Source organism: Lepidochelys kempii, chromosome 16 (genome assembly GCF_965140265.1).
Source record: "Lepidochelys kempii isolate rLepKem1 chromosome 16, rLepKem1.hap2, whole genome shotgun sequence".
NCBI lineage: Eukaryota > Metazoa > Chordata > Testudines > Cheloniidae > Lepidochelys > Lepidochelys kempii.
In genome coordinates, this window is record NC_133271.1 from 17,395,324 (window position 1) to 17,517,219 (window position 121,896).

At 47.5% G+C, this 121,896-nt stretch overlaps 2 protein-coding genes and 1 pseudogene across 3 annotated transcripts; 1 reads left to right on the plus strand and 2 right to left on the minus strand.

Annotated features, from left to right (window-relative positions):
- The first annotated feature begins 8,644 nt into the window (after positions 1–8,644).
- Positions 8,645–78,952, plus strand: PRRX2 (paired related homeobox 2). 2 transcript variants are annotated; one of them, XR_012155264.1, is made up of 5 exons: positions 8,804–9,100; positions 70,852–71,036; positions 71,409–71,587; positions 74,653–75,031; positions 78,881–78,952. XR_012155264.1 is itself a non-coding variant. In XM_073314544.1 (4 exons), exons 1-4 carry the CDS (start codon positions 8,857–8,859, stop codon positions 74,786–74,788), a joined length of 744 nt encoding a protein of 247 aa, XP_073170645.1. In that variant the 5' UTR covers positions 8,645–8,856; the 3' UTR covers positions 74,789–75,092. The 2 variants fall into 2 exon arrangements, 1 of the variants encoding a protein (XP_073170645.1); XM_073314544.1 differs by lacking the exon at positions 78,881–78,952 and having other exon boundaries at positions 8,645–9,100; positions 74,653–75,092.
- Positions 78,953–88,295: 9,343 nt separating this feature from the next.
- Positions 88,296–102,505, minus strand: PTGES (prostaglandin E synthase). The gene is made up of 4 exons (XM_073314691.1): positions 102,228–102,505; positions 101,638–101,823; positions 98,954–99,036; positions 88,296–89,797 (listed from the first exon to the last, which is right to left on the minus strand). Exons 2-4 carry the CDS (start codon positions 101,743–101,745, stop codon positions 89,548–89,550), a joined length of 441 nt encoding a protein of 146 aa, XP_073170792.1. The 5' UTR covers positions 101,746–101,823; positions 102,228–102,505; the 3' UTR covers positions 88,296–89,547.
- Positions 90,812–92,273, minus strand: LOC140899337 (large ribosomal subunit protein eL42-like; annotated as a pseudogene).
- Positions 102,506–121,896: the final 19,391 nt, after the last annotated feature.

Sequence of the window (121,896 nt, forward strand, 5' to 3'; positions counted from 1 at the left end):
ATTGGTTCATCTGGGACCAGAATTCCTGGCACAGAAAGAAAGCGAGCGAGAGAGAGAGAGGAGACAGAAATAGAGGGAATAAGAAATCTGGGAGAAGGGCTTTAACAAGAGCATGGAACAGGGCACTTTGGAACAATGTGGACAAGTAGCTAAATCAAGCTGTGTGTGTGGGTGTGTTGGGTAACCCAAAAGAGACAGGGAGAGGATCTAAATTCCAGTGAATTGCACCTTCTGGAAATTAAGGAGATGGAGGGAAAAATAGGACTGGATCAGTGAATAAAGAAATACCATTAATAATTAGGCAGATAGAAAGAGATAGAACCACCTCCTTTGCCAATCCTCTATGTCCTGCCTCCCCCCACAATAGAATTCCTTTCCGAATAGATTTGCACCGCACTCCACTCAGCCCCACAGCTAAGCCTCTCTCTCATATAGTATAATCCCTCCTCCACACACACACACACTCGGAGTTTAGATTTCTTCTCAGCTCTCTGCAACCCTCCAGCAGTCTCTCTCCTATCGACCTGTAGTCCTTGCGAAACTGCTAATGTGGAAAACAACCCAACCAGCCCACAGAAGGCCCCATACCACCATTGTTTGGTTGACTTCAGTGGAGTTACTCCTGATTTACACCAATCTAAGCAAGAGGAAGATAAGTTCAGACACTTCAGCAACAGGGTTGAGGAAAAGCCGCCCGCTCAGAAACCTAGCATCCCCCTTTGACATCCAGCTATTGAGAGTTCACTATGCCTAAACATGCTTAGTCAGCAGAATCTGGCTGGAAAAGGGGTCAGACATATGAAAATGGGTATTTTTAGTGACGGGAGGGAATTATTATCTCTGCAGTGTAAAGCGTTGCCACTGGCAGGCGAGAATATACCCCTGTTGGTCACCTGTTGACCGGGCAGGAGATTAGATTGTTACTGTTGAACCTCAGACTCCAGCCCAGATGTCCATAAGGGCCCACCACCCAAAAAAGAACTAGAAAAGTTCATGGAGGATAGATCCATCAATGGCTATTAGCCAGGATGAGCAGGGATGGTGTTCCTAGCCTCTGTTTACCAGAAGCTGGGAATGGTGACAGGGGATGGATCACTTGATGATAACCTGTCTGTTCATTCCCTTTGGGGCACCTGGCATTGGCCACTGTCGGAGACAGGATACTGGGCTAGATGGTCCTTTGGACTGAGCCAGTATGGCCGTTTTTATGTTATTATGTTCCATAGAGTTGAGGACTCCTGGCTTATTGACATTTTCTTAGGCTCCTGCTCCGGGCCCTCCACCCAAGCCCAAAGCTTGAGGCAACCATCTGGGCTCCCCAGCTTTGCAACCAGGCCCCTGTTGCAGGTACGTGATAGCCATAAGGGCTCGGACCAATGGCCTTCCTAGCCTGCGATGGCGCCACCCGGAGCACAGCAGGGACTGGGAGTCAAGCTGGAAGGAGGAACTGTCTTGGAGGTAGAGGGAGAGCACCAAGGGAAGTAATCCGCAGGGGCAGTGGGTGCAGGGGCAGGGACTCCAAAGTAGGTGGCTTTGAAGCTGGCACGCAGGTGAGTGAGACAAGACATCCTGGCCAGCAGTCAAGCACTTGGTTGAAACCTGGCCCGGCAAACTCCCACTGATGTCAGTGGGGCAGGATTTCACCTTTGGTGTTTACTGTATCTAACATCACAGGGGAGCTGGGGTTTCCTAACACTCTTGGTTTCCTCATCATGCCCTGTGCCATATGCCGTCACATGCACTTGACTATGACGCGTCAGAGCCCTAGGGCAGCACACTGGGAAAGGGGCTCATTGCTGACAGGCGTTAGGAACACACACACAGAGACACATGTGGGCAGAGACATGGCTACATCAGTCCACACTGGAGTCCCAGAGGCAATGTCTAAGCCACCGGGGGGCAAAGCTCAGCAGGTCTGTGTAGTTGCTAGGACCTCTGATTAGCGGCCTTTGAGCAAACCCCACAACAACTCCTGCTTAATTCTGTCTCCTCCCACTCCAGCCCCTGCCGCCCTCCTAAGCCCCTGCAGCCTGGTGCTCACTCCCTCTAAAAAATAAATAAAGAAAAGCTCTTAAGCAGCCAGCGGCGCATCTTTGCCCTTGAGCTTCTGTGCCGACTTGAATCTGGCCATTCGTTTATGTCACTCCTGGGAGCTCCACGGATTTGGTGCTCAGTTTGTGTGTTTAAACCTGCAAACCACATATCATAGAATCACAGAAGATCAGGGTTGGAAGAGACCTCAGGAGGTCATCTAGTCCAACCCCCTGCTCAAAGCAGGACCAACGCCAACATATATGGCCTTGTGATCGCATTCGTAACCGTCTAGTTGCCCAGTGAAAAAACTCCTTCCCTGCTGGATCCGTCGGGATGCGGAGGATGTCAGGCGAAAGCTTGGGATCTGTAGACGGCCAATCTGGCAAGTTTCCTGGATTTCCTACCAGGCCGGCTGCTTGTTTACTTCACACAGTTCACCTGAACACCACTCTCCTCCGCACAGCCGAGAGGGGGCAGAGAGGGTGGTTAGCAATTGCAGGTTTCTGTCAGCTTCCCTCCATTCCATTTCCTTCTGATTTCCTCACAGCTCCCATGAGCTGAGAACTGCGCTGCAGAGGAGGTGGAAACACCACCAAAACCCAGACAATACCACCGACACCTGAAGGCTCTGTAATGTTCTGGGCCCTGCGCTGCAGCGAACCTGCAACGCACAGGGATGTACCCCACCAGCAGCTCCTCTGCTGTGACATCAGGTGCCTTCTACACTCAGCTAGACCATCTGTAGCTCTTCCATATGGTGGAGATGACAATTCTGGCAGGTGCTCAGGTATCGCGGGTAGGAGTCCAAAAGCTTAGACAGATATTCTAGAGCCTGAAGACTTTAATCCTTACTCAGGCAAATAATCCTTGTCTGAAGCCAATGGGAGCTGTGCCGGAACAAAAACCAAGGCCAAGGTAAGACTTTGGCTCTAATCCAGCAAAGCATTTAAACGCATGAGGTCCCTTGGCTGCAACTGGACCACTCCTGTGCTTAAAGTTAAGCACGTGTCTAAGTGTTTTGCTGGATCAGGTCCTTAACGACACACACATGGAGAATAGCACTATTCTGCTTTTGTTACAAGAGGTGAAACTAGATAAAATTCTCGCTGAGATTCCCTCTCCGGGGTTACTGTTTTGGTGCCTGATGATTTGAAAGCAGTTGCGAATCGGGAGACACACGTGTTGTAAATGGCTTCCTAACTTGTAGGGTAAATAAGGAAAATTTATTGGTTTGACCTTTTGGATCATCTCCTCTATGAGCGTAAAGGGGGAGAGAGCCCAGCAAATGAAACAGAAAGGTCAAAAGTGTACATGGCTAGGAATTATCACAGCGTAAAGATTGACTGCAAAGACAGGTTTTGCTGCTCAGGGAGAAGAGGAGCCAGGGTTTGCATGAGAGCTGTTAGAGAGTGCAGGAAGGTTTCAAGGAAGATGCAGCTGCAAAAGGTGGAGAAACTCTAATGGGGTAGTCCAGTACTGGTGCAACAGTAAACACTACACGAGTAAAAAACTGCCACTTCCACTGAAAACCCCTGTGAACCCAGGTAATTGCATTCGGCCTATACACTATAGACTTCCTCTGCAGTTTCAGACAGAAAATATGGGCCACATCTCAGCTGGTGTTAGTTCTAGCGAGATGCTCATGCCATTCTCATCACTGTATGCGAGTGTGTTAGAGAAGCACCAGCCCCATAAGTACAAGCTACTTTCCAGACCTAAAGTGTTGTGTAGTGTTGCTGTTGAAGAGCTGCAGCGTTCCACCCCAGAGGCAGCTGTATTTCAGGGATGAGGAAGAGGATTGTGTTTGTAAAACATATGAGGATCCTTTGTGTTGGAAGGTGCTACATAAATGTAAGAGATAATCTGAAAGAAAACCCAAGGACACTCAATGAGATTACGGGGGGGGGGGGGGAAAGTGTTTAGGAAAAAAAACTGAAGGAAATAGGACATGGCAATGAAAAGTCCATCCATCAAACTGCAGACTTCACAAACATTGACCACACAATGGGCTAGATCCATAGCAGGGGTAAACTGGCATTGCTCCATTGACTTCAATGGAACTGTGCCACATTTACACCACAACTCATTGAATCACATGCTTTAAGCTATTCAGCAAAACACACATGCTTAACTTTAAGCATGCGCTAAAGTGCCATTGAGCACGTGCTTAAATGTGTTGCTGAACAAGGATGAGGGATGGATTGCTGAATTGGGGCCCCGCTGAGATCTGGGTTCGGTAATTTAAAACAAATGAAAATTTAAAAAAAACATTAGGATCCCATCCGGAGGAGCCAGCACAGCGAGGAGATAGGTGTTTTTAAATAAATGTCTCTAACTCTAGATGCATCGTATGGCTGGGGGGGGGGGGGGGGGAATGATGCTTTTAAAAAAAAATCACTCCAGCTGAAAAGGAAATTGCATTAATACAGATTGTTTTATTTAAAAAAAGCAAACCCTGACCTCTACTTCAAAAAAGTCATTAGACATTCCCCTTCTGAAAGGCCGACAGGGGATATTATTGAAAGGCCAGTTAATTTCTCAATGACTTACTGTTCTTGCTCTGCTCCTGGAAATGTGTAAAGAGTTGGAGGGTAATTTAAGGCACCCCGCAGAAAGGTGTGTAAATCTTTGCATGTCTAAAGAAACTTTACCAGACCGCTAGGATTGGGAAGAAGAAAACTCTCTGCCTTTTTTTCTTTCCTTTGGAACTCTGATCCCCTTTGATCGTAAAAAAGGCCATATTTCACCCAAAAAAATATCAGCAATCACAGGGGCTGAGGAAGTGCGAGCCCAAGGGGGTTTCCCTGCCGATTAGTCCCTCCATTGAATTATTTAACACCCTGAACTGAGCAAAACTCTCCTCTGAAAGAAACAGGCTGGCCTGGGTTCAAGAATAGGGTCTAAATAATAACAATGATGCTGATGATAATTATAATCCCGATTAAATAGGATAGGAGCAAGATAAGGCTAAACCATTCAGCTTCCCCCTCCCCCATGGCCTGAAAATGAATAGCCCTTGCAGATCTCCAGCGCTCCGCAACATAATCACAGCAAGATGTTACCCAGCTAAAAGAAGGCCTCTGGGTCTGAGCAATTAGAAGGCTTGTGGGAAGGTCAGGGGCCAGTCCCTAGCCTTCAGGACCTATCCTCTAACCGCAAACCCTCAATCCCTAACCAGCAGATACCAGCCCTTGGCTGCCAGCACTTGAACCCTAGTTGCCAGTATTAAGCTAATAGCTTTCCGCCAGTTCCACTGTGTTGCCTCTGATGCCCTAAAATAGTTTGTTGTGAGTGGTGCCCAGCAGCGCTGGCCACTGTCCAGCTGTGGGAGGTAGATCTCCATCCACCAAGCAGAAAGGGGCAGCCTGGTTAATCCTTCAGTGTTCACAACTTGGTCTGATACTTTTAGAACTTCATTGTAAATTACAGTAACTGCAAGGCATAACTGAGTCATATCGGTCTCACGGCGTTTATGACCTCCCTGGTGTATAATAATGGATGCAGAGAGCAGATTCTTGGGCAAACCCAATCTTCTTTTAAAGATACATTTCTAGCCACAGCTGCCAAAATATCTGCCAGGCAGTTGCTTGATCTACTGTCATGAGAAAAATCGAGTCTGGTGTGCTTCAGGATTAATCCCAGTAATCTCTGTCTTGATCATCCCCTGGGAAGAGTTCACCCAAGTTAGGAATTGACAAGAGGGAACAAACACAGCTGGGCAAACCTCTGGTAGCAAAACCTGAAACCAAGCAAAACTTGGTTCACGTTTGCCAGATGGCAGCATGGCTTAGTGAACTGCGTTTGGAGCCGGGAGCCAGGTGTTCGAGGGCTCCTACCCTGACTATGCCAATGACTCTCAGGGTAACTTTTGGCAATCCTTGGTACTCTACACTTCATGCACTAAGGACAATGACTAGAGCAGCAGGCCTTTTACTCTGAGCCTCAGTTCCCCCATCTTTAAAATGGGGGTGCTAATCCTCACCTACCTCCCAAGAGGGTTGGTTTTGTGTGCAGAGCTGCTTGAAATTTGAACAACATTTTGAAAATTCAATCAATAAAATCTAGGCAGGGGAACATTTTGATGAAACTCCCCCCACCCCCCTCCATTTTTAGCCAGCTATAGAGCTGGTCAAAATAGAATTAATTTCAAACTTCCGTAACTAAAAATAAAAGCAGAAACATTTGAAAAAAAGGCACCATGTTTGTTTTCTTATCTGACCTGCTCTGTTGGGAAGTATTAATTCTTACTAAAGTACTTCAGAAATGGAAACTGCTGCATAAATGGTAAGTATTACTGGAAAGTTTGCTGATGAGCCACTATGCGCCCAGTTTCAGGCCTTCTTTATGGTTCCTGGTGGAAACCAGGCCAAATGTGATGGTTTCACACTGAGATTTTGGATTACGGTAATTCAGACCTGAAATGGAAGGGATGCAATCCATTCCATCTGGAAGCCACCCACCACTGTTTCTCTGGTGCTACCAGGAACACAATCCTTCCCCACACAACACACACCAGCACGAAGCGAAAGACAGAAATGGGTCCAAACCAAAAGCTCAGCTCCAGTTTCTGCAAACCTTGAGGAAGTTTGAATCCAAATCTGACCCAGGTGACTTTTCATAAGGACAGCATTCCTGGCTCCAGTTGCTGACTCCTCTAGGAAAACTGAAAAATGTTGAAATCCGGACAATCATTCTGTTTATACCAAGGATGGGCCAGCATTGTCCAAATTTAGATTTGATTTAGGCTCTGATTCATGGATGAGGTCAAGTCAGCAAAAGGCTTTCAAGTTCGGATTTGGTGGTGATGCTATCTCACCAGCTGTTCTCATGAGATTTCACCAGCATCAGAACGACAAAACAGGCCTCTCCTGGGTTTGGATAAAAAATGTAACCAAAGGGCTCAGACCAAGAGATTAGATTCCAGACCATCTAAGAATCAAAGGAGGTCTGATTCTAGGGCTTAGCCTAGGCCTGTTTCTCGTTTCTGCATTCTGTCTTGCTCTCTATTTGTTCTTTAGTGCTCTACAGACATTTATATGACAACAAAATCTTTACTCCTTCAGACTCCATCCACTCCTGCTCATTACCCATCCGAGGACATAATTTACTCTTTGTAACATAAGCACCCTGGAGATGAGGATTAGGTCACAGAAGATATTAAATGAGCTAAATTGTTTGAGCGAATCAGATTAAACAAGACCAGGAGAACACACTCAACTCTCATCCATAGACATGGACCCTGTAGCTCAGTTGAGGAGCTGATTGGTGACAGAGCATGATGGGAAACCTGTCATGCTTCTTCCCATGATTTAACTTTCCTTTGGTCAGAGACTCTTGGGTTGACAGCCCATCTCCAAATTCATGCAATGTCATATTTTGAAAAAGGAAAATAGTTTGGATTGGCTTCTTTATCAGCCCAAATCGCCTCACTCCAATTCAGTGGGATCCGTGCTCTGATTTCAGGTACACCTATCTAAATCTGGAGTCTCTCTGCTGACTTCAGTGAAGTTACTCCCAGTTCACACCAGGGCTAAGAAGATCAGAATTGGCAACATTTAATTCTAATGAACAAAGCTGGAGTCCTGTTTTGGAAGTTTAAAAAACAGCCTCTGAACCCAGCCACCCTTGCTCTTGTTTTAAAATAGGCAGGTCTGTTGCCGAAAAACAGAATGCACAAGTAAAACTTGCTACAAATTTTAACTTGGTTCAGTCAGTGAGCTCCCTAGCTGAGATGTTTTAGGACACGTTAGAGTTCAGGAGTAGATTTTTATGAGCTAGCAGTTTGAATCGCCAATACAGATCCCATAGCTGTACACACACAAAATCACACACATGTGCCTTCAAAAACAAGTGCACACACTGTACTGAGGAAGAATTGTGATAAGCACAGATACATCAAAAGGAAGAAAATCTCTTCTCTTATTGTCCTGACTGCAGCCCCTCACCAGGCACTAATAACAAGCCCTTGCCTCACTTTTCAAAGCTTGCTCTTTTTAAAAATATTTCTAAAGAGGAAAAACTCATTTTTCCTCTCTCAGTGGCTGCTTTTCATTAGGGAGGCTCCACAGCAATCCCTAGGGAAGCAGCCTATGAGTTTTTAACTGTGGTGCAGGGCATAATTATCTCGTTAAGGCAGGAGAGCTGGGTTTTTCCCAAGAGAAGTGACCTTGATCTGAGGCTGAGGGAGGCAGTGGGGGGCTATCCAGAGATTTTGACGCGGGGGTGTTTGTGTGTTGTATATATGAAGGGGGGGTTACATTTATGTGTGTGTGAGCTTGATTTTATGAGGTCCCTTCTGCGAAACCATGGGTCAGATCTTTCTCCAGTGGAATCTGTACATGTGAAAAAGCCCTTCCCTATAGAAGCTCTGCTGAGCACATTCACTTTACACTTGTTGATAGAAGCACTTAACTTTCTCAGGCACAGGCGGGGGAACAAACATGCGCGAGGGGTAGGAGAGAAAGCGAAGTGGTTTCTCTCTCTTGCTCTTTTTAGAAAATCTCTGCCGCAGAAAAGAGGGGGCAGAAAAGTCGGGGGAGGGCCGTGGGGGCTGTTCGCGTCAGTTCCAAAGAAGGGGCGTTGTGTGTGGACACGTTTGTCTGAACCACTCCAGAGCGAAGGGGAGAGGAAAGTTTGGGGTTTTTTGTTGGGGTTTCGTTTTTTTCCCTTCCCCTCCCCAGACGTCAGCACACGGCGGAACAGCGCTCGGGACGGGAGAGGGAGACCGAGGGGCTGGCTGGCTGGGGCACCGGGGCTGCCTGGCCGCTCGGGGCACGGGGGCGTGGGGCGGGCTGGGGGGCACGGGGGGCGCCGGAGCGAGCCATGGACAGCGCGGCAGCCTTCGGCATGGACAAGCAGTTCGGCCCCAGCCCCGGCCGGATCCTGGAGCCGCCTGACAACCCGCAGGGCAGGAAAAACTTCAGTGTCAGCCACCTCCTGGACCTGGAGGAAGTGGCGGCCGGCATGAACGGGGGCAAGGAGCCCGGCCCGGAGGCGAGGGACGGCGCCAAGGGGCTGCAGGAGCCGTCCGGCGGCAGCAGCGGGAGCGAGGCGGCCCCCCAGGACAGTGAGTACCTCCGGCCGGGGGGGGCGGGGGGGCCACTGCTGGGGCAGGGGGAGAGGCGCCCCCAGAACTAGCCCGGGAGGGGGAAGGGGGTGGGGGGCAGAATCTGAGCATCCCTGAGAGGCACAAGGCGAGCAGCGGCTGGGGGGGGACACCGCTGAGCATGGGGGAGAAGGGAGGGGGGCAGTGCTTAAGCAGGGCCAGGGGCACCCCCGGGGGCCTGGCCGTCCCTAGCCCCGGCGCCCCCGGGGGCCTGGCCGTCCCTAGCCCCGGCACCGCTGCGCTTGCCACATCAGTTCTGAATGTCAAAATATTGCTTGAGCCTGGGCACCTCTTTCACTACAAATTAAGCACTGGGTGGGGGGCACAAATCCAGGGTATCAACAGTGCTGGAACCAAGCTTCCGAGCACCTGATTTCATAGGGGCAGACCCTGAGCGTCAGCTGGGATGGGACAAAGGCCCCCAGCCCCGGTTTTAACTTATTTCTCCTGCTAATTTTGAAACTCACCTGAATGGAGTCAGCCAAGACATTTGTGCTGCGGGTGGGGATAAGAATGGGACCCCCCCACACACACACACACATCCCCAAATGGGCGGCTAGCATCTCTATACTGATTGCGGATGGGACAGGGCCACTGGTTGCCCATTACAAACTGTGACAGAAAGAGAGTTGTCAGTGGGCCACCGGCACCAAATAAAGGCCAGATCAAGTGGGCATAGACATGCGAGATTGGGCTGGTGGCTGATTGGAGACCCAGGTCTGAGGGCTGGGAGAAGAGGATGGGAGACAGAAAATTGCCTGGGAGTGAGTGAGGGGGAGAGGGAGAGAGAGGGAGAGCATCATCAGTGTTCAAGGAGAGCTGTATTGATGCCCTGGGTTCGGGCAGCGTGATTTGCTGGTTCTATTTGGGAGTTCCATTAACAGGCCCGTGGACAGACCTTGTGTTCTGAATACTGTTACTTTAAATGCACGAACGCAGCAAAGGGATTATCCGATTGAAATAAAATCATTCCACTCCGCCAGGAAATGCTACAGGCCAAATACTCCCCTGACCAAGATGTTCAAAAGTAACTAGGAGTTCTGGATGTCTTAATTTTGGGGTCCCTAACTCAAGGCATCTGAACGTTGCCCAATTTTCAGAGAGCGAAGGCTCAGTGTTTCTGTCAATCAGGCTGCTTTTAGGTGTCTTGAGCTGGATATCCAAAAATCACTAGTCACTCTTGAAAATCTGGACCATTATTTTATTTTCCAGAACAGATAATACTGAACAATTCTGTCTCAAGCGAATGCCCATCTTTATTTTAAAAAATAAAATAAAACAAGCAAATATTTGATTTTTAAAGGGTTAGATTTTGCCCCTCTTCACTCAGATTAAGCAGTCCCTTGCTCCACAAGTCATAGCAATGAGACCTGTTGGACCACTCACACAGCAAGGTACTGCTCAGTGTAAATCAGAGGGGCAGAATCTGGCCTCTGGTTTAAAATTAACTAAGCGCTGTGTGAGGTTTGCAAGGAAGCTTCTAAAATCACCAAGGTAAAATATTATATTGATATTTTGCTTGGTCTGCTGCAATAATATCACAGGTCTGAACCAAACAAAGCAAACTTCAAAGTGCCAGAAGTATTTTTTAATGCCATAAACACTCAAGTTTGGTTCCTAGCTGTCCAATAACCTGGGTAACCAAAAAAGATCAATTATTTGATCGCTCTTTGGAAAATTCACAACAGGTCTCTACCCAGCCTAAATTTATGGATCAAAAATCACTCCCTGTCCTCCCCTTTTTTTTAAGTAAGGAAAATAATTTGGTTTAGGTTTTTAATCTGAGCTTCAATGGCCACTTTTTCCTCTCAGCCGAAGGCAAACTGGGACGTAGGCATCCCAGCTCCTTCTAAACTCATAAAGAAAATGAAAAGAAACCCCTTGAAGAAGTGGAGCAGAGCACTTGTAAACACCCGTAAGGAGCACACTCCAAAGAGCCGATGCACTAAAACTGAGGCAGAACGAGCATTTTTCTTGTTTTCAGTCTGGTAGCGACGTCTTGTCGAGTGACTAGCATCTATCTGAATGCAACATTGAAGCTGCTTAATCCCATTCCTTATCATTAGAGTCTCCATGTACGGTCTCTTTTTCACATCATCATTCTTGCCAGGAAGTTGGGCTAGCTATTGCATCTATAAAATGACTAATACGTTCGCCAGTCAATGCAAAAACACGGCTGCCTCCTCACTTCACCAGTCTGGAAAGGTTCTTGGGGGGTTTGCAGGATATTGTTTTTTTGCCCCCAAGAAAAAAATATTAGTAATTTTTTTTTAAAGTTCTTCGTACTGATTTCTAGCAAATATTGAGAGAGAAGCTGGAAAGCAAATCGGCTACAGTTCTGCACTGATCTCTCTGAAACAGGAAAGACCAAAACCACTCAGGTTTCTTTCTGTCTCTCTTTTATTTTTGTGGCTGGTCTTATCTGTTATTGTTACTGAATCAGAGAGGAGGAAAGACACTCTCCTTCAAAGGAGCATATACACACAAACACACCATCTGCAACAGAAAACCTCCAGCACTTAAATTCACAAATCACGGAGAGTGGACACATAACTTTTGAATATAGACTCTGATACGTCTTAATTTTGTATTGTGTTTAAGATACCAGCATAATAGGTGCCTTCAAAGTATGATAGATACATAGATAGATAGATAGATAGATAGATAGATAGATAGATAGATAGATAGATAGATAGATAGATAGATGCCAAAGGAAAGCAAATACAATGGAGAGAAAGAAAAGAAAATGATTACAGGAAAGCAAACCAAGGAACTTTACTTTGGAACACACATTACAAAACTTTTTCAAAGCACATTTTCTCTGATGAGTAGAGATTAAAATACTATGGGAAGCTCCTTACACAAAGAAACATCATCTGCTTTCCAGCAAAACAAAGTAGCAATTGCAAAGTTTCTAAGCGATGAAGTATACACAATGCAATTCTGGTTATAGGTTTCAGAGTAGCAGCCGTGTTAGTCTGTATTCGCAAAAAGAAAAGGAGGACTTGTGGCACCTTAGAGACTAACCAATTCATTTGAGCATTAGAGACTAACCAATTTATTTGAGCAATGCTCAGATAAATTGTTTAGTCTCTAAGGTGCCACAAGTACTCCGTTTCATTCTGGTTATAGTGAACCTCTGCAGAATGAGGGGGGCAAATACTATCAAATCACTTCCTACAAGATTACTTTACAGGAAAAAAATATCGATCAAATAATAATCCCGTTTTTCCCACCAAATGACACTGGGTTTCGTCGATAAAACATTTGATACACGAGAAAAAAAATGGATACAGGGAAAATAAACACAATTTTAAAAGAGGAAAATTGCTAAATCTCAACAAGTGGAACCCATCCATGTGGTGTTTGTATCCAAAATGGGTAGAACATTACAGTCCTCTACACTAGTATTCCCCCACTCTAAACAATGCCCAATAGACATGGGTTGAGAATTAGGGTTAAATCCTGAAAAACCCTTTTGGAAACAGTCCTTATGGGAGTGGACAACACTGGAACTACTCATGTGAGTAAGGGCTTGCTGCAGTGATCCCTTCATTATCATACTCCTAAATGCTACCCATGTGATGATAACATATAGTGCCCTCAATGGATTGCAGAGCAACAGGAAAAGGGATGCTGGGGAAAATATGTACACAGACAAACTTTGCCACCGATTCACAGGTGAATCATGTGAGTTGAGCAGTTTTAGCTCCCTATAAAAGTGAGTTTCTGAGGATCCGGCTGGCCTGCATATGTTCGATACGTTGCTGTATTTGCCTGGAAGCCTGGAAAATGCCAGTTTTGTAAGGCTTAATAGCTGTCTAGGCCCACCAATCAGGCAGGCTAGTTTAAATGACACTAGCCATTTCTACCGATGAGACAGATGACAACATTTTCAAAAGCACCTAAATGACTTAGGAGCCTTCAGTCCCCCTGATTTTTCACTGATACTCAGGCATCACAGTGACTTTTAAAGGCTCCTAAATCACTTAGGCAAATGGGGGGGTGTACTCAGAAAAACTAAGATTCCTCATTCCACCGCTCAAGACTGGGAGAACTCGGGCAGTGTTATCAGTTTATCAGCTAACGATGTTATCTGATGCATCCGATGAAGTGAGCTGTAGCTCAGGAAAGCTCATGCTCAAATAAATTGGTTAGTCTCTAAGGTGCCACTAGTCCTCCTTTTCTTTTTGCGAATACAGACTAACATGATTGCTACTCTGAAACCTGATGTTATCTGAAGCTCATTCATTAAACCTTTCCACCATGGCACACTGAGCTCAGCTGCAGGGAGCCTGATTCGAGCAGAGAGCACAGGGTTTCATTTTTAAAACTATTATTCCTTCCTCTTACTCTTTTTGGGGGGAGCGGGGGGGGGAATCAGCTTTTTTGATTTATAAACATGTTCACAGCAACTCTGTTGCTGTCAGCACATTGCTCTGGAGGGTCCTCTAGGAAGAACGGCATCGGCAAGCATCAGGTCTCAAGGCTGATGTAACTGATTGCTAGAGAAAACCAAGGGCTCTTCAAACCCTTTTCGAAGTCGCTGCACGTAGGGAAGGGAATTACTGGAAAGTGTTGGTCCCAGACCAGCACCAGGGGAGCTGCAAGTTAAAACTGTCACTGTAGTGAGCCATCCCATGCAGCAGATGGAGAGACCCCAGAGCACCTCCACCTAACTCTAGCCTGCACGTCTGTCCATCAGAGGCCTGCTGGTTTAACCAGTGTCCCCGCTGTGGTGTAACATCCCTGACAGGTCAGCAGCAGGCTGCAATACAAAGTCACTCCCAGGCATGGCTCTTAACTGGGACTGATTGCAAAGTTGCTGATTTTCTTTCTGACCGCGTCCGTTTCCTCGTGGTCCTGCCCTGAAAGCAGGAATGGCTGCTTTGCGAAAACAAGGGCCCAATCCTGCAGCCCTTACTTGGGCGAGAGAGGACCTGACACATGCAAGTTGTCCCGCTGAAGACTCAGGGACAGCTCTACTCGCTCGTGTGCGAAAGGGCTGCAGGATTACCCCTTTTGATAGGAGGACAAGTTATGTGTATGTTAAAGAAATGAATACCTCCTCACTTCCAGAGGCCTCCTTTGCTGGTTTTCGTCCTGCCATGGAGTTCATTCTGGGTCTGTGTTGCACATGGGAAGCCTGGGAAAGCCGAGAGCAATAGCCTTGTCGATGGCCGCCGCAGTCAGGCCCCCGTGGTCCGATGCCTAGCCGACTTCTTTCTTAAGTCCACAGCCTTTTAAGTCCACAGCCTTTTAAGCAGGGAGCCCGCTCCTAAAGCCCCCAGACACCTTTGTGAAGCTAATAGATCCACAGCTTCCCAGGCCAGAAGGAACCCTGGTGGATATCTAGCCTGACCTGCCGTAACACGCAGGCCGGCCAACTTCCCCAAAATAATTCCTAGAGCAGATCCTTTAGAAACACGCCCGGCCCTTTGTGATGCTCTGGGATTGTACAGGAGAAAGAGAGAAAAATGTGCCTCCATAGCGCCAAATAAATATAAAATAATAGCAACAAATAAAAAATTAGCAGAGGAGTGGTTAGAAGGGACTGAGCTGAAGTCCTGCACTTAACAATATTTCTGTCACTTTCATGAAACTGCAGATTCATATGTCCTCAGCTAGCATAACTCGAAGCAGCTCCATTGAGCTATGCTGAGTTACACCAGTTTGTTGTTTGGCCCAGATTGCTCCTTTATTGCCAAGGAACCGTTTCCTAAGTGCTTACTCCAGTTTTGCTCACTCCTTACTTAGGTAAACTGAAGTTTTATGGGAGCAGGAGCTTGCCGGAGTGAGAACAGAGGCAAGACCTTAGGAGATGACCCTTAAAAAAAAAAAAAGATTTACAAAGAGAAGACAACATTGCAAAGAGGCTGCCACAAAAAAAGCCGTGCCTTGGTCCCCCTAAATCAGACTTTGAGGTATGAATTAGGAGTATTAAAATAAATCAAGCACATGCAGAAATTAGACGTTTGGGCCACATCCTTAGACGGGGTAATTTGGCCTCAGTGGGGCTATGCAGCTGGACACCAGTGAAGGGTTTGGATGCTTCATTTTTAATCCACGGTAAATTACAGCAAAGAAATAAAATCAGTGCTGAAATTTTCTCCCCACTGGATAGAGAAGGAGCTACTAACAGACAGCCACTGCAACTGAAATAAACCTACATAGCAAAGGGACTGGTTAAACTTCCCTGCCATGTGGAATTATTTTATCCTTTCCAATTTTTTCACTCTGCACGTTCAAAAAAAATAATCTAAATCCCAAGTTTTTGTTTCTTAACGAGCATAAGACAAATTTTTTAAAAAAGCAAATAAATTTCCCCCTTGAATGTAAAACATGTAATTCTTCTCCTGATATGATTACAAGAAATGGACAGGGAGGGTTTGATTTCAGCAGCTATAAATCAGTCGCAGGCTCTCGCAGATAGAGAGCACCACAGAAGGTTTTATTCGGATCCTGTGAGAAGCCAGTGATTAGTTCCCAACCCAACTTCCACCGCACCTCCCTGTTTGCCTGGTGTATAGTGTGTGTGTGTGGTGGGGGAGATCATGGGAAATTGCAGAGATATACAGAAATAAATCAGAGTATCTCAGGGGGCTTCACTTGGGGAGACAGCTCGGGGGGATACGGGTAAGAAGGAATAGTTCCCCCCTGAGCTGAGGGGCGTCTGTAATCAATTAGTGCCATGGGGGAGTGAGCTGGATTTCCAAGTTTAATGTTGACCATTTTTTGTAACTTGCTTGGAAACTTTGCTGCTAGTGAACTCATGTAATGTTACATTTCCTATGTGCTCATATCAGAAAACTAAAGAGGACCAGAGAGACAGAAAAGCCTTTTTAATCAACCAGCCAGTGCAGGACAGAAACAAAAGTAACTTTTCCAGCTGTCAGACAACTGCCTTTGTTTCTTCTGACCAGGACCTCACCATTCAACCTAAGGGATCCCTAAGCCCTAACGTCTAAGTAAAGCTTATGACGGGAAAAACTCTCTCCACTGATATGTTCAGAAGTTCCCCATTACTGTGCGTGATAGGATGTTCATTCGGTGCAATTCTACGTGCCCAAGACACTTACCAGAGCAGGAATGTAAAGGTTAATCATGGATTTTACCCCAGCAGTCTGTCCCATCTTATCTACAGGGGAGCCAAGAGCAGCATAACGAACTTGTGGGTAGTAGAAGTGCTTTGCAAAGAGAAAGCTGGAAAAACCAGTACGAGATAGAGCGTACTCCCAACAATCCACTGCACACGCAATGTCCATACAGGAGGAAAGCAGGAGGATTTATCGACCACACAGGGAGGGGAATGAAACTGTTCAACAGGGGAAAAGGGAAGATGAAGAGCGGCCTGCTCCTTTGAAGATCTCAGGCACGCTCTCTTAATCTTGGAAAGTCCTGGCTGGGTAACGCAGGCCTGGTTTAGCCGCATCTGGCTTTCTGATGGGCTGGGGCTAAGAGCACTGCAATAGCCGCTATGTAGCACTTATTAATTGGAGGGCTGGTTGCTGTTTTTCATAGCTCACAGTTCCTGGAGGTGGGGGAAAATCTGGTGTTCACCAAAGTCCTGCTCTTCTACCCGATTTTACAGGTGGGCTGATAGACCAAGGCGGGCAGTGGCCCAGCTCGGATTCGAACCCAGGATAACCCTGGCTTCCAAGCCTGCTGTTAGCACTAGATCATACATCCCTGGTTCCTTACTTGGGGCCAGAGGCTGCTGTGAAAGCGATGCCACACGCCTTTGGTAGCGGCCTGATGGTGGTTATGGGGCTCAGGTTCTGCAAGCCGTGGCAGCGGTCTGCTTGCCAGAATCTTGTTCTGCAGCCTCGACATGTTGTTACCATTCGTAGGTCACCCAAAGTGGGGTGTTGCGGAGCAGGGGATGAATAAAGGGGAAAGTGAAGAGACCAAAAACTGTTGCCCCCATAAAGTACTGGGGAAAATGAAGCTACAATAGACCCCTCCCATGAGTAACTGGCACTCCATAGGTCCTTTCAATGGAGACGTGGAAATACAAGGAGTGTAGGATAAATAGAGGGAGCTGTACAAACACAGGGAGCATAGGAATTGCCGGATCAGATCAGACCAGTGGCCCATCTACTTGGTATTCTGTTCCCCACAGTGGCCAGTACAAGATACTTCAGAGGAAGGGGCAATAAACCCTGATGAGGGCAGTTCTGGGATAAACTGCCCGTAAGGAAAGTTTCTTCCTAACTCTTATCCCCGTCAGTTACTGATTGGTTCATGCCCTGCCTAGTGTATCTGGGGCTGTTCTCATTATCTATGTAAAAGTCTAATCCTTTTTATAATCCTTCTGCGTTCTCAGTCCCAATGATATCTTGTGGCAATAAGTTCCACAGGCTAACCGGGTAAAAAAACATTACTTGGTATCGGTTTTGAATGTGCTGCCTTTCAGTTTCATCATCTGTCCCTTGCTCATGTAAATCACAAGCAGGTGAATAGGAGCATCTAATTATCTTCTCTGTACCTGTCATTACGCTGTACACTTCCCTCGGGTCTCCTCTTCTTCATCCCCCCTAAACTGCCTCACTCTTTTCGATCTCTTGTCATATGGAAACCTCTCCGGGGTGCTGATCCTTTTCATCACCCTTCTCTTTACGCTATGTCCTTTTTGAGATAGGGTGGCCAGAACTGAACACAGTGTTCCAGATGAGACTGCGCCATTGATTTATGTAATGGCGTTGGAATATTTTCCGCATTATTTTGTACCCCATTCCCTGTTCCAGCGAACATTTTGTTTGCTTTGTTGATTGCTGTTGTGCCCGGAACAGAGATTTGTACACAATGGCATGCAGGTCTTTTGGCAGAATGGCTCCAGGCTGAATGGGTCCTGACTTCTATGCACTGTCTAACCAAAGTCACTATGTGAAATCCTGGCCTTATGGAAGTCAGTGGTAAAACTTCTATTGACTTCAGCAGGGCCAGGATTTCACCCAGTATTGACATAAGGGATACAGGATCACAGGGTTCAATTCTGCATTCCTTGTTTGTGCATTGGATTCAATGGGCCCACAATTTTATCACGTATACGACTGCTATTTTAGGGTCCTGACCTTTCACCTGTAGTTAAGGGGTCTGCTGCTATTGATTTCAGCAAGATTAGGATCAGGGCCTTAAAGTTTCCATGTTAACACACAAGTTACCTGTAATGTCGACCTTCCTATTTACGTACATGGCATTTCCACGTTAGCAGTGGGAATGACAGGAAACATCGAAGCACAAGTAGAATTTCAGCATCTCTTCCAAATCAAAGCAGAACTTCAAAAGGAATATTGCCTTTAAAAAAGAAGGCAGATGGGATGGGAGGGGTTGTACATGTTTGCTTTTTAATATTTGGTAGATTGTATTTGTAGCATTTGCTAGACTAAAATTCTTTCCCAAATGCCAGACATTAACCCTTCCCAGTTAAGCACAAGTGGCTGGGGGAAGAGACCAGCATTTTGTTCTGTTTGTACGACCAGCATCTAGCACAGTGGGGTCCTGGGCCACGCAGGGACTCCTAGGTGCTACCACTGCCCAAATAAATACTAATAGTGCCCTGACAGTGCTATGCAAATAGTAATTACAAAATGTAAGGGTCACACCCCACCCTGCCAAATTAACCAAAACCTATTAACATAGGCCCTGATTCAGCAAGGGTCTTAAGCAGCTGCCTAACTTTAAGCATGTGAATAGACTGACTAACTTCAATTAAACTACTCACATGCTTAAACTTAAGCACATACTTAAGTGCCTTGTTGATTCAGGGCTATGAAGAGTAGCAGCTAGCTCCACATCTGGGGCTAATGATGTGTGGGCCACAGACCATATGTAGGGGGAATGCCAATTTCCTCTATCCGATCATAAACCTCATCCACGAATGTGGGTCTCTGCGTTGGGAGAGAAGTACATGCTGGTTGAGAGCAGCAAAGCAAGGATTCCTCTCTCCCCAGCCCTCCCCTGTGCTGTATTGAATGGCAGCCATGTAGATCTGAGAGATGGCAACATTTGATCCATAGAGACTAAATCTGATCTCTGTAACGCTGGTGTCAATCTGGAGCAACGTCATTGACTTCAGCAGAGTTACTTCAGGTTTACACCTGTTTTACAAAGAGCAGAATTTGGCCCTTAGTTTCCTGAACTGATATTATTTTCATAAAGAGTGTTTCCTAACTAATTCTCATTGTACGTACTTTAGCACCACATGTCCAAACTGCTAACTGAGGTCTGATCCTGCAAAGAGGCATAGTCCTTACTAGCACAAGTAGTCCTCTTGAAGTCAACGAGTCTCCATGCAGGAGTAAGCATCATGCCCCATAAGTGTCTGCAGGATTGGGCCCTACTGTTTTCTAATGGTTGGACCACAGGTCTGGGATCAGGCCTCCTGGCTTCTATTGCTGGTTCTCCCACTGATTCAGTGTGTGACCTTTGGCAAATAACGTCACCTCTCCCTTCCTCAGTGTCCCTATCTGTAAAATGGGGATAAATTATATTTACACACCTCAGGAAGGTGTTTGAGCTTCTCTGAGGAAAGGCACCATGGAAGTGAAGTGTTTCTGATTCCCACCCGCCACCTGAATATCTAGGTAATTCAGTGATGGGAAAAATGGGAGCTAAAACTTACTAATCAGAAGCTGAATAAAAATGGGGCGGGCTGGGGGTGTGTGAATTGTCCAACCATGTAAGTGTCAAGTGTTGAGCCAATACTCCGCAGAGCTCCCTTTAAACTGAGGACTGGCTTCCTAAGACATGTCTGAACTCAGAATCCAAATACAGACCAGGTGAACCTACTAGCATGTCCTCCCTTTGCAGCCAGTCTCACCCTCATTGCACATCTGGGATGCTTTCCCTTATGGAGGGGAGACAATGTGATGACAGGAGAGGGTTTGTATGATAACCTTATCTTTTATTGTCATCCTAAACTGAAACAGGCACTCAACATTATGCCTCATTTCTTTTTATGGCCATCGCTCCTTCTCCTAGATGCAGTTTTGATGGCTCACAGCACAGACTGTGGCAACAAGTTTATTAACATTAAAAGTAAAATGAAGCATTTCCATGAAGGACCTGAGGCCCAGAGTCCAACATCCTTGTGGCCCCTCCAGGACGCGAGGTCTCTGGAATGGTATCATTCAGTGGGTCCCAATGGTGGGAATGCCATTCTCACCATGTGTCCTGAACACAAACACATTGAACGAAGAACTGCATCATGTCTCCACGCCAACTCTTTTCCCCCACCCCCTTATACATACCGAAAGGCCACTGCTGTGAGGAATCAGGGAGGCCCAACACACAGAATAGCTATGGTGACTTCCAGTACCCTGGGTTCTATTCCTGACTCTACTGCCCATCCTCTTTGTGACTTAGGGCAAGTCGCTTCCTCTCTCTGGGTCCCTGTTTTCCTTCCATCCATAAAGACATATTCTCTACCTTATCGGCTCCTGTGAGGATTAACAGCACTTTGAGATCCTTGCAGAGAGACCCAAAGGATTATTCCCTTGGCCAGCAGAAAGCCCTATGCAGGCATTGCCCCTCTTCCTTGTTCTTGGAATATCAGGACTGCACCTCCCACAGCTAGCAGAGCAAATTCATCTTCATTCTTGGCCCCACACACCCTTCATTCTCCAGCAATGGCATTGCAAAGCCACCACCACAGATGTCCATGTAGTGACAAGAAAAGGAGGACTTGTGGCACCTTAGAGACTAACCAATTTATTTGAGCATAAGCTTTCGTGAGCTACAGCTCACTTCATCGGATGCATACTGTGGAAACTGCAGAAGACATTATATATACACAGAGACCATGAAGCAATACCTCCTTCCACCCCACTCTCCTGCTGGTAATAGCTTATCTAAAGTGATCACTCTATTACCAGCAGGAGAGTGGGGTGGAAGGAGGTATTGCTTCATGGTCTCTGTGTATATATAATGTCTTCTGCAGTTTCCACAGTATGCATCCGATGAAGTGAGCTGTAGCTCACGAAAGCTCATGCTCAAATAAATTGGTTAGTCTCTAAGGTGCCACACGTCCTCCTGTTCTTTTTGCGAATACAGACTAACACGTCTGCTACTCTGAAACATGTAGTGACACTGTCTTCTCCTCCAAGTGGCTCTTGGCAAACAGCCATCACCATCTCTTGCTTCTCATCTGCATGGTCATCACCACCCCCTCTTCATGTGTAGCATTTGCTTTATGGATAATTTGCTTTCTTCCTTGCTAGAACACAGGTACGGCTAGCCAGTTCAGTCTCCAACTACTACCAAAAGTATCCATCTATTTGTTGATGTTCAGCGGTGCACATGAATACACATTGTGCAGTACTTATTAAATGGGACATTTAACTAGATCAAAAATTACAACACAGAATGATTGAAAACAACAAAATCAAAGGAAGAAATGCCAAGTGAATTGGCAAGGATCTCTTTTCTCTACCAGAGCAATGCAATAATCTCTCATATAAAACTGTACGCAGAACTTTTGAGGTCTTGAAAGCTTGTTCACCTCCTTTCATTAGACTAACAAATAACGTCTAACGCAAAACATCTGTTAACAACAGCCCTTAATGTTCTCAAGATGATAAAGCAGAAGGATAATTTTAGCCAGCAGGCCTTGACTGATGCCTTTTCAAACAGTACAGTTACTTTTGGTGTTTCTTGGAGATGGGGGGAAATTGTGAAACGCAGAGTTGGTTTGGTTGGTTTGTTTCTCGCTGGCTAAAGCTACAAACCTTTAGGAACTATCCATTTTGTCAGGGTTCCTAGAGATATTTCTGTAAGTTCAGATGTCCATTGCAAGGGCTCGCCGCACCAAAGTTAAATACGGTCACCCAGGAGAAACACTTGCCTGTTGCAGAATTTTCAAAGGCACCTGGAGGTCCCAGCTCCCAGAAAAAAAGAGACAATTCATACAGCATGGCTAGAGAAAGCCTTCTCAGATAGGACCAGTCCATGTGCAACACCCAGTTCATGGGAGAGCCCAGTGATTTACTGAGAATATTTCATCCCCCTCATAGTCTTGGACACCAGAATGGACTGATTTCAAGCCAGTTTGTCATTATTATTATTATTTATATTACCGTAGTGCTTTGGAGCAGTAGTCCTGGAGCAGGACCCCAGTGTGCTAGGTACTGACTCCTTTTGATAAGGAGTCAGCCCCAAATGATAAGAGTTAGCCATCAGAATGGGGAAGTTTGCTCTTGTTGTACGTAAAGCAGCTGTAAATGAAGAAAGGAACAGAGACACATACAAGATGGCAGCTGGGACCAGTGATCCTAGAGTGATTTTTTAATTTAAATTAGTGTGAATATAAACAACAACCAGGACAATAGGAGCAATAATATTTCACGTACCTATATGTAGACACAGTATATGGGGTCTCTAACCAGTTGAAAGAATCATAGGTCCCTATGATTCTTCCCTCTTCTAGAGCTAAGTGACTGATTAGATCCCCTCATTGACACAACCCTGCTTCTGGGCGGGACTTAGCCTTTAAGGGAAAACATCCTCTGTTGCATTCAAGACACACACACACACACAAAGTTAAATAAAAACAGAAATACTCTTGCTGGGAGGTTGTAACATAACAATATTATTTCTTCGAATTCACCATGTTAACACACAAAGCCCAAACCAGAGAGAGAGACAAAGCAGGCTGCTCCCTAAAAGAGAGTGACACAATTCACCCCACCTTACTGTAGGCTAGCTATCTCTAGACTAATTGGGATCTCTTGCTCTCCTACAGAGCCCCCTAGCCTACAAGTAGGAACAGCAACCCCCTTACAAATTAAAGTGACAACCTACACAATTCCAACACAGGTTTCAAATGCACCACATCTTCCATTTTTAATGCTTTTCTCCAAACAAGCCCATCTCCTGGTGCAGGAAAGTAAATAATTTTAAACCAAAGAGAGAAGGTGGGGGGCAGGGAAAGAAAGCATAGACAAAGGGAAGGTTAAGGAGATAAGTGGTGGAGCAGAATGTCCTCTGCCTGAAATTAAAAAGGAAAGTAGGAGAAGAAACAACTCACTTTATTCCTTGGTTTCAGAGTAGCAGCCGTGTTAGTCTGTATTCGCAAAAAGAAAAGGAGGACTTGTGGCACCTTAGAGACTAACCAATTTATTAGAGCATAAGCTTTCGTGAGCTACAGCTCACTTCCTCAGATGCATATCGTGGAAACTGCAGCAGGCTTTATATATACACAGAGAATATGAAACAATACCTATTCCCACCCCACTGTCCTGCTGGTAATAGCTTATCTAAAGTGATTTCCAGCAAAACCTGGATTTGTGCTGGAAATCACTTTAGATAAGCTATTACCAGCAGGACAGTGGGGTGGGAATAGGTATTGTTTCATATTCTCTGTGTATATATAAAGCCTGCTGCAGTTTCCACGATATGCATCTGAGGAAGTGAGCTGTAGCTCACGAAAGCTTATGCTCTAATAAATTGGTTAGTCTCTAAGGTGCCACAAGTCCTCCTTTTCTTTTTATTCCTTGGAGCTTTCTGGGTCAAGGGCATTTCAGGCCTTTCCCCTGTCCCAACAGGAGAACCAAGAAGTGAAACTTATGACAAACAGGAAGTGAAACCATCCAGTCTCAAGCAAAATGCAAATAGTAAACAGCAAAAAGGAGGCAAAATACAGTGATAAAGCTGGTCAGAAAATTGGTGGGGGAGGAGGATCTCATGGAAAAATTATATTTTTTATCAAAAACCTGAAAATCCTTCAGGTTTTCGGTTTATTGACAAAAAGTAGCATTTTTTTCCCCACAGAAAGTAGATGCTTTTCATGAAAAAAATTCTTTTAGTCAAAAATTCAATTCTTCATCCTAAAAAGTTAAGAGTGGAAAGTTTTTGACTAGCTGTGTACATTGGGTTTTAAAAACTCTTTCAGATGTAGCGAGCTGAAGGTGCTGCAAACAGCACAGATAAGAGGAAATACGTTAGAACTGGTCAAAAAATGGTAAAGAGAACATTTCAAAATAAGGTTCACTTTGTGGTTTTTGAAAAGAAACAATTTTTTATTTATTTGAAATTTGTCACAAAAATTTTGTTTTAGATAATTTCCTAGATTTTTGGGTCTCAGGCTCCCCCCTTCTTTTCCTTACCCCCCTTTTCTCTTCTTTTCCCATTTTGCCACTGAAAAACACGGTGGGGGGAAATTAAAAACAACATTTTGGGGGGATTCACTGAAAATATTTTTGCACTAAACTTTCTGGTTTTGAAAAAAAAGGCCATTTTCAATAGGGAAAAATGCAGAACATTTCAAGCAGTTCTAAAATATATAAATAGGGTTGGTTTTTATCTTGACAGTGCCCCTTTAATAAGGGGGTTACAGTGCTGGATGGTGAGTTGCATTCTGAGTTTGGGGATTCAATGATTTTTTGTCAGATCTTTCTAGGCCTGCAGTTTCCCACGGCTCTCCATGGGCTGCTACATGAGTTTTTAAATTAATTATTAGTCTTACTATTGACTAACCACAGAGGGCTACATTTTAAGTTTCTATAGAGGCAGAGAGGACACCTGTATAACCTGACTGTCTGTGGCTGTGGCTAGTTTTATAATCTTTGTCAGGTGATGGAATGGTATTTTGGAGGACACATGGATGATGGATTAACTCCCTCCCTCCCTCAAGATCTGTCCCTTCAGAACCTGCCTTGGAAGTTCTGATGAAAAGGACATTGGGATCGGGCAAAATTGAATTTTTGTATTTATCATTCCCAGGGGCATTTCTAGGTCTGTCTCCATTTAGCTAATTCAATTTCTCTCTCTCCTGTCGACCCCTTGTCCTCTCAGTTCACCTCTTGCACAGGAAAAGGCAAATTGGAAAGGTGTCATGATTCTTTCTCCCCCACCTGATCTCCAGCGTCCAGTTCTCTATCCCAATCATGTACAGACATGCTGGTGTCAACCAAAGGCAAAGAACCAGAAGCCCAGCAGTTCCACCAGCCACTGAATTCTCCCGCTGTGGGATCAGACAATCCAGGTTTTCTCTGAATGGGCCGATCCAAAACCTATCGGGTGATAAATCCTTAATCTCATCCCAGGATGACCCAGCAACCCGCCAAAGGAATCACAGTCACTCCCAAAACAATATATGGTGTGAGCTCCCGTTAAGAGCCAAATCCTTGCACAGAGCACACAGCCCAAGTAAAAGAGAAGTGCACCTGGGGATGAATGTAACCAGGGCTAAGGGGTGGAATCCCTGGCTCCACCTCAACAGCTGGTGTGGAGTCACTCTGCTGGCACTCCTGCAGGCCACAGAGTGGAGGAGAGGATGGAGCCTGCTGCTATCCCCTCTCCCGCCAACCAAAGTCTGGGTCTATGTGCCAGTCACAGGCCCCTTTGCACTCCTCTCTAGGGCAGTCTGCTGCTCAGCAACGCGCAGATGGGGATTGTGAGTGGGCCTGGTGAGCAGTGGAGTTGGGTCTGTACATAGCATGTACGTACTGGCCTGAAATCCTGAGTAGTGGCTAGGGGAACAGTGGGCACAGCCAGACAATGGACCTCTGGGGCAAGATTCACCAAGCTACTAAGGGAATAAGGGATTGGGAACTGGAAATGAAATCCTGGCTCCATTGAAATGAATGGCAAAACCACCATTGACTTCAGTGGGGCCAGAATTACACCCTGGATGTCTAAATCCCATCGGCAGCATTGAAAAAATTTCACCGTCAATGTCCAGTCTCAATGGGTTCTTGATGACTCTCCAGCCAGGCAATGGGTCCTTAGCTCACTGTTGAGCCGAGGTCCTAATAAAATGAATTTCCTAGTTGTAGTGGCCTGGTGGGGCCAGCAGGCAGCTGAGAAACCCTCTCCTGACCCTTTCCAATTGCCTTTTGATCACAGGTTTCATAATGCTCAGAATTATTTATTTCTCATGATTTAACAAGCAAGTCCTTCCAATGAGGGGAGAAGTGGATGGCTTTCCCTTCCACAATGGGATAAAAATATACTAAGATGCAGGGGGAAGGAAGTTTGGTCTTATGGTTAGAGCAGGGAAGCAGGAGACAGGATTCCTGGGCTGTATTCCCAGCTTAACAATTGACTATTCGTTATGGGCCCAATCCATTTAAGGCAATGGAAAGACACCCAATGGGCTGTAGCTCGGAACTTGTGTCATCGTGGGTAAGTTCACTTAACCTAGACATGTGCCTCTGTTTCCCCATGGGTGAAATGAGGCTAATCATGTAGGGCTGATGTGAAGCTTAATCAACATCTGTAAAGCCCTTTGAGCTGCTCAGACGCACGGTGCTATAGATATGCTTCCCCTGCTTCAACTGTCTCAATCAGTCACAGGAGGAATCACAAAGCATAGTTATAATCCAGACGGTATCCCTTTGGCAGAGGTCTGGCACTGGGCTCTCTACCACTGGACACCATCCTTCGCTAGCGCACTTGAGTCCAAGCCGATCTGTTCAGCAGGCCCTTTATTTTCCATAACACATGCGGCGTCCATGCAGCTGCTACGTAATTACATGACAAAGGCAGTCTACATACCCAGGATTTAGGAGGGGTTTTACCATATTTGAAATTAACAGGGAATTCAGTTCCAAGTTTAATTGCTGTGTCACTTGCAATATTTAGATCCCGGGAGAGAAGGTTTTGTGTTTAGAGCAAAAAAATAATTACAGGTTTACCCTGGGGATAGCCTGGGCAGGAGTTACAATACAGTCCCAGAGTGGAGTCGTTGGTTGGTCCATAAACCAGAGTGATACAAATCTAAGGGCAATACTAACCATTCCAATGCTTCCATGTAAACACTGCACACGGTTTCTATTTGATTCCTGCAAATAAAAGGACAGCTCTTGCTCTCATTTACTCTTGGGCAACCTTTCTCTACACCAGGGCAGTGTTTGGCCCACAAGGTTGAATAAAGGGGACATACTGTAGTTAGGAAAGTGGAGCAGAAGGAGCTCAGGGGGTAGAGTCTGCATATTCCAGACAGACGTGGTGCTGGCCTTACTAACAAACATGGCACCTAGATGGTACAGCATGAGTACATTAGACACATGCAAATAGGTCAATACAGTTTTAATTGCTATTTTTGCCCTTGTGGATGATCTCTGCAGAGACGCCCAGGAATAAACAGGGCAGGGAACCTGAGCTCCTATCTCAGTCCTAGGGAGGATTCCTCTAGGTCAGGGTTAAGATAGGAAGACAGGGTGGGGAAATCTGTCCTCAGGCAGCAAATGCTGTAGAGAAGAAGGCTGGCCCCATGATTAAGTGTCAGGACAGGGACTCAGAGGACCTGGGTTCAGCTCCTGGCTTTGCCATAGACACCATGTGTGACCCTTGGCAAGTGACTCGGGCGATCTGTGTTTGTATTCCTGCAGCCCTCTGCTCGGAGCACCTCACAACACCCCCCTGAGCTAAGGAACAGCTGCCCTCATTGTAAGAGGGGAAACTGATACCCAGAGAAACTAAGTCCCAGATCACCAAAGGCATTTAGGTGCCTAACTCCTAATGGAGTTAGGAACCTAAATATCTTTGAGGATCTGGGCCCAAGTGACTTTCCCAAGGTCACATAGGAAATTTGCAATTGAGGCAGGAATTGAACAGAGGTCTTTTGAGGACCAGTTGTGTACCCTATCTCCTAGACTGCCCTTTCTACTGCAGCTCCCCAACTGCCCAATGGAGATAATAATGCTCCCATTCTCCCACCCTCCGTCTTGTCTATTTCGATTGTAAACTCTCCAGGGCATGGATTGTTTCCTACCATGTGGTGTACGGCACCTAGCACAAGGAGGCCCAGATCTTGAGTGTAACAATAATACAAATAATTCATAATCATTGTCTGCAGTCTAAGGCTGTCCGTCCAGGCCTTTTCAACAGCACTGCCAACATTAAAAAATAGACATGAATGAACATTTCGTTTTGATGTAGTGCTTGCAATTTGTGAGGAAAGACAAAATGATAGCCATGCTGAGCTGTGACCGCTCAAACCAACCGTGTGAGAATCGGGGGGGGGGGGGGCCCCGCTGGAAAATCTGCAAAAGCTGCCTCTACTGCCCTGCCACAGTGTGAGTTTTTCCAACCACAAGAAGCAGTTTGAAGAAGGTTAGGAGGCCATTCCCCATCAAGCCAGTGGGGTTTGCCAATGCACCTCCTGGAGAGAGTTAGAATCCCCATCTGGTTGCAACACTTGCATTTCATTAGCCGGTTATTACAGCTTTTTGTGCTGACACTGGGAAAAGAATACGATTCATCAGGCACCTTAAATCTTCCAGCCCCACTGCACAGAGACTGTGTATATAGGATGCAGATTGCTGTAGTGGGCAGGGAAGGATTAAAGGTAGAATCCAAGGGACTCCTCAGCTGCAGAGGGCCCATTGCAGCAGTGCAGCCGTGAGCAATCAGTGGCAATGCACACAGCTGACTGCTGCTGACACAGGCCCCAAATAGGAAGAGACACACCCTGGGCCAAAGGTGCCTCTCACCTGACTCCAACTTGAATGGCAGCAGCACATGCTGCCGAGAGAGAGAGAGAGAGAGAGAGAGAGAGAGAGAGAGAGAGAGTGTGTGTCGGGGAAGGAGGAAGATTTTTGTGGGGAGAGGCCAATATTTGAGAGGTTCTGGTGCCGGTCCATACCCTTGACTTAGCCCCAAAAGCTGGAGATGGAAGAGACCAAGTTCATCTACAGGCTGAAGTTTTCCCCCCAAGAAGAGACTATATCAGCGATATGCATTATACTTAGCAGCGCAATAACTGTGTGAAAGTGGGCAGACTGCTGTATTGTAACCTATGCAGTGCTCTCAGGGAGCCAGGCTTCTTTAGACGTATAGGGTCCACCTCGTCAACTATCCAGTCTCCAACAGTAGCCAGCACTAGATGCTAAGAGGGCAAGTGTAAGAAACCCCACAGTGGGCAAGCGTAACACCACTCTGGAGCTCCCTGCAGGACCAGAGCCTAAAAGGAGACAGGGTCGTTGCGTTAAAGAACGTAGGCCCCAATGGATCCACAAAGGTACTTCAGCGCCTGACTGCCGTTGAAATCAGTGGACATTAGGCGCCTAAATCTTTTTGAGGATCCAGGCCTTCCAGTGTAAACCGATGGGCATGGATGGGGAATGAGATGCAGGGAAGGACAGCGAGTGAGCGGCGATGTACATTATGGGGTTGGTTAGTTCTGTGATTTTATATTTTGGCAGCACGTATGTTGGTGAGGGAACTAGAGGTTCGGAGCCTTGCGGAAGAAGCACGCTTCAAAGGGTCTACAAGTTATTTTTAAACATCATAAAAATACCCTCTTGTGAAATTAGCTTAGAAAAATAAGCAGGGAACCATTACATTCGGTCTGTATGGAGAGCACTTGCTGCGGATCTCAGATCTAACCGCAACAAAACTGATTTATTTGTACAAGTTAGCAGTGGCCCTCCTAACATCAGGAGCTCTGCAGCACAGTTCATGTCATACTCCAGAATAAACACCAGACATAATCTCCCAGGTGTGGGGGAAAAAACAACATTCCCGTCTTCAACCTGAATGGGCCTTCCCACAAGTTACCTGCTCTTCTTCTTTGTGCATATAAACGTCACCTCAGACCCATGTATGCCTTCAAGTGCTCGGAACACAGGCAAGGCGATGGAGTTTTAAGTGAGTTAGGCACTCAGACGCTATGATGAGCAGGCCCAGTGCTACCAGGAAGAGAGGCGGTAAAGGGGACATTTTCCCCCCTCCCCCTCCCCGCCCAATAATCTGCAAAGGGCTGCAAGTTACTGTCAGAAAGCCCGCCATATGTACAGGTATCCAGTGCTAAGCAGTGGAAGTGACAATGACAAAATACTGACATGAGCTGAATTTTACTTTTTCAAACCCTTAAAATCTAAGCTTTTCCAGGGGTCTAAGCAGCCCCTGGACCCCTGGGAGCTTGTTTGTTTTTAAACAGCATCATCCAGGAGCCCCAAAATGCCCACTTGCCCCTCTGCCCAATAATGGACCCTAGAATCGGTCCTGATGGTGAGTATGGTGTCAGCTCCTAGACAGAATAGAATAGGGTAAAGCTTATACTAAGGCTTTGCCTACCCTTGGTTTTGTTGCACCCCTGTAACTACATTGATCTAGTGTAGATCTGCTGCCCTAGTGGGTCTTACACCTGAAGCGGAGAAAGGCCGTGCAGATGCCAGTGACACCATCCACCGAATAGTGCACGCACAGACAGCGTGTGCCGCCGTGCAGCTTGTCCACGCCGGGTGTTTACTACGCACTAACCGGTGTGCAGACATAGGCCACAGTAATAGAGTTCACGCGGACAATGGTGTCCTGTTTCAGTCTGTAGATTGTGGACACACAACATTATTCACTAACATTCTGGGTGGATATGCCAAGGTCCTTTGTTTCGCTACTGAGCTGTGTGAATTCTGGGATTTTTCTCATTGTACGTGGTGGGATACATAGTGAAAGCCAGGCGAATTCTAGGACTTAGGGTCAAACTCCAAAAGTCCCATGCAACTAGACTAGTGCAAAAAAATTAACCCAGCATAGGCAAAGCTAACATCACCCAGTTGCAACACGTAGGACTCTAAAAACAGGGCGTGATGCTCCTACATGTTCTGCCCAATCCTCAGGGAGATTAAAGGGGGAATTAATGATGGAGCACCCTCCAAAAAATTGCATTGGCTTGAACCGCATATATTATATACATAATGCAATCTCAGTTCCCCAAATGACCTGATAGAGAAAAGCTAGACATGTGGATAATTGAGGTTTCAGAAAATTGAGGGCATTTGCAATGTCATTAATAGTTTTTTTGTGGTTGAACATATGATCCAGTGTCATATAACAAGATGTTTCAGATCACAGATGTTGGAGTTTATGTTATCTATCTCCCCTCTTCTCTCCCAAACATGGCATCGGTTGGAGACACCTTGGCACAAGATCTCATGTCTGAACTAATTCCTTCTGGAGCCATTATAACTGTCAAGCTTCAGACAAACCTTTCAAGGATCATTCTAATATTTTTAGGTCTGACGCCCTTTTGTTTCGCACAGAGGGAAGAGCAACAAACGCCAGAAATGGTATGAGGCATTAGAAGGGAATCTTCTCCAACGTCCGTTGAGAAATGTGAACCAGGAGCATGTGTTAGATCAGTCTAGTTTGTTTCAGTCCTTGTAAGGCCTCTGCAGCCAGCGCTGGTGGTTAAAACATGCATTAAGGATCCATAACAATATCGAGGGCCATACGATACCCCTTCATAGGAATAAGCCTTGAAGGAGCCAAAATCCGCTGGCAAAAAATATATGAATAATAAGCACTGAGAACATGGCACCGAAGCCATGTGCAAAGCAGTTGGATGCAAACTTCGTGGAGCAGTGGGAAAAACAAGTACAGAGCCAAAATCCATGTTAGAAAACAGGTTTAGGATTGTGTTCAAGCTCACTCGCCTCTCGCTGGCACAGAGGTAGGGCATTGTAAGTCCATGCTATCCTCACTGGATAGAGGTGGCTCTTGGATGCCTCTGGGCGTGTATTTTTCTTTAGCCATTGAGATGCATTGCCATATGATTGCAAGTTATTTCTGGTAACTCTCAACCCTTTTTACCCATTCATTCACATTCTTTTACACAGATGGCATGCAGCGTAACTTTCTTTACCAACAGCAGCGCCTCTGTTAGGTTTTCAAGGCATTGGGCAAACATCAATCAATCAGTAAAGATCTACCAATTAATCAAGCTTGTCTGTTGCCCCTTTGCACCTCCTCCCTCCCAAAACCTTTCCCTATTTGTTTGTACTTAATGGTGGCTGGTGACATCTGAGAATGGATCAGGGAAACAGACGAGTCGTGGTGTCTGGGAGCTAATTTTCAGCAGCGGGTAAAGATCCGACTCCATCCACGTCAAAAGATTATAGGGAAAGCCTCCTCTCCCTCCCCGCAGCGTGTTCCACGCTGCATTATTCTCACCCCAAGGTTCAGCTGCATAGAATTGTTTCTGAGACTTGGGTGAGCATCACCCCAGGAAGTGTAACTTCCCCGCACAAGCATGCTGCAGACACTTCCCTAGCGTGCTCTGCATTGTCCTCCCCTCCACGCTGGGCCTCACAGGGGGAGCAGAGAGCCCCGAATCCATACTATAAAAAGCAGCCTGAAGATGCACAACCACCTTTCCAGCATACGTTCCCTGAGCCAGAGGAGGCCATTTCCACCCTTGCTTACAGATCAGTGCAGCTCCATTGAATTCATAGCATTCTCTCCTTACAAACCAAATGGGCCTGATCCACAGCATGCAACAATGAATAGCAATGTGTCGTTAAATGCTAGCCGTTTTAAACGCAAAGGGAGGGGGAGCTGCCTTGTATGAGTACCCATCGCGCATAACACCTCTGCAGAGAGATGGAGCTCTCCTTGAGCACATGTTAAGGCAAGCAGAGCAGACAAGTCCTACATGGTCTCTGTCTCATCCAAAAGACCCCCATGCTGTTCGCTGCATACTTAATTTAGCTGAGCCAGCCCTGCAGGGACCCAGTTCACAGTGCCAAGGAGTCCAGGCTCGTCTAAAACAGCAGTGACATAAACCACTGGATGAGACAGTGTGGTCTACTGGTTAGAACAGAGGGCTGGGAGCCTGGAGAGGGAAGGTTCTTTTCTCACTGACTTGGGCAATTCACTTAGGATTTCTCTATGCAAAGTTGCATCCCTTTAACTTAAATCAGGTTTAAAAGTATGTAATTAAGTTGGTGCAAACCTCTGTGTGGACACACTTAGATCAGCTTAAAACTGGTTACACTGGTTTAGTTTGTGCCTGGAAATTTCCTGGTGCAAGCTAAACCAATATAAGCCAGGTTTAAATCCATGCAAACATGTCCATCAGCAAAGTTGCACTGGTTTAATTGAAATTTAAATCAGGCCTTTAGTTAAACTGGTGCAAGTTAAACTGTATCTAGAATGGGTTGAGTTAAAGTAAGGAAAGGAAATGGTTTCCAGGTAATCAACATAGATTGGATGTGCATGACAAGGATATTTTGACGTCTTAAAGGCAAAATCTTTCACTCTTAACTAAAACTTAGCTCAAGTCCTGATTCTTCTTGGAGGAATTTTTACTTATGGCTGGCAGAATTTAGCAGTGGCATCTTTAAACAGAGAGGCCAGGTTTATGTAACTTTCTGTGTGTCTCTGCCTCTCTCCATGACTTCCAGAAAACTCAATTTCTTATTAGAAACCTTGTGTGCTTTCAAACACAAACTGTTCACTTTTAAACTTCACTTTCAGGGAATAGCTTTATTGACAGAGACTTATCTTTTGGGACTCAAGTAACTTTTTGTTTGTTTTGTTTGGGGGGGGGGGCTGGGTGGATTGATTTTAAATCAAGGTGATTTCTATAATTATTTAAATCTGCACGCAGGAAACTTTGATTAAACTAATGGATTTTTTGATCTTGTTTTGCATTTGTACTTTTCAGTTCTTTTCCTAAAGAAAAAAAAGTGATTCTTGTTGATTGGTATAACCATTAAAACATGGTGGTTTGCAAAAAAAAAAAAACAAAAAAAACTCTGTGGGTAGACCAGGCCTGTTGTGGCCTGATCTAAAAGTTATCGACGTCAATGGGGAAACTGCCACTGGCTTCAATGGCCTTTGGTTTGGGCCCTTAATCTCAGCCTCTGCTACCCCATCTTTGGTGCAGCACACTGAGCCCCTTGGCTGAAGGTGCAATAATCGTACAAAATGTTATGAAATGGCCCGTGGCCACAAGCTAGACACGGGATGTCACTAGGGGAGGTGGGTAAAGTCAGAAATCTGTTTTTAAAAAGCGCAGCGCTAAGTGGGGCAGTTCTACCTTTCTCCCTAAGCATTTGATGGGCTCTCTCCTAGTCACACGATTGACATTTACAACATCCATTGTCCAGATGAGGTTCCTTTCCTTCCCCTCCTCTGGACATACTCATTTTGCAACACTGGGGGAATACTCCTCTTCCCTCCTCTGGCTTAGAAACCATGCAGATCCTACCCTGCCTGAAAAATCAGACCTTTGATTCTCTGCAAACCTCCTGCAAGCTGAGGCAAGGGGAAATGGCATTGAACCCAGGAGCCAGGGAAAACAGAGCCCAGTCTATAAGATTATAACCATAAGGCACGTTTAGAGGGTTTCTTGGTAGGAGAGCATGCTGCAAACTTTGCTCAACCGGGGCCCAATCCAAAGCCTACTGAAGGCAATGGAAAGATTTCCACTGACCTCAGTACTCTGTGCATTAGGCCATATTCAGACGGTCTGAAGCTGTGGTCAATATGGGACCGGATCTCTCTCTTTCTCTTTTGCTGTAATGTGACTGTAAAACACACAGAGGGGGCTGATAGAAAACAGATTTCCAATGGATTAAAGCTATGATCACGCATTGAGCATATTTTAGTTGTCAGCCATGGAGAAAAGAGAAAGTGCTTTACAAACAGACAAATGGAAGGAGGAGAAGGAAGCAAGACGTATTAATTCCTCTGGCTCATTGGCTTCCTAGTTTCCAAGGTTCTGGAGGGAAGAGAGCAAGTTTTGTTCTGGGAAAAATAAACGAGGAAAAAAGTTTCCGTGGTTTTTTCTCTCTCTCCTGCATGGCGGATAGAAATTCCTGCTTCTCCTCTACCAGACTTTCTTTTATTTGCGTCATTCTAGGGCTCACATTTATGCGGCTGCTTTGGGAGCCGGAGTTGTCGTTGCCGTTATTTTGCGGCCAGGCTAAATATAAACACCTCTACCAAACTCGCAACTTCAGGTGTACAGTTTTGCGTTGATGTCTTGGCTTTCACCCTCACCAGTGTGCGGCAGAGGTCGGACCGCGTTTGAGTATCTAGAAACACCCAAATACCCAGGCTGCTGGAAGTGTTTGGTTTTTTACCAGTGACAATAATTGGGAAGGGAGACGCTGTAACAAAACAAACACAGGGCGCCAAATAATACAAGACCCAAGCCAAAGGGAATCATTTCTTTCCACCTGAGTCTTAATAAATCCCCCCGCTCTAGAATTCCAGAACCAAAATGTTTTCAACCTAAACAGATCTGGCTCCAATAAGAAATAAATACACACAACCTAACCCACTGCGCAGCCTTGTTAGGGCGGGTGTGGCGTGTAACGAAAATCTAGCGGGACTCTGTGCATCTTATCTGTCTGTGGAGCTGAAGGGGAGTTTGCTGCCGGAGTGGTACTTACAGAGTTTGATTTTCAGACATACGAGCTGGGTGGCACCCACACTCATCGCTGGGCAGGAACAGACACACGCTGCTCTGTTCTTTTTGTGCCCCTTAATGTAATTGCGTTGGAAAGAGGAATGGGGTCAGGTGTTTTGCAGGGTATGGCCTGGTTTCTCAGCGAAGGGGTCCATGCATAGGACTGGGTGCTAGAATCAGCATCCTTGACGCTTTCGAAAGACGCTCCCCGTTCCTGTTTTGAGGGCAGGCTATTCCAAACAGCCTTAAATCAAGGGGCCGGGGGGGGGGCTGTTAAAAGATCATTTTTTCCTACGGTAATCGGTTCTGTTTATTTTCCCCTAAAAACGGATCCAAGGCTTTTTGTTTAAATGAGCCAAATGAAAATTTGCTGGAAAACCCAAGCTCTTGAAGGGGGGGCTGTTTTATCAGACAAGCTCTGTGCAGAGTTCGTAGGGGGGTTATTGCCAAAAAGAAAACAGGACCAAAAGGGTTGGTGTCCCCCGCTCCCGTCCATCAGGCAGGAAACGCAGCTGTTTTAATTGGACATTTATGTGGGGACTGATTTCTCTTACCTATCCCCCCTCGTCTCTCCAAACTCGTCCTAGAGACGAATTCATTCTTGCTATAGCGAAAAAAAAAAGTTCTCTTAGCAAATCTGTCTCTGTTATTAGGTTAATTTCTTGCAATGAAACCTCTCGGGCTAGATAGTAAATCGCCCCCCTGGTCTAACGAGACCCCAGCAAGTTCAGCCTTGTCCCTTTACTGGTCAGATTTCGTGGCGTTTCTCCCCGGAGAGAAAATAGTTTTTTCCGCATGAAGCATCATCCTCGCTCTCCTTTGCTTTCTGCATTGCACCCTCCTGCCCTGCACACGGCACGGGGCTGAGCTCCCACGGCCCCCAGGGAACGAATTATGTTGCAAATCACCCCGCTGGGAGCGGGGGAGGGAATAGGGGGCAAGGTGTGGGTCGCCTTGGAGGGGCTGCACGTTTATTGGCGGGAGGGGTCGAGGGAGCCCCGGGGAGGAAAGACACCCCCCCCCTTCCAGGACTGGAGAGACGAGGAGAAAAGCGCCCAGGAAGGGCTCTTCTGGGCAGGCACCGATCCGCTTTCCGAGCGCCCCGGGGCGGCCGCTGGCTCTAGCCGGGCAGGTGGCTGCAGGTACGTGGTCCGGGCTCCTTTCCGCGTCTCGGCTCTGTCCTGCCCCCGCCGGGGCGCTGGGCTACGCGCGACGGGCTTTGCCGCACCCCCGGGGGCCCGGCGGCGCTCAGCGGCTCCCCTGCCGCTCCTTGTCCGCGAGCAGAGCCGGCCCCGGCACCCAAGGGGCGCGAAGCGTCTCCCAGCCAGCCCCTCCCTTAAGGGCCAGGCAGCCCGCCCTTCATTAGTGATAATTAGCGGTACGTTTCCAATCTCCCCCACAGATGAGTTCCCCCCTCCCTTCTCCATCCTACCGCCGTGTGAACGGGACTGAGACCGGAGTGACAAGCCGAGCCAGGGGGGCATGATTCCTCCAGAGCGACTCTCAGTTTACACTGTAATTTTCAATCACTTTGCGGGGGGGGGGGTGTTGGATTAATCACCTCTCCCTCCCCCCTAAAGCTCGCGGTGTCGAGCTAAATCAGGACCCAAAAGGAGATGCGAGCGGCGCCCTGGAGGATCATTTCGATCTTCCCTGGCGCTGTTCGTGTGGAGAGCGGGTCTGATTCACGGCGAAACCATGAATCGTAAACCCTCGGCAGCCAAGAGGGGCGAATTGCACCGAATCAGCATTTCCAGGGAGACGGGGCGTGTGCTCTAGACCGCCGGTTGTCGAAATGACTGAATCCTGCTTCGAAATCTTCCCTGCCCTGAGTGATATTGACACGAGTCGCGTTATCCCACAAACGCTAAAGCGGTCTGGAGGGCGAAGGGGGGCTGTGTGTCAGGGAAGGGTCCTCCAGTCCCCAGTTAGTGCCCTAAAAATATGATCAAATGGATTTTACCACCTAATTCTAGCCATAAACTTCAGAAGGAAAGTCTGGACCGTGTAAAACTTTTATTCAATACCTTTGCCTTTTCACGGAGCGCTTATTAGAAAGACACCTTTTATAGCTTCAGTACTGGGGTATCACAGACCCCCGCGGGTCTGTTTAGAGCCAGGAACATTCACACACATTTCTGTGTAGACAATGTCCACGTAATTTGCTCTTGGGGAGTGTCACACACCTGTATGTATGCCTTTAGAGTGTGCATATGCCACATAAATATGAATTGTACATTATATACTAATTGATCACATCGATGTACATTGATTCTATTTGTTTTTATTTTGTAATCCTTTACTCTATTTTTTGTCAACCATTTAGACTTTGAGAGAGAAGCACTCTATAAATAATAATTATATATAAACAAGCTTCACTCAACAGCTTTACATAAATTGCTTCTAGCTATGAAGAGCTGGCTTTGCCTGCTAAGACTAAGGTCTAACAAATGAAACTGAAGGCAGGTCCTTCAAAGTTTTAACAACAAATATTAGAGGATTTAAGTAGGGCAGCTGATTAAATCCTAACATCATTTATCTCCTGGAGACTGACTAGACTGGGAGTTGAGGTCACAATTAATGGAATCTGATGATCTGAATCCAGTTCTCAGTGGCTCTGATTTGACATCCCCAGATCTCCATAATTTTACATGGTTGACAATCTCTTAAGAATAGAAGAGCTGGGTGTCAGGACTACAATACATTAGCAGAGAGAGGGCAGCTTGCAGAAGGCCTGGTTACACCAGTGCAAATCCAGAGTAACAACACTGACTTCAGGTTTCAGAGGAGCAGCCGTGTTAGTCTGTATTCGCAAAAAGAACAGGAGGACCTGTGGCACCTTAGAGACTAACCAATTTATTTGAGCATAAGCTTTCCTGAGCTACAGCTCACTTCATCAGATGCATTCAGTGGAAATGGTAACACCCATTGTTTCATGTTCTCTATGTATATAAATCTCCCCACTGTATTTTCCACTGCATGCATCCGATGAAGTGAGCTGTAGCTCAGGAAAGCTTATGCTCAAATAAATTGGTTAGTCTCTAGGTGCCACAAGTCCTCCTGTTCTTTTTGCGAACACTGACTTCAGGGGCTTTATTCCTGGGTCACACTTAATCAGAATCTGGCCCATTGTGTTGAAGCACAAAATACTACTGCCAACTGCATTGACATAATGGGTTCCTAGGGGCAGTGATTAAAACCCTCCCCAGGCAATGTTTTCCCATTATAGGTCTGAACTCCAGCCAATATTTTATGCCTTTATACCATCTACACACTACAATGCATCCTTAAACTTGGTGTACTGTAGTAGTCCTTCACCAGCCTTGAAAGCTGTAAATAATTGAGTTGAAAGGGCTGGGTTTGAAGTGGAACTGGGTTTAGTTAACTTCCTGTGGTTAAGCCCCCAGACTGGTTTACACAGGCAATGTTTGGACTTACAAGGGCCAGCACTCCCCCTCCCCTGTGGAGTTTAACAGCCTGCAGCATAAACTCCAATAACGCAGCCCACAGATGGAACAAGTTAACCAGGAAGGAGAAATAAGGCATGGAACTGCATCATTTCGGGCAGGGCAGAAATGGAGGCTAAAGGCATCCCAAATACTTAAAGTCTGCAGTGGAAGAGGAGCAAACGGTCAACGGTTTGTCTTTGGGTTGGGCAATACGACGGGCCATGCATTCTACAGAGAGGTGATCAGTTCTGTTGAATAGGCAGAGTGGAAGAGAACACGCTTCCTCTCCCTCCCTCATATAGAGATCTTAGTCCCAAACAGCAATGTTTGCTTCCTTTCAGGTTTCCCTCCGGCTAATCTGAGCCATTCTGCAGCCTAGTGATTGTGGTTTTGCTGCTCCTTAGACCCAAGTTTCTGTTTTGGAGACCGATATTGTTCCTGGCTGCAGTATGGAAAGGAGGTGTGGGGGAAATGGAGATAAATTACAAAGCCAAGACAAGGGAATATTTTATCAGTAGCCTTAATTATATAAAAAAAAATCTCTTGTAGTTAAAAGTACAATGGAAGGGGTTCCAGAGGAAACTGACAGGAAGACGTTTATGCTAGAGACTTACTTTGTATGACGATCAGTTGGGCTCAGTAGGACAATTTATAGCATTATTCGTAGATGGAGAAATCAAAAGATTTGGTTTAGAAGAAGTGTAGCCCTAGTTTTCCAAATGTGACCAGTAAGTTCGGAGGCACAAATTGGGACATCTTAAAGGGTCCTGATCGTCAAAAGGAGCCAAGCGCCCACCCCTAAAAACCAGGCCATTTTAACTTGTCTTAAATTGGGGCCCCAAAAATCACTAGTTACTTTTGAAAATCTTGGTCTTAAACTTTTGAAGAAACCGTATTAGTAACAGAATCCTCAGTTCAGTGCATCTGACGTTGTCTGGTAGGAGATTTGTGTTGGCTGGCTGTAATTTATTATGTAAAATTAGACTTTATGAGGTAAGAAGTCGGCCTACATGGTGGCTTTTAATGTTCACTGATCACAGTGCATTTTCGTATTAAAAATTCAGTTCTTTCACTCCATAAGGGAGGTAAAAGATTGTCTTTTCACACTTTACACAGTATAATCTAACCCTCCATCATGCAAACCATTTGCCACCAGAGCAACAATTATGGGGCAGACATCAGAAAGGGGGAGCAATGAGGTGAACTCTGTCTCTTTGTTCTTCATCCCTCTTCTCCTCTTATGGGTGTTATGACTAGTTCTTTGCAGGTTTCCTTGCTCCAGTCAATGCTTAACCACTATAACACCTATAAAATCACTTAGCTCATAAGAACTTCCAGGGGCACTATCTCAAGTAGAGACCTGTAGTTTATATCCAGCATTCAGACCCAGAGAGGGAGGTTTTAAATCCTAGCCTGTAAGAGGAGGGTGTTGTGACTTCTATGAGCTGTAAGCTTGATTTCTTTAAGAGGAAAAAATAGGGGAAAATATATTCCTAGAGCACTGGAAGATACTCGGATGTAAGGAAAGGATGAGACACATGGAAATAAGCTTTGGAACCTTTGGAATGGCATACATGTCTAATTGTTTACATAAGCCAAGGTACACCACACACTTCCATGCAGCAAAGGGAAAAGTGGGATCTTTCAGGGGCACTTAAACAGCTTCAGCAGCTCTTCAGATTTTATTAGTCTCGTAAGTGAACAACAACTAGGGGAAATGTCCTTTCCCGGAAGCCACTTCTTCCTTACTTGTTACAAGTGTAATATGGCTGGCATGTCCTTTTTTTCATCTGTAGTCCTTGTTGTAGTGGACTTTAGAATCCAATGTCTTTTCCATCCCTAACTACTAGGACCCTAGATATAATGTTCATGATGTTTTAATTGGTACAAACACTCTAGACAGTACCTTCACAAAAGAATACATGTATAGACTTGAAAATAAATGTAGTTTAAACTTTGGGGGAAGGGGAAAAATCAGTTCTGCTTTCACTTACCTTCTAAGATATTAACTTGGGATTCCTTGTTTCCCTAGTAGTATCACAGACATTCACGAAACATGTCCCTGATACTTATATGGGTACCATCAAACACCAAATCCTGAACGCCGGACTGGGCAAGTCTGTGAAGGAAGTGAACAGATTTTCAAATATATTGCTCTCTTACAAGTGTATTTGCACCTTTGAAGTCTTACTTTATATTATTGTTAATAGTCTGGGACTTCTTTAGAGAAACTGCGTTTCAGATTTTGATCTTCAAACTTTAGTAAACTTTACTAGAGGTATTCCTGTGGCCCCCAGAGAAGTTAGGACGCTGGGCCTTAAGTTCATCTGGTGGCTGAACTTTATAGAAATTAAAGAAGCACCCAGACCAAACCCCTGGATTCAGCTTTTCTCTCCAGACTTTGCAGAGTTCAAATCTAGATTTTGCAGCTGGCCCTTTTAGCTTTGCCATGGGCTGAGCCCCAGATGAACACTCCCAAACTTTAAATGAGCTGAATTTCACAGTCATGCCCATTCCTCAGAGAAAGGCCAGGACAAGGAGAAGGAGGCAGGGACCTCTGGATTCACACCCCTCTCACTCCAGAGGGGAGAGAGTTGCAAATGCAGGTTCTGAATGGCTTTTTCCAAGAACTACCATGTTTCCGGGAAGCTCAAAACCAGGGCCTTGTGAGATGCAATGGATTAGCCCAGTTATTAAATGGGGAACCTGCAGCTACAATAAAAGCAGGGGGTAGGCAAGCCACAAATCAATCTATCTAGGTATTTATACTGTCTAGGGACTTATGCACCCCCCACCCTCTTTCCCATCGACTATGAGTGCCTGGCAGGCATTTAACACAGAAGTAATCACTATGGTATGGAGGCAGACACTGTACTAACAGTTTGCAACCCCCAGTTAAGACACTACACTGCACACAGCCCAGCAGAGGTTTTTTTTTTTTAAAACACAACAGCTGCATTGGGGGCAGTAAGTCCTACATAGCCCGGGGGTGTGCGGCTAGCTCTCTGCAGGGTCAGGTGTTAATTCAGCGGGGAGTTATCAGTGGTTGGAGGCCCCTGCTCTGGAGAAGTGTCTTGCGTGTGGACGCGTGTCTGCACCGCTGGAGCAATACCCATGTTGCCAAGGGCTGCTGATCCCAGGGGGCGTGCGGAGCCTGCCCTGAAGTTAATCCCCAGACCTCGGCTCTCTTCCCTGGAGACGGCGGGTCCCGGGCGATAACGCCCTTTGCCAGCCCCGAGAGAGAGAGCCCAGACGGGTGCCCGGCCTGCAGAAATGCCAGCCCGCCCTCCCCTTCGGAGCGCGGCTAATAAAGCAGCTTTTCAGCTGCGGCTGCAGTGACAGATCAGGAAGAATTGCATGAGTCTATTAAAGGCTGTGTGTCTCCGAGTGAAGTCTGTGGCTAAGCCAGGCGCCAGGCTCTCACATTGAACCAGATGTGGAGAGGCGCCATCCCTTCCAGCCACTGAATCCGAGAGGCTGCAGCCCTCACACGCAAGGAAACTGGCGCGCACATGGCAGGGGAGCCAGGGGATTGCTCCGGCGAGCACATGGCGCGGGGCTGCAGCGAGAGGACGCGCAACCCTCCTCCGGGCAAACGAGGAGCTGCCGGGGGCACCGGGGGGCGCATGCACGATACAAGCCAGGGATGCGCGCGAGGCATTGCATTGCCCTAGCCAGCCAGCCGGCTACTGGCCAGGCTGCACCGAGCCTGTCTGGCTAGCGGGGTCTCAAAACACTGCACGCGCAGCCCTGCCGGGGGGGGGGGCAGGCTGCTCCGCTCCAGTCTGCCGCGCCGTGCACGGCGTTGCAAGGGGGGGAGGGCGGTCTTGCTGCAGGCACTGCGCCGCCTTCCCTAAACCGAGCCCCGCCGCTGGGCATTGCTCGGGTCACTGCTACCCTGGGCAATTCCCCGCGGCCCCCCCGCGTCCGCCCACGCGGCTGGCCGAGCCGGGGCGGGGGGCGCAGGCGTCTGGCCCTGGATCAAGGCGGGCCGCGGGGGGGCTTGCTGGGCAAAAGCAAGTCGAGGCGCCCAGCTGTGCGGCGAGCAGCCCCCGGGAGAACGAGCCCAGCCCCCCTGCGCGGGGCGCGCGGCCACGGCTGGCTCCCACTGCTGAGAAATAAGGCGGGAGAACTTAGCCCCTCACCCTGACGGGCAGACCCGCCACGAGCCCTGTTTTCCTTGCCCGAGATGGAACACCTGGTCCCGGAGACGTGCCTCGCCTACCCCCGCCCTTTGATTTTTGGTACGAACCGCAGCGGCGATCGGCCCGTTTGCAGAACTTGCGTTCAATACCTGGCTCTCGGTCCCTTTCATACCGTTTTTTCCTCCCAAAGAAAGACAAGGGGGGAAATAAACCACCAGAGCTTCAGTTGCATGTGATGACTTGGCTTAATATTTAAGGAAATGCCCCAGAGAGAGAGAGATGCAGAGGGCCTGTTTTAATTACTTGCAATAATTAAAAAACAAACAAACGGGGACTGAGGGAGTAAAGGTGGATCGTTTATAACACACCTGCAAACAGGGTTCACTAGGAATTAGTCTGATCCGTCACTGTTTTGTTACTTACTTCTTTGCAAGCTAAGGATCTTTGTACAGTTCTTAAAAAAACCAACAACTTGGGAGGGTCTTGGAATGCATGATTTGCCTCTCCATCTAGGTAGAGAGAAGGAGCTGCATTGGGTTGCTTCCATTTTGCTTTTATTCTCCTGTTTATTCAGCAACCAGAGTGCTCAACAAATCAACCCTAAGCTTTTAAGGTGTCTTCATTGGTATTAAATCTGCAAAAGGTGGAGGAATACATCTTCCAATTATCTTTTTATAATTCCTTCTCTTTAAAAATACTCTCCAGAGAAGCTCCAAAATACGCCTACAACTCACAATAAAAAATACACCTAGCCTTGGGGTCATAACTGTAGAGTTGCGTATAGGGTGGCTGGGGTTTGCAAAGAATAGAGTTTAGTCCTTTGAATGTCAATAAGCAACATGTAGGCATCATGTGTTATAGATTAGTTTAAAATGACTTGAGCATTGATTTTAAACAGGCAGTTAAGACCATATTAACTACACCAACTTTCTTACAAGCCTTATTAATAAAACCTCAGATTATTAAAAATACAGGAATTAGATAATATATTGTCTTGCTCAGATCCTGTGCCATTTGTTGCCATTTATGTTCTTTGTTTGCATTTCCTGCACTTCCTTCACAGAGTCAGTTTCAGCTTGGTTTCTGGTTATTTTGTTTCTGGTTCTTTATGGGTTAGCTCATGTCCAAGTTTTGGGATTGTAAATACTGCAGGGAAATTTTTTAATTAAAAAAAATAACTGTTTCAATTTAAATGGAAAGACACTGAACCATTTATCTGAGTTTTAGGGGGCTTATAAAACATAAAACAAATGTTGAAATTAAACTACCACACAATGTCCTTTTAATGAAGCAAATAACCACTAAATGTGATTCATTTAGTGAACATTTTTTGACAAGCTTTTTGTCATTGTCATTTTATTTATTTATTTATTTTTAGGAAAAAGCAGCTCATTTATAGATCTGGGGCCGATTCCCACAAATCCTTACTCACACACAATCCTGACAAACACAAATAATCCAGTTCAAGTCAATGGGGCTATACACATAAGCAAAGCTTCTGCAGACTCAGGCCCATAATCCTGCATTCGACAAGTTTACAATGTTATAACCCTTGGAGCCCAATCCTGCACAGAGCTGAAGGCTCCTTCTGCAAGATGCGGATGGGCACCTATCTGCATCTTTAGACTCCTAAATAGCATTGGAGATCTGGCTCCGAGCACCCTCTGCTCCTGTGAACTTCAATGAGAATTGAAGGTGCTCAGCACCTCACAGAATTGAGCCCTCTGCTAGCAGTGACAACATGGGGGCTGCAAAATGTGCTTATGCCAATTGCATTGTTGGCTCAGGGAGGAGATGGCAAGAGAGAGAACGCAAATGTAACTACAGTTATCTACCACAGTTGTCAAAGCTAGCCTAGGGAATCAAAACCAGGTTGTCGATTAAATTCAACCCTCATTAGACAACTTGTCCCAAGGGTGAAAAATGTTTTAAAACGCTTTGCCTATTTCAGGTAAGGCCCGGCCCCCAACCCTTTTCCTGTGGGGCTAAATGCAAAGAGCTTTGGCTCCCTCCCAGTTGCACTCTGACAGTCTGAATGGACACGAACGAAAATTGATACTCCAATAAATGTTTTCATATGGGGCACATCAGAAGAAGGAGGTCACCTTGTGTTTACTTTTTCAGTGGTTTTTCCCTTGCAAGATTTGATACTTTGGCCTCTTACTTTTCCCTTTGGAGGAAAAAAAAGGAGAAGAAAAAAAAAGAGAAATTGTAATAATTATCCCAGTTTGATATTAAAAAGCCCTCTTCCATTTGTGTAGGTTATATACACTGATATGGAATTCTGGCTGCATGTCCTGTCTGTATGGCTTTTTCTTGGGACCCAGGGGTTTCTGTTATACCAGGTGTATATAAAGGAGGAATGTTTCTGGTAAGTGTGTATGGCAAAAAGCTATTTATTTAAATTAACAAAATATAAGTTTAACAATGATTCTGAGAGTAAAACGTCCAAGGCTTTGGGACCTTTGGTAGTACAGTGGGAGAGAGAATTAGCACATTCCTTAATGCCTTTCACTCTGGAGAGCCAGGTTCAAAGGTGAATTAGGTCACCAAACACAAATAAATTATAGTTGTGAGTCTCCAGTGAATCTTTGGTCTCATCTGCAGACACGGCAGTCTCCCAGGCCTGGCTGAGCAGAAGGTGCTGCAGGTAGCAAAGTAGTGAATAATGAGATGAGGTGACTGAGTAGCAATGGCCTGCTAATCCAGTGTGCTCTGCACATCTGGGTTTGAATCCCACCTTTGGTGAATCTGGTTCTCAGATGAGATGATCTCATGGTCCCTTCTGGCCTTTTGAAGTCAAGGTGAATTGGCAGAGCTGTGAGGAGGAGCGGGTCTGGAATCGCAGAGGACATTGCAGCTCAGGTCTCAGGGGCTTTGGTAGAGTTGTGCATAGTGGAAATTTGCCTACACTGCTTGTGGCTTTAACCAGTGTTCCAAGCCCTTCTCTTTCCTGGAGCACTGTGTTCACTCTCTGTTGTCCTGGGGAACAAGTGAATCCTAAGCATCTCTGCAAGTGGTGGACAGGCCATAACTAAGCAGAGACACTCAAGAGCAGCCTCTGGGAGCCACATGGGCCTTACAATCACTCCTCTTAGGAGTCCTAGGAACATAGGCTAGAACTGTTGAAGCCTCAGAGGGAAAGCCATTCTCATGGTGCACAGGCCCCAAGGCGGAGCACTCGCTCTGTCCTTCGATCGTATGGAGAAGACACATGAGATGGTTCAATCCTAGGCTCCTTTCTGCTGTTCTCATAGGCCATTCTTGCCTTTTCTCATCTTCCCAACGGTAAAGCAGGGGCCGTGCAAGGAACTTAGGAAGGGAAGGCCAGCCGACTCTTGTTACTTCAGAATCTATTCTGAGAGCCACTCACTGTGTTTCCAGTTCCAGGGGTGGGTTAAGCTGACTCGGTGCTAGGAGGTCAGAACCACCAGAGCCCATGGCAATATTGGGACCATCTAGTCCCCTGCCTGCATTTTGCATGCCCATGAGTTGCTTGGACTGACCCACGGTCGGTTGGGCTTCCTAAGAGCTTCCCTGTCCACCACCACCGCAATGTCACAGCACCCCTTGCTGCTCAGCTTTTTGCTCACCTGCTGCCTCAGGGAGCGTGAGCAGGGTGGGCCAGAGTCACTCACATGGCCAGCTGCCCCTGCCCACATGAGCCAGACAGACTGAAGGCCAGCAACATGGCTGCTGTTTCATCTTCGCCCAGCAGCCATGCAGCCTGGGGCACATCACGTGTCCTGGTGGGGTAGGAGGGGGTGAGAAGGGCAGGGGCACATTCACTCTTGTCCCCACCACCACCAGCATCTTGTGTCGGTCCCTGACTTTGCCCCATGGCTGTCTACACACCGGCGCTTTCTGGGAAATTGCATGTCTATCCTAGCACCAGTGCAATTGATGTAGACCAGCTATTCTCACTGGCACATCAGCTGGACCTGCTCGGTGCCTGAGCGAGTGGCCAATGGTTGCAGAGGGAGCCTGTGTCAATTCCTGGCTCCCAGTCCTCTGCTCATACCTCTAGGCAACACCTCTGGTGGTGGAGTTTCCATCACTGGCCGTTTTTTAAACGAAGAGTAGATGTTTTTTTCTAAAAAAACTGCTCTGGTTCAAACAGGAATTACTGTTTTACTGGGGGGATTACTGGGGGGATGTCCTGAATTACACAGGAGGTCAGACTAGGTTATCACAGGGGTCCCTCCTGGTCTTGGAATCTGTGAATTCAATCTCTCTACATCATAGATTTATAATTATCCTGGGAGAAATTCTGCTCCTACTGACCTCAGTGGCAAAAATCCCATTGACTTGAATGGGGCCAGGATGTCCCCTGCATTGAGGGGCCATGTGGCTTTAGGGGGAACAGCGATATAAACCCCAGTGAACTCCTGCAGTTTGGGGTTGGTCTGAAAAATAACATGGTGCCTGTTTCCTTGCCCCACGCCCATTTGATATAATCTGATGCTCTTCCAGTTTGCAGCAAGCAGCAGTGGGTGTGCTATTGGTCTGCTTTCCAAACACCTGCCCCCTAAAGCGCTGTTTCCCCCTGTAACCACTATCTTCCTTTTGTGGATTCCTTATCGTAAGCTAAACAAGGCTTTGGTTTAACCTAGAAACAGTTAAAGGGGCTGGGTTTTGAAGAGATACGAGCCCACTTATTAAAATGAATGTTTTACAATAAATTTGGCAAGAGGCCACCGACCTCAAATGAAAACCAGATTGAAGGACAGCGACTCCGTGCGCAGAGCGAGGGTTTTCAGAATGCGTGTTTGCGCCCACCGAGTTGTCCTCACAGACCGTGCGGGCCGGATGACTCCCAGGCATGGAAATGTGCTGGCACTTCCCCCGTGATCTTCTCGACGTCCCCGGCCAAGATTTTCAAAAGCGAGTTCGGGTACCTCCGCTTTGGGGGGGGGCCTTGACTTGAGACACCCAAAAGGGGCCTGAGTCGCAGAGGGCGGGATGCTCAGGACATTCTGAACGTCAGGGGCCTTTAAGGCGTCTCAGGTTACACACCAAAAATCCCTGAAAATCTTGGCCTTTAACCGGACAAGCACGGTCATGGCGCCAGGCGGTGAGGCTCACGCTATGCAAACTGCAGCGGCAGTAAGAGACTCCAGGAAACTACCCTAGAAGAAGGGAGTATATGTTAGTACCTGGATGGCAGCTTGTTCTTGGCAGTCTCCCTAATGCAATTAGGTCTCTTCTTTAACCTGGAGGGGCAGTGTTGGATTTCAGTGCCAGATGCCATTCTGGCCTGGTTTGCTGTGGGCTTCTCCCTATAATGCCTATTAAATTTCAAGAGACCATGTTTTGGGAGGGGTGGGAGCACTGTGCCAGGGGCCCCTGGTGGGAAGCCAGAGCTTTGCATAATAGTCTTACTATGCAACACATACCGGATTTATTTTTGGTATGCAAAATCTCTGCCAACTATTGACATCCTACTGGGGTGAGGGACCCACCCTCTATACTGTCAATACTCTGTACTGTCAATAGCAATGTGTTCTGGGGTGGCTAGTTATACTGCTCGTCTATTCAAATTTGAAACAAGAAGAAGATAAATACAAAAAGTGACATTAAAACATACTGTAGCCGATGGCAGTGTGACCTAGTGGATAGAACAGCAGATTGGGACTCAGGAGAGCTGGGTATGCACTGAATTGCATGACCACATGGTCAACAGGTTCAAACCAGGGCGCTTGGCAGTAGGCACCGAGATCTGTATTTAGGTCTCAGTCCTGCAATGGCCTAAGTGTGAGCAGATCCTGGCACCCATGTGGTGTTCCATTACAGTCAGCGGGTGCAGAATTAGGCCTTCATAGAGCTCATGGCAGTTTGGAGGTGTTGGCCAAGATCTACAAAGGGATTTAGGCTCCTCCAGCATTGAAATCAATGGGAGTTAGGCACCCTTTGAGCACCTGGGCCTTCAGTTACCTACATTTAATTGACTTTGGGGTGGGGGGTATGCGTGCTTGGCCCCTTTAAAAGTCAGACTACTTAGTTAAGGGCCTCAGTATGGACTGGGGGGAGCATAAATGTAGACACCTGAGTTTTTAAACGTTGCCATTGACCAGCGTCTCAGTTCCTCCAGGAAGTACATTTCTTAGCCACTTACGGAAAAGAGCTTTCCAGTAAAATAACCAAAAGATTTCAATGGAGCATGTCCGCAAAACAGCAAAGGCTTCCATTTTCAGTGATTCAGCAGGGGAGACCCTTCTTAACAGTCATTAATGCCTCAGTTCATTCCCCACACACCACAGGTCACCCCTCATGTCAGGGGATCACCAGAAGGATGTTAGTACCTCTGCAGTTTTGCAGGGAGACCCACAAGGTCACAGGTCAGGCTACAATGGCCTAGCTCTGAAGCACCCATGCTAATGATCAGACGATAAGGGCAGACTTTGGCTGTGATCCTACATGCACCGGGATTCTGTACGGGTGGGAATGTTGTCAAGAATGAAAGCAGGCCGACTGGGTCCTATTCCCACTTTGCTCCTTGTCTTATTAGGCAAGTCACTTCTCTTCTTTGTCCCTCGATCTCTCCACCTGTGACGTGGGGACAAGAACACAACACCCACCCCGTGGAGCTGCAGGGCTAATCCAATGCAGAGAGGTTGTGAGGTTGAGCTGTAAAATGTCTTGAGATCCTTGAAATAGTAGCTGCAGGGGTAGTACAACGTACCATGATTATGTACACACACGCACAGGGCGGCGATGGATAGCATCGGCTCTGAGACAGAGCTGCAACCAGGCCTCCTTTATTAAGAGTCAGAATCGATCATACTTACTCACAGCAGAAGCCATTCGCACATCTGTTAACTATCACCAGCATTGTCATTCTCTCACTCTGCTATTTTTTTCCCTTACTAATTTTAAAACTTAAGAAGCAAGACATAATGCACCGCATAAAACGTGTTAGCAAGACAAGGAGACTAAATTAGTCCCAGGTGGGTCAGTGTGGGGCTGTTTCCAGGGGCCCAGTTTTAGCAGCAAGGCATCCCTGTAAGTAACGCACGGAGCTGACAGGGTGCAGAAAAGACCAAGAGTTGGTTCCCTTCTACCATGAGATTGTCTCCTGGCCTGGAGACTAAGGAGAAACCCATCAGCAAGTTGCTCTGCGCCCTGTGAGCGTTCATTTTAGAAGGGATGCGTGGATGCCCTTTTGGTGGTCCAGCGTGCTTTGCAGCAGGGGCTGGTAATTACTCTGGACAATTAAACTGAAGTTCCTGACCACATCCACCCACCATTTTGTACTTGGGCTGATCCGACCTTTCACACTGTCCCTCAGTGCCTTGGTCAAGGTGACAGTGGCCAGTGCCGCTCTACAGAAATGGAGGCTCCTTTCGGAGGACTTGTTCCAGTTTGGTCAGCAACAGGCAGTAGCTGTTTTGGGTTTTTTTATTAATCTTCCATCTCCAGCAAGAAGAGCTAAAAGGGGCACAAAGGCCTAGTGAACATAGGAGGGGTCCAGAGAGTTCGATTCTCTTTCAACCTCTATCACTGACTTCCTCTGTGACCGTGGGCAAGTCAGAGAATCGTAGGACTGGAAGAGACCTTGAGAGGTCACTAGTCCAGTCCCCTGCACTCATGGCAGGACTAAGTATTATCTAGACCATCCCTGACCATCCCTGACAGGTGATTGTCTAACCTTCTCTTAAAAATCCCCAATGATGGAGATTCCACAACCTCCTTGGCAATTTATTCCAGTGCTTAACCACCCTGACAGTTAGGAAGTTTTTCCTAATGTCCAACCTAAACCACCCTTGCTGCGATTTAAGCCCATTGTTTCTTCTCCTATCCTCAGAGGTTAAGGAGAATAATTTTTCTCCTTCCTCCTTGTAACAATCTTTGATATACTTGAAAACTGTTATGTCCCCTTTCAGTCTTCTCTTCTCCAGACTAAGCAAACCCAGTTTTTTCAATCTGCCCTTGTAGGTCGCGGTTTCTAGAGCTTTAATTATTTTTCTTGCTCTTCTCTGGACTTTCTCCAGTTTGTCCACATCTTTCCTGAAATGCGGCACCCAGAACTGGACACAATACTCCAGTTGACGCCTAATCAGCGTGGAGTAGAGCGGAAGAATTACTTCTCGTGTCTTGCTTACAACACTTCTGCTAATACATTCGAGAATGATGTTGGCTTTTTTTGCAATAGTGTTACACTGTTGACTCATATTTACCTTGTGATCCACTATGACCCCCAGATCCCTTTCCACAGTGCTCCTTCCAAGGCAGTCATTTACCATTTTTCATGTGTGCAATTGATTGTTCCTTCCTAAGTGGAGTACTTTGCCTTTGTCCTTATTGAATTTCATCCTATTTTCTTCAGACCATTTCTCCATTTTGTCCAGATCATTTTAATTTTAATCCTATTCTCCAAAGCATTTACACCCCTTCCCAGCTTGGTATTGTCCACAAACCTTATAAGTGCACTCTCTATGCCACTGTCTAAATCATTGATGAAGATATTGAACAGAACCGGACCCAGAACTGATCCCTGCAGGACCCCGTTCAATATGCCCTTCCAGCTTGACTGTGAACCACTGATAACTACTCTCTAGGAACAGTTTTCCAACCAGTTGTGCACTCACCTTATAGTAGCTCCATCTAGATTGCATTTTTTTTTTAGTTTGTTTATGAGAAGGTCATGCGAGACAGTATCAAAAGCCTTACTAAAGTCAAGATATAGCACGTCTACCACTTCCCCCCATCCACAAGGCTTGCTACCCTGGCAAAGAAAGCTATTAGGTTGGTTTGACAGGATTCATTCTTGACAAATCCATGCTGATTGTTACTTATCACCTCATTATCTTCTAGTGTTTGCAAATTGATTGCTTAATTATTTGCTCCATTATCTTTCTGGGTACTGAAGTTAAGCTGATTGGTCTGTAATTCTTCAGGTTGTTCTTATTTCCCTTTTTATAGATAGGCACTATATTTGCCCTTTTCCAGTCCTCTAGAATCTCTTCCATCTTCTATGACTTTTCGAAGAAAATTGCTAATGGCTCAAATACCTCCTCAGTCGGCTCTTTGATGTATTTCATCATGCCCTGGTGACTTGAAGACATCTAACTTGTCTAAATAATCTTTAACTTGTTCTTTCCCTCTTTTAGCCTCTGATCCTAGCTCATTTTCACTGGCATTCACTGTGTTAGATGTCCGATCGCTACTAACCTTTTAGGTGAAAACTGAAACAAAAAAGTCACTTAACACTTCCGCCATTTCCACATTTTCTGTTATTGCTCCCCCCCCCGCACATTGAGTAATGGGCCTACCCTGTCCTTGGTCTTCCTCTTGCTTCTAACGTATTTGTAGGAAGTTTTCTTGCTACGCTTTATGTCTCTACCTAGCTTAATCTTCTTTTGTGCCTTGGCGTTTCTAATTTTGTCCCTACATACCTGTGAATCCTGGGGCTCACTAGAATGAACGGTCAGCCTCCCTCCGATGAGGGAGCGGGCCACAGGCCCAGGAATGAACTATAGACAGAGGACAACAAATGAAAATACAGGGACAGGAGTGAGGGGAACAGGTACAAAATGATGGACTCAGAAGTGACCACAGAGCTTCTCTCCTGAGGCTGCCAACAAAGGGGCCAAATAATGTCCGCTGCAGTCGTGATTTAGCGAGGTGCTAGACTGAGGTCACCAGGCCATTCATGGAGGAGCTACAGATTGCTATCAGCCTGCACCTGGATTCGAACAGGCGACCTAGTACTGAAAGGCCTTATAGCACATTAACTGCAGTGACCCTCCCAGGGTTCCCCTTTGTAAAATGGGGACGATACCTCCCAGTTTAAGTAGTTAACACTGGGGAAGGGCTTTGAAGATGAGGAGCATGTTAAAATTGCTTTTGTGCTGCTGGCATAACGCCACCGCATACAAGATTATTTATTATATATTTCGACTACAGTAGTGTCTAGAGCCCCAACCAAGGCTTGTGTCTTTGTCTTGATTAGTTTATAGTCTAAATAAACAAGCATTCCCCCACCCCTCCTGTTTTACAGATGTGGTGCTGAGGCACTGCAAGCTTAAGTGACTTGCCAAAGTCACACACACAATGTGTAGCAAAGCCAAGAACTGCAGGCAGATCTCCCACATCCTAGGCCAGTGCCTTAACCGCAAGACCATCACTCCTCCCCTATAAGGAGCATAATAAAAGCACACAAATAACCACCCAGCATTACAGTGCCCTTAAGGTCCCCTGAATGGAGCACATTCAACCAGGAGAGCTAGAGCGAAGGTCTCTCTCTCACCCACCCACCCACACCCACACCCCTCCTTCCCTCTCTTACAATTAATTCACGAAGCTGCCGAGAGGACAGAAATCCCCCTCGGGTGAGCTAAGGACAGCTTGAATTTTGACTCTCCCTTCTTGTGTGGGTGAAAGCCAGATCCTCAGTGCAACTTTAATGTCGTTTCTTTTGTGGTTTAATTTCCGCTGTAGCTCCATCTGTCTTAAAACTGTAGGAGCTTCGACATAATAGACCCAAGAGGCTGCTTTAGAGCCATCACCGTCTATTGTGCAAGTGTGTAATTACAGACTCTTTCGCATGCACATGATTCCCTTGGCAGCTTATGAAAGCTCTCCTCGGGGTTGTACTGACCCGCATAGTGCTGGCCGCAGGAGGGAGTTTTAGTTTGCAGATCACTGGCTAAGAGAGCAGACTTTAACTATGGGCAGACAGGCCAAAAGCTAGAAATCCTTATGCAACAGTCATTGTCACAGATCACGGCTTGTGCGCTCTCGTCTGTTGTTATAAATGCAGAAACAGGCCTGGTTTACAACGGGGAGTTGCTCTAGTTCCAGTTAAACCTGCTTTAAAGCTACAGTTTGCACCAGTGACTCTTACTCCCACTCTGCTGGTACAAACCGCAGCTTTGTGCCCACGAGGGGTCTGTGCTGATGCAGCTACAGCAGTGTCTTAGGATGGACGGCACGGTCCCCGGTGGACAAGGCCTCAGCCTCTCCCAAAGGTCTTTGCAGAGTCCCGACCTCGTTAACATCATGGCCAAGTCACATTCAGCGTTTCATTGGGGCAAAATAACAGGTCGCTTCTCGGGCCTCTGTTCAAATCCCGGCCTGATGGGCAGGGACAGGCCGTTGCTAGGGTGATGACTCTTCAGTGGCTTGTGTGAAATGCGCTTGTCTCAGCTGAGACAAGCAGTGAGCGAGTGGCTGCAGCACACACACACACACACACACTCTCTCTCTCTCTCTCTCCCCCTTCCCCCCCCCCCCCCCCGAACTGGCTTGCTGATTGGCAGTTTCAGCAAGGACTGGATGGGCTGAGAAGATGGAATGGTCATCTCGCCCTTGAGAGTCGGCCTGCCCGGGCAGTGTGGGAGAACTTTGCCCTGTGCGATACCTGTCCTGTGGGAGGACTTTTTCCTCCATAACTGTCATTCCAGGTCCTTCCCCTCCTGAACACCATGTCCTCCTCCATGGAGGACTCATTGAAGAGGGGCCCAAACCAAAACCCCAGGCCCACATGCCCCCAGGCCAGGTGGGAGGGGCGACCAAACCTTATTTCAATATTCCACCCTCCTTGAACCTTTCCCCACCCACTGAGGCCCTGGTAGCCACTCTAGTTGAGGCCCATTCTCCTTTACTATTAATTATGGAAAAGAAAAGGAGGATTTGTGGCACCTTAGAGACTAACCAATTTATTTGAGCATGAGCTTTCGTGAGCTACAGCCACTTTTATGCATCCGATGCAGTGAGCTGTAGCTCAGGAAAGCTCATGCTCAAATAAATTGGTCAGTCTCTAAGGTGCCACAAGTCCTCCTTTTCTTTTTGGAAATACAGACTAACACGGCTGCTACTCTGAAACCTATTAATTATGGGTTATTTACATTGAGGTAATGCCTAGGAGCGCTAGTCATAGATCAGGAGCCCATTGTGCTAGGTGCCATACGAACACTGAACACAGAGATGGCCCCCGCCCCAGAAAGCTAGGGAACCCTGTTGACTCTACATCCTGTTCACTTGTGGGGTTTGCCCCTGGACAAGGCAGGGCATTCTCTCCCAGCTCAAAGCATCCTGGGTAACATTTTTTAAAATGTCTAAGGTGCAGGGCTTCAAAGATATTTAGGCATCCAACGCCTCGTGAAAGTCAGACATGGGCTCCTAAGTCTCTTAAACACTTTTGATCTTCCCCACATCTCATTGCCTCCTCCCCAGCTCTCCAAGCCCAGTGCAGCTCCGGGCAGCAGAGAGAAGATGGCCTCTGGCTATTCAGGGTGCTAACCCTGCAGCTCCATGCCCAGTCCTTTGTATTTATTGATTATCCTCTCCCTTGTTGAGCAGACCCTCCTAGAAACTTGAACAGGAACACTTTATTCTCTAAAAAGAAAAGGAGTACTTGTGGCACCTTAGAGACTAACCAATTTATTTGAGCATGAGCTTTCGTGAGCTACAGCTCACTTCATCGGATGCCTGTTAACTCGCCTTCCCCATTGTGTAAGTGTGGGAGGGAAATGCAACAACTTCCGCTGACGTATGCGCCTTGCCCTGCCCAAACACCTTTGTTTGTGCCCTGGCCTCATCTAGATCCACACAGCTCTGGGGCAAGTGTCTTTTTGAGTCTAAGTGCTCCTGTGGAGACAGCTCAAACCCTTGCAATTTTGTCGGTCCTGCCTAGAGTTAATGTTAAAAAGAATATCAGCAGTATTGTAACTTAACAGTTAGGGGCTAGATCCTCACCTGGTGTCAATCAGCGTAGCTCCATTGACTTTGGGAGAGCTACGCTGATTGACACCAGCTGCTGTTCTTTATTATTTGTATTGCGATAATGCCTAGGAGCCCAGTCACGGAACAGGGCTCTGCCGTGCAAGGTGCTGTACAAACCCATAACAAAAAGGTGGTCCTTTCTCCAAAGGGATTACAGCCTAAATAATTTCTGTTCTTAGGCCCCAACCCATCTGCCTTTATTCACTCAAGCAGCCCTACTGAAGTAAATGGGCTTATTCCCAATTCATGTGAGTAAGGGTGGCAGGTTCAGAGTCTTTTACACTGGTATAAATTCAAATTAGGTCCATTTAAGTCAGTGGAATTGCTCTGACTTTACACCATGTTACTTACAGCAAGATTTGGTCCTTAGACGCCAGAGCCTATCCTCCAGCTGTGAGCCGGGGCACTCTGCATTGGGTAAGTCCCTCTCGTAGCAGGTTTTCAAGCCCGCTTGCGGGATGAAATGAGAGCTAGGAAGAGACAGCCAGTCCCTTCTCCTGGCTAACGCTGGATCATTCTGGAAATCATAATGTTCCAGACAACGGAGCTTCTGCCGCTGCCCTGGGCTCACCCACATCTCCTGACTTTTCAACATACATTGGCCCTGCCTTAACTTCTTCCTAAACTGGACACCTCTCGCCCCCAGTCCTCTTTGGTGTTCATACCCTTCAAATATGTTACCCTGTTACCTATCATCTAGGGGTGGAACCCTACCTACTGTTGCTGCTGTCCCACCTTGGTCTATTCGACCCATCTAGTGCAGACATCTTTGTGGCCAGGATTCGCAGGATGGTGGCACAAATCGCAGGAGAGATGGTCCTTCCCTTCCAGAGTAATTCTGGCCCCTGGCACCCATATAAACATCTGATCTGCCCCACCAGCGTGATGGGCCTGAACCAAACTCCTCGGTGTGAATGTTTTTGCCAAAATGGGCAATCGTGGACCACATGCACACGTACGGATCTGCATGAGCATCTTTTGGGGGGCACAGTTCTGAGGGTTCCTTTGAAGCCCATTGATTTGGGGGGGATACACATAACATCCAAATATCTACATAGGCTTTTGGGCATCCCCACGGGAGAAGCAGCTCTGGGTAGGGCCCCTGCCTCCTGGCCCACAGAACGGGTTGCTTGCGCCCTTCCCCGACACCACAGCAAGGTCTATGGCAGTGCAGGGCGGGGGCTGGTGGTTTCTGATGGGTGCAGACTGCAGCTTCGTACTCGGCTGCTGCCTGTCAGTGACTGGAAGGCAAAGACCCTCACGGGACAGCTTTGGCCTCCTCTTTGGTCCCGGCTTTCGCTGCTCTTTTTAAACAGACACTTTCCCCCAGCAAAACTGGCAGCCTGTAAAAATGTGTCAGTGTTTCAGTTTTTTCACAGTTAATGAGGTGAAACATCCTCGGAAACATTCGGCTGTAACGTTGCTACAGTAGCGGAGACCTGCTTCCCCCCGCGGGGGCCCCCCCCCAATTTTTTTTCCATGTACTCTACTTGCGCTGGAGAAGTTTCCGTAGGATTCAGCAATTCTTCAGCCTCTCCCCCTTCCACACGCACTTCGCTTGGCTCCATTCTGAGCCTGGGCCCTTCCACAATGAGCTCGTGCGTTGCTCTTTGTTCGAAATCTCACCACAGAGTGGAAAAAGCCAGAGCGGCAAGCGGGCTGGTTATTGATATGGGAGCCAAGTCTCGGGGCTTCTTGCATATTTCCTTCGGTCGGGTGGTTTTGCTTCATTTCTTAACAGTGCCACATGCCTTCAGCCCGACGCCACTGTTGATGGCCAAAGCTTCTCCCTAGTGGATGTTGACCGTCAGCGCCAACGGTACACCTATTGGGATGATTATTCCCCCACCCCCATCCCATGTGATGGCAAGGGGGAGTGACCCGTTGCATCCAGCCATGGAGCTCCAAGCCAGTGTTTGTGGCTTGGCAATGCCGCACAGAGCTGCGCACACTTGATCCTGGCAGGATGCAATCAGCCAGAATATTCCATGTATGATTTATGCAACCAGCACAGTGATCACTGCTATGAAAGCTCCCCCCTTAATCCACAAACGCATTTCTGGAGACGGAGTAGCCCATGAGGGACGGGGCTGATTGGGAGTTGGCTTTTGGCAGGTGGGGTGGAAAAGAGGCGAGGATAAGCATTCATTTGATAGCTAAACATTTTTTTCCTGCCCGGCCTCAGGAGAGGTCTAAAGCCAGATCTCTGCAGAAGGAAAGTGTGTGTGTGTGGGGGGGGGGGGGTGCAATTCCTGCGCTCGCATGACAACTCTATTGGCTGAGGGTTTAGCTTTCTCTCCACTTCTTACACATGCCCAGAAGTGAGCTTAATGTATGTCTACACTGGAGCTGGGGTAGACGTACCCATCCTAGCTGCAATCACTTAGTGTAGCCACGGCTGCATGGGCAGTGAGATGGGCTAGCTGCCCCGTCTGAAGCCCTTGGAACATACTTGGGGCAACCAGCCCACCCTGCCACCCACGCAGCTGTGGCTACATTCACTCGATCGGAGCAAGCAAGGGCACGTGTGCCCAAACTGCAGATTACATCTGCTTGCAGAGAACATCCCTTTCCATGGCAGATGGCTCCTGGGGAATGTGGGATGATTCATTAAAAGAGAGTTCATCTCAATAGGCCTGGGAGAGCCATGTCTTACTTTTGTGAATGTCCCCGGGGGCTTAACTGTGAGAGACAGGTTCAGTATAGAACTGCACATGCATCCCTGGCACATCCACAAAAACTAAGCTTGGCTCACGGATGCTGGCCAAATGGCACAGCTGGGGGTTGGCATCACCCTATATTGCACCTGGCTACATTAGAGGTGGTTCCCTTCTTTGCAACAGCTGAGTTGCTGGTATTCTTTAGTTCTGAGCCTTCATGAGGACTCAAGACAGTGTCAGTAGCAGGTTCTTGCTTTTGGGGATAGCCCACCGGAGCTTTTCTTTCTCAGCCATTAGAGCATTTAGCTCATTGCCCAATGGGTCCAGATTGAACCACTCCCTTCCTTTTCTGGGTGGGTAGACGAGGTTTCGTATTGCTGATGAAATGCCCTATAACTTATTAAATATGTGTCTAACCATATTTGGAGTTGCCAATTAGGGGCACAGTCCGGCACCACTGAAGTGAATAGGAACTTTGTGTTGGCATCAGTGGGCACAAAAATCAAGCCCTAATTGCCCAGGGCAGCTTGCTTGCGCAAAATGCAAACTCCGTGGTGCACCTGCTCTAGTCCTCACCCAAAGCCATGGAAGTCAGTGGAATGATTCCCATTGACTTGATTGGGCTTTGGGTCAAGCCCCATGGCCTTGTCTGAAAACCTGTTGCGTAACTTTGCAGCTGGAGAATACTCAGTGGACCTCAGGGAACACTGCTTGGGTCAGTTCATTTCACTCCAAGAAAGCTTCTTCAATTCCGGGATCAAGAAGTGACTTCAAACCCTGAGGCAAAACAAAAAGTGACAGCTGGGTTCCATAGAAAAGATCATTCTCTTCTTTCTCTTAGGGAAGGCAGCGTGACCTAGTGGATAAAGCACTGGACTGGGCCCCACGAGACGTGTGGTTCTAGTCCCAGCCCCGTCTCTGACCAGCTGTGTGATGCTGAGCACCTGCACCTGCCATGTCTATCTAGATTATAAGCTCTGTGGGCAAGGGCTGTCTCTCACTGTATGTACAGTCCCTGGCACAATGGGGCCCTGATCTCAGCTGGAGCCTCTAGGTGCTACAGCCGCACAAATAATTAAAAAATCTCGCTCCCTTGGCCTGCTCTTGCTCCCACTGAAGTTAACCAGAGTATTGCTTTGACCTGAATGGAGCAGGTTTGGACCTCATCCTGCAAAGTGCTGAGCAAAGTCAATGGGAGTGGAGGGTGCACAGAACCTTATGGGAAGCACTCAGTACCTTGCAGGATCCAGTCTAGTGTCAGCAAACTGATGCATCCTAATTGTTTCCCACCCCTCACCAAATCCTTCTGTGGCAGACAGTTTTGCATTCCCGGGCTGGGGGTGGCGGGGGCGCAGATATTTCCTCAGTTGAATTTTTCGGTCTAGAAGATGGAAAGCAGGTCCCAGCCCAGATAGCCAGTTTGGTTATACAAATGCAGTCAGCTTTCCAAACTAGCAGACAGCTCAAAGCACAGACACCAGCATAGTCCACAGACGCTGACCTTGGGTGTCAGCCTGCCTATACTTTTGCAATCTTGTATCTGTATTGTGTAACGCAGGCCAAATTCAATAAAAGGAATAATTGAAAACAACATCGCAGGGGCAAGCAAACACTTTCAAAAGTCAGGGCTTTCAATTACCTCTCAGGCATAATAGCTTTCATGACATAATTTTTAGAGATTAAATGTTTTTGTAGAGTATTTGGTTCCAACCATTTACATAACTGTCAAATGGGAAATTCAGTGCAGTCTAGTGGTTAGACCAGGGGACTAGGCATCTGGATGCCTGGGTCCTATTCCCAGACGACTCATGCTGTGACCTTCAGCAAGTTTCTCTCTGCCTCACTTTCCCCCCTTCTGTGGGACCCAATTCAAGAAAGCACATGAGTTAAGTCCGTTCCGATTCAAGAGAGCACCATAGCATGTGTTTGGTTTTAAACACAGCAGGTTTCAAGTTAAACAAGTGCTTCAACACTGTCCTGAACAGGAATACTTTCCTGAGCCATAATCTAAAATGGGGATGACACTGTTTAGGAAATTTGGAGTTAGAACTCCAAATCTAGTGGTTAGAGATAGTGACTTGGAGTCAGAACTCCAGATTCTGTTCCCAGCTGATTTGAAATGTGACTTGCAACAAATGACCTTACTTCCTTGTGCTCAGTTCCCCCCTTTACCTCCCTTCTGGGGAGGAATTATGATGAATTAACATCTGTAAAGGGCTTTGAGTTCCTCAGATGAAAAGTGCTGGCAAGAGAGACAATTATTATTGTTCAAGGGTTGGGGAAAAAGGACACAGAAAAACAACTCTGCAGCCCCTGGATCATTTACTCCACAGATTAATCCAAAGGGAAACATTTAAAATAGATTTCATGATTTAAGGAACAAGTTAAACAATTGCACATGAAATCTATGCGGACGTCATTGCTGTAGTTCTTTTGGTTTCCCTGAAGTATATAATGGCAGTCCACATGTGTACTGAGAAAGACCATGGGAGAAATGAAAGACATTGTTTTTCCAAAGGATTTCTTGGCTGTAAACGCCCCCCGCTGCCCTGCGGCTTTCCTGATTAAGGCCCAGTGTTAATTTGTTAAATCCACATCAAATGCCCGGAGAACCAGTTGTTTATTTTTGCTAATTCAGCCGTCTGAGATCAAATTGGGGTTTTATTTGTTAAGGATAAACGCTAATTAATAAAAGCTATTTATTTGGTTAGAGATGGCCGCAGCCTTGGGGTCATATACACCGTGATCATTATTTCAAACAAAACAAACCCAAAACGTCTCTCAACAGTTTGAAAATGGCACAAACTTAGAGGGTTGAATTTATTTGTCTTAGGAAGAATTTACAGTTAATTCCCTCCAGGCTATTTAAAACCTTAAATTATACGGAATTGGGGGCGGGGGGGAGGGGGGGGAAGGCTGGGATGGGAGGGAGCGAAGTGGGAGGAAGAAAGGGAGGGGAAGTGACCGTAAAGGAGATTTGATCATTTGGTTGGGTGAAAAAAATAAAACTGAAAAAGGTCTTTGGCAAACTGTTCACAACTAAATGGAATGTGTGAAATAATTGAATGGAGAAACCTGTGCTCTGCTCGGGGTTCTACATTGCAATGCAACCGGGCGAGATGTAACTTTAGCTTTTAGAGATGTGGGTCTGACATCCCCCCTCCCTCCCAACCAGGCCAGAGATGCAGGAGGAGGAGTGTTGTGTGTTCACACCAAATCAGAATGGTGTCAGGGTGGAAGCTGCTGTACCGGGAATGGGCTGCACATAGCGAGGAAGGGGACGTGTGGTTAAAGCCGTCTGAGAGCATGTGGCCAGAAGGGACCACCCGACCATCTAAGTCTGACCTCCTGCGTGTCACAGACCACCAGCACCCCCCCAGCGCCCGCACACCAAGCAGAACTGAGATTGAAATAGGAACGGAGGGAGCTCTTCCGGCACCAGCCAGTGTCTCTCGCACCGGTCCCCAAAGCCAGGGGACGAGGGGCGCCCTCCTGCTCCCCCCACTCTGCTTTATTTTAACCCCCAGGCTCATTTCTACCCCCTAGCCCACAGCGGTAGAACCATTCGACAGGCGCTACACTAGCACTGGGGCTGACAATTTTGGCCCCCGCCCCCTCCACCCCTGCTAGGGGTTCCCAAAACCTTCCCAAAGCTGTCAGGCACCAGGAGCTGAGCTTAGCAGCCTACAGGGATCAGAACCCCTGCATTCAGGGCCTTGCCTGAGTGGCAAGATTAGGCCTTAAATAAACACGGATGGCCTAGTTTTCAGATATCCATCCCCTGTTGACTTAAGGTAGCTCAGCCCCTGAGAAATCAGGCCATTCCCCCTTAGATTCATCTCAAAGCAAGAACTAGGGGAGGCAGTTTCCACTTGGAAGGTGCAGAAAAGCACTGAGGGCCGTAAATTCCATTATAAAAATCTCCCCTTTCCACACAAGGTGACGATGGCCGGGTGCCCGGTTTTCAACTGAAAAGTCCAGTCAAAAAGGGGACCTGACAATGTCCGGTCAGCTCTTCTGACCGGACACCTAAAGTCTGGTTACTGTGGGTGGGGGAGGCACTGGGTCATTACCCGTGCCAGTCCCTACTCAGCCAGGGCCACCTCCTACCTGCGTTGGCGGCTGCAGTTCCCAGCCCCAGCAAAGCAGGTGAGTACTTTCTGCCTTGGGCAGGGGAGTTGGAAGGGAAAAGCAGGGAGCTAAGAGGTGTGAATGGGGACAGGACCTCGGGGGTGAAGAGGCAGGACAGGGGAGGTTCCGACACTCCTGCTGCAGTGTCCGGTTTTTAAATATTATCAAGTTGGCAACCCTAGTGAGGCCTACAGGAATAGTACACTTGCCTGAATGAAAGGGAATTGCCACCTCTCCCCAAATACGGGCACAACTCTCCCATGGAGCAGGGAAAGTCCATGTAGATAAGGCACATTTAGAAATTGAGACATTCCACTCATTGAGTTCCAACATGTAAACGGATGTAATTTTAATGCAAATCTAAATAAATAATAATAATAGATTCAGATTGCCTCTATCATGGCTGCATTGAGTTCATTAATCCCTTGCAAACAGCGGTCATAAATCAAATCTGAAACCGTGGTGGAAATGTAGGGAAAATTCCCTTTCTGATGGCACATAGTGCAACTTTCTACTACTAATAGCCTAGGAGGAGTTCCAGGGTTAAAATCCCTCACTACATATATATTTAACCATGACCCAGATTTGCTATAATACCTGGTTTTCTAGTCTCAACTCAGCAAATAATTGTTAAAGAAAACTGCGAGGAGCACAGAGGAGAGGTGCAAACTCAGCAGAGCAGCCTTGAGCTGCTTAGAAAATGAACATCACAATACCACCTTAGGGCCTGATCCTGCAGTCTCAGTGACTCCAAACTGGCATGTTACCCGGGTAAGGAACACAGGATCAGGCCTGTATCTTGACAGAGCAGTTTTCCTACAAGCCACAGGTCTGAACCTGCTCTCACTGAAGCTAAACAATAAAACTTGCATAGATGCGGCGGGACAAGGATCGGACTGTCTGACATGCTTTATGGGGTTGCCTGATAGCATAGCAGTGTTAAGTAAAGAACGGCCAGGACGAGGACAAAGGGAGAAGAGGCAAAGGAGAAAAGTGAGGCTATCCAATGGGATGATCAAGATTAATTTAAGAAGAGGGCCATAAGGGCTGTGATTTGCAAAGGAGCCTTAGAGGGTTAAGCCCCAAAGTAAAATGTTCAGAAGCACCTGATGTCTACACAGCATATCGTAGCGTGGGTAGGGCGCAGCCGTTCTATCTTTAATCTAGCTAGTGTGGGTAACGAGCCAGGCAGACGTGGTGGCATGGGCTTCAGCACAATCTCGCACCCAGACCACAAACCTGTCAGGGAGCATGGGGACACACATTGGTTGCTAACCATACTGAAGCCTGTTTCACCATGTCTACGCTGCTATTGTTACCAGTGCAGTGGTACGTCTCCCATGCTACAGTCATATGTTCCCTTGCAGCATAGCTGTACCCTAAGAGACTTAGGAGCCTGACTGAGGCACTTGGGAAGCTAAGTCCCATTGACTTTCCAATGAAACGTCAGCTCCTAAGTGTCTAAGTCCCTTTTTGAAAAATGGGACAGGCTCCTAAATCATTTAGGTGACTTTGAACTTTTTATCCCATTTATCCCACAAGCTTGAAAATCCCTCAAGCTCAAGTCTTTTGGAATGATTTACTATTTGGATGAGATTTTCAAAACCCTCTAAGTGACTCAGGAATACAAGTTCTACTGAAAGCCAATGTCCACTGGGCACTTTTGGAAATTCCAGCCTTTGTTGTTAACACTCCCCCGCAATGAGTGGGCTAGATTTAGTGTTAAACAGAAACAAGGTTCTAGTTTGTGCAATGTCTGAGACAAACACACAAACTTGTTACAAAACGACAGCTTAATTCCATGTCTCGTATATTCCATTTAACGTGATTTCCCCTGGGGAATATAGTTTTCATCTCAGCGTTACTGAGCAGTCTCGCTTTCCCTTTTTATCCTTGCAATGTCATCTTTCATTATTCGGTAATATTATCCCTCCTTCCCCTCTTTATTTTTTCCCCTCAGAGGAAATTGTAATCAGCAGAAAATAAATACACCATACAAAAAGTGGCCACAGGAAGGGGGAATGTTCACATGTCCCCTCTGACCTCTAGGTTGGACAATCAACCCAGTCAGTATCTCCAAGTGAGCCAGACAGTAACCAAAAAAAGACAAATGCAAACTTGCAAATTCTGTCCATCATTTCAACCCCCCTTTACCCCCTAATACGAGGCCTACGAAGTCCTTCAGGAGGAAAAGAAATCCAGTGCCGAGCTATTTCTGCCATTCCAAAATTAACAAGTCTTATTCTTGGAAGAGCGTCAGGATGGGAACACACGTTCTAATTCCTTGGTGAAAATCACAGAGAAGCCAGTTAAATCACTTTTCCTCCTGTGTGTCTAAAGCTCAGAAGCGAATAGGGTTATCTTATGGCACAGCGGCCTTTGGCATGAGAAAGTAATGGCTGGATGGTCAGAGTTAGCTGTGGATTTCATGTAGGATTTGTGACTGCAGATGGAAATAGGATCTAGTAGGTTTATCCCCCTACCCCACCCCGCGAAAGGCACAAAAATGGAACGTTTAATGACATTCATTTTTTAATGTTGATTTCAGCTCTATATTTTTATAGAACGGGTGATCGCTCCCAACCTTGCACACCATAAACCTGTCAGACACATGCCATCAGCAATTAGAGTGGCATTTATCTGGTCCTACAGATCTGGAGTAGGGGCAAGGCTCCAAAGCATGAGCTAATTGAGAAAAGATGCTGATTCATTATGGAGCAGGAGAACCCTGTCTCTGGGCTAATTAGAGGAATCAGACAGGTACATTTGGACCATGAGCGGCCTCGTGTGCAATCAACAGATGGGATTTTCTTTTTTTAAAGAGGGAAAAACCATCACTTAATGGAGAATTGATCTGGAAGCAGAAGGACCTATGTAGCATTCAGGAACAATCTTTCAAGGGAAGGTTTGATTAGGTGAGGAAAGGCTTTCACCAGCTAACAATAGCTTTTAAGAATTTGCCTGAAATGTGCTGCATGGTTTTGCGGCTCAGGAGAAGATCTCACTTGCACATGGTTTAGGGACACATTTAAACTAGCAGAGGGGCCTGAACATAAAAACTGGACCCGTGCGCCCCCAGACTTTACAGCTCTTTAAAAGCCCCGACACAAAACGGTCCACCCCATTCCAAAACACGGAAGGGGGGCAGGGTGTAATCCATATCGGAATCTTGCAGCTTGGGCCCATCTCCCATGCAAATCCCGCAGGGAAATCGTTTTACACAGCGGGTCTGTGGTAGCGGCTGACCCCATTTCCATTGAATTCCATGTGAGGCTTTGTGTTGATTTCAATGGGAGACAGATCAGGAGTCCTGCTTTGCTAGGAGGGAAAGAGGGCAGACAGGCTGGGTGCTGCTGAGAGCACATTCTCCGCATGCCATTCGAAGAGTTAAATCTATAGGTACTGCTCCCTCAGTCTTTCAGCAGAGCACCCGGGAAGCTATCGCTCATGGGAAAGCCCTACAGGCAGATTTGAATAAGGATCAACCCAGCTGGGTTCTATAGAAATCACCATAAAACCCTATACCATTTAATAGAGAATGAGATCCTCTTTCTATAATTTGTCCATTAAACCCTATCGGGTGGTTGATAAATCCCATAGGGAGCTTATTGCTCTCTATTAAATTCTGTAGGGCTTTTCCATCAGGGATGGTTCCTGCATGCTCGCCCAAGTCAATCCCAGGTTCTGGGAGGAAGCTGGGATGGCAGTAATCGGCCATATTTTTTTTAATCCTGAGGCTCATTAGCTTGCTGTATGAAAACAAAACCAAAAAAGGAGTGAAACTAAAAGGGGCAACTGTAAAATAGAGATTGGCAGTGAATTTGAGGCTCTCGACAGAACCAAGGGCTGGAGGGAATTCTTGGAATTTTATTTGGGATGCAAAGCTCAGTGGAGCCTAGACTGTGGTCTCCTGGGCGGGGCGAAGAGTGTCTTTCTCTCTCGGCTTTTGGACTCAACTTGTGTTTATTTCAGATTGAACCAAACACGTGTCACCTTTCATAACATTCTCCCCCACCCCCATCCTGGAGCGTCCCAAACACAGCCGTGCTCAGCTTCTACCAGCCCCAGGGTCCCTCTGTCCTCAGAGGGGTTTACAGGGGCAAACAAAGGATGAAACTTACCTGGAATGCAAAGATGTGTGACTTAAATGATCAGAAAGTGGCAGTGGATAAGGAACTCCCCGCCTCTATTCGGACAACTACACTTCGGGCCCATGGTAGCTGAGGTCACCTTTCTTTCTACAGCCCATCAAGGGAGTTCCCATCTCACCATCCAGTCATGGGGAGGGTGGTCTCAATGGACAGCTCCCTTCCACTATCCCCTGGACACCTACTTGTTTTGGCTGAGGCAGAGGGATGAGTCTACCCTGACACAACACAAGACCTATTTAGTCACGTGTGTGGTGGAGCTGCACCAATAATAGGCCGGGGAGTACGGTGCGTGCTGGGTTTTGAGCCTGGGCTGTGGATTGTGAGAGGCCATTCTTACAAGGTGCAGAGCGTTCTCACTGCCTGTAATGTGTAGTGGTTCCTAATGATGGACAGTGTCCAGGGGTCTCAAGCCTCAATGTGCATTGGAAAGAAAGCACCAAAGCCTCATCTTACACCAGGCCATTGTCAGCACCAGCCACAAACCTAACCCCTCATTCTTGGCGATTTCAATTGCCACTTAGAATCATAGAATATCAGGGTTGGAAGGGACCTCAGGAGGTCATCTAGTCCAACCCCCTGCTCAAAGCAGGATCAATCCCCAATTATTTTTGCCCCAGATCCCTAAATGGCCCCCCTCAAGGATTGAGCTCACAACCCTGGGGTTAGTAGGCCAATGCTCAAACCACTGAGCTTTCCCTCCCCACTTCCCCAGGGTAACCACCGCATGGTTGTCAGGATTCCTGACTTGAGCCAGGGAGAGCTGCCTCTGGAATTATGACCTAAATTAGGATTGCCAACCCTCCAGGATAGTCCTGGAGTCCCCAGGGATTAAAAGATTAATCTTTAATTAAAGATTAGGTCATGCAATGAAACCTCCAGGAATACGGCCAACCAGAACTGGGAACCCTGGAACTGATAGCAGTGGCGGCTTCAGTGGAGGTCCATGGCTGCAACTGCACCCATAGAAATCGGGCCCAGATTAACCCGCGTGCAATGGGTGCACTTGCACAGGGGCCCCTGTCTCAGGTTTGGGCCTGGCCACCCCTCCAGAGGCAGCCGGGCCAAACCTGAGTGACAGCGCTGTGGCCCTGTGCACCAAGTCACAATGCCTGGAGAGGGGCAGCTGAGCCCAGCCCCGTGTGAAAGGAGTCACAACCGCTGAGTGAGTCACTCTCCATGCCCCTGGGGCCTCCCCTCCGTGCTCGGCCAGGATTAGGGTTGCGATGCTGGGACGGAGGTGCTGCTGCGGGTGGTCGGTGCCCCCTGGGAGCAGGTGCTCATTGAATGGGGAGGCTACATCCACCCCGGCTTGATAGCCACAGGCAGAGCAGGGCTGAAGTAGGCTAGGCTTGGTCTAGTCATTATTAAAATGGGAATGTCCCCAAAGTCTCTATCCGACCATATCAGTGATCCTCAGTGCTCCAGGCTACGGAGAGAGACTCTCAAATACAAAGGACAGCAAAGAAAGGGTCCACCCAGAAATTAGCAGCACAGATGCCTACTCTCAGTTTCCTTAACTGATAAAGCAGACAGCACAGACCAGTAATTAGGACAAGGGCTCAGGAGTCTTAGGACACGTCTACACAGCAGAAGAAACCCCCCAAACCAACCAACCCACAGCAGCGAGTCTCAGAGCCCGGGTCAACTGGCTTGGGCTTGTGGGGCTAAAAATAGCAGCGTAGATGTTTGGGCTTGGATTGGAGACTGGACTCTGAAACCTGGCAAGGCAGGGAGGGTCTCAGAGTCCCACACATTGAGCCAGTTGACCCAGGTTCAGATTCACTGCCACATGTCTTTTTCTGCAGTGTAGGCAGACCCTCAGGTTCTAGTCCCAACTTTGTTAAGGACTCACCGTGTGACCTTGGTCAACTCACTTCACCTTTGTGTGCTTCACTTGGCCCCTTTGTAACACAGGGGTAATGCCTACCTTTGTAATGTGCTTTGAGATGCTGGAGCACCACAAAGGGTTATAACAACAGCCATGCACATTTCTACCACCTCACTCACCTGAGATTAGGTGTTTTTTGAGGGGGGGGGTTGATGGTCATCCAAATTATCTTTAGTTTGTCATCAGCATGGTAAAAGTAGGAATCAAATCAAATTGGATTACGTTGCCACATTGTATCAGATTCATGGTGCATATACTCCAGTATCCTGTTACTGACAATGGCCAGCACCCAACGTCTCAGAGAAAGGTGCAAGAAACCTTGCAGTAGCAATGGAGTAAGGCACACAAGTTTCCATCTAGCCCTCAGTAGTTAGAGGGTGGCATGAGGGTTTATATTCCTTCCAGGAGATTTGGTGACCGGGCTGGTACCATCTCATGACAATTTTGCAAAGCTGCATTAGAAGCCTTTTAGCGAGAGGCAACGATTTCTCACATCATAGGCTCTAACTTTGACATAAAGCAGAGAAATCCAATGCAACTCTGCTGTAAATCCATGGGATGTCATAAAACTATTAACATTTCAAACCTTTCAAAAATACTTTCCCGCCATTGGCACAAATTGAACCCAGATGCTCTGCTAATGGAAAGAATAACGGAACAATACTCTGTTAAAGAATTAAAAACAACAACATACTTTCCCCACTGGGCCTCTGCAGGCAACTGACTGTGTCCTCCAGAACCAGTCTCCATCAGCCTGCCCCATCTCATGTGATGCTGGCGACAAAGAATGAAAGAACGTTACATGGATGAAGGCCCAAGATGCGCCATACTCAGGTCTGGATCTGGGCCAAAAAAGGCAAACAGACGGACCAGTGGCAGGCTTAAGGTTCAAAATTTCATGAGCCACAAAGATGGAAACAAATGCTGGGTGTGAGTAGAAATCTCAGAGGCTTGGTAACATTTGTTTCTAGCACTGGCTGGCCATGAGATCTTTCACCTTAAAAATCATGTCCTTCTAATTACCCTCCTGTTCCTTCCCACGTCGCAGACAGATGTAGCTGCTGCTATTTGAGGAACTGCTGGCAGGGGAGCTGGAACCATTTTTATAGGGAGAGTGCTGAAAGCCATTGGACAAAACGGTCTAATATATCATTGCTATTATTACTTCAAGCCAGGGAGTGTGGCTGCATCCCCAGTACGACTAGCTCCTGCACCCCTGATGGCTGGTGTTAAGAGACTAAGACCCACATTTGCAGACGTGGCCACGGATTTTGGGTGCTTCCATTTTTGGGTGCCCAACTTGAGACATACTGGGGCCTGATTTGCTACTGTGCCGAGCTCCCACAGCTCGCATTGACTTCAGCAGGACTTGTTGGCACTTGTCACCTCTGAAAATCAGGCCCCAAGCATCTGATGTGGGGCTTCCAAAACTTTAAGCATCTGAAATTGGTGGCCACTTTTGGGAATGTTAAGCTTCATACTTACATAGCACTTGGCATTCGTTAACTAGTTAAACCCTTTCCCTATTCATCCCCCACGAGGTAAGTACTACCCCTGTTTCACCCCTGAGAGAAACTGAGGCACAGAGAGGGGATGAGACATGTCCAGTGTGCCATGAGACACAGCCAGTGGCAGAGCTCGGACTGGAACCGAAGAACTGCTTCTCCTTCCCATGAACAGTCCAGTGGCCCATGCTACTTCACCTCGAGGTAGGCTTAGCAGGTTAGATTCTTATCGGTAAATGTCGGCAAACATTGATTTCACCACACACTCACAGACTGAAGAAAAAATATTTCCATCAATGATCATCAAAATTTGCAGGCAAAGTAAGAAAAATACTGCTTGAGAACTGATTCCAGTTTGATTTCAGGGTATTTACTTTGTATATTTTGACAGGGGATGTTGACAATTTGAATTTTAATAGTTATAAAGCTTTAGTTTTTTGACTCGCAACGTCTGTTGTCAAACAATTACTCTCCCCGTCATCTGACCTCTCCCCCATAATTTCGTATCACTGTGAACATTTAAACTGGCAACATCAGGAGAAAATGCTTTCAAATAAACACTGATGTTATCCATCAAAATTATAAATGAGTTAAATTCTGCCATGCTTGGCTCTAGGGCTTGCAATGAAGGACAGGTTATGTTCCTCTGCTGAATTACAGACATCTGCACTTAGCAATGTCATCCCCCAGGCCCAGCAATGAAATCCTCTCTAAGAAGGTCAGTCACAGGCTTTGTTCACCCCTTGAAAAGAGACATAGGGCACTGCCCCTGCTGCACCCTGTCTACCTCACCCCCCTCACCAGTGTGTGTGTCTGTCTGTCTGTCTAACTGGCCAGGGAGAGGTGGGCTGGTTCCATGGACCTGTCACTTGTACCCAGCCCTCCTGGGATTGTCTCCTTTGTGCTCCCCCTAGGTGAGAGTCTGAGTCCGAGCCGTGGGGCTGCCAAGCGGAAGAAGAAGCAGAGGAGGAACCGCACCACATTCAACAGCAGCCAGCTCCAGGCTCTGGAGAGAGTCTTCGAGAGGACGCATTACCCCGATGCTTTTGTGCGAGAGGAGCTAGCGCGGAGGGTGAACCTCAGTGAGGCCAGAGTCCAGGTGAGCAAAGGGGTGGGGAGAAACTAGCTCTCTGCCTCCTGGCTCTAGGCAAGGATGCTGGCTTCCCTGCTCCCGTGGCCAGCTAGAACTCATGCCTCCCTAGAGTTCATAATGACCAGGGCAGTGCACCCTCCAGACCATCACAGCTCATTCTTGCCCACTGTGCCATGGCAGGCAGAGCAGAGGGGTCAGCGCCAGGCTGCCAGCCTGAGATCTGCCAGAAATAAGTAGGCCCCCTGCTCAGTGCAATCAGCCCGCTGCACTCTGCGTTGGGGGAGAGTGGGGCAGCTCCCCCGCTCCCTCCCACCTGCCTTGCCTGTGCCCTGGGTTAAGTGCGGCTCAAGTGACCAGTGCTGCCTCTCCTCCCGCTAGGTGTGGTTCCAGAACCGAAGGGCCAAGTTCCGCCGCAACGAGCGGGCGATGCTAGCCAACAGGTCCGCATCACTCCTCAAATCCTATAGCCAAGATGCTGCCATTGAACAGCCCATGGCCCCCAGGCCGACTGCCTTGAGCCCAGAGTATCTCTCCTGGACCACCACATCCCCATACAGGTAAGTCCAGGCAGCCTCACTATTATCTTTCCCATCAATTCCCAAACTGAGTGATCACTGCTGCCTTTCGGGAGGTGCTGGAGAGCCAGCCAAGGTCACCCTACCAGGCCTGCCCCTAGTGGGCCGAAAAGACTGTGAAGGGCGGGTGGCTGAGAGGCTGATTAGAAAACTGCTCCCCTGTCAAGGGAGAGAATTAAAACAAACAGGAAATGGAGAAGGCACAAAGGCCACAGTGAAGTCACAGGGAGTCTTTCCATTGGCTTAAACAGGAGTTGGGATGGGCCCTAAGGCCCCAAGTAGGAAGGAGAAGTTAGAATTGAACAAACTGCAGGCCCATTGGGCAAGATGTTGGCCTGCCCTAGGACAAACACAGCCAGCATATGGGATGGAGGCAATGATGTGTTGAGTTGAATGCAATGTTGTGGGAGCTGTGTCTGTCTCAGGTTATTAGGAGCCAAGGTGGGTGAGGGAATATCTGTTACCGGACCAACTTCTGTTGGTGAGAGAGACAAGCTTTCAAGCTTACACAGAGCTCTTCCTGAGGTCTGGGAAAGGTACTCCCAGTGCCACAGCTAAATACAAGGTTGAACAGATAGACTATGTGCTAACTCCTTATGCTAGACTAAGGGACCATTCAAGGTGAAGTGGCCCATTAACACCACTGTAGTCATAGGACAAAAAAGGGGGGGGTTAGCGGTTGTCTAGTTTCACCACAGGTGCCAACTTTCCAATGTGCCAGAAGGTGCTCGACCCCCAGCTCTATCCCAGGCCCCACCCCCACTCCCCTTTCCCCCAAGTCCCCAACCCCACCCCGCCTCTTCCCACCCCCGCCCCATTCCACCCCTCTCCCAAGCACGCCACATCCATGCTCCTCCCCCTCCCCCAAAGAGCCTCCTGCATGCCGCAAAACAGCTGATCACCGCAGACAGGCAGCATGGGGAGGGAGGGGGAGGCGCTGATCGGCGGGGCCCACCAGTGGGCAGGAGGTGCTGCAGGAGGGAGGGGGGCTGCTGCTGCATTTTTTCCCTGTGTGCGCTCCAGCCCTGGAGCGCCCACGGAGGTGGTGCCTATGGGTTTCACTCACATAGTAGTTGTTAGGTCATTTAGTGCCCTGGATGAGGTACACGACACCACATGTTGTGATAGGCATGTGCAGGACCCATGGATCAGACTCCTCCTCAAAGGACACTGGACAACACCACTTTCAAAAGACGAGCCTGGGAGCTGAAATTCATAATTTTGCAAGAGGCTAAAAATCATGGTCTTAATAAAGACACTGGATTTATGGCTTATTACAACAATCTGTAACCCACTAACCCCCCTTTTTGTCCTGTGACTACAGGGGTGACTTCCCCTTGATGGTCCCTTGGAACACGCGCTAACTACTTATGCTAAACTATCTGTCCCACCTTGTATTTAGCTGCCTTTCCCAGACCTGAAGAAGAGCTGTGTGTGGCTTGAAAGCTTGTCTCTCTCACTAACAGAAGTTGATCCAATAACAGAGATTACCTCACCCACCTTGTCTTTTAATGTTGTGTTTAAATATTTATAAGAGTGAAACTTGAGTGAGGACAATTAATATTCTAAGTGTCGGAGGCACATGGCGCTCCCCATGGGCCACGAGAACCAACAGAGTTTTTTAGCAGCCTGAGCACTAATTACACCCCTCTCCCTCCCCCCTCTCCCCCCCCCCGAGGGTAAAAGCAAAGCCCAGAAAGCTTTACAAGAGAGGGTTTTTTCAGTGGTTTAGGAATCCTCTAAACTATGGACAGACAAACTCAACGGGGTCAAATTCCTTTCTGGGGTAACTCCAGCAATTGCACCAGGGATAAATTTGGCCTGTTTTATCTAATCCAAAATCCACTTGGAAATGTAAACTCATGTTCTGCTTGGGAGAGACATCAAAATAAAGAGCTGGAGAGGGAGAGGAAGAGGGGAGGAGGGAAGAAATTCTAATGAATAAATAATTACAAGCAAGGGGTGGGTACAAGATAGACTCTCCTACCACCTTGGTTTCAGGTCAAGGGGCTCTTCTCATCCAAATACACTGCACAGGCTTTGCTTCAGCTAGGAAAAAGCTTCTTTTCACTTTTAAATAGAATTTCCTTTGGAAAAGCCATTCCAGGGAAGAAAGGGATTGCAAATTCACACCAATTTGTGGAACCCTGTAACCAGAGAGAGTCATAAAAACTGCACTGGGAGTGTCCATCCTTGAAAGTTTGACTCTTCTGTAAAGACTGTGGAACTGAGAAATTGTAATGGGTGGAGGGAACATCAGCCATCCCAGTCCTGGGTTCTCTCCTAGACCCAAGGGTGATCTGAATAAAGTCAGCTTGGGATACTTGCAGTAATGAATAACTTTCCCTAAGTGCTTTGAGAGCCTTGGAGGAAGAGCTTTGCAAAAAGGACCTAGAATTTCAGTTTCTAAGAGCCACAAGGGCAGAATATTGGTATGGAGACAGATGTTTGCTCCAGAATAATCCCCACCTGATTTGCTTCTGTATCTAACGTCTGTTTCATTCTTCAGCCCTTGAGGGACAGACATCATTCTCCTCTTGTCACTGAATGCTCAGATAGTGGGTTTTTCCTGTGCTACAAAGCTCGGATCCAGATCTGGACTTCAGGACATGTTCCTCTCTGGGTTTTTGACTCAATCCATTGCCAATCCTAGAGATCAAGTGTACAGACTGGAGCGAAATTCCCATATAATGTTCAGAGTGGGTAGGGAAGGGGTCTAGATCCAGGGTTTTGCCCTGGACTCATCTCAAAACGTATTCAGTTTAAAAGCTAGAGGCAGGAATTTTAATCTAATTTAAAAGTGATTTGCACAAACTGCCTGCCTTCACTGAGCAGCATAAAACCATCCAGACCCTTACTATTGGCCTCAGCCGATTGTTTCCGAGAAGCTGGTGAAAGGAGCCAACTGCCTGACAACTTAAAACCAAATGAATCAAATAGAGAGGTGCTCTTCCACTAAAGCATTGCAGCGTCAGCGTCTAAGGCTTGCCCTGGGCTGTGCCGGAGTCTCAAACTATTTTCCTTTCCCTTGCTCCTCTCCCCTGCAGCACCGTGCCATCCTACAGCTCAAGCGGCACCGCAACGCCTGCCCAGGGGGTGAACATGGCAAACAGTATTGCCAGCTTACGCCTCAAAGCCAAAGAGTTCAGCATGCATCAGAACCAGGTGCCAACTGTGAACTGACTGCCATCCCCAGAACCGGGACAAAATACCAATGTGCCTGCCCTCGGCGGGAGAGCAGCTTCCCCATCACAAGAGGCCAGATTGCCGCTCCTGTCCCAGTCTAAACCCAAACCCTAGTGACTCTCAACCAATGCCGAGTGCATCACCAGCATCCCCTTCTCCTGGTCCCTTTTGACAGAAGAGCAAGTCACAATCCTCTTTGGAAAGTGGTGTGTAATTGTAGCCACAGACGGAGTGAACTTGGTAAGAAAGTTGCTTTCCCCACACACTCTATAATAAAATATACGTATATATATATATATACACACACACACACGTGTCAAGGATAAACAGAGTTGCCAAGTTAACATGAATATGATTCCGAACAGGGAAGAATCTTGGACTACAGGATTTGACCAATTTGAATATCTCAGCTGGACAGCCAAAGAGCAACTGAGTATCCTCCTAGGCTGGGGACCCTGGTCTTCGTTGGGAGGATCACTACATTGTATTATGTCAGTTATATCATCCCTTTTTCTTTGGTTGTCACTCAAACTTGACTGGTCAGCTGTTGCGTTTGTAGCCGACTCACATTATACGACAGCATTTCCAAGGCTGACAAATTTGCTCATATATTTTTATGTCACCAGACTGCAATGCTTGAGAGAGAAAGACTTTTGCAAGCGGGACTGCCCACCCCTGCTGTATATATTCATTACCCTAACCCTGCATTGTGCTTTGTACATTTAGAAGTAGCCAGCTGCCCATGCCAATGTAAGATATATGCTACCAACTTTTTTTTTTTAACCATTAGTTAAAGGCAAAGATGATGGTTTGAGTGCCCAGGAGAACTCACTCCAGCTAGCTGATGGGACTTTGCAGCTGTCCAAAAGTTAATATTTGCTCTGCACTTTGTGGTTAAGTCAATGAATTCACAAGCAAGTCTGAAGGGGCTTGGGTCATTGAACTGTCCTGGGGGAAAAGAAAGTCTGTGGGCTTTAGCTGAGTGTATCATTGTCCAAGCTCTATGCAAATGGCCAGGCAGGCTGTCTCCTTCGGAAACACTGCCTCTCTTATGGAACTGCGTCCCCTGGATGTGGTTGATGGCCTGGGCTTGTAAATTAGATGCCTTCCGCAGCAAGTGGCTGGCTTTCCCCATCACCCCACCTCTTAGCAATCTCTTCCCTGCTGAACAGCTGAAAATCAAAAGCAGGGCTTTCAGTTACAATGCAAGATGTGAACAAGGAGAACCTCAGCTGGAGGCCTCAGGGATCTTGTTCAGCCAGGGCCTTCTCTGAGCTTTTTATGGTGGGGCTTTTATGAATGGGACTAGAGTAGGGGGCTGGACAGACAGCTCCCCTTAATGTAAGCACAAGTACAGGTATAGCATGGGCAGTACAGGTTTCCCTTGGTCCTGCTACACCACTGAGCCTCAACCCTGCTCTCCTGGGGCTCCCAGCCAAGGAGGAGAAGGGAGCTCAGTTTCCAGGCTCCATTCCACCCTGGCTCTCTGCAGAGCCTGTGAACAATAGGAGCGAATAGGGGCAGGCGTGGTGCTGGTTTTATGGTGTGGACAAAGTATCCACTGCAAACTGGGCTGAAACTGTGCCTTAGAAGTAAAAGGGATCCTCTCCTGGTCCCAATCCCCCAGCCCATTCAGTCTCCCTCTCTTTAAGGCCTTTGTCACCTTCCCTCGCAGTAGTCACAGATGCTGACCAGGCTCCAGGACAAAGGCACCTGTGGAGTTTCTGAGGGGATGGCCTAGGTCGTCCATAAAGATAACCTACTTCCTCCCCCACTGACTGCTTCCCTTGGGAGCAGCCTTTTCTGGAATGGGTCTTTGGCTGCAGCCTGATATGGTAGCTGGCAGCAGGACTCGTGCACGGGACCATCTGCTTCAAAAGACACAAGTCTCTAGAGACTGAGCTAAGGGCAAGTCCCCCCGAGCTAGGCAGCAGCAGGGTTTGTATCGGCTGTAGCCATGATAGGAGCAGATCCTACTTTCCACCCAGTAGAGCGAAGCAATGCTCTAGCCACTGGGGGACCCTTCGCTGCGGCTATCAAGGTCCGGGAAGACCCAGGCCTCTGGGCGGCACCAGCAGGGCCACACCTGGCCTGGGGAGTCCAGTGTGGAGGATCCTGCCCGACGTACCTTCCCAGCTGCTTCCTGACAGATGAAAGATGTTTCCAAAATCAAGGTGGTGACACCTTGTGCGTGTTTAGCTTAACCGGACTAGGGAGTGCAAACTTCTTAAAGAAACCAGCACAGCCAATCCCGAGATCATGGTCAGGCAATAGCACCCACCCCCTTAGAACAGTGCCCGGGCCCGAGATGTTCACAGCCCTGCTTGCTATGGATGTGAATCACAGCACTAGGGGACAGCTCTGAAGCTGTTGCCCTGGCCGCTCCAGCCCCCACCCCCACGCTGGTGATTCTGTACTTAAATCCCAACACTCAATTCTTGTGCTATGGTACCTGAGCCCCTCACCGTCTCGACTCCATTTACCCTTCCGACACCCCTGGGAGCTAGGGAAGTGCTATCCTCTCCATTGAAATGATGGGAGCAGAGATACGGGAGGGGGATGGCTTCGGGGGTACCAGTGTAGTTAAAGCAGGAGCTTTTTTGTGCGTAGACAAGCCGGTCACGCAGGAAGTCTGCAGCACAGCAGTGAAGTGAATCTTGGTCCCCTAAGTCTTCAGGCTGGCACCCCAACCCCTGAACCACCCTCTTTTAAAAAGCAATTCCAGATTTTCCAAACTGGCCAGCATTTTGGGCCCTGAACGCTTTGAAAGTATGGCCCCCGCTGATAGACAATCTGGTCCTGATCTCCTAGGAAAAAATTTGTCTCCATGAGACCAAATATACTTGTCAGATCAGGTACCCCACCGATTACCCCCCCCCCACACACACACACACTGCTGTGACATAGGGGACCTTATCTTAAGGGAAGCCTCTTGGCCAGCAAGCACCTGCCAGCATCCTGTTTAACGCAGCATCTTGAAGGTCATCTAACGAGTGCGCAGTTTCAAACGCTCGGCGAGAGATCATTTCAAGCACACAGAGAACGGTCGTGACACTTCATGCAAAACCGGTGGCACGGAGCATCAAAGCAGGGTTAAGGCTCATTAGCATGAGCCAAGAGTGCAGAAAACCTTTCCCCGGGAAGGAGCGCGAGCGCGGGCAGAAGGGCCCGAGGCAGGAAACGGAGCCCATGGCCTTGAGCCGAGCTCTGGCTGCACCGATTTCACTTTAACACCGGGGGCCACTAGCACAGCACCAAAGGGCCCGGGATAACCACGCAGGGCAGAAATGTTCTATTTCCCCCAGCAAGAAAAGCCACCAAACAGCGAATTCCACATTTCCAGCCCCGGTGTTTGTTTGGTGCAAAATAAAGATCTCCGAGCAGCGCGTGATGGAGGTAGCCTTTGAAAGCCAAGACATGCAGCCATGGGTTCACTGAAGATAGAACTCCCACCATGAGAAACTTTGCTTGGGGGGTGGGAAGAGGGAAAATCTTGGAGCTTTTATTCCCATGGAAAACGTGGGGCTCTTTCCTGTTGTATAAGACGAAACCGCAGAGATATAAATGTCACTCCCTTTTTGAGAGCATTCATGAAAATAAACTGGTTTAATAGTTTGCAGATGCTGTTTCTCTAAAGGTTAAAAAAAAAGGAATAAATATTTCTTTGCACAATCTCGATTAGAAAACATTTGCTCTTAATTTTACAGCTATCTTGGCAGCCTCCTCCAAATTTGTCAGCTGACATTAAAGCATTACCGAGACAAGATACAAATTGCCCCAGTGGAGTGATATCAGGAACTAGGGATTGTCCTAATCTAAGCTTGCTCTCTTCCTTTTAATTTGTACATTTCAATTACTTGTAACAGGATCTGGGTGGGGGTGGGGGGGTTGTTTGGGTTTTGTTTTGTTTTTTTGCATGTCTGTGTAGGGTTTGGGGGGTTGGTTTGGTTTTTAGGGGGGTTCTTTTTGGGGAGGGGAGTAATTTTTGTAAAAACAACTCATGAAATAACTGAGAAATAAATATTTTACTGAGTAGTTTAGCGTCTAGCTGTATGAATGAGGATTCAGCCTTTCCCTCCTCTGTCACAGCCGATTCTGGGACAATGCCCGACCCACAGCAGGATTGGAGGCTGTACTGCATTGGAAGATGGCCGGGCAGGGCACTTTGGACTTCTCAGGCCAGGAAGAGTAATGAGATGAAGAACACAAATAGGGCCATTTAGCATCACCCTCTTCCTATTGAGCCGGCGCTCATCTGTTCAAGCCCCACCAAGGGTTTATTTGACTATTGCACCATTATTGTCGAATGCTCTCATAGTTCGGGCCGGTTGAGAATCTCTCCATGTTTTACAAAAGCGGGGTGTATTAGTATCTCCAGCTAAGAAGTGGGGAAACAGAGGCTCAAAACAGCAAGTCTGATGCAGCAAGGCTGCAGATCTCGCAAGCCCTGCTCTAACCGCTAGATGCGTTGGATTCCTAGTAGGGAATGGTTCCCCTTCCACAGGTGCTTGGTTAATTCCATGCTAGTGCTGCCCCTGGGTCTTTTCCCCAGGGTGCGTGATTCAGGCTGGGGATTGACCCTCTGTGTCCCCTCTCAGCCTGGCCTCCAATCCCTTACTGAGTGTGTCAGTTCGGAGGCCTCTGCCACAGTACTGGGGAGATGTCTACATTGCATTGAGGAACGAACCTCCCTGTTGATACCCCAGACATGCGCTGGCGGGCCTTCCACCAGTGCGCTCAAAACAGCCGTGTAGGCATCACAGCCCGAGCCACAGTGGGAAAGCAACGTCTGCGTGGCTATTTTTAGTGCACTTGCGTGACATCCCCCCAAGGCTGCAGACGCCAGCTGGAAGGCTTGCTCCACCTCCCAGATGCAGTGTAGACATACTCTGAATGTCTGGTAGGCCCCCTGTAATAACCAGGCATCGCCGAGCCACGTTTCAAAGGAACGGAAACATATTGCAGAGACTGGGAGCTGCCCGTGGCCTCCACTAACGCACCACGGTCTCAGCTACAGTCGAGTGGGCATGAAAGGAGCCGCAACCGGCCTGCCAATTAGTTTATTGGAATTCTTCAAGCCAGAAGGCTTTCAAGGCCTGGCACAGCGGATGTCCAGAGGGGATGGAAACTTACATCCAGGGGCGCAGAAGTGAAGGGCCCAGCATGGCAGGGCTATGCCTAAGCCTAGTGATTTCATTACATTTCATGGGGCAGGAAGTGCTGGTTGGTGGTTGAAGGCCCTGAGTCTTGTCAGAGGGTATAGGATTGGTTCACTGCAGGCAAAGTCATGGCTGCCTTAATACTACGTGAAGGGGGAAACGCCCATAACTATCCCCCATACGGTTATGACTCCTCTCCCCTTGCAAGGGCAACAGCCTCTCACCCCAGCCCTCGGTCTGCCTCAGGAGCTCCTCTTCGGGAGGTCACAACCGCACTGTGTTCACACGGTTCTAACACGCAGGGAGCTGCTCGATGTCTGGCTTCACGCTGCTCCGTTGTGCGGGTCCTGGAGACGCAGACCTGACACTTGCTTTCGCATCACCCCCCCTTTCCCATTTTTTGAGCTATGCCCTGCAGCAGAGAAGGACTCAAGCCACAATTCTCAGGGCCAGATTTTGACTATCCCAGTGCTGGGGGCAGTTTGGATGCAGCGTGGCTGGACTGGGACCATCTCTATACATGAGGAGGAAACAAGTTTAAAAATCTCTCTCTCCCCTCATGCATTTCGCACCTGGCCATAAAGCTCCTACAGCAGCCGCATGGCTCAGGGAGTCAGTAACAGGCTGTGGAGCCTTTTTTCTCTTTACTGCTAAATCACCAGTTCAAATCCTGGCTCCGTCAGGGACTGGGAGAGAGGTTTTGAATAGATGGTGGATACGCCCGGGGCTCAGTGGATGAGTGTCCATGTTACAACTCCACGCACACAGAACTGGAACTAGCTGGCGATCACCAGCCGGCAGCTCCTGGAGTCTCCTCTCACAGTGACCGTCCATGCTCAGCCGCGGGGAACGTTGGAGGGAGTCGCCTGGTTCTGCTGGAGCGGCTCGGGAAACAGCCATTCGCTCTCGGAGCGAACAGCGTCCGCGTGCTGCACAGCTTCACGAGTGGGGCGCAGTATCCGTCAAACGTCCCCAGGTAGCTCCAGGGAGGCCGCTGCTGCTGCTCTGCTGAGGTGAAGATTCTGGAATGGCTGCACAGGAGCATCAAGTCTGGGTCATATCAACCTCTTCTCAAGTCCTCTCTGGAGAAGCCTGTGCACTGAGGAAAACTTTAGAACAGGAGAGCCAAAGGCCAGGGCCTTTGCACCTTCCAACGGTAAGATATAACCTAGTTGGCAGGGCAGGGGGACTAGAGAGCGCGCACCCCCCCCCCCACAGGGTGTGGGGTGGAATCTGATGCGGGAAGCGAGCTACGTCTACTGCCACATTCCACTCCTAATAACCCAGGTTATACTGTAGCCTGAATTATAAAACTCTGTCCACCATCCCCTGACTCGTGGGTTTGCAGCATTGCTTGACGACTCGTCTCCATGAGCTAAGAGGTATGTTGTCCAAAGCAGTCCCTGCCCCATGCCCAGTTTGGCTCTTCCCCAAGGAAGCCAGAGGGTGGCTCATTTGCAGAATCATCCACAGCACTTCATCCCTCTCGGCCTGGAGGAGGCAGAGCCTGCCAGATGCTGCCAAACATCCTCTGTGCCAATTTCCGTTACCGGTTACGCACGTATGTACAGATACAGCAGCTGCAGGACAACCTGAATGGCCATGTGTCAGTCAGATCCAACCTTCAATTAACTCACTGGCTATTTCTGCTAAGAGTCTGTATTGCTTCATTTCTGGGAAACTTTCTGAGAGCACAAACAAGACAATCCCTGCCCAAAGAGCTTGCAATCTAAGCGCAAGACAAGAGACAGACAGGTAGAAACAGACGAGGGGTGTGTGTGTGAGGGGGAGGCTCAAAGAAAGAATGAGACAATTATCAGTCAGCATGACAAGCAGCAGTCTCAGAACACTGGCTGCCTTGTCAAGTTTTTTATAAGTTTCACAGAACCACTTAGTTACTAATCCCTACGTTTAAGGCCAGAAGGACCTGACTTGCCTAACACAAGGCACAGAATTTTGCCCATTAACTCCTGCATCAGGTCCAATAACTTGTGGCTGGATGAGAGCATTGTTTAGAAAGACATCCAGTCTAGACGTGAAGAGATGGAGAATCCAGCACACTCCTGCACAGACTGTTCCAGCAGGTCACTACTTTCACTGTTAAAAATTTGCACCTTATTTCCAGTTCAAATGTTTCTAGTTTCAGCTTTCGGGCATTGAGTCTGGGGATGCCTTTGTCTGCTAGATGCTACATGGATATTTCTCTAGCAGTGGAATTTTAGTCTGACTGACGGTGACACCTCGCCCACCAGCGCTGACCAAACATTTTCTAGTGAAATACTTTTTTTCTGACTTTTTTTTTTTTTTTTGATAAAACAAAACTTTTCCCACAAAGTGCCGGCTTTCCCTGGACATGGCTTACTTTCATTAGAAAATGGAATTTTTTCAGGTGAAAATTTAAAGGCTTTCTTTTGTTTGTTTCTGACCAAAAACTGAATTTTGGATATGTAACCGGGGTCCTCGTGGGGAGCCAGCTGTGGTCACTCAATTAGGGTGAACTGCAAAGAATGGGGCAGACAATCCCCATAAAGCTGGTGGATATTCCAATACCTAGATTCACCAAGTCAGCATAAAACAGCTTCTTTATTACCTTACTGGTTACTCAGAAGTTCAAACAACACAGTTCCCTTGAAGTGATCCAGCCTCAGGCCTCCATCCAGATACCCACATCAAATATGATGAAAATTTCTGTAAATCTTATTTCATCATATAAAAGAAAAGGTTCTACCAATCCCAAAGAACCAGACACGTCACCTCCCAGGTTAGCAAATGTTTCAGATCTTACCCAAAGACATGCTACAGCCAATTCTTATTCACTCAAATCAAAAGGTTTATTTATAAAAAAGAAAGAAAGAAAGGTGAGAGTTAAAATTGGTTAAAGGAATCAATTACATGCAGTCATGGCAAAGTTCTTGGTTCATGCTTGTAGCAGTGATGGAATAAACGGCTGGCTTAAGTCAAGTCTCTGAAGTACATCCACAACTGGGATGGGTCATTCAGTCCATTGTTCAGAGCTTCAGTTTGTAGCAAAGTTACTCCAGAGGTAAGAAGCAGGACTGAAGACAAAATGGAGAAGATGCAGCTGTCTTTTATAGTCTTTTGCCATGCGGCCTGTGCTTCCTTTGTTTCAAACACAAGCTGCCCAGCACATGGCTTGGAAGCCTTAGAGTTCTCGCCATAGGCATGTCCCTGTCTGCCTTGCTGAGTCATACAGTGCATCTGCCTTCTCTCAATGGGTCAGTTGTATAGCTGAGGGTCCTTAATGGGCCATCAAGCAGGCTAGGCAGTGCTGATGCCAAACTCTCTGGGGGTGTCACCCAGAAGCATAGCCCAAGTTTGAAATACAGACATACATACATACCTATAACTCATAATACAAAGGTGATACAAACATATAAACAAGATTATCAAATCTGGGAAATTATGACATTTTTGCAGATACCTTACATGGCATATCTGGCTGATTATTTCATAGGCGTTATCCCAGGAGCCAACATTTGAAATCCAGGTATAGAGCCAACACTTATAACTTTAAATACAAAAATGATACATGCATACAGATAGCGCAATCATAACCCACCAATCATAACCTTTTTATAGACATCTTACTCAACAACCTTTGTACAATATTGATTGCAACAATGATCTATCTGGTCATATTTCAATCAGATAACATCACAGAGGGGGGGTTTTCAGTTTGACCTGCTGACAAGCAGAAATCTTCCACCAAAAGTTTGGCTGAAATGAAAGTTTTGTTTTCATCAAAATTTTCTCAGAGGGAATCAACACATCCCAGTTTCCAATCAGCACGGAACAACAGGGCTGATAGTCTAGCTCAGTGTTTCTCAGATGTGGCCACCGTGGCTGCATGCAGCCATCTTTGGCTTTTCTTGCAGCCACAGCCTCCTGAGTGGTGATCGGGGGGGAGGGCGGCAATGCAGTGGTCGCTCCCCCGGGGCTGCTAGCAAGGGCTGGGTCCTCCCCCCCTCTGGAGCCAGCTGGTATGAGTTCCCCATCTTCCTGAGGGCAGTGGGGCTCAGGTTTCCGGCTTCAACCCTGGGGTGGTGGGTGACAGGCTCCAGCCACACGGCAGCAGACTCCGACCATGGGGCTTCAGGCTCTGGCTGTGCAGTGGCAGGCTCCATCCCCCAGCCACAGGGCTCACCACCTCTCTTATCACCCCTGGCTCCCGCTGCCTCCTCCGGCCCCTCACCCATCCAGCCCATGACCCTGGGCCCCCACTGCCTCCCGACTCACCTCCCCATCCAAGGCTTAACTTGTCCCCCAGCTTGCCAGGGCTGAGTATGTCTGTTGTGAAAAGTGATATTTTTATGTTTGTTAATATCACTTTTCACTGCCTCCTAGGTAGCTAACAAACCTTCTGCTGTGAAGAGTGATATTAACAAACATACAAATATCACTTTTCACAGAAGCAGACTTATGAGCTAGCAAGTCTAAAAAGAAAACACAACAAGAAAAAGACAAGAACATACAAAGCACCTTATTTGTGTTTCTATTCGGTTTAGTTCCAATGAAGACACAGAGCCAAGTGTACGCTATTTTTATTATTCAGTCTGCGAAAAACCCCTACAGACATAAATTACTATGATTTGGACATTGCGTGTGCGTGTCTGGCTGACACCACAGGGGGGTGCTGTACCATCACACAGAGTAAGCCATCACTAAGGGGTGAGAGTTAACATAGATACGGCAGGGTCCTTGTGAGAAGAAAGGGAAGACACTGAATTCCCATTGATTCCTTCTGGAACAGTCTCCCTACCACAAGGTTACAGTTTCGTGTATCAATGGCTATATTTTGGTTACATTGCTGGGTTGGATTTTCTTCCTCACCTGGTACCTATTCTAGAGCCCTGCAAGGGATTGTTTTTTTTTTTTAACTCCACTCTCATCCCTCTCCGCAATACCCACTCGGGCATTGTTTCTTGCATTTTTATCCCGTTCCCGACCACAAAAACCTGAGACCCAGCAAATCCCACAAGAGAGAAAGATTCCCCCACGCTACTAGAAAAACCCCAAAACAGTCCGTTAATATATGGATATAACGATATATTATGGATATAAATGGAATTCAGACACAATTAATACCACGAAAGAAATAAAACAAATCTTGCTTAAATCATGTAGAAAAACACTAACTCCAGTTATAATAGATGTCAAATCTCTTTCTGTCCCTTGCTTAAGCAGAAGTATTAAAACCTTTATTTAAAAAGCTATGGTGCCGTCCCACAGATTACTGCACTCTGGTTTTTTTCTTTTCTGGCAGCAGGTTCTGCGATACCCACGGGAGCCCAGTCCCACTGCAGGGCTCTGAGCTGCTCCACCCCTGCATTGGCATTTCCACATTCATCTAGGCAAGGGAATGATCACTGCACTAGACAAAAAACGCCTCAGCGGAAACAAACCCTGTTCTGCCCATGCCAGCACAGCTCCCCTTTTACACTCAACGATCTCAGAGCTAGACTCTAAAGCAAACAGGCAGGTGTTTCTGTGTGGTCACTCCTTATTTGAGGTCAAATTTCCAAGATCTCATTACATTTACTGACAGAGTAAGAACGGTCTACCAGTAATAATAATGCTATGCCTAGGGAATTTGTGTGTGTGACAAAGAGTACTTGACCTTGAAGGGGTCAGGGAGTGGGGGGAAAAATTTTCTTTGCTTTAGCTCATAGTAGAATTTAATTCCTTATGAACCTTCCCCCATGTCTTTCGTTACACCCTCCCCCATCCCCCTTCCTTCCCTGAGGTTTGTTTAAGGAGTCTGCTCTAGTGGAGGAAGCAGCAAAGCTACCCATCAGAGTCCTACACCTTCATCTTGCCCCACCGATATGACTCTCCCTTCAGCGCATGAAGAGAGACCTAGATCTTTCTCTCTCCTTTACACCTGTTAAATCGTTACAGCTCCCACCCCGTGTTTCCTATACCTTGGATGCTCGCCAGTCCGGCCTTCTAGCAACCTACGCCCCAACTTCCCCTGGTCGATCCAGGTGTGAAGTGGCAGGAGTTTATACTTATTCCCTGCACAGGGGCATGGTGTACACCTCTGTTTTTAACTATAGCCCCACTTTCCACAGTTCATTCCTAACGGTGGTCTGGCTTTAGGCCAAGGGGTGTATTTTAGGTATGGCGTTGTGAAGGGACCACAGCTCAGTCCATCTTCCCTGCCCTAGCCCAGCCCCACCCCAACCCCCTTATTAAAGCCTGCTGTGGAAGAGTCATGCCTAAACCATGGAAGGGAGAGTACAAATATACATGTTCCCTTTGCACTGGGCCAATCCAGGGGGTCCTTAGGATGCTGTTTGCATCTAGATGGGGTAGAGGACATGGGCAGTGCCATGACTGGCCACAAGCGAGGGCAGCCAGGAGGAAAACAAGAGCTCTGCCTGTTGGTGGAGTGCTTCAGTCAAACAGGTACTGTCTTGGGACAGGTCCAGATAAACCCAAACTCAGCATTGCCAACCCCAAGTCTTTAAAAAAAAAAAAAAGAAGTGGGAGTCAGCACCCCCCAAACCCATGATATTTAAAAATCATAATACAAACTTGTTGGGTTTTTTTTAAATTTATTTGCCTTGTGCCCCACCCCCCACCCCCGGGGCCAAGTTTTTACAGTTCACTTTTCCAAGTTTCTCTCTGTAACCCTCATGCCAGGAAATGAACTGTTTGTTTTTTAAAGAAAGCCAAGATTCCTGGAGTCATGTCATCATGATTCCAGGAAAGAGGACTTTATCAGGGACAAACATCACAAGACTCTCAGTGAAAGTCAAGAGCTAGCAGCTCTGCAAACTGGATTTTTCTACCTACCCCCTTCCTCCCCAAAATAGATCCTAGTACCTACTCCCCCCTCTCCCCAAAAGCAACAATGGGTCAGGTCAAGGTCCCATTTTATCCAGCTCTTCCCCTCACGTACACACACACACACTTTAAAGGCAGAGGCAGGGTTGAAGAGAACAGGAATCAGATAAATGGGTTCAGAGACAGGGCAAAACCCAGGATGGTTTAGAACCTCCCCACCTCCCCCACTTTCTAAAAAAAAAAAAAGCAGGGGTGGAATAAATACTTTAGCTCATCTTCACTTACAAGGAGGTAACTCCTAACCACAAAATTCAGACTGAACCAGGGAGGCCTGTTGCCACCCCAACCCCCCCATTCAGCGAGTGGGAGCAATCATCCCCTACCTGAACCTCTCTGGCCTTCCAGGCTGCCAACACACCATCTCCAGCTCAGCAAGGGACATAATGGCACATGCAGCAGGGTTCCAGATCCTGCTCCAATTTGCCCTTCTTGGTCACCTAATATTATTTCCTAGGGTAACATCATCATGCACTTGGTGGGAATGACCCATCCTCAGGAGCAAGAGAAAACTGAACAGGAGAGGGACTCACCAGCTTGGAAGGAAGGCAGGAGATGCAGCCACTCATCAAACATGGCTGCTTTAGGGCTGCAGCTCCTTGGCTCTGCCAAATTTAAAGGGCCAGCTCCAGCAAGGCATGGTGGGAAGAGAGCTCCTTTAAGAAGGCAACCTTGTACCGGGGAAAAGTTAGGAGGGGCCAAGAGGTCACCCAGGAAAGTGCTGATTCTGCAATGCATGCATCACCTCCATGTGTTACATGCCTTAATAGCCCTTTTTATCCAAGCACATCAAAGGACTTTGCCTCCAAACAGAGGCATGAGGTGGTATTCTGCCTGGTTCACAGATGTATACACAGAGGCATAAGGAATGGTAGAGAAGAGGAATACATAGTATTTGACAGGTTTCAGAGTAACAGCCGTGTTAGTCTGTATTCGCAAAAAGAAAAGGAGGACTTGTGGCACCTTAGAGACTAACCAATTTATTTGAGCATGAGCTTTCGTGAGCTACAGCTCACTTCATCGGATGCATACTGTGGAAACTGCAGCAGATATTATATACGCACAGAGATCATGAAACAATATCTCCTCCCACCCCACTGTCCTGCTGGTAATAGCTTATCTAAAGTGATCATCAAGTTGGGCCATTTCCAGCACAAATCCAGGTTTTCTCACCCTCCACCCCGCTACACACAAACTCACTCTCCTGCTGGTAATAGCCCATCCAAAGTGACAATGGGAAGAGAGTTGTCACTTTGGATGGGCTACTACCAGCAGGAGAGTGAGTTTGTGTGTAGGGGGGTGGAGGGTGAGAAAACCTGGAGTTGTGCTGGAAATGGCCCAACTTGATGATCACTTTAGATAAGCTATTACCAGCAGGACAGTGGGGTGGAAGGAGGTATTGTTTCATGATCTCTGTGCGTATATAATATCTGCTGCAGTTTCCACGGTATGCATCCGATGAAGTGAGCTGTAGCTCACGAAAGCTCATGCTCAAATAAATTGGTTAGTCTCTAAGGTGCCACAAGTCCTCCTGTTCTTTTTACATAGTATTTGTTTTACTATGAATATATACTTCGTAACGCCAAGGAAGCATAAGAGGGGAACAGCGTAACATACATAGGTTTGCGGTCTTTCATTCAGCCCTACATCTCATATGAAGCTATGTAGAAATAACAGAACATCTAGGTACCTATAGGAAATAGAAAAGGCAAAGATCTGCCAAGTGCTGAGCACCCCGACCTTCTTTTGAGCTCAATGTTCTTTCCAGGATGGAGTCTCGAGATGGCCTGATGTGCCTGGAGGTAACTCCCCCTTCTCACTCCAAAAGCAAATGGAGCTGTCTGCTCTGGAGTTTACAGTCAAGTGAAATCTTGATATCAGGGGCCCAGAGGAGAGCTGCCTCTTTGGAATGATGATGTGATTTGGAAAGAGGACCTGCACTAGTTCTGTTTCCCTCTGTGTTTTTATTGTCACCCTCTGAGAGATTTAACCCTTTGGGTTATGCTTCCTAGCAGAGATTTGCCTGGCAGTATCAGATATTGCACCACCAACTTGTTTCCTTCCTGTTTAGGAGGTTAAAAAACAACAAACAAACACAAGGAGACTCGGGTCTCTCTAATCAAAGAGTAAAAATGAGGTTTTGGGGGCAGAGGTTTGTTTTCTACAAAGACTCAGTTCGTTCCTACTTTAGCTTTCTCGCTACATCACCAGGTATTCTTGCCGAAGTGAGGAGATGGGACATCATATCTCTTGACAGTACACACTCCCATCAAAGTGAGTGAGGGGGAACCAAGTGTCTCCCCCTTTCCTCTCCCCAGAGAGATGGGGCCAGGCTACTTAGAGAGTCTTCACCACTTTCTGGTTTCGTTGTGTTCTTAACTTGGCATCATTCCCTCCCTCCTTCCCTCCCGCAAGAACCCTCCCCGCAGGTCACCAGCGAGAAGACTGGAAGACACCACAGTGCTATTGCTGTTGTACTGATGCTGTGGCAATACTGAGCGCTTAATGCACCAGCACTCAGCTGTGAGGAGCACATCCTTCCACCTCTGCAGCCTGCTCCTGGAAACAGGGCATGGCACACACCCAAAGGAGACTTCCCAGAGCCCTAAGCTCCGGCCAGCTGGGAGATGCCTGCACTAAAGCCACAGCAGAGCGAGTTCTTCTCTTGGGAAAGCAGCAAAGGCGTGTCTTTCTAACCCACGTTGCAGCACTGGTGGGTTATCTTTCGTGTCACCAGTGTGTTATGACCGCGAAGAGAATCTGCAGCGCCATGGAGAAGCAAGGCAGCTGTGCCACGCTGTAGGCCACCGAGCGTGTGGGAGCTTTCAGCCGCAGGAGGTAGGCCACGGTGTGAACTATCCGCCCCACACAGAAGATCAGGAAGTGGATCCTTGCCACGATGAGATTGGGGTCCAGCAGGGAGTAGATGGCCCCAAGGAAGAGGAAGGGGAAAATGTTCTCCATGTCATTGCGATGGGCCCTGGAAATGTGAACAGGACAATTCAGGCTTATGGGGCTGCCTTGCAGTTCATTCCCTCCCACCAATCACTGAGCTGCCCAATTCTTCTTCCCACCCCATCCCCATACACAAGTCAGCCCATATTGCTGCCCCTGCCTTTCTGGACTGGATGGACTCTCCCTTGGCAGCCTATCCGTACAGCGCGAGAATGGGATGGATGGGTTGCTGTTAGGTGGAATGCCATGGACTACTGGTGAGGAGTAAGCAGCAGAAACAAATGAGCGAAGAAATGAAGAGTTGCCAGGATTTTCAAAGGGGCCTGGTACCCAACTCCAGCTGGATTTCAGTGGGAGTTAGGCACCTAACTTCTTACCCAGGATCTTTTTAAGGCAAGCGTTCTTAGTGATGAAAAACGGGGGGGGGGGGGGGGACTGACTGATTTTAGAGCCTACAGTAAGACACATTTTTCCTACTAAACTCCCCCTACCCCGCCCCAATGGAAGAGTTTATGAAACAAGGACAAAGCAATGCTTCCCAGAAGCTGGGGAAACCAAAATCCTGGCTGAAACATACTCACTATGTCAGCACACAGACGTGTGTAAATTTTTCCAAATTTCCCATGAGAAGCCAAAAGGAAATTGAAGATCATCCAAGCTTTTACTAATTTTTGGATGCAAGTTTCCCTGGCTCTGCCCCTGTACCCCCTCCTTTGGCTGGGGGAGAGTCTAACCGGGAAGTGTTGGGCAATCTTAAGTATAGGCAGTGCTGCCAGCTATCCCGAATTATACATAAAATAGTCACAGTTAAGATGACGGTCAAATTCATGATCGGTCAAATTCAATCCCACTCCCAGTTGAAGTCCATGGGAGTCTTTCCACTGGACTTAGTGAATACTGGACAGGATCTTTGCAACACATTCTCTCTTTGAGCCCCCCATCCTATAAGGTGCAGAGCGCCCTCAACTCCTACTGAAGTGATATGAGCTGAGGGTACTCTATACCTGATAGGATTGGGCCTCAAAAAATTAAAATTAGTGCAGGCCCCCTCCCAAAAGCCACTAGAAACGACCCTCCTTCACACTGCAGCTCCCAGCCTAAAGTGTTCGTTCATAGAGACCTTCCCCCACCCCCAAAACCTATGCATAGAATAATCTCCACTTCAACTCTGGCTTCTGCTGAATGAATTAGGGCACTCCCCAAGGATGGATCAGCTTTCCCCATGGATCAGCTTTCCCCCTTGTTTTCTGTGTCCTTGTTTATTTAGTCACTCAGTAGGTTCCTCTTTCCAGCCTGAAAAATCCCACTGCATTTGACAGGTAATTCTAACTTAATGCTGCTTTTGTTTGAGCTGAAACTGGTTGTATAAGCAGGGTCAGCAGAAGGAGTGGAGACGGTACAGGAAATAGGAGCAGTTTATTTCTCAAGCCCAGGCTTATACCGCAAACCACTTACATTTGATACATTCACCTTTAAATGGTTTGTGATAGAGATGACAATGCACTTAGTCACCCACGAGTGGCTCAATATCCATAAGAGACTGGGGCCAGGGGGAAAAAATCCTAACACAAACAGTAACCAGGAATGGAATGCTGGAAATTCAGATGCAGCTCTGAGTTATGAGGCTTGGGCCAGTCTCTACAAAATACCTTGACAGGCAACCTGCAAAAGGAAAAGCTATTGGCTTCTTTGTGATCGGTCTGAGAGGCTGGAGAGGGTTTTGCTTCTATTTTTCTGCTTCCCCTGGTTGTTTTAGCTGGAGGTCTCATTAGGGGACCTAGAGCAATGGGGTGGGAGCTTTCTCAGCCCTTATCAGGAGATCATCATCCTTCCTTTCAACTCTCTGGTGGACACAGGCTTTACATCAGTGTTTAAAAGAGGTTTAGCGGTTGTCTTCTTTAACAAAAGAGGGGTGTTCTTACTACAGAATAACTAACATGCATTAGCTGTGTATAAAAACACAGTGGAGAGTGGGCACTGTGGTTTTACTGAGGATTAAAGTACTGTGGGGGGGTCAGCAGGGACAGGGGCTATAGGACTGACCTCACCTAGCCCAGCCAGCCCTACAGCTGGCCTTGTTAGCGAGATAACCCGTGTTTTGTTTTGTTTTGTTTTTTTCTTTCCAAGTACTTTAATGGATTCCATAACAATGAACAAGATTGAGTTTAGAACTGGATCACCTGGCCCTTTCTCTTCTTGTCTCCTCCCAGCTCAAAGTGCTTGCACCTCTGAATGGCCAGCACTCTTTTGGACCTGCAGTTGGGCTCCACACACTCAACCCTCAGCACCATCTTCTTCGTGGTCTTGGCCTTCTTACAGAAGATAGGCTTTGTCTGACCACCATAACCACTCTGCTTCCGATCATATCTCCTCTTTCCCTGAGCATAGAGAGAGTCCTTTCCCTTCTTGTACTGGGTCACTTTGTGGGGCCGGTGCTTGCCACATTTCTTGCATCAAGTCCTGCGGGTTTTGGGGACGTTCATCATCCTGCCAGCACAGCAGCGCCGTGTTAGTTCTCTCCCTGTTAAACTCTGCCCCCCAAACACCTGCATGTTAATGAGGACAGAGCCTTGAACAGTTTGACCAAAACAAAACCCTTCCTCTCTCAGTCAGGTTTCACTGGCTTGGTACCTGTGAAGTCAAAAGCCTACTGGGTCTCTAGTTATCCATAGAGTCTTCCAGGAAGGGAGGGTAGACCAGACCCAAATTGCTAGTGTTAAAAATAATCAGAAAAAAGGTGTCCTTTTTCCCATCAAAGAAGAAGAGTAGAAACCCATTTTCCTGTCCCATTGCATGTCAGCTTTAAAATAACTCCTTCCCCTTATCCCCCAGAGATGACTGGTATTTCAGTGTACAAGCCCTTGTTTAGACTGCAAGCTCTTTGGGGCAGGGACTCTTTTTGTTCTGTGTCTGTATAACACCTAGCACAATGGGGCCTTGGTCCATGACTGGGACTCCTAGGTGCTACCACGATACAAATGAGCACAGCTGGTCAAATTTGGAGTTTCCATCCCATGGATAATTCCTGGATTTTAAATATGGTTTAATCTCAAATCAGGACAGAAAGTTGAAGTGTGTTGCTTCAGTTTGTATGAGATAGGACATTGTGTCACAATGTAATGGGCTAAAGCATGACATGAGACATGGCACATGGCACATCACCACTACATGGCATGACGGCATCACAACGGGACCCTGCATCATAGCCTGACATATCACACTCCGACATCATTATGTCACGGTAGGATACGAAGACTCATGATGTTCTGAGCCAAGAGGTGACATTACATCACTACTATAATACTACAACAAAAGTCAAATAAAACATTGATAAATGATCACAAAAACCTACACATTCCCACAAACATTCCGATTCTGTCAAATCAGTATTTTCTAGGGCTGTCAAGCAATTAAAAAAATTAACCGCGATTAATCGTGCGATTAATCACGTTGTTAAACAATAATAGAATACTATTTATATAAATATTTTTGAATGTTTTTCACATTTTCAAATATATTGATTTCAATTACAATACAGAATACAGAGTGTACAGTGTTCACTTTATATTTATTTTTGATTACAAAAATATTTGCACTGTAAAAAAGCAAAAGAAATAGTATTTTTCAATTCACCTAATACAAGTACTGTAGTGCAATCTCTTTATCATGAAAGTTGAACTTACAAATGTAGAATTATGTACAAAATATAACTGCATTCAAAAATAAAACAATGTCAAACTTTAGAGCCTAAAAGTCCACTCAGTCCTACTTGTTGTTTAGCCAATCGCTCAGACAAACAAGTTTGTTGACATTCACAGGAGATAATGCTGCCTGCTTCTTGTTTACAATGTCACCTGAAAGTGAGAATATGCATTCGCATGGCACTGTTGTAGCCAGCGTTACAAGATATTTAAGTGCCAGATGTGCTAAAGATTCATATGTCCCTTCATGCTTCAACCACCATTCCAGCGGAAATGCTTACATGCTAATGAGGGGTTCTGCTCGATAACTATCCAAAGCGGTGCGGACCGACACATGTTCATTTTCATAATTTGAGTCAGGTGCCACCAGCAGAAGATTGATTTTCTTTTTGGGTGGTTTGGGTTCTGTAGTTTCCCGCATCTGAGTATTGCTCTTTTAAGACTTCTGAAAGCATGCTCCACACCTCGTCCCTCTCAGATTTTGGACGGCACTTCAGATTCTTGAACCTTGGGTTGAGTGCTGTAGCTACCTTTAGAAATCTCACATTGGTACCTTCTTTGTATTTTGTCAAATCTGCAGTGAAAGAATTCTTATAACGAACAACATGTGCTGGGTTATCATCAGAAACTGTTATAACATGAAATATATGGCAGAATGTGGATAAAACACAGAGCAGGAGACATACAATTCTCCCCCAAGGAGTTCAGTCACAAATTTAATTAACGCATTATTATTTTAATACGTGTCATCAGCATGGAAGCATGTCCTCTGGAACGGTGGCCGAAGCATGAAGAGGCATACAGCTGTTTAGCATATCTGACACGTAAATACCTTGAAACGTCGGCTACAACAGTGCTATGCAAATGCATGTTCTCACTTTCAGGTGACATTATAAATAAGAAGCGGGCAGCATTATCTCCTGCAAATGTAAACAAACTTGTTTGTCTGAGCGATTGGCTGAACAAGAAGTAGGCATGGGTGGACTTGTAGGCTATAAACAAACATTGATTTGTTTTTGAGCGCAGTTATGTAACAAAACCCCCTACATTTGTAAGTTGTGCTTTCACGATAAAGAGATTGCACTACAGTACTTGTATGAGGTGAATAGAAAAATACTTTCTTTTGTTTATCATTTTACAGTGCAAATATTTGTAATAAAAATAACAGAGCGAGTACTGTACATTTTGTATTCTGTGTTGTAATTGAAATCAATATATTTGAAAACATAGAAAAACATCCAAAATATTTAACAAATTTCAATTGATATTCTATTCTTTAACAGTGTGATTAAAACTGCAATTAATCGCGATTAATTTTTTTTGAGTTAATCGCGTGAGTTGACTGCCATTAATCGTCAGCCCTAGTATTTTCCCTAACAGAAAACTCTTCTGTTGGAATTTTTTTGACCAGCTCTAGCAATAAGCCTTAAGCAATAAGGCTTTGAAAACCTGGATTTTAGAGGTTTCATCCTAATCTCTAGTCAACGCTGGCCTTTTCTGTAGCATGGCAAGCCTTAGCAGGAGTGCATCCTACTCATCCGCACCATGCTGCCCTCTGGCCATGTTATTAGCTAACTTGGCATGCCTAGGTCTCCAAGGCAAGGGTGGGGTGAGGACGGACAGTGAGAGCCCGGTACTTTGAGCATCTGCACTGACGCAGAAATGCTGGGAAGAGGGATCTGGATGACAGGCCTCAATGCCTGGCAGCTGCTTCCAATCACCACATCCCCAATTCTGAGGGAGACGGAGCGTGCGCCAAAGCAACCCAGTCACCATTTCCTGTCTCCCCATCCTCACTCCAGACCCGTAAATGCGGATATTATGTAAACACGACAACCACAGCCCGTGGCCAACACCTCAATCAAGCCATTTCCTGCCCCGAGCTATCCAGGCATGGGAAGGCAGCCACTGAGTCTGTTTATTTTTAATGAAGGTTTTATCTGCTGGCTAAAAGGCCCAACCCTACTCCCCAGTTACCCTCACCTGGGTGACTCTGTGCCAAAATCTCTCGCTTCCTAAGTGACTTTTGCTCAGTAACTTTCTCCTGGAGCCTGCCTTGGTAGCTGTCAGGGTTCCCTCCCCACTCTGAACTCTGGGGTACAGATGTGGGGACCCACACGAAAGACCCCCTGAGCTTATTTCTACCAGCTTAGGTTAAAAACATCCCTAAGGCACAAATCCCTTGTCCTTGGACGGACGGTATGCTGCCACCACCAAGTGATTTAGACAAAGATTCAGGGAAAGGCCCACTTGGAGTTCCTATTCCCCCAAAATATCCCCCCAAACCTCTACACCCCTTCCTGGGGAGGCTTGAGAATAATATCCTCACCAATTGGTACAGGTGAGCACAGACCAAACCCCTGGGACACTGAAAATCAATCAAGTTCTTAAAAGAAACATTTTATTACAAAAAGTAAAAGCATCACCTCTGTAAAATCAAGATGGAAGGCAGTTTTACAGGGAAAAATAAAAAGATTTAGGACACAGAGAATTCCCCTCTAGGGTTAGTTTCAAAGTTACAAAAAACAGGAATAAACCTCCCTCTAGCAAAGGGAAAATTCATAAGCTAAAACAAAAGATAACCTAACCCGCCTTGCCTGGCCTTACTTACTATTTTCGTAATATTAGGGAATTGTTCAGGATTGTTTGGAGGAGATGGATTTCTGCCTGGCCCTCTCAGTTCCAAGAGAGAACCCCCCTAAACAAAGAGCCCAAACAAAGCTGCCTCCCCCCCACCCCCTGTATTTGAAAGTATCTTCTTTCCCCATTGATTCTTTTGGTCAGGTGCCAACCAGGTTATTTGAGCTTCTTAACCCCTTACAGGTAAGGGGGAATTCTAGACTACTCTTGGCTGTATGGTTCTGACAGTAGCTAAACTCTGTGGGCTAAATTCTTCTCTTGGTTACACCAGTGTAAATCCAGAGCAACTCCCCATAGCCTGGGCAGTCTGGCCACGTTGCACACTGGGTGGTCTCCATGAGAAATGGCAGAGTGGGGGGGCAGTCCGGATTTTTTAAGTGCAGGTACTCCCCCCCCACCAGTATGGCTCTACCCCAGAGGCTTGACCTGCCCTGGTGCGTTTCTGTATAAAATGGCATCCTCCATGTGGCATGGCCTTGCATGTTCAGTGTGCGTGAGGTCAAAAGTGTGGTCCCGCCCCATTGTTCCACATGGATGCATACAATTATTTGGTTAAGTCTCTCTTACACACACAAATCTGAAATCACAGACTCCTCAGTGAGCTGGTAGGAATAGCAGGTTTCTTATCCTCCCTGTGGGCAGACACTAAAGGGCAACCTGTTCTCACACAAAAAGCCACACCATTACGGGGCATTTCCCCACTTCCATAAGCAACCCATCCCCAGAGCACACACCTCCGGCTCTGTACTTTTACTGCAGCAGGCCTGAAAGGCAGGCCCCCAAATCCTTTGCTTACAAATCCTTTCCAGTTCCAGCTGTATATTAGTAAACAACTATAAATCTCCCCACACCCAACTCATTTCGCCTCTGTTTCTGCGTCATGCAACCAGTTTCTCCTCTGGCGTACTGGAGGTCATGGAGAAAGGACGGTTAACAGCACCCAAGCTGCCGAGCCAGCCCTCAGCTCAACAAAAATAAACTCTCAGGCACTAGCCATGCCAGCACATAGCGTCCTCCCAGACAGACTTCAGCAGGAGAAATGGAAAGAAACAAAGGCAGCTTTTTGGCCAACTCTAATGCCCGGGGCTCCTTATAAGGCTGTGGGATTCCAGACTCTCTGCTTGTTTTCTTTCAGGTCTCGCTGTTGGGCTCTCTCCAGTCCTTTTGTGGCTCACTTTACACAACTCCTAACCACAGCCATCTCCTACTCCCGCGTCATGCTGCTGGGGCTCGAGGGAAAGTCAGGCTTCGTCTTCACTTGGAAAAGAGTTTGTAACATGGAGTTAGTTAACACACAGCAGTTGTCTCTAAGCTCTAAGCTCTCCTTGGGGTTTACTTTGACCAGCCAGCAAGGGTTAAAATTACTCCTGCCTTGCCTTCACTCGGGCTACGTCTTCACTGCCAACATAAGGGGATTTTAACGTTCCCTTCAGTTATCTCACTGAAAATTCCAGTGGAGGCCATTTCTACTGAGCCTTTTGATGTAGCGAGGTGAAATCAAACCCTGTGCCCCATGGCAGAGCTTGCTTTGACACATCACAATTATAACTACAGAACCTTGTCTGCATTAGCATTTTACAGTGACCTGGCTAACACACACACACACACACACACACACACACACACACACACACACACACACACACACACACACACACACAAGCTTAGGGCAAGCCTACACTACAAAATTAAGTTGACCTAAGTTACGTCAACATACAGCCACTGCAGCAATTAAATCGCATTTGCACGTCCACACTAAGCTCCTTGTGTCGGTGGTGCGTGTCCTCACCAAGAGCGTTTGCACCAATTTAAGGTGCGGGGAACTGTGGGACGGCTTCTGAAAGGCAGCCACAGTTGATGTAAGCAACACAGTGTCTGCACTGACACTGCATCCACCTAACTACATCGACTTAAGCTCTTTGCCTCTCGCGGAGGCGGCATTAGTAAGTCGGTGTGACGGGCGAGTTACATCGGTGGGAGCGACATTTTAGTGTAGATGCTTACAGTTAGGTCACCCATCAGTTATCTCACTGAAAATTCCAGTGGAGGCAACGCTAAGCTGAACCCTAAGCTGCTTTATGTCAACCTAACTCTGTAGCGCAGACTAGGCCTTAGCTATGGTTTTGCTGTCATGTAACACCAAGTTCCTTAATACAGGTTTAAAATTCCTCGTGAAGATACAGCGGCTGTGGGTTAATACACTAGCCTGCCACCATTTGGAGAGCTGGGTTCAAATCTAGCCAGGAGCACAAGTGAGCTCAGGTTCGGGGTGGGGGGGGGGTCGGTCTCAACCTCGTTTGTACCGATTAGAGGCAAAACCAACATGCAATGTGACATCACTGACTGTCTCCTCTTAGACCTAGGACTGAAACAGTGACCAAGGTGCACTGGCAGAATTGTGTGGGAGCCCAGAGCATTCCTAGTCATGGACTGAGCTATTGTCAGAGCTGTGCAGGGATTAGTGAAGATTTGAGTCTGGCAGAGCTGGGGGTGTTGGGGGAACCTTAGTGCATTAATTCAAGACATGTCCACAGTCATCTGGGACACTCTGAAAATCTGGACCCTAAGGAGCCAGTTATAATGGGACCCTCGGGGTTGATGGCTTTAGGACCCCAGGCATGAATCCATCCATGTTTCATGAGCCAGTGCCTCCATTTCATATTTAACTAGCCCCAGCACAAGGAGCTGATGGGATCCTGCTTCAGGCTTCCGTTGATCAATCCACGTAGGTAATTGCCAAATTAATGAGCCCTACACTTTGCCTTTCCCATGATACCGAGCAGCTGCTGAGGAGCGTTTCACCACGTGCTGGCCAATGGAATTCACAGTACAGAACTTGCCTGCGGCATCGCTCCACGTCTGGGTCCTCTCGAAAGTACTGCAGCCCTCCGTTCCTCAGGGCGTCCTCTGGATTGGCGAAAGCCTGGAAGAAAGAATTGCCATCTCAGAGGCGTGAGAAGATGCTTCCCACCAAGACTCACGGGAGTCTGAGGTGTAGAGCCCTGCGCAGATAGGACATTTGTATCTGCAGCTGATCAGCGGCTAGCCGCGGATTTGCAGGGCTCCAGAGCAAAGACGCTAAGTGCAATCAAGTTTGCTGCACAGTGCTAAGGTTGCTCAGTGAAAAGGGAGCCAGGAAATGGGGAGTTAATGTTCCCATGGCAAGGCCAGCTCCCTGTGCTGCTCCTAGCATGTAGGAGGTGATCCCTTTCTGTTCCTCATTAAATGTGCAGCTTTTACGCAGAGTCTTGGGACCCAGTCCTGCCAAGTCCCCTGTGCGCGATTAATTCAGTCACATGCTCTGACAAGCATTCGCAGGATCCAGCTCTTTGGCTGAGACTGTCAAAGCTGTTTAGGGATTTGGAGACCCAGGCCCAGCTCCTCAGAGGTATTTAGGGGCCTCATCTGCCTCTTTGGGCACCACTGACATTTTCAAAACAGCCCTCAGCTGCCACCCAGCCCCATAGGTACCAAGATCCCCATGGTGTTTACGTTTCCACCAATCAGTATTTGAAATGCTGCCTAAGCCGTGATGTTGACCCACAGCGAGCAAGCTGCTCAGAGCCCTTGCTGAAGCCTAAGCCACACAGGGCCAAAACACAGGAATGCCTATCCTGCCAATGGGACCCATCAGCGTGCTCTACCCCCAGACCCGATCCCTGTCAGACCCCCATTGCCAGAGGGCTGGATACAGACCGCCAATAGGGATGTGGGAGTGGGGGACAGCACAGCATCCCACAAAGAGACAACTGGGGGCACAGGGAAACTGGGATTTAGTTAAGGATTGATCCCCAACTTGATTTAGTTGGGGATTGGTCCTGCTTTGAGCAGGGGGTTGGACTAGATGACCTCCTGAGGTCGCTTCCAACCCTGATAATCTATGATTCCATGATTCTACGCTGGAGACAGTGCAAAACTCCCACTGACTCCAGGGGGACCAGGATTTCCCCCTTTTCACTCGTTTGTTCGGCAGTTCAGGGAGGAGGAAGTGATCGTCTCAAAAGGCTGAGCTGTATGCGAGGGTGAGAAGGAACTCACATATTTCTACTGTCAACATGTCAACACCACCTTCAAACAGAGCCCAAGCAAGGGAGAGCAAGACAGTTCTGAGCAACCAGGATTGTAATCAAATTCAAAGGCGACACCTGGGAGGGACAAGAATGATCAGATGCTCCTGGGGGTGGCACATTCAGCAGGGAACCGCAGCAGCAAAAGGAGCAGAGCGCGGGGTCGCCCTGCCCCCAGCCCTTCCACGCAGCTGTATCTCCTGTCTGGGTCCATACAGCCCCACCAGAGGACAGGCCTGGAGGCAGCACAGCCTCACCGGAGGACAGAGCTCGGGGCTGGGCTAGGGGTGGGTACAGCCGCACTGGAGGAGTTGCTGGGGGGGAGCCACCTGGCAACCCCACATTCTGCTCCTTTCGCTGCTGCGGTTCCCAGGAGAGCCCTGCGGTTCAGGGAAAGGAGCACAACGTGCCACACCGGCAGCTCTTCCAGCGCAGCTGTACTGGTACCAGCCCCGGCCCTGTCCTCCGGCTGTGCTGTGCGGACCCCTGACTGGAGATGCAGCTGCGTGGAAGGGCTGCGGGATTTTTGTTTCTTTGTTTTAGAAGTAGAGCTGTAATACAATTTCCTGAACTGGCATTTGGTTAAATTGCTTGAACTTGCTGTTTGAGCCCTAACCCCGTTACATACATCAGGGCTACAGCACAGAAGTGCCAGGTCCTCACCCTAGTTTTCACAGTGAGAAAGAGTCCTAAAAACAGGCCTGTTATTTAACACACACACACCACACACACACGGCTTGACCAGTTTCCAGTAAAAATTTTACTAACATTTTTGAACTGATTTATAGCAGACTTCTCTTTGTTGCAGGGCGTTCAGTTGGGATTTTTTTTTTAAAGGAAAAAGGACAGAATGTCCTAGCAAGAGGAGAAAAAACATGAGCTAATGTTTGACTGACTTCCGTAGACATGTGAGGCCAGCTTTTCTGCATGCACTAGGAGAATATTTCTGTTCTACTTCCCAACCCCAAAACAAGTTCCCTCTAGACATGTTTACCTCCTAAGAAGTTAGGTCCTCCTGTAACAAACACAGGTAGGAATTCAGCCTTTAAAATGCCACAAGCAGACTCATAGTTCACAGGTTGTTGGGGTTTTTTTTGCTATTCACTTAAACAACTTTTTAAAAATTAGTTTCTTACAGACAAACTGTCAAACTGATAGTTAGCGAATAGGCTGTTTCCAAAAGGAACTCACTTGCATGGCATTTTAGATTTGCAAATTACTGTTTATCTTTTTGAATCCTACTCTAAACATGTTGCAGATGAGAGGGAAATACTCACACACCACCCCAAGCTCATCTACTGCAGCTATAAAATAGTTTCCAACTTGCTTCAAAGCCTCAGTAAAACCAGTCAGCCACTATTTAAAGGAGCAAACTCAATACTAGCAGTTGCCGAAATGCTAACAGAAACCCCAAAGCAGTGCAGGCAGTTCTGGAGCGCAGAAAAGCTGGAACATACCTTCTTTCTGAGCCTCACTTGTCCTGTAATGATGGCAAGAACATACATTTTTATAATCAAGATCGTGCTGTAGAAAGTAAACGATGCAAAGACTTCGTTTTCCATCATTTTCTGGAAAGGTGGGAGAGGATTTGTGTTTCCTTAAGCAGGCTTCAGCCACTAGCGATCTCAGTTCAGAGATTGATTCTGTGAGAGAGGGGGAAGGATCACTGTTTTACTCAAGTCTAAACATAAACTTGTACACCCACAGACCGCCTCTTGCTTCGTACACCCAGCATTGCAACAGCTATTCAATTCTAAACCACTCAACCATATTTTAATTCCTCAGATCTATAGATACAAAAAATCCACAAGTAACAAAGAAAGACACCCCCCCCCACAAACACACATACTTTGAACTCTAGAACGGACCCATTCCACATTATTTTCATAACATATTGGTGACTCTGTGGATAGTTATAATAGCAAGCCCTAGCTCTTCTTCAGTGCTCCAGCTGGGACATTTTTGACAATATAGGTACATCAGTCAGGGGTGTTTGATCCCTGACCCACAGAGTTGTGCGCAGCAGTCTGCCCACATGCTAGCTTACCTGGTGTCACCCTCTTCCACAGGGGCCCTCTAGGTCCAGTCCTTCAAACCCTGCCAGCAGGGCTTTGCCCTCTCACTTCCAGCTTCAGGTCAGTGCTTGGATCAAAGTGAGGGTCACTCAGGCAGTTCCTGCTGACCCTTTAGCCACAAAAACTTGTGTAAAAAGAAAAGGAGTACCTGTGGCACCTTAGAGACTAACCAATTTATTTGAGCATAAGCTTTCGGGAGCTACAGCTCACTTCATCGGATGCATACTGTGGAAAGTGTAGAAGATCTTTTTATACACACAAAGCATGAAAAAATACCTCCCCCCACCCCACTCTCCTGCTGGTAATAGCTTATCTAAAGTGATCACTCTCCTTACAATGTGTATGATAATCAAGTTGGGCCATTTCCAGCACAAATCCAGGTTTTCTCACACACCCCACCCCACCCCCCACAAACCCACTCTCCTGTTGGTAATAGCTTATCTAAAGTGACCACTCTCCTTACAATGTGTATGATAATCAAGGTGGGCCATTTCCAGCACAAATCCAGGGTTTAACAAAAACGTCTGGGGGAGGGGAGGGTAGGAAAAAACAAGGGGAAATAGGTTACCTTGCATAATGACTTAGCCACTCCCAATCTCTATTCAAGCCTAAGTTAATTGTATCCAATTTGCAAATGAATTCCAATTCAGCAGTCTCTCGCTGAAGTCTGGATTTGAAGTTTTTTTGTTGTAATATCACAACTTTCATGTCTGTAATCGCGTGACCAGAGAGATTGAAGTGTTCTCCGACTGGTTTATGAATGTTATAATTCTTGACATCTGATTTGTGTCTATTTATTCTTTTACATAGAGACTGTCCAGTTTGACCAATGTACATGGCAGAGGGGCATTGCTGGCACATGATGGCATATATCACATTGGTGGATGTGCAGGTGAACGAGCCTCTGATAGTGTGGCTGATGTTATTAGGCCCTGTGATTGTGTCCCCTGAATAGATATGTGGGCACAGTTGGCAACGGGCTTTGTTGCAAGAATAGGTTCCTGGGTTAGTGGTTCTGTTGTGTGGTATGTGGTTGCTGGTGAGTATTTGCTTCAGGTTGGGGGACTGTCTGTAGGCAAGGACTGGCCTGTTTCCCCAGATTTGTGAGAGTGTTGGGTCATCCTTCAGGATAGGTTGTAGATCCTTAATAATGCGTTGGAGGGGTTTTAGTTGGGGGCTGAAGGTGACGGCTAGTGGCGTTCTGTTATTTTCTTTGTTAGGCCTGTCCTGTAGTAGGTTACTTCTGGGAACTCTTCTGGCTCGTCAATCTGTTTCTTCACTTCTGCAGGTGGGTATTGTAGTTGTAAGAATGCTTGATAGAGATCTTGTAGGTGTTTGTCTCTGTCTGAGGGGTTGGAGCAAATGCGGTTGTATCGCAGAGCTTGGGTGTAGACAATGGATCGTGTGGTGTGGTCAGGGTGAAAGTTGGAGGCATGTAGGTAGGAATAGCGGTCAGTAGGTTTCCGGTATAGGATGGTGTTTATGTGACCATCGTTTATTAGCACTGTAGTGTCCAGGAAGTGGATCTCTTGTGTGGACTGGACCAGGCTGAGGTTGATGGTGGGATGGAAATTGTTGAAATCATGGTGGAATTCCTCAAGGGCTTCTTTTCCATGGGTCCAGATGATGAAGATGTCATCAATATAGCGCAAGTAGAGTGGGGCGTTAGGGGACGAGAGCTGAGGAAGTGTTCTAAGTCAGCCATAAAAACGTTGGCATACTGTGTGGCCATGTGGGTACCCATAGCAGTGCCGCTGATTTGAAGGTATACATTGTCCCCAAATGAAGTGAGCTGTAGCTCACAAAAGCTCATGCTCAAATAAATTGGCTAGTCTCTAAGGTGCCACAAGTACTCCTTTTTCTTTTTGCAAATACAGACTAACACGGCTGTTACCCAAAAACTTATGTGTCTCCCTGGGCCTCTTGAATCTGCTCTGACCAGTCTGTACAATTCCCCCCAGGGGCTGCTACTTCTCTGGAGTGATTTACCTGTCCTGGGATTTGCAGTAACTAGCCTCCCACTGATATTAATGCCTGGGGGAAACTCAGCTAGAATACAATCCTTCACTCACACAGACATACGGTTTCATAGCAATTCCCTGGGCCCAGGCGTCGGGCACATCTTGCTGTAATAGTCTCTTTAAATCTCCACATTTCCAAGGTTTCACCTCTGCCACAAACTTATTTGCTTTTGGAGGGCAGGGAGAGAGGGGAAGTGGGGGGTCTCAAATAAGCTATCCTGGTTTTCCTCGTAAACTGTGTCCACAATAAGAGCAGTATGCCAGCATGGTAGACTGGCGTTGCTATCCTGGCGAAGCACGCTTAGTGTACATCTGGCCTGGGCTAGCATTGTAGCTTTAATGTTTTCTGGACATTTTGGGTCCAGTCCTCCCCCTGTTTGAGGCAATGATAAAACTCCTGTTAAGGTGCATGGTGCAGGATCAGGTGCTATGTTTTCTCACTGTAGCACAGGGGTGGGCAAACTATGGCCTGGGGGCCACATCCTGCCCTTTAGACGTTTTAATCCAGCCCTTGAACTCCTGCCGGGGAGTGGGGTCCGGGGCTTGCCCTGCTCCGCATGGCTCCCGGAAACAGCGGCATGTCCCCCCTCTAGCTCCTATGCATAGGGGCAGGTAGGTGGGTCCACATGCTGCCCCCGCCCCAAGCGTCGCCACCGCAGCTCCCATTGGCCAGGAACCATGGCCAATGGGAGCTGCACGGGCGGTGCCTGTGGATGGGGCAGCGTGCAGTGTCGCCTGGCCGCTTCCCTGCGTAGGAGCCGGAGTGGGGACATGCCGCTGCTTCTGGGAGCTGCTTGAGGTAAACACTGCCCAGAGCCTGCACCCCTGACCCCTTCCTGCACCCCAACCCCCTGCCCTAGTCCTGATCCCCCTCCTGCCCTCTGAGCCCCTTGGTCCCAGCTCAGAGCACCCTCCTGCATCCCCAATCCCTCATCCCCAGTCCCACCCCAGAGCCCACACCTCCAGCTGGAGCCCTCACCCCGCGCCCCGTACCTCAACCTCCTGCCCCAGTCCGGAGCCCCCTCCCACACCCTGAACTACTCATTTCTGGCCCTACCCCAGAGCCCTCAGCCCCTCCCGCACCCCACTCCCCAATTTCGTGAGCATTCATGGCCCACCATAAAATTTCCATACCCAGATGTGGCCCGAGGGCCAAAAAGTTTGCCCACCCCTGCTGTAGCAAGTACTGATGTGGTCTATAGTAGTACTTGGCCGCATGATGGCTCAGGGCGGGGGAGTGGGAAAGGGCTAAGAAAAGGGCTCTACGGGGCTGGTACCAATCCAAACAGCATCACATTTTTAAAATACACATGCACGACTGCCCTCGTTCGATAAGAAAAAGCAACATGCACCCAACATGCCAGCAAGCAGGAATCAAACCACATCTTGATGGATCTGCAGTGGTTCTCAACCAGGGGTACGCGTACCCCTGGGAGTACGCAGAGGTCTTCCAGTGCATACATCAACTCATCCAGATATTTGCCTAGTTTTACAACAGGCTACATAAAAAACACTAGCAAAGTCAGTTTCCTACAGACAATGACTGGTTTATACTGCTCTATATACTATACACTGAAACGTAAGTACAATATTTATATTCCAGTTGGTGTATTTGATCATCATATAGTAACAATGAGAAAGTCAGCAATTTTCAGTAATAGTGTGCGGCGACGCTTTTGTATTTTTATGTCTGATTTTGTAAGCAAGTAGTTTTTAAGTGAGGTGTAACTTGGGGTACACAAGACAAATCAGACTCCTGAAAATAGTCTGGAAAGGCTGAAAGCCACTGATGTATAGTAGCAAAACCATGTCTGGTCCTGAACCAGAGATTTATTTATGTAGAAATTGGGTAGATTCTTTTCTCTGCTTGGGTCACTAATCCAAGCTTCCTCCCACAGCTGAAGAGTGACCCAAGGACTCTAGCCCATCCCCAGGATATCACCAAGCCTGTTAAAGAGAACAAGGGAAGGGTGGGTTAAGCAGGATGTCTTGCTTCTCAGCCTCCCATCCCCAAGGAGTCATTAGACCCACAGTCTGACTGAGGTGGGGAAGCGGCCATGTTTGTTCTGTTCCTCAAATGTAACCTTGAAAAACAATGAGTTGCTTAGTGCTTTCCGGCTGGGATTAGAGCTGAGGAAGCCGTTTCTGTCTGGGCAATTCGTCATTCCAGGCCACGCTGCAGCCTTGCACACAAGTTTTATGCTCCGTAGGCCACAGCGGAGCAGAGACTCTTCCCTGCCCCCGTCCAACACAGCCTCCATTGTTGGGGGGTTATCTGTCCTGTGCAGTGCATCTGTCTGCTGTCCCCTCCCATGTTCACAGCATAGGACTGGATCTATAAAACCCACCAACAGGCCAATCAAGCCCGAGAGCGGGAAATTCTCGGCCATTACTTATACATTGGAACTGCAGCTGCTCCTCTGGCAGTCAGAACAGCATCACCTCCTGCTGGCTGATCAGTCATTTCAAGGACGGGCCAAAGGTACCATGCCCAGGGCGGATTTGGTTTTTTTAAGCAATACCTGAGACTTGATGCATTTGGAAGGCAAGAAAACCAGGGCTTTTCCCAAGTAGCTTATGGGCCCCAGTTCAAAGATCCCAGGGTGGCAAGCGATCAGGTTGCACACGAAGGGTAGATTTTCAGAAGAGCTCACGGCCAGATTTCCCAGCACCTCCCACTGGGCTGCTTACGGCCAGGTTTTCAACAGAGCTCAGCACCCAGCATGCACCAAGCCCATCGAGCTCTGACCCATCTCGTTTGGGAGGGAGGGGGGCAGGCAGGACACAAGCCAGCAAGGGGCAGCTCATGAAGAGTGGGTCCCAGCAGCATGTGGTGCTGTGTTTAGTAAAACACCTGCCAGCAGGCCAAGCAACCCATTGGAGGTGGGCAGGAAAGGGGTACATATGTCTCCCAGCCAGCCCCAGAGCCACAGATGTTGAAAGGGTTAATCATTCCCCACTATCACATTCGGGGATCAGCAGCTTGTCAGCACCCACCCCCAGGTCACAGCCACACTGACTGCAAATGCCCGACTTTCTTTCCCCAGGAGCTCTGCAGCAAGGGGACAGAAAATTCCCTTTGCTGCTGGCCGTTTGCAAGGTGGAGAAACAATCCAGGCCAGGAGCCATAGGCCAGCCTAGGTATCAGCTCCACTTCCTCTGTGCTATTTACAGAGAAGAGGGGGCTAAATGACTTTGACTTCTAATTAGTTGGCAGATCGGAGAAACACACCAGCAAAGCAGAGGAAAGGGGAGCAACAGGAGACGTTCCCTTAGGAGCTCCTAGCCACCTGGGATTTTCAAGCCTAGACACAGACGATCAGATCCTCAGATGGTATAAATCAAGGCAACACAGTTAAACTCTGGGGAGTCATGCCAGCTAAGGATCTGACCAGAAATTCTTAGGGACAGTAGCTTCCTAGTCTGTATTCCCATTTCTGCTGCTCCCCCACAGCCCTTCCAAAGTAACCAGGATGTGGCACAAAGCATCAGCAATACCTGTAATCAGGTTCCCACCAGCAGACAAACTAGCTCGTCTCCTTGGCGCCCTGGGCGTGGCTAATTTCCTCCTCCTTGGCATTATAAAAGGGTCACCGGGAGGTCACAGGTGCCTTGGCGCCAGGGGCCAATTAACCCAGACAATGCACATAAATCATCCACGTACATTTAAATCAAGTGAAATAAACAGCATGCTGAGTTTATTTATGCATGGGTCGATAGGGGTAGATATAGACACGTGTATATATCATGCATATATATATATATTTAATGCCACAATCAGGTAGTACACATAACAACCTATAGTAAGCACATGGTTTTTTCTCTAACGTTACCCCTATTCCCACCCCATTTTTGATGCTCTCTCACATTGTCTCTTGTCTTCATTTGCTCTCAGTCCAACACTCCTGGAGCTCTGTTGATTTCAATGTGGCTTTGTGCTGGTGCAGAGGGCTGCCTTAGGATCATTATCGGTATTTCACACTTATATTGGATTAGAGCCTAGAGGCCAAGCAGGTCGGGGCCCAGTTGTGCTAGGGGCTGGGCGAACATACAGAAACAACAGACCCTGCCCCAAAGCACTTACAACTGAAAAGAGCTGCGCCTCTCGTTGCAGGATCACACTCTGCAGGGTCGAGCATTGACCGTGAGCTCTTTGGCCCAGATCCTCAAAGGGTGTGTAGGCTCCTAACTCCCCTGAAAACAATGGAGGTTAAGAACCTAAATACTTTTGAGGACCTGAGCCTTTGGGACTGGGGGCGTCTTCCCAGCTTTCATTTTATTCTCTAAGCGTGCTTAAACAACTTGCTATTAAAGGAACACTCTGGACACAGCATGTCCCTGTTCCACTTGCCTCCCACCTGGGTGAGGTACGCTGCAGCCTATGGGCCAAGCTCACTCTCAGCAACACTGGTATCAATTCAGAGCAACTCTGCAACTTACATGGAATGACTTTGGACTTACACTGGTGTATCAAAGGGTCTGATCCTGCCATGTTTACTCACATGAGTAGCCCTTACTCACAGGACTAATTCCATTGACATCCAAAGGGCTACTTAAGTGAGTAAAGACTGGTTTCTAAGAACACTGTGTAAGGAGTCAGGGACATTTCTTTGTTCTCTGTGTGTGTACAGTGCCTAGCAAAATGGGGTCCATGACTGGGGCTCCTAAGGCTACCTCAATACAGATAACAATAATTCATGCACTGGAACAGGGGCTGTGTCTGATTTACCTGTCCGTAAGGCACTGATACCACAGCCAGAAGTACGCTACAGAAGTAACGATAACGATCCCAGCCGTGCGCGGAAGGAGTTCATGATTAATTCATGGGGTTAGAATGACCCAGAGGATGAGGGGAAGGCAGTTTCAGATAAAAACAAAATAAATGACTGCACTTTGGAAGTGAACTAATTATTCTGGAACACAGTCACCTTCGTTCCAGAACACTGTGCACATGGGGAGTTACTTCGCCTGGAGCTATGCTCGGAAATTTCCCCTCCATGCAGACAAGGCTGACAAGAGAGGAGTGACTGGGAAATATATGCCTGGAAACGGAGGTATGCAAGTATGAATTTGAGTGGCATGGCGAAGAGTTAATCTCTCTGCTGCAAAGACCAGCCCAGCAATCAGACATGGAGGAGCTTGCAAGGCAGCTGAGTTTTAATAACCCAGGGTCACCTTAAACCAGCATTTCCGAAACGTTTGGAAAATAGAGTCCCACTCCAGGAAAACAAAACCCATCGCTCTCTCCTGCAACCCAGGCCTGCATTGTTAACAGCCTCCTCATCTTAATCTATGTTTTTAGGTGTTTGCACCCTGGCCCTTCCACCGGGAAATGGTGGTATAGATCTCCATACAGTCTTTTTCTTACTTGTTTTGGTGAGCAGTGAGATAGTTAACAACATTGATAATAAAGGGTATGTCTACACTACGAAATTAGGTTGAATTTATAGAAGTCGATTTTTATAGAAGCAATTTTATACAGTCGGTTGTGTGTGTCCCCACTAAGCGCATTAAGTCAGCGGAGTGCGTCCACAGTACCATGGCTAGAGTCGACTTTCAGAGCGTTGCACTGTGGGTAGCTAGCCCGCAGTCTCCGCCACCCATTGGAATTCTGGGTTAAGCTCCCAGTGCCTGATGGGGCAAAAACATTGTCGTAGGTGGTTTTGGGTACATATCGTCAGTCGCCCCTCCCTCCATGAAAGCAATGGCAGACAATCGTTTCACGCCTTTTTCCCGTGCAGACGCCATACTGCTTTCAGCAGATGGTGCAGTAGGACTGCAAACCATCGTCATCCACCGCTTCCGCTGCAACTCTGCTCTCCTGCAGACACCATACCACAGCAAGCATGGAGCCAGCTCAGGTCACCATGGCAGTTATGAGCATTGTAAACATCTTGCGCATTATCCTGCAGTATATGCAGAACCAGAACCTGCAAAAGCAAGCAAGGAGGCGACGGCAGCGCGGTGACGAGAGTGATGAGGACATGGACACAGACTTCAAAATACGGGCTCCGGCAATTTGGACATCCTGGTAGCAATGGGGCAGGCTCAAGCCGTGGAACGCCGATTCTGGGCCCAGGAAACAAGCACAGACTGGTGGGACTGCATAGTGTTGCAGGTCTGGGATGATTCCCAATGGCTGCGAAACTTTCGCATGCGTAAGGGCACTTTCATGGAACTTTGTGACTTGCTTTCCCCTGCCCTGAAGCACAAGAATACCAAGATGAGAGCAGCCCTCACAGTTCACAAGCGAGTGGCGATAGCCCTCTGGAAGCTTGCAACACCAGACAGCTACCGGTCAGTCGGGAATCAATTCAGAGTGGGAAAATCTACTGTGGGGCTGCTGTGATCCAAGTAGCCATCGCAATCACTGAGCTGCTGCTATCAAGGGTAGTGACTCTGGGAAATGTGCAGGTCATAGTGCATGGCTTTGCTGCAATGGGATTCCCTAACTGTGGTGGGGCGATAGACAGAACGCATATCCCTATCTTGGGACCGGACCACCTTGGCAGCCAGTACATAAACCGCAAGGGGTACTTTTCAATGGTGCTGCAAACACTGGTGGATCACAAGGGACGTTTCACTGACATCAACGTGGGATGGCTGGGAAAGGTACATGACGCTCGCATCTTCAGGAACTCTGGTCTGTTTGAACAGCTGTAGGAAGGGACTTACCTCCCACATCAGAAAATAACCATTGGGGATGTTGAAATGCCTATAGTTATCCTTGGGGACCCAGCCTACCCCTTAATGCCATGGCTCATGAAGCCATACACAGGCACCCTGGACAGTAGTAAGGAGCAGTTCAACTACAGGCTGAGCAAGTGCAGAATGGTGGTAGAATGTACATTTGGACGTTTAAAAGTACGCTGGTGCAGTTTACTGACTCATTTAGACCTCAGCGAAACCAATATTCCCCTTGTTATTGCTGCTTGCTGTGTGCTCCACAATATCTGTGAGAGTAAGGGGGAGACGTTTATAGTGGGGTGGGAGGTTGAGGCAAATCGCCTGGCCACTGATTACGCGCAGCCAGACACCAGGGTAGTTAGAAGAGCACAGCAGGGCGCACTGTGCATCAGAGAAGCTTTGAAAAAGCTTTCATGACTGGCCAGGCTATGGTGTGACAGTTCTGTTTGTTTCTCCTTGATGAAACCCCCCTACTTGGTTCACTTTATTCCCCTGTAAGCCAATCGACCTCCCCACTTCAATCACCACTTGCAGAGGGAATAAAGTCGTTGTTTCAAAATCATGCATTCTTTATTAATTCATCACACAAATAGGGGGATAACTGCCAAGGTAGCCCGGGAGGGGTGGGGGAGGTGGGGAGGAGGGAAGGACAAGGCCACACTGTACTTCAAAACTTATTGAATGCCAGCCTTCTGTTGCTTGGGCAGTCCTCTGGGGTGGAGTGGTTGGGTGCCTGGAGTCCCCCCCTTCCCGTGTTCTTGGGTGTCTGGGTGAGGTGGCTATGGAACTTGGGGAGGAGGGCGGGTGGTTACACAGGGGCTGCAGCGGCAGTCTGTGCTCCTGCTGCCTTTCCTGCAGCTCAACCATACACCAGAGCATATCAGTTTGATCCTCCAGTAGCCTCAGCATTGCATCCTGCCTCCTCTCATCATGCTGCTGCCACCTCTCCTCTTGCTCATCCCTCCTGTCCCCATGTTAATTTTCTGCTTTCCTGGACTCTGCCATTGTCTGCCTCCACACATTCTGCTGAGCTCTTTCAGTGCGGGAGGACTGCATGAGCTCAGAAAACATTTAATCTCGAGTGCGTTTTTTTGCCTTCTTATCTGCGCTAGCCTCTGGGACAGAGATGATAGGGGGAGCATTGAAACATTTGCAGCTGCGGGAGGAAAAAAAGGGAGAGTAGTATTTTAAAAGACACATTTTAGAGAACAATGGGTAGACCCTTTCACAGTGAACCAAGCTGTTAACGTTACATAGCACCTTCATAACATGTGGGAACGGTTTCAAACAGCAGCGCCCCCATTTCCCATACCAAGCACCCATTGGGTTGGCCATTTAAAATGCGTTGGCCATTTAAAAGGAGGGGCTGCAGTTTTCGGGTTAACGTGCAGCACAAACCCAACTAACACCCCCCTGCCCCCCCACACCCAATTCTCTGGGATGATCGCTTCACCCCTCCCCTCCTCTGCATGGCTAACAGTGGGGATGATTTCTTTTCAGCCACAAGCAAACAGCCCAGCAGGAACGGCCACTTCTGAATGTCCCCTTAATAAAATTCTCCTATTTCAGCCAGGTGACCATGAATGATATCACTCTCCTAAGGATAACACAGAGAGATAAAGAATGGATGTTGCTTGAATGCCAGCAAACACTGGGACCATACGCTGCCATGCTTTGTGCTGCAATGATTCCAGACTACGTGCTACTGGCCTGGCGTGGTAAAGTGTCCTATCATGGAGGACGGAATAAGGCAGCCCTCCCCAGAAACCTTTTGCAAAGGCTTTGGGAGTACCTCCAGGAGAGCTGCATGGAGATGTCCCTGGAGGATTTCTGCTCCATCCCCAGACACATTAACAGACTTTTCCAGTAGCTGTACTGGCCTTGAATGCATCCCAAGTCTTCAGGGCAAATTAATCATTAAACACGCTTGCTTTGAAGCCATGTATTATCTTTACAAAGGTACACTCACCAGAGGTGCCTTCTCTGCCTTCATGGTCCAGGAGCCCGGGTTGGGAGGGTATTGGCTCCAGGGTGATAAACAGTTCCTGGCTATCGGGGAGAATGGTTTCATCCTCTGCCTCCTCATCATCTTCCTCATCCCCAAAATCCTCATCCCTGTTGTGTGAGACTCCCCCCTGGCAGGAGTCCACATTCAGGGGTGGAGCAGTGGTAGGGGCACCCCCTAGAATTGCATGCAGCTCATCATAGAAGCGGCATGTCTGGGGGTCTGACCCGGAGCAGCCGTTTGCCTCTTTGGTAGGCTTGCCTGAGCTCCTTAATTTTCAGGTGGCACTGCTGCAGGTCCCTGTTATAGCCTCTGTCCATCATGCCCTGGGAGATTTTTTCAAATATTTTGGAATTTTGTCTTTTGGAACAGAGTTTTGATAGCACGGATTCGACTCCCCATACAGCAATCAGATCCAGTGTCTCCCATTCGGTCCATGCTGGAGCTCTTTTGCGATTCTGGGACTGCATGGTCACCTGTGCTGATGAGCTCGTCACGCTAGCCAAACAGGAAATGAAATTCAAAAATTCCCGGTGCTTTTCCTGTGTGCCTGGCTAGTGCATCTGAGTTGAAAGTGCTGTCCAGAGTGGTCACAGTGGAGCACTCTGGGATAGCTCCCAGAGGCCAATACCGTCGAATTGCGTCCACACTATTAGAGGAGCCAACTAGGGGGGGTGCTTTTCTTGACCTGCTGCTCACAAACCGGGTAGAATTAGTGGGGGAAGCAAAAGTGGATGGGAATCTGGGAGGCAGTGACCATGAGTTGGTTGAGTTCAGGATCCTGACGCAGGGAACAAAGGTAAGCAGCAGGATACGGACCCTGGACTTCAGGAAAGCAGACTTCGACTCCCTCAGGGAACGGATGGCCAGGATCCCCTGGGGGACTAACTTGAAGGGGAAAGGAGTCCAGGAGAGCTGGCTGTATTTCAAGGAATCCCTGTTGAGGTTACAGGGACAAACCATCCCGATGAGTCGAAAGAATAGTAAATATGGCAGGCGACCAACTTGGCTTAATGGTGAAATCCTAGCGGATCTTAAACATAAAAAAGAAGCTTACAAGAAGTGGAAGGTTGGACATATGACCAGGGAAGAGTATAAAAATATTGCTCGGGCATGTAGGAATGTTATCAGGAGGGCCAAATCGCACCTGGAGCTGCAGCTAGCCAGAGATGTCAAGAGTAACAAGAAGGGTTTCTTCAGGTATGTTGGCAACAAGAAGAAAGCCAAGGAATGTGTGGGCCCCTTACTGAATGAGGGAGGCAACCTAGTGACAGAGGATGTGGAAAAAGCTAATGTACTCAATGCTTTTTTTGCCTCTGTTTTCACTAACAAGGTCAGCTCCCAGACTGCTGCGCTGGGCATCACAAAATGCGGAAGAGATGGCCAGCCCTCTGTGGAGATAGGGGCGGTTAGGGACTATTTAGAAAAGCTGGACGTGCACAAGTCCATGGGGCCGGACGAGTTGCATCCGAGAGTGCTGAAGGAATTGGCGGCTGTGATTGCAGAGCCACTGGCCATTATCTTTAAAACTCGTGGCGAACCGGGGAAGTCCCAGATGACTGGAAAAAGGCTAATGTAGTGCCAATCTTTAAAAAAGGGAAGAAGGAAGATCCTGGGAACTACAGGCCAGTCAGCCTCACCTCAGTCCCTGGAAAAATCATGGAGCAGGTCCTCAAAGAATCAATCCTGAAGCACTTGCATGAGAGGAAAGTGATCAGGAACAGCCAGCATGGATTCACCAAGGGAAGGTCATGCCTGACTAATCTAATCGCCTTTTATGATGAGATTACTGGTTCTGTGGATGAAGGGAAAGCAGTGGATGTATTGTTTCTTGACTTTAGCAAAGCTTTTGACACGGTCTCCCATAGTATTCTTGTCAGCAAGTTAAGGAAGTATGGGCTGGATGAATGCACTATAAGGTGGGTAGAAAGCTGGCTAAATTGTCGGGCTCAACGGGTAGTGATCAATGGCTCCATGTCTAGTTGGCAGCCGGTATCAAGTGGAGTGCCCCAAGGGTCGGTCCTGGGGCCGGTTTTATTCAATATCTTCATAAATGATCTGGAAGATGGTGTGGATTGCACTCTCAGCAAATTTGCGGATGATACTAAACTGGGAGGAGTGGTAGATACGCTGGAGGGGAGGGATAGGATACAGAAGGACCTAGACCAATTGGAAGATTGGGCCAAAAGGAATCTGATGAGGTTCAATAAGGATAAGTGCAGGGTCCTGCACTTAGGACGGAAGAACCCAATGCACAGCTACAGACTAGGGACCGAATGGCTAGGCAGCAGTTCTGCAGAAAAGGACCTAGGGGTGACAGTGGACGAGAAGCTGGATATGAGTCAGCAGTGTGCCCTTGTTGCCAAGAAGGCCAATGGCATTTTGGGATGTATAAGTAGGGGCATAGCGAGCAGATCGAGGGACGTGATCGTTCCCCTCTATTCGACATTGGTGAGGCCTCATCTGGAGTACTGTGTCCAGTTTTGGGCCCCACACTTCAAGAAGGATGTGGATAAATTGGAGAGAGTCCAGCGAAGGGCAACAAAAATGATTAGGGGACTGGAACACATGAGTTATGAGGAGAGGCGGAGGGAGCTGGGATTGTTTAGCCTGCAGAAGAGAAGAATGAGGGGGGATTTGATAGCTGCTTTCAACTACCTGAAAGGGGGTTCTAAAGAGGATGGCTCTAGACTGTTCTCAATGGTAGCAGATGACAGAACGAGGAGTAATGGTCTCAAGTTGCAGTGGGGGAGGTTTAGATTGGATATTAGGAAAAACTTTTTCACTAAGAGGGTGGTGAAACACTGGAATGCGTTACCTAGGGAGGTGGTAGAATCTCCTTCCTTAGAGGTTTTTAAGGTCAGGCTTGACAAAGCCCTGGCTGGGATGATTTAACTGGGAATTGGTCCTGCTTTGAGCAGGGGGTTGGACTAGATGACCTTCTGGGGTCCCTTCCAACCCTGATATTCTATGATTCTATGATTCTATGATTCTACCCCAAATTCGACCCGGCGATGTCGATTTCAGTGTTAATTCCCTCGTCGGGGAGGAGTACAGAAATCGATTTTAAGAGCCCTTTAAGTCAACAAAAATGGCTTCGTTGTGTGGACGGGTGCAGCGTTAAATCGATCTAATGCTGCTAAATTCGACCTAAAGTCCTAGTGTAGACCAGGGCTAAGTATCATCATTGGCGCCGGAGTTAGCACCTACTGAAATGAACGGAGCAGGTCACACATGTCAGAGGTCATGTCATGGTGTCAGGTCATGTCAGGGGCTTTCTGCAAACTCAGGCAGACATCAGTTATGCATGGGTCACGTTTTGATGCTTTTCTTTGCAACCATAACACCTAGAGGCTTTTTTAAATGAAAACTTAGACTCCTCATAACATCTGAGAGTCTGTCCATGACCCCCAGTTAGTCCTTTGTGCCCCCTGGGCGGCATGCCCCTCACTTGAAGAAACCTGCTTTAACAAGCCAAAATAAACAACCATGTCATTTTCAAGTCTCTGCTCCTCCAGTGTGGCTGGCAGATAGACTGCTAGTTTGCGGAGATGGGGACTATGGAAGGAGCTTCAGTCTCTCTTGTTATGAGCTTCACATGGACTCACTCCACAAACTCTCTCTCAGGGTGAAAGAATTTCTTGGCTAAATCACATGAATGTGTGCCAGGACACAGAACAGCTGCAAAAAATGGGACTGAAGCATGAGGTTTAGTCAAGTCTTATCTCTCCCTTTGCTTTAGCATTTCCTGTAGACACAGCTGGGTTTTAAAACCTGGATCTGAGAGCAAAGCAACACCTGTAATTCTGAGAGAGATACGCACTGGCCCGGGGAGGGAAATCAGGGGACTGCTGGAAGCCAGCTCCCTCCTCTACTTTTACTCGGACATGAATATGGCAACTGCCATCTGGTTCTGTTCCAGAGAACTAGATCACCTCAGGAAATCATTTCTATAACAAATGTAGAATGCATCTCACATTGCTGCCTTGAAAACTGGACTTTTCAGCCAAAAATATAACTAGCAATGTTTCTAAACTGCTGAAATTTACAAGCATCTCTAATCGTTGACCAGGTAGAACAAACCTCTTCATCTCTGCTTATGCAACCTGAAACTGTCCCCAGGGGGAAAGTACCTTATAGACTGGTGACTATGAGACAATGCCTCCCCCACTATAACAATCTACAAATCTCCTGCCTCTCACTTCATGGCTGATACTGAAGATTCTGCAGTCAGAACTTAGTGGACAACGTTGTACATGATAATAATACCTAGCTCTTATATAGCACTTATCAGTAGATCTCAAAGTGTGTCATGATCTATAATGTATTTATCCTCACAACACCCTTGTGAGGTAGGGCAGTGCTATTACCCTCGTGTTACAGATGGGGGACCTGAGGCACTGAGAGGCTAAGTGACTTGCCCAAGGTTACACTGAAAACTTGTAGCAGAGCAGGGAATTAGACTCAGGTGTCCCAAGTCCTAGGCTATTGACCTAACGATTGGGCTGTCCTTCCCCAGGCAGATCCAGTGTGTTCTCCCATTGTGTAACTGGCTGTGTAGTGCTTGCAGGCAGAAACACTTGTCTTTGCCTGTCAAATCAGCAGCTAGGGACCTGAGACACCCAAGGAGCCTGATACAAAGGGAAATCAACTGGAGTCTTCCCACTAATTTCAAGCAGCTTTGGATCCGGTCCAGCATCCCTTTCCTTGCCTTCTTGGCCCACACCAGGGAAGAAATAGGTCACGTGACTTCTTTTCGGACGGGTCAGCAGTGGAACATGCCATGTTGGTATTTCAGGTTTTCAGTGGCTGATAGCAAGGTTTTGTGATTACCACAGTCACTCGCCCCATGCAGGAGGAAGAGGAAATCTGGTCCCTGGCTCTAATTAGAAGCATCATTCCCCTCTCCCATTCAGTGCCCTCAGTCCTCTCACTTGTTCCCTAAGGGCAGGTCTGTAGTGACACAGCTACCTCTCTGAGGGGTGTGAAACATCCAGCCCCCGGTGTAGACAGCGCTAGGACAATGGGCAAAACCTACCGTCCCGTGGAGCGGTGATTACCTACGCCAAAGGGAGAACCCCTCCAGTCAGCATCGGTAGTGTCTACACGGACGCGATACAGTGACAGAACTATAGCACTGCAGATGCACTGCTGTATATATATATAACTAGCAATGAAGAAGAAAACAAAGAAAGAAGAAGTGGGACCGCTAAACACTGAGGATGGAGTGGAGGTCAAGGATAGTCTAGGCACGGCCCAATATCTAAACAAATACTTTGCCTCAGTCTTTAATAAGGCTAAAGAGGATCTTAGGGATAATGGTAGCATGACAAATGGGAATGAGGATATGGAGGTAGATATTACCATATCCGAGGTAGAAGCGAAACTCAAACAGCTTAATGGGACTAAATCGGGGGGCCCAGATAATCTTCATCCAAGAATATTAAAGGAATTGGCACATGAAATTGCAAGCCCATTAGCAAGAATTTTTAATGAATCTGTAAACTCAGGGGTTGTACCATATGATTGGAGAATTGCTAACATAGTTCCTATTTTTAAGAAAGGGAAAAAAAGTGATCTGGGTAACTATAGGCCTGTTAGTTTGACATCTGTAGTATGCAAGGTCTTGGAAAAAATTTTGAAGGAGAAGGTAGTTAAGGACATTGAAGTCAATGGTAAATGGGACAAAATACAACATGGTTTTACAAAAGGTAGATCGTGCCAAACCAGCCTGATCTCCTTCTTTGAGAAAGTAACAGATTTTTTAGACAAAGGAAACGCAGTGGATCTAACTTACCTAGATTTCAGTAAGGCGTTTGATACCGTGCCACATGGGGAATTATTAGTTAAATTGGAAAAGATGGGGATCAATATGAAAATTGAAAGGTGGATAAGGAATTGGTTAAAGGGGAGATTACAATGGGTCCTACTGAAAGGTGAACTGTCAGGCTGGAGGGAGGTTACCAGTGGAGTTCCTCAAGGATCGGTTTTGGGACCAATCTTATTTAATCTTTTTATTACTGACCTCGGCACAGAAAGTGGGAGTGTGCTAATAAAGTTTGCAGATGATACAAAGCTGGGAGGTATTGCCAATTTAGAGAAGGACAGGGATATCATACAGGAGGATCTGGATGACCTTGTAAACTGGAGTAATAGTAATAGGATGAAATTTAATAGTGAGAAGTGTAAGGTCATGCATTTAGGGATTAATAACAAGAATTTCAGTTATAAGCTGGGGACGCATCAATTAGAAGTAACGGAGGAGGAGAAGGACCTTGGAGTATTGGTTGATCATAGGATGACTATGGGCCGCCAATGTGATATGGCTGTGAAAAAAGCTAATGGGGTCTTGGGATGCATCAGGAGAGGTATTTCCAGTAGGGATAAGGAGGTTTTAGTACCGTTATACAAGGCACTGGTGAGACCTCACCTGGAATACTGTGTGCAGTTCTGGTCTCCCATGTTTAAGAAAGATGAAGTCAAACTGGAACAGGTACAGAGAAGAGCTACTAGGATGATCCGAGGAATGGAAAACTTGTCTTACGACAGGACACTCAAGGAGCTTGGCTTGTTTAGCCTAACTAAAAGAAGGTTGAGGGGAGATATGATTGCTCTCTATAAATATATCAGAGGGATAAATACTGGAGAGGGAGAGGAATTATTTAAGCTCAGTACCAATGTGGCACAAGAACAAATGGATATAAACTGGCCACCAGGAAGTTTAGACTTGAAATTAGACGAAGGTTTCTAACCATCGGAGGAGTGAAGTTTTGGAACAGCCTTCCAAGGGAAGCAGTGGGGGCAAAAGATCTATCTGGCTTTAAGATTAAACTCGATAAGTTTATGAAGGAGATGGTATGATGGGATAACATGGTTTTGGTAATGAAATATTCATGGTAAATAGGCCCAATGGCCTGTGATGGGATATTAGATGGGATGGGATCTGAGTTACCCAGGAAAGAATTTTCTGTAATATCTGGCTGATGAGTCTTGCCCATATGCTCAGGGTTTAGCTGATTGCCATATTTGGTGTCGGGAAGGAATTATCCTCCATGGCAGATTGGCAGAGGCCCTGGAGGTTTTTCGCCTTCCTCTGTAGCATGGGGCACGGGTCACTTGCTGGAGGATTCTCTGCTCCTTGAAGTCTTTAAACCACGATTTGAGGACTTCAGTAGCTCAGACATAGGTGAGAGGTTTTTCGCAGGAGAGGGTGGGTGAGATTCTGTGGCCTGCATTGTGCAGGAGGTCAGACTAGATGATCATAATGGTCCCTTCTGACCTTAGTATCTATGAATCTATGAAGTGCAGACAGGCCCTGACTCTCAGGCCAGAGGCGTCACGTGCCCCCCCGATTTATGCAAGGGTCTATATTTATTTGCGGGGAGGGGGTTCAAAATATGTGCCCCCCCATCCCCACTATCAACAGTTACTCGTCACCTTTGTCTGAGCCACCTTCAGATTCTGTTCTCTTCTTCCACTGCAAATGGGGGTTGTTTTAACTGCATTGTTTGTGGCGCCACCTGCTGGACGCTCCTGTTATAATTACCACAACTCTTGCTCTTCAAGCCATTTATTCTGGAAAGAAGAAAATTTATACCCTCCTTCTTTTCAAAGTTGGGTTTTACAGGTGCCACCTCTTCAAAACCCAAGAGGTGATGCTGCTGAAATCCTGCCTCCTGCGCAGAGAGACAGGTGCCCTTCAACCCCACTGTAAATTGCAGTGCCAGGGTAGAACTATGGACGTAGTTACAAAGGGCCCAATTCTGATCTCAGTTACACTGGTGTAAATCAGAAGCCAGCATGGTTACACAGCCCTCAAGATAGCCTGAGCCAGATCAGAGTCAGGCCCAAAGGCAGCAGGATAGGAGCTAGGCCTGGTCTACACTTAAAAATGAGATTGACATAGCTACGGCGCTGAGGGCTGTGAAACATTTCGCCCCCGGGGCACCGTAGTTAGGTCGAACGAGCCCCTGGTGTCAACGCGGCGAGGTCAACAGAAGGATTCTTCCATCAACCCAGCCACTGCCTCTTGGAGCTACGCAGATGGAAACCCCCTTGGTCGCCGCAGGGTTTCGGTAGCACACCTGCAGCGCCGTAGCGGTACTGCGACAGCTGCTGTAGTGCAGACATGTCCTAAGTGAAAAGAATGAGCATGAAAAGGTTTCTGTCCCCTCCTCGGCTTTCCCTTCCCTTCCCTTCCCTTCCGGAAAGTTCAGCTATTCAGGGCAGGGTCTGTCTGTGGGCAGGTCTACACTGGGAAAGCCTCAGCTGCACTGCTGTAGCACATTAGTGAAGACGCTACCAGGCCAGTGGAAGAGCGTCTCCCGCCAGCATAATGAATCCACCTCCGCGAGAGGCGGTAGCTACGTTGCCAGGAGAAGCTCCCCCGTTGACAGAGCGCTGTCTGCGCTGATGGATTTCTCCTGAGCGACGTCATTGTACCGACGTACGTTTGTAGTGCAGACCTGGCCTCAGTGTCTTGTGCAGCGCCGTGCAAGGTGCCTGAGCATAAATAATGTTGAACTACTACATTTTCAAAAACCCTTGGCCAAATGTATCCCCTGGTGTAACTCCAGGGTTTGAATGGGACCCAGATTTGGCCCAAAATGATTTGGGGGCTCCCATGTTGAGTGGAGAGACCCCACATTAATGCTTATAGCAAGTAGTAAATCCTTGGACTAGACATCCCCAGGTCTCTTCTCAACGAGAATGAGCCTGGAGAAAGAATCCTTGCCATTTGTCTTAGAAATCTATGTGGTACTTGGGCAAGGATTACTCTTCTGCTCCTCGGGAGTTGCTCGTGTCCATGGCTTGTGCCCAAACATCTCTCACTCCTGAGTGATTATAGAATTTCAGAGCTTGTACCAGGCACTGGGGGTACGCGACTTCTCCAAGATGAAATGTATTCACATCACAAGCATTAACACA

What these genes read in the sequence shown, in the direction of transcription:
- PRRX2 (XM_073314544.1), top strand. Translation starts at nt 8,857, where the DNA reads ATGGACAGCGCGGCAGCCTTCGGCATGGACAAGCAGTTCGGCCCCAGC. An exon ending in TCAGTGAGGCCAGAGTCCAG is followed by an intron (nt 71,037 to 71,408) that starts GTGAGCAAAGGG and finishes TCCTCCCGCTAG; the next exon opens with GTGTGGTTCCAGAACCGAAG. An exon ending in ACCACCACATCCCCATACAG is followed by an intron (nt 71,588 to 74,652) that starts GTAAGTCCAGGC and finishes TCTCCCCTGCAG; the next exon opens with CACCGTGCCATCCTACAGCT.
- PTGES (XM_073314691.1), bottom strand. Translation starts at nt 101,745, where the DNA reads ATGATGGAAAACGAAGTCTTTGCATCGTTTACTTTCTACAGCACGATC. An exon ending in AAGTGAGGCTCAGAAAGAAG is followed by an intron (nt 99,037 to 101,637) that starts GTATGTTCCAGC and finishes TCTTTCTTCCAG; the next exon opens with GCTTTCGCCAATCCAGAGGA. An exon ending in GACGTGGAGCGATGCCGCAG is followed by an intron (nt 89,798 to 98,953) that starts GCAAGTTCTGTA and finishes TCACATTTCCAG; the next exon opens with GGCCCATCGCAATGACATGG.